Source organism: Pyxicephalus adspersus, chromosome 5 (assembly GCF_032062135.1).
Source record: "Pyxicephalus adspersus chromosome 5, UCB_Pads_2.0, whole genome shotgun sequence".
NCBI lineage: Eukaryota > Metazoa > Chordata > Amphibia > Anura > Pyxicephalidae > Pyxicephalus > Pyxicephalus adspersus.
Genome location: NC_092862.1, coordinates 36,821,979 through 36,966,157, shown reverse-complemented (window position 1 = coordinate 36,966,157; position 144,179 = coordinate 36,821,979). Strand labels below are relative to the sequence as shown.

The window sequence follows — 144,179 nt, the reverse complement described above, 5'->3', positions numbered from 1 at the left end:
GGATGTATCGCTCGAGAGGTTGATCTGGAAAAAGCCACATAAAAGGTTTTCTATTTCCCCTCTTACCAATGTATCTGAAACCAAACTTTCATTAAGTCTCCATCGCAACCCGGCTCAGGGCCGGCTAAAACCCGTGCTAAGGGATCATGGTCGGACCAAGGGGTTGACAAATTTCGGGCCCCAAGTATGTTTGGGAGCATGTGGGACTGGACAAACCCATGATCAATACGGGAGTACTGGTTATGGGCCGCCGAAAAGTAGGTATAGTCCCTGACTGATGGATTCATTTCCCGCCAAGTATCTATGAGGTCATATTTTCTCAGTAAAAGAGAGAGGCCATGACTTTTTTTGAGAGGGTCTCTATATCTGCTTAACTTGGATTTATCCAAAATGTGATTGGATTAAATCCAAATTCTTGAGGAGTTGTTCACCCTCATCAAAAGAGGAGACGGAAAAACTTTTCAGATGGAAAGTCAATTGCAGATGGAAAATCTTCATTTCAAAGGAAATGCCCATCTATATTTAATCTTGTGATCAATAAGAACTTGTAATAGGGGCTTAAGCTCCCTCCTTCGTTGAATAGTAAATGGCGTTATGTCGGAGAAAATTTGTATCGGTTGGCCTTCCATCTCAATATGATCCAGGCCCCTTGTCACCTTCAGAAGAGCTTCTTTAGAAGTAAAGTAGTGAGGCTTGACTATCACATCCCTAGGTGGACCGTCCTGCCTGGGCGCCACAAGAGCCCTGTGTGCCCTATCAATTGTAAAGTGGGACTCTGGTAAATCTGGTAAGAGATCGTTTAGGAATTGCCTCACAGCCGCTGTAATATCTTTCACTGATTCAGGGAGGCCTCTGATCCTAAAATTATTTCTACGGGTCATCAAGTTTAAGTTGCAGGTCCTCAATCTGGTTGTGCAAAACCGAGATTTCTTTGGAATTCTGGGTAACTCGTGACACCGTCTCATCCTTTTTTTTCTCAAAAACATCAATTCTGGTGCCCAAGTTCTGTAAATCTTGTCGCAGCTCAGAGGTCATAGTCTCTGTAACCTTAGCCAACTCTGTTTGTAAAAGTTCAGCCAGATTGAAATACAGCCTATTCTCCGCCAATTATTAAAATAGATTTATTATTAAAAGTTTTTAAAGATAACAGAGACTGTTGATCCAGGGATCTTCCGATTGTCATATGGAATCAGGAAGAATTTTTTTCCCTGTTGGAGCAAATTGTACCAGGGGTTTTTGTTTTGTCTTTCTCTGGATCAACTATGTTCATAGGGTTTTAAGTCTTTGATATGTTTATTTCCCTTGTGGTTGAACTTGATGTCTTTTTTCAACCTGACGTACTATGTAACTATGTAGAAAAAAGCTAAAAACATCAAGTCTATTTCTTGCTCTTTTAGGGAGGCCCAACCTCAAAGGCTATCCCTCTCTTTATCTAGAAAGCAGCACCTTCAGTGATTTGATGAGGCAGACAAACATCCCTAACTAGGGATTGGCTCCCTCTAATCCCTATTTGCCTGGGAACGTTTCAGAGGAAAGAAAAGGCTTGAAGGAGAGGCTTGAGGAAAGAAGAAAAAATAATTACAACTATGGCAAACTAAGGTTTTGGGTCATTTTTGCCTAAAATGGTAATTTCATAAGGAGAATACTTTACAGCAACACATGGCAATACCAATATCCTTATAAAAAATGTACATATTTGTCTCTGCTTGACAGTCTCCTTGACAGTCGAACATATCTTCTACCTGTTTGTTCCATTGACAAGATGTCACTGATTTTCTCAGCACCATATGGAAAGTTCTTATCAAATACTATTTCCCATGACTGATTATCTTCTACCAGTGGCTGACATTTTATTAGATGGGCACCTGTGCAACAACATTTTGTTAACCATGTATTAGGGGCAATGCATTGGGAATCATTATAAATGCCTACTGGTTCTTGCCAGCTGAGAAATCAAACAGTGTCCAGGTCTATGAAAGGGGATCCAAGCACTGTACTAGACAACATTTTATATAATTGGGCTCCTAAATAGCAAAGAGCCCTTGTTTAGTTTCTACCACCAGTAATATGATTATTCTAATAAACCTCGCTACCACTGCAGCCACTTAATTATATTTGACAGTAAATTAGTAGAAATAAAAGAATCATTGTGTTTGTAATACAGTGATTTATGTTCCTAATGACAGTTCTCCTGCTTTTCACATTTATTTACATAGACAAACCAAGTCTGTCTACTGTGGTGAGGCTGATGCCATTTAGAAAGCACGCTGAGTGCATTCAGCAAACTGGGGCCATAATGGGATTTTCTAGATGACAACATTCCCATATTACCATGCAAGGACCCATGGGGCACAGCAATAAATTGTCATTCTCATTAGTACTGTTCATTACTAGCCGATCTTGCCTCTACAACATACTTCATTGGTTTATTTGTGAAATATGTTCCGCAGAAGCTAATGTGAAGGAAAATAATGTTATTACTATGCTTGCCTGTAAAAAAATAAATTATTCACCTCTGTTTACTCATAGAGAAGAGTGCAGAGAACAGATGTAACATGGAACATCAAGCTCTGTAATTCTTTCCTGGGGCAATTGTTTTCCCATTATTGGAATTAGTCTGTTTTCCCAGTCTGTTCAGAAATAATACTAACCATAAATATAAAATGTCGCTTTCAAGAAACTAATAGAATGCCAGCTGTTGAATGCTATGTTTCTATGTAAATCACAAATGATAGCATACTGAAAAATTAAAGTCTTTTAGGTAGTAATTTATTAATTTATCATGTCTAAGCAAATGTTTCAGGCAAAAAAAGGTGAAGAGCACTTGTAAAGAATTTAAGTAGTGCAGTATTTTTAATAAATAATTACTTAATAGCCACAACCTACTATGTTTTACATTCATCAACATAGCAACAAAAACATTTAAAATAATAGAAAAGGATATTACATAAGTGTTGAAGTTCAAAAAAGTACAAAATGAAAGTAAATTCTTTTTTTTTTACTACAAACTTTATCTTCTAAACTGTGAAAAAAGAAAAAAACATCCAGTCTTAGGCTACGTACAAACATCAGATGATTCTCATCCAATAATCGCCTCAGGGACTAAATCGGACGAAATCGGACGAGAATCTGGCATGACTATAACGCTCGTTGTTCATGGCGGATCCACAAACTACGAACGTCAAATGATCATATTGGAAGTGAAGGGCAGAGAGCGCAGGGGGTGCCGCTCCATGGTTCTCCCCTCTCCATAGAGCAGAACAGCTCTGTATGTACAGCACTCGTTCATGCATCATTCAATCTTTTGACGTTGGAAAGGATCATGAGAGATCCTTGCCAATGACAATTATTGAACGTGTGTACGGAGCCTTAAGCTACGTACACAGGCCAGTTAATGGTTGCCTGAGACAAATAGTTAGGCTTGTCAACGTGTGCACAGCAGTCCCTCCTCCCTCCATTATACGGAACGGTGATGTGCTTGTTCATCTGTCACTGAAAATGCTCATGAAAGATCATTTCCAGCAACAATCAAGTGATGTCTATCTGACATCTGTACAAGTATTAATCCCACAATATATCTTTACAGTAACACATATTAAATTACCCAATCCATGTGTTAAAGCTTTAATATTCACTCCCACATAAGAAGGAACTTTCTTATGGTATATGATTTTCAAATGTACTTATGATGTGTAGTATCCTGTCAATTACAACACTTCCAAACCAATGCACATGTTAGCAAAGTGTGGTTGATCAGTAAAATCTGCAAATTCTGCAGTCTGCCCTTTATGTGTTATATCTTAGTCAGGAGATCCCCTGTTGACAAACACAACTGGTCCATTTTTTGGTCCACTTTTGACTTTTTGTACATGACACACAGCAGGTTAATTAATGTAATGCACATGAACAACAAAGTGTTCGATGGCCCATAAGGTATTGCATTTTGTGTGTTAGATATTTATTCAGTGCTTATTATTAAGTCATATTTTAAGTGTTGGAGTAAGTTTGGACCAAGATCATATCTAATTGGGTGGATTTATTATCATCAGGCTTTAAGACTTTATAGAAGGGGATATCAAGAATAACCAATATGTAACCTATTATATTGCTATTACCGGTACAGTGCTCAACCCAGGAATTTTTTTGAGCCGGGTGGGAAGAAATTGTAGGCGGGTGGCATCCCCTGTATTATGACCCAACTCAGTAGCCACATAAAAACAACGGGGTGGTTACTAAAAAGTGCCGGGTGGTGCGCCCGGCTAAAAGGGGCTGGGGAGAACATTGTATTACTCTATTTTTATATTAAACACCATTAACAATTATGGAAATAGTGGCAATAGAATAACAATATGGTAACATACTCAAAATAAAACTGGCTCAAATGCTGTCCTTAGAAATGAAGAAAGATTGGGGTGCAGACACATCAGAGAAAATTTTGAGAACTTGATGAATTGTACCAAGAAGGCTGCACAGCTTAGATTTGCATCAGCCAGAATCAAGTGAGTATGGAAGACTTGTAAAGGTAAACAGGTGTGGATTGAACACATTTTAATTAGTGTACTTCACAAAAAAAGTGCAATAGCACTTAAAAACAAAACCTCACCATTTCTTCCAAAGACCACGGTGGAAGCGATGGGCGCCACCATCTTCTTTCTTGTCTTCTAGCTTCTGCCTACATCACCTGATTTTATATTGCGCAGGCTCAAGATTGGGTGACGTAGCCAACTGTATATGGGGGAAAAAAAATTTGATGCGCATGTGCGAGATTGGCATATTTTGCAATTGAAGAAAACACAGAAGGTTGTCTACCCTTTTACATTAAGTAAAAATCCTGGTGATAGGTCGCTTTAAAATATATAGTAATCATGTGATATAGAATTCTAAGCTTTCACAACAGTTTTATGTTTCAGTGATATGCATACAGTCAAGCAGTCAAGAGTCTCTAGATCACAAGATTGATTAAATAGAATTTCAAACCTCTTTGTATGTAAAATAGGTTACATACTCGCATTTCCACTTCAATTTATCACAATGTGATTCCACCATTTACTTAACTTCTGGAGAAAAAGGTGTTATTTGAAAAATGTTAGTCTAAGCCATCTGTTGCCAATATACCTGCTAACAATGTCTATTGGACTCTATTCAGCTCTCTTTTTACATAGCATCACCCAGTGGGAACGGCCCAAAGTGAGCCACAAAAGCCTAAATTTTTATATTGGCTTTTACATCCAGTGTAAGATTTCTGGCTGCCGCTCGTAGTATTTTATCTGGCCACATGAATACGCTCAATGATTTCCTACAACACCTCAGCTGGAAATGTAGAACAATTCACAATGTACGTTCCCCCATATGACAAGTTTCCAATAAACTTACAAATAGTGACGTCCATGGTTGCAGTAGATAATGGCTTTTAGTGTAAAATATTTAAACTGGGCTTTTATTGTGTCTTTTGCTGTCTTAAAATATTCAAAATTGTGTCAGTTTTTCATGCACAAGAAAAATCTGTTGTGTTCCATTTCCAGTTCAGAGACAGTCTTAGAGTATGAATTAATTCTTGCCGTTATCATCACCATCAGTCAATGTGACAAGAGCAAAGATGAAAAGTTCTGCTTAGAGTCCTCTTATCAATCTTGGCCACAAGGAGAAACTAGGAAATGTAGTGAGCTTTGCCTCAGTGGAAGATGACATCTGCAGAGTATAAATCACAACAGCAAATCCACTATGGAGATAGAATATCACTCATGTCTTTAGTTCACAGAAAGCTACAAAGATTTGCTTGTTTGATATCACCCTAAGCTACAAAACAAAAAACACACAACAAAAGAAATACTTTACACAGTAAAACATAAAGCAATAGATCATTTTAACGGAAGAATTAGTGTGCTTGTAGATATTAGAGCTATGTGCAACCACAATCTTAGCACTTGCAGAAATTCCCCCCAGCACCTCATAAACTGGCCTGCTTTGTCAGCCTGGCAAGTAATATAGAATGAAGGAGGAGAACCTTGTGGTCAAACATTGCAAAGACCACCTACCTCAGGGGAGAGCAATAGGGATTAAGGCAGAATTTTAGGCTGCTGTTTCTCTGCTCTGTCTGCCACGATAGACATGAGATCATCATTTAGTTTAGTAAAAAAAAATGGAATAGGGACTAAGGTACATTTATTAGTCTCCACCAAGGATACCTACCTACCACATACTCATGCGAGAAAGATTGTAAGTAGTATTATCAAACTGGATATGCTGCAAGTAGGAGCTTCATCTCAGCATCAAACTGTGACTGGACAAGTGATGTCCCTTCTGCAATAAAATTATCTTACCTGCCTGATCCTAGATTTTATATGCACTCACCTGTCCCCGTTCCATTGTAGACACCATCCCCTTTCTTTTCCTCTTCCTAGCCTGATCCCAAATTAATCTTAATTTGGCTTTAGAATACTAAACCTTTCAACTGAATTACCAAAATATTCAAGTTTACCTCTCCCATTTATTAAAAATCAGGCTTAAAAAAACAAAAAACAAAGCAGGTTGTGTTAACTAGTTCCCAGTGACACACTTATGTTAGCAAATGAAGGTAGTAAAGGAAGACCTGACATGCAGCAGAAGACATTGTGGGATTTACTTGAGGTGTAAGTCAATCCCTTTGAAGACATGACAACAAAAGAGGTACATGTATATTAAAACTAAATACACCACAAAAAGGTTCAAGGTCTGCCTTAGGCCTGTTTTAGCCCACACACAACACATGTACATATCAGTTACGGGTTTCTTTAGGGTCCAAAAGATTTACAGAATTTCCCAAACTCCAAAAATTTGTCCACTTTCTAGGTATTAAAAGTATTCATGCCAGTGACAACAAATCACCACAGTTGCAACACAATGTTCATATTTTCCAAGGTATTTATATCAGACCTTGACATCATAAAGTCAGGCAATGGCACTGCTAAGGATAGAAAAGACAGCGACACTGGAAACATTGATGTTATGAGAGACCTATAATTGTGCCAATTATATTTTGCCACTTCTTTGTTAAATGTATCCAGTTTAAATATACCGTCTCCACACTATAATTATGCAACTATGAATATATTTACCTTCTTTGTTTATATCATAAATAGGAAAACAAGGTGTTCCTGTGCACAAAAAAGCAATAATGTGAAAGCCAAGGCCATTAAGTTCAGGTGACCTGGCTGTTGTATTGTACATGAGCTAAAGTCAGAAGGAACATTTAGTATGCTTAGTCTGAGTTTTGGCTAATCTGATGCAGGAAGCTCACAATATGTTATTCAGTTGGATCTGTCCATTGATTCAATCTTTGATAGACGGATTCTAGTGGTATTAGTCATATAGTAAAAAATGACCAGCCCACTAATTATTTAGCAGTGCATGTCCTTCAAAGGATAATCCCATACCCCTTTGGACACTCAAGTGACATCTCTTCCCTGATATAAAAAGTAATATACTTTCTTCATAGCATAGTTCCTAAAATAGCAGTACAGTACTTTCCTAAAAGGCCCCTTTCCTTACTAGATACTGCCAGGTGACCACTGGTTAAGAAAAGGGCAGCAATCTAGAGATTTGCTTATTTATTTCCAGATTAAAATTTTACAATTCTTAAAAAATGCTTTCTTACCACCATTAAAAAAAATGTGTGACCCCTCTCCTTTCTTCCTAGTGCAAATAACACAGAGATAGCCCAGTATACAATGGTATACAGTCCAAAGCACCACCCTTCTATAGTCCTGGACTTGCATTACCTACATATTATTATGTGGAACCCAGGAGTTGCTGGGACAGATATGAGGGTGTGCGGTGGTTACCCTAGTAGCAAGCATGCCAATATAAGGACTCATGCCCAGCTCCATCAATACTATGGCAACATATTAGCAATAGTAGACATTACCTCCATGCTTGCACAAGATTTTCTAATTGCCAGAAAGTAAGGGTGGCAGTAAAGCACCCCTTTCTTCATTCTAGGCTACCTGCTAGAATCCTTGTTGGCACCAGAACGAAAGCAAAAGAACAAGACTACCATATTATTTCTATAAAGTTGGCACAGATACCTTGTTTAAGCATCTTAATGTGATCAGGAAGCTGAATAGACATGGTGAGTACTTTTATTTTATGTTCTATAGACCAAGCTAGTTCCTCTTTAATTAAATGTAGTTTGCTAGTAAAGCAAATCACCACTTCCTTGCAAATTATTCGTCCCTTTGTTAAAAAAAGAAATAGCTGGTAGAGAAACCAGAGCCTAATCCAGGGGCCCAGCTACAACTTTTTTATCGGGGGGATATAACAATTGGTCAAAGCAGTGTACCTGTCTATCACTTTACATGGGAGTATGAACTTGCACGCAGGTTGTGTTTGATGGGGCCATACCAGTACAGACAATGCAAATGGGGCATCTTCTCTCTTCTCATTAATGTCACTTGAATAGATGGGCGGTAAATCCGCTACCTTGCCTGGGGCTACGTTCTGCCTTAATCTGTCTGTGAAGAAAAAAGAGAGCAAAATAGGATTACTATTAAATTCAATTGATTTTCAATAAAGTCCTTTATTCAATTTTACACACAAAACCTGTATGCTTTGCTCCTACCCAATATTTTTCACATGTTCTTTGCAAGTAAAGAAACTATTTACAGTAATTGCTTAGTAAGAGTTAATCTTAGTATCCATTTATATTAATATATAATTTTATATTAATATTAATATTCTATTAACAGAGCTCACATAAATTGTATTTTAATAATAGGAATGACTACAGAATCAAAATCGAAGATTTTAGTTACATTACCCCTAATGGCCACATTAACACTGTGCTAAAACATATACCTATCTGACCATATGATGCACTATAATAGGGTTTTTTCTAAACCACCTCCCCCCATAATAATATTTAGAACATATGTATTTTGAGCTTGAAAGTTTTTTAAAGCTTGGAACAAAAATGGGCCTGGGCAAATGTAGTTTATATGCCAGAACTGCTGTTAGTTCCTGTCTGGCACTAACATTGTACATGGGATGGAATTTTTATGTACATTTTCTGTTTTATCCTTGTAGGTTACCATAACAAATGAATGTGTTAAGGTCATGAAAAAGAAAGTTACTACTGTAATTCTGGCTCTGTGTCACTTTTCTACTAATCAAAACTTTTATAAAGAGAGAGGTGTATGGTACAATGAATAAATAGGAAAATCAAGTTTATTTAATTGTACATATTGTGATTTACATATTAAGATTTGTCTGATGTTTTTACCATTTCACATTGTTAGGTACTTCTTTGTGTTTGGAGAGTTTCCTACAAAGAGACAAAATACAGAGATGGAGCAAAAAAAGCATAAAAACGTAAAAGAACAAGCTGCAATTTCCTTTCAATTGCTATATGAATGTGGATACAAGGGTGTGCCAATTAGAACTTTGCGCTTAAAAGGACACAATGCCCATTGGAGCACCAAAGAGACCAATCACAGCCTGAACAGAAGGTGCAAACAGAAATATAAACTGTCCAGATCAGGATAACATATTTGTATCCTGCAAGGAAGTTTATGTGTACAGAAAACCACACATTTGTCTTCCAACTGTTTTACATGATAGTTGACCTTCAACAGTTGTGGTAGGTATTATGTAACAGTGGTTAGATATGAGTTACTAGAAGTTACTTTGTCATTTTTTGCCCTTTTTTCTTTTTGCATACTGGCACAAAATTGTAAACTTTTGAACCTGGTAGTAAGAACTGAATTTGACTAGAAAATAAAGGGTGGCCCTATCCCATGTTAATAATATATCTTTAATATATGCACTATAAATATGCTTTTTAATATTATATGTTTTATTATATTTATATAATGTAAATATTCCTATTATTATTATTATATTATTATATATTTAGTTTCAATTAGTTATTACTTTTATATATTACTTCTGTCATGGGTATTATTTGTCTACCATTTCTCCACCAGTTCTGCAAGTAGAAACACAACAAATATGTTTAGCAACAAGGGCAAAACCTTGAAGCTTAACCACCTGGGCATTTCACTGATGTCTGGATTTCTGTACCAAAAGCAGTACACTGTTTTTCATGAATTTTTTTTTTTTTAATTGTAGACCTGTAACTTACAGAAATATGTCCGAACAAGGGTCTAGTAGATATCCTGAATATACCAAATTTTGAAACAAACAATCATGTAAAAAAAAAATTAACTTTAATAATACAATTAAATAAAAAGAACACAAAAATCAGCTTAAACAAGAATGCATAAATAAATAAAAAATACTGAAAATGCAATTGACAGGCGTATGCACTGACATCATCAGGAATCGCCGAGGGACGTGTACGTGAACACCGGGAGTTCTAATTCTTTCCTTACTTCCATGCAAAAAGCATTACATTTTTTGCATGGAAATTTATTTTAGATTGTAGCCTATAATTCTTAGGCATAACTCATCGAAATATGTCCAAAATTTAATAAATTTAATAATAAACTTTAAAAAAAAAACTTTATAAAACATAAAAAAAAATATCTTAAAAAAAACAAAACAAAAATAGTGTATAATGTAATGTAACTGTACATTAGCTTAAATAATGCTTTTATATATATTTTTTATAAAGATTTCTTTGTATTGGAATCAATACAGCTCTTTGTATTGAGTTCAATACAAGGTTATTTGAATTTCCCGCCCCACCTCCCGCCCGCACTGACACATGCACCGACGTCACCAGGAAACGCCGGAGATCTTCACTGCACAGTGAAGAGGACAACGTGTGCAGTGACAATCTCCACACGCTGGGAGAAGAGGACGGACGTCTCCGGAGGAGCTGCGGGGACAGGGTAAGTGTTATTTTTCAGTTGTAATCCGGGGTAAACGATTGTAGCAAGTTTTCTCATCCCGAACCAGGCTCGGGGTAAATGCCCAGGAGGTTAAAGTGGACCTTCCACTAAAATCATGTAGGTATAAAAAGAACCTGAAGAATAAAGTCATTATACCTATCTTACCCCAATCTTCTGCAGGGCTGGACATGATGTCACTGGCTTACTGGTGACATCACACATACTGTAAAATGCAGAGCAGGCAAAATCGAGTGGGGAGACGCTACAGTCTATGGCAAGGGCATCTTCCCATGAGATTTTACCTGCTCTGCATTCTACAGGGCTGTAGTGGTGATGCCATCCTCCCCTAGGTGCAGTGGATGGAAGATAGGTATAGTATAGGTATATATTATATTAAAAAAAACTGGACTGGGCCCCGTGGAAGTGAACATTTGTTTACCTAAACTATATTTAACATGTGTAGATTGTCCATCCTTTCCAATTTTTCTATGTTCCAGGATACCTCCAGTTTGTTGTGTACCAAAATTAAGATTCCTAACTGGTCACATCTGTTCCCTATTAAACTATTTAACTGTCTAGTTTGTGTTTGCCTCCCACAAAGATTAAACATATATAAACTGCTCATATGTGGACGATGGTCCTGCTATCTGTTGTTCTGATTTTTGTATGTTTTCATTAACTGGCACCAAAGATTAAAGAATAATCTGACAAAATGCCTTTGTAATTAAATACAGTTGTGGATTCTCCTGCAAAGAAGAGGTTTTCCTAAACAGCGAATTTTAATCAGAACAGTTCCATGGGAAAATATAGAAGTCAATATCCAAAGAGATTAATTTCAGATTTCAATGATTTTTTTTACTAGCTTTTTAAATAAAAATGTGTGCTTAGTAAACATTTATTCTATAAATATGTGTCTTGCTGTGAAAGTATGGGTTGTATTTATGTAATACTAATTACAGGGCTTATAGGAGTCTTACTTTGATTTAATTTGATAGTAATTTTAATATACTTTTAGAGATATTTATAATTATGGTTGAGGTAACTGTTTTAGTTTTAAAGCCCATCTCCAGGCAAATATTTACGTCCTTCGCCATCTAAGCCATCCTTAATGTTTTTTCCCATTTACTTGCAAAACGCAAGATATCCTCCCCCAAGGCTTAGACTGGCCATGAGGTTGCTGTGCAGTTACTGCTTCCTCATGCCAGTGAACAAGTAACTTCTCCCCGTGACCTCAATACCATATGAATGGATATGGCAGTAAACAGAATCTGGTTCCTTAAGAACCAGCGCTATGGTCCAAGTAACCAGTGTCCGGCAAGGTGCCAGCTGTAGGGAGCCATGCAGGATCGCTTAATCCAGGGGCAGATCTAAACCTGCCCCAAATCAGCTGTCCTGGTCCTTTTCCAGCACCATTTATGAGTAAAGGTACGTCCAATACAGAAATTCAAAAATGCCCATGCCATCCTATCCTTTAAAGTCCTTTTGAACTGACATCATTGCTGATGCATTCTCTTTTGTATACTGAGAGGACATCACTGCTTGAAAACCAATATGCATCATTAAGGTGGTGATGTGGACATCCAAAAAATGACCTGTGCATCTGTTAACAAAGAAAGATGAACAATCGAAGCATCATATAAGTGCAGCTTTAGGTGAGTAAAATGGACATTTAAAGTACCAGGACATTTTTTCATGACAGTGATCTGTTAAAAAAAAAATGGGAGGTAGGGTAATATGTGCTCTGGGATCAGCTTCAAATTTAATTTAAATTATACAATGTTGATTTCAAACTTTGTACATAAAACGCAAATATAAAATATGTGGTAATAGTTTATTAAGGGCATTAGGACAGTGGGGGTCAACTTACAAGATATAATGGGCCATTGTGGTCCCTAACTTCCCAAGGGGTCACAGACAAAATTAATTAAATGTAGATTTAAATTTCTTTAAAGACTGTTGGCACACTGCTTGGGATGATCGGAGACTAGTGACATGTTACAGCTGTAAATGAAGGTTGAAGATATGCTGCAGGCTACTGTTAGAGGCTGGGGATATTCTACCTTAGACTTCTAGTGATCACTGACATTACAGCTTCTCTACTAATCTATGCTCCTACTACTGGCTGTTGGAACTGAAAGTTGCTCAGGTGAAGGTTGGGCACCACAAACATTTGATATATGATGAATTACACATCAGCATGTAGTTATCTGCAGCTTTCATACTTTTTTTGATTGAGCATCCTGCCGCATGTGACCCTCCTTATCATGTTCTAATGCAACACATGTAACACACATGCCCTTATAATTACCATATGCAACTTTCAAGTTATTTAAAACATTTCCAACCACAAAATGAACTGAAGTAATGGCAGTATGTTTCCTTGATCAATTTAATTGTTTTAAGATTAAACACAGGTTGAAATTACCTGAGGTTTGCTGTGCGTGTGGCCACCATTACAGTTCCCAGAACATTCATTACAAGAGGTTGTAGAATAATATTAGAAACAGCAAGCCATATGAATGCCCATGGCCATATTTACGTGTTAGTGATTTTGTAGCAATAAAATCAGGAAAATAAATGAATTCAACTACAAGGTTAGTTTTGTTTTTTTTTGTTTTTTTAATTCTTCAATCTTCCTTTAAATATTAACCTTTATTTAAATGCAGTGTATTCAGTTTTGGGTTGCCTATCATTGAAGAGTCACAACCTTCCTCTGACTTCAAGACTTAATTTCACTTACTACCTTCTTCTTGTCAAAATTACACAAACTGTTGGTCAATGTTGAGTATATATAGAGGGTGGCTCTCACATACTGTTTCTGGGAAAGTGAAGTATCACCCATCCTACTAGTTGTCAGAGTATAAGACCACATCCCAAAATCAAACAATCAAAACACAATCGATAATGTTGCAAAAAGAAAACATAATTTCAATAAAACTTTAAATTGGCACTACAATAAAGTTTAAAATGTACAAAATATTTGTAAAATTTATAATATATAATAAAGATTGTAAAGTATAATATGAAATTTTAGTTGAAACTTCAATAGGAATAAAATCCATGCCAGCCTTACCAGTTATTCAAAAGTCAAAGGCCCCGGTTGACCTCTAAGGCACTCTAACTGGTTAGTGAAAAGGCAGTTGGCAGGTCATAGCAATGAATTTAGGGAAAATATTAATAAAACTACATATTTTATTTGGATACATTTATTGCAAATGATGGCAGCCTGGCGCCTGTAGTTTTTGGCACAAGGCTTCTGGCACAGAGAAACAGTGTGCACAGTGTAGCTAGCTTCACTTTAGAAAGTAACAATATACACACTACGCTAAAACACTCCTAACACCGAACTCTGCCCTACCAAGACATTTACAACTTTTCCTTAGAAGCAGCTCTGAACAAACCCCAACACCTCATCCGTATAGCAATGAACCATTAAAAAAGCATAAATCATGTGAAAGAAAATGAAGTATACTGTACCCTGGATTAGGCGTGTATACCAATAACAGAACAAAGTGTGCAAGAATAATAACAAAAATATATTTTTAGTGTAATAAATATTAAAGTTTCATACCTCCAAAAAGTGCAAAGTAACCTTAGCATGAGCGGATCTGTTGACAATTTCATGTTTGATATACTCATAAAAAAAGTAACAGGAATCACAATTAGATTCAATAACTAGGAGTGGGCTACTAGTCTATCAGTACAACAAAATCAATAAAGAACCATCAGGCAAGTGTATAAAATTTATATATAATAAAGAAGAAGCTCTATGGATTCAAAAGATGCTTCTTCGAGTGAGTTTAAAACAGAAACAAAATATAAAACATTGCAGCTTTTAAATATGGTATTTGTAAATTAACTTTTTTCATATGTTTTTTCTTTTATTACCTTTTGATCCTGAGCGTAACACATTTCTTGTTCTAACGTGACAATGTTTACTTAGTGTTGTCAGTGTAGTCTACTGCCTTGATTTGGATGACACATACCTCTTTCTCTTCACCTTCATTACATGGAGAGAAGTTGTTAGAAGTTCACAAAAGTTATTTGATACAGCTATTACCACTGTTTAAGATATCAGTTTATTTAGTCAGTAGGTATTTTTCAGTACTTGGTAATATAATTAGTGTGGCAAAAAGAAAACTAATGCAGCTACTACATCTAACAGTTAGTTAGCTACAGTATGTTACGTGTTTGTACTTGTGTTTCAATATCCTTTCATTTAAAATTAAATTCTGATGGCAGTTGTGGCTGTGTATTTCCTAGTTTATATTATATAGATAATTATGTTTTTTATTGGCTGAGTTGGTTTTACAGTTGTAATCTTGTCCGCTTGTTTTAGCCCAGAAAAACATTTCCCACTTGTTATCCTCCTCTGGCACAGGCATGAAAATTATGTTTGATATATTTAGAATCATTGGGTTTGTGAGACTAAATGTAGTGAGCTTTTGGCAGCATATTCTGTTATTTTACCCGGGGAATAGGTAAATGGCCTGGTTGAGGCTGTGGGTAATTGTGGTACTGCAGATATGTGGTTCTTTCCAGGCCCGGAATTCTGTGAAAGGAAAAGGTGGACCAAAGACTTCATCCCTTCCGCAGGCCAGAATTTGGAGATGGCTAGGAAACACCTGGTTCATAGTATTAAAAGGAAGGCCAAGGCCAGGTTTGACTAGGGGAGTTTAGGCCTGAGGGTAGGCCTGATTCAATGTGAGGGATTAGATGTGATGACCAGCCAGCAGAGTTTGGAGCACAGACACCGGGGCCACAATGGATTACATCCCTATAGAGGGGGCTACCAACCCTGCGTTTGGGACTAAATATTGTGAGTGACTTTTTCCAGTTAGGATTTTGTTTTGCTGCCTATGTTTTGGTATTATTACTGCTGAAGAAATGCAAAGTTCCTTTTCTGTACATTGGAGGAAGCTGTGTCCTATGTGATGCACTGAATGTGTTCCATGTGTTTATATGTTCCCCTAAACATCACAATATTTTATATATATATATATATATATTTATATATATATATATATATATATATATATATATATATATATATATATATATAAATATGGTGATGTTCTCTTTCACACAGCAGAAAATTCTCTACACACTGCATTTATATACACACACACAACACATCATGGTTAGCAATGAAAAAAGAGAATTTTCTGGTGTGTGAAAGAGAACATATGATCTATTTCTAGGTGGCGAGTGAGATTTAACCACACTCTACTTTTGGACGGACCATGCAATTAGGATAATATGACTCATTTAATAAGCTTGTTTCTGAAAGTACTACCCATAATTTACAGTCCGGTATGAGGCAGATGGCTGCGTAGGTATAATCAGCAGTCTCTCTAAATATGGAATACTGGAACTCATGCCAAAACTTGTGCTTGCCAATCTTACCTGCCAAAGAGGCTCTGTATGTACTGTTACCAGCAGGCATAAATACTAGTGTGTGGAAAGATAATAATCCAAGATGGATACAATTCTTCTGCTGCATTTTTATTACAGGAATATTTACTGTTTTATATTTGGTGATTTTTTTCGTCTTGATTCCAAGTTTCACAGCCAAGATAGAAAAAGGAAAACAGAACAGCTTACCAAGAACATTTCTTCTGAATTTCATGGTCCAAAATGGAATATTCCAATTTGTGTGGCATGAGATTTTGATCTTCTCCTACGCCATCTGGGGATCTATTAATAAAGCAGTCCATATGACATTCTATGGTAGAAAACCAATAACTGCCATTAGAAGCACATGGACCTGGAAGATTCCCCATCAGAGAAGTTTTGGTGAATGTCAGATTCAATATTTTATAGATTAAATCTATAAAGTATCTAGATTAGTCATAAAGGCCCATTTTTTATTAAAACGCTTTTTTAACATAATATCTTTGAACATATAAAAACCTTTAATACAAGGTACTTTCATTGTACAATCTTTGCAGGGTAAACAGGGATTTCTAGTAGAAAGTATGAGCTACTCACTTTTCACTTACATAAAGTACATAAACAACTTTTCACTTACATAAAGCACACAAATCAGTATACTACATTGCTTACTGAAAATGGTAAAAATGATGCATTCTTATACAAAAAAATATATTTACATGGCTAACTCCATGGCATACAGCCTCAGAAGGTCTCCCAAGTCAGATGGCCCAGAGCTAAAAAAAAAAAAAAAAAAAATAGGCGGAGGGCCTCATGACAGTGAGAGGGGGGGAAAAAGATGTCAGGAGGGAATGGGTTAAGGATGGGGATTGGTTAAGAGATATGGTGTGATGGGTGGAGTGAAGGAGAGGTGGGGTCAAAGGACAGTGGTATATATAGAGTGGAGGGGGGAGGGCATAGGTCAGAAATTTGAAATAGCAGAGGGGAAAATTGCCCACCCACCCTCCCTATAGTAGGCTTTGGGTAGGGGATTTTTTTTTTTTTTTGTCATGGCAGCGAGGTGGTTTTTTGGTGGTCCATGATAGTGGGGTTGTTTGGAACACTGGGTGGTAATGAGGCCCGGTGGGTTCGGAGGGATACCTGCGGGTTGTCCCTGAGCCGGTGTGTTAACGGCGGGGGGCCTATTTTTTGTGTGCAGGAATATCCAGGTGACATTTAGGAATGTAGTGGTACTGTCATGGACCGTCAAGAAAAACATGTTTAAAACAGGAATGTATTTGTTATATGGTGTTCTTTGCTGTTGTGCATTTTTATAAAAAATAAAGCTATTAATGTTTTTATATTTTGTTAATAAAAGGCTGCTATGGCCAGTTATATCCAAGAAACAGGTCTATGTGCATTTCTTGAAGGGGAATGGTTAACGGGATGTTCGGGTTGGCTGGCCGGCAGAGGTAAGACAACTTTGCTATCCCCCTTTGCACCTGTCATGACTCTTAGCTTCAAAAATCTTCTAGCTTCAAAAACACCACTACATGAGAATGATGTGTTTGGTTTTCTATAAAGGTGGTACTTCAGCCTCCCCTAGCTTCTAATTAAAGGACTTTAGGCCTTGAGGCTTTACATTTATTTTAGGATTACTATATATTGCATTACTTTAAGAGTAAAAAGGTTGGAAAAGGCTGATATACTATAGTATATAGGCTTTAGATATATACAGACTTTATTTAGGAGTTAACAAAGAACTACTTTATTACTTTAATGTGCTCTGAATTGTGCATGATTATTTTAATATGGATCCTTAACATATATGTATTTTTCTTTCACCTGTTAGAACATACCATAGACATTTGCCAAATTTGGATTCTGCACTGAAAAGCCAACACACAGTTATACTTAGAACTACAGATTATGGTGTAAACAACAGAAAACCTGGTATTATTACTCCAACCTGATATTTTATAGAAAACAATTTTCTTTTGGCCTATTTGATATAAATACAAAAACAGAATTAGAATAAAGAAATATAAAAATGTTTATAATAAAGTCTTACATTTTGTGATTATATACATGAACATTATACAGTTTTGTTGAGCTGTTTAGAAATCAGTTATATGAATTACCACATACAATAAAATAATCAAAATGTTAAGATAAAAAGGTTGCCATTGGAAGGAAGTGCAAATTCCTTTTTTCAGTTCCTAATGCTGCTTGGTTTCCAATGACAACATATACTAGGAAGATTATTACATTGATATACAAGAGTTTATTAAGAATAGTAAACTCACAATGGCCAAAATGCTTTATTGTATTAAAAGGTGCAATTGCTGACTAGGGTGAGTATACAGACCTAATATACCACACTTAAAACCAAGCTTTCATCTGCTTTGAAAAGGCTGTCAAAAGTCTAAATCTATAGTTAAATAGATCCTAATATACTTTACTGAACAGAAATGTCAATGAATCAATAGTTTCAAGTATTTGGAGTCTGTTGTAAGAATGGAAACTGTAGAATCATAGAACCAAATGCTGGCTTTGGCAAAAAGTAGCTATCCTATTCTTGTGAACTATATGAAGTCTGGCCTTTAAAAATGTCCAAGGCTCTTTTCTGTAGGATTTTGATTAGATGATAACTAATATATGTTGTTAAGACATGAGCACTTTTAAAACAAGATGAATTAGCTTAGATAACTCACAGACAGTCCTCCAAAATGATGATAGAGCATTTACAGGAGATCCAACTATGATTTATAACAATTGTTTGGTGACAAATCATTCTGTCTACTAACTAAGCTCTGGGAGTGGAAGACCTAAATTTCGATAGGAATAAAGAATTCAAGAGGGTGCAGCACAGCTGAGAGGAATGATAAACCTTTTCTTGATTTGGAGGTCATCCTCAAAGCAATAGGAAGTCAAGCCTATGAATCACATAGTGGGGTGGTTGGATATAGTTTTTGTGGAGGTGTATTGAGAAAAAAACATGTTGGCTATTGTAGCAGAGTCACCCAAAGAAGAATAGCTTGAAAAAGCAGTGGTCTCTTTATGATCAAAAATAATACAGATCTCCTTACCAACACTAATAATCCCCTCCCCCCCATAATCCACCACAGAGATGTTGTAGGGCAGATAAAATTCAGAGTAAAATTTCAAAGAATCTGATATTTTTCTTTTAAACCCTCAATTCTTTTTGGATATGTTTTTTTAACCATGTACCTATGATTTCCTTGTTAACCATGTTGTATGCTGGGCATCTTTACCAGCTTTAAACTGGTTTTGTACCTCCATAGACTTGAAAAGACCATCTCCCCCTTTGCCACACCTCTGCAAAGTAGTAATACACATTTGAGACCCAAGATTTTCTATATTCCCGAACATTGTAGCCTGCCATGACTGAGAAAAGCTTCTGTATACCAAGTATTGGTATTCATATGTTCATACAGGTTTATCTGGAAACATGCTGTATACTTATATACTACTGATAAGGATCATATTATTATAGTACAGTTCATTACAGCTATGTTTAAAAACGAATATATGTTGACACTACAGGAGAGGACCAGTCTGGTTTGTAGGGCAAAGAACAATTGTCCTTTGTGGATTTGTGAGGTGTTAGGTGTGGTCAAAAGTGGACAGGACTAAATGTGCTAAATATGGTGTGCCAAAACTCCAGTACCCCCAGTAGTGTTGCAGCATTCCAGATATTTGCCAACAGCATGCCAATAATAATGACAGACAGGCAGATATTACCAATACACGCTTAATATTAGCAAGCAATACAAAAATGGAAAACATGCTAAGCAATTTATAACATTTTTTTTAAACAAGTTGCGTATGTAATGTCTCTTTTGTAAAAAAAAAAATCCTGGCTTCTGGTGGCTGTTTGTTTACATTGAACTGCACATGCACCATGTAATGTAGAGCTGGGCTTTGTGTGTGGTGGTGCCATACACAGAGCCAGCCATCCAGGACAATATAATTCCCATGTGTGCTACACCATCAGTGGCCATCCAATGGTTAAAGAGTAAATCCACCGTGGAGCAGGTGGTGGAGATGGTGCTTTCCAAAAATCCTGGACCTGTCATCACTGCAGGGAAGCTACACACAAGTAATTGTGCCATAACTGGAGCATACAAGCCTAATTCCATTTAAATTTGCCTGTCATTGGGATTCCTGCCTGTCATTGAGATTCCTGGCTGTCACTTGATTATCTGTCATTTTTTGAATTTTTCTCTTCTTGATGTCTTAGTGTCATTGATATTTGCCTGTCTTAGTAATATCTGCCTGTCACTCTATTATTTGTATAACATTAATATTTAGCTGTCATTGGTATTATTTGCTGATAATTGGTATTATCCTAATAATATTAGGGGACCAGCCAGGATGAAGAAGTGGGTCCGTCAGGGCAGAGGTTCCAATCAAATCAGAGTGGTGGAGGGTAGTAGTCAGGAGAGAGGGTAACAACTAGGATTGAAAGGGGTCAGCCAGGTCAGAGGCAAACAGTCATGATGGAGAGGTTAGAGGGGGAAGTTGGTTAAAATAAAGCTAAAACAGCGGGTGGAGGGTATTCAGCTAGGATGGAATGAGGGTCAGCCAGTATGCAGTGGAAGGGGGTGGAAACCCCTTACGATGTGCAGAGCATGTATTAGAAGGCAGGAATCCTTGCAGCCATGCCATCTTTCCTTCCTGCTAACCTTAAATGCTTTAAATTGTAATGGCCAGAAATGTCCAAGATCATTAAATTAAAGGATATTTATAAGCTGTACTTTGTCATGTTAAATTATGGCTGCAGGTTCATTAATTGAGTGCAGGGGTTTGTACTACATTCAGTATAATAGACCTGGTCCTGTTCTGGACGTCCCACGAATGAGCATAATGACCATTGATAAAAGTGTATGAAAAGCTGCCAGTTAAACCCACAAAAAATGAATACATATATTATTTTAAAATTATTAATGGACAGGCCCCCAAACTAGTAGTAACTGGATTTGGGTTTGGTGGGGCGTTACTGGTTGCCCCACATTGATTTCTGCCCTATGGCCCTTACTGCCAGAGTACAGAACAGCCAACAGAACAAATCCCTTCATATTATTGGGCTCGCTCATCCCCACAAACACTAAAATTTCAATATCATTACATACACATGTCTAAGGCTCCAAAATAAAATATATTTGATTTGATTAATGGAATGTGTGTCCTGTGGAGCTTTTAGTAAAAGGTAAGTAATAAAAATATCAGATGTCAACAAATACGCAATCTATGATTTGTACAACCACACCACCCTATTATTTTTAGCTGAATGACATCAGGCTTCTGAGCGATCCATAATTTAATTTCCAGCATCAATTTCAGCTTTCCCTGTAAAGGTTGCACTTACAAAAGCTTTGCAAAATAAGCAAAGACACAGACAGTATACAGCTGGTACAGACACTACAGCAAAATAATACATTACACTTCATTTGCTTCCTAGGCAAACGACATATTAATGCATTTAATGCTTTTGCTCTTTTTAGGCCAAACGGTTTTTGGCACTCTGCCTTCTGTAATGTGTTGATTTGACATGATTTGAGCTGCAGCTTATGTATGCTTGCTCTATTGTTCCCAGTGTCAAGACATACCGTAGGCTTATGTTGCTGCAGGAAAACAGATTTTTATTTTTTTAGCTCTGCACAAAGTATTTAGGAATCCATTGCATCTGTTATGTCTGTTTTTTTTGAGATGTGTGTTTTTTTAATTTTTTTTTTTCTTTGTAGTTGTACTACAGCTGGATTCCTGACATTTATACAGAAGAATATTCAGTATATGTTATTTATTGTAAATATGTAACATACCCTACTTTGTCTTGTTATTAATCTTATGTATTCCCTACCTATCAGAACTCAACCTAGGAGTAAGATTGGCCCTGCAGCAGTGACCTCATGTTCATATTCCACAGGTTAACAGGAACAGAAAACAAGCAAATAATGCCTTCATCAGTGTCCTTCTGTACCTGCATTGTCCAATCAGTAGTCAGGGATACTCATGAATTAATACTGCTAGAAATATGATCATATTAGATTTTTTTCTACTTAAGACATGGAATTTAATTGTTTTATTAGTGGTAAATGTAACCGCTTCTTAGTTCCTGTATCTTTATGAACAAGCCATATGCTTGGAGTAAAATGGGTAGGATCAAAACTATGTAGCTGGATTCATTCTGATCATTTTATTTGTTAAATAGAGTGTGGTGACTCCTTTTATTTGAACCCTAGCCAAACAATAGTTTGCCTCCCTTTCTACCTCTTTTACCTATTTAAAAGGAGCAAGAAGCCAACAGCTGCTGTTGTATGCTAAGTACTACAAGAATCATTTAAGCAAATTCGTTTACAGATGAGAGAGAATGAAAATTGATTGCTGTGAAAATATAAAATAAATAAATGTATAAATATATAAAGAACTGTGTTGGCAATGCACATAAAGTCTTCATTATGTAAGTATCAGTACATTTAACGTACACCAAAATCCTAACATAAATATATTCTTTATATAATTCACCAAAGGTGCACCTACACAACTATTGTAAGCTTGTTCAAAAAGCTACTAGAGCCCCCGAATATCCTTTGAAAATGCTAACTTTAATGAAGTTGGTATTTGGTTTAAGTTTGGTATAAGTTTGGTATAAGGTTTAAATCTACATTGTAGCACAATAGTACTACATTGTGGAATAGGTAATGAGGGTAAGTCCATAAAATATATAAAGTTAATATAGTTAGTATATAAGATATTCCAAAGGTTCCAGCAGCTTTTTTTAGGAGGTTTACACAGTAAGGATGCAAGCATGTACTTGCACCTTATGAAGAACAATATACAAAACTATTTTTGGTTTAAATGTACTGCGAAAGACATGGATATGTTTTTTATTGTTTTGTTTTTTAGATTCTGGTAATATATGTAAATGTATAATTTACTATTAAAACACTTGTCAAATATAATACAGGGTGTAAAAAACACCTTAGAAAGAATTGGAATAATGCGTAGTTTTTTGCAGATCTCAGTTTTACAACATAGGGATGCATGGAGGTAGCACAAAGATCAGTAATGAACTATACAATTTAATAAGACATTGCTCTTTTCTCCTTTTCCTGAGACTATTTCTGATTAATTGTCACAGCTTACTGCACTTTACATATCACTACAGAAGTATGCCAAAAGGGCAGCTGGTGACTCAGTGGTTAGCTCTCTGGCCTTTGCAGTGCTAGGTCCCAAGTTCGAATCCCAGCCAGAACACTATCTGCATGGAGTTTGCAGGTTTTTCTAGTGTTATGTGGGTTTCCTCCCACATTCCAAAAACATACAGTTAGGTTAATGGGCTTTCCCCCTAAAATTAATGTTAGATTGTATCAAAGACATTTACCTATGGTAGGGACATTAGATTGTTAGTGACATGACTATGGTCTTTTTAAAGCACTGCGTAATAAGATGGCGCTATATAAATACTGCATAAAAATAACATTTCAAAGTCACTAATGTTGCACTGTTTAAAAAAAAATCAGCCTAAAGTAACAACGCTATTGTTACTACAAAACCCTAACAAAGGTCTGACAGAGATACACACAAAGACAAAAAGAGGAACAACTGACATCTCAGATGTTTACATTATTCTCTCTTTTTTTTTCTTTTCCTTTGATAGTAATTATATCCCCAAGAAGATCTAAATGTTTCTAATCTGCAAATATGGTAAAAAAGAATACAATCATTTTTGCATGTGTTTTTTGTTTTTTTTTAATAAATGAAATCTACACTCTCCACCAGGATAACAACACAAATCATTGCTTAAATGAGCTGTTATTTCCATGGACAAAAGTCCCTAAATTTACAAGTATGATACTATTATGAATGATAACATTCATAATAATAATTTTGCCATTGGAGTGGCCATATCAAATCTAGCGCTGAATTGCTATTATTAAAATAACAAAATAATGTTGTCTCTATACAGAAAACATATTAATCTTTTTTTACTTGTGGCATCTCCAATGCTTTATGTATGAGATTTGTACATGCTTGTGTTAATGCTGTAGCTCTGATATTTATAAATAGCCTTCTTATATGGGCCCACACCCCAGAAGAGAGAGTGCTAACGTCTTCTCTAACACTGGTCCTTTCACTAGACTCTGGGTGTGTTATAGAATTTCCAAATTTCTTTTGCAAAGAAAAGAAAAGTAAATGGACTTCCCCTTGAAGATCTTGTTAGTATTGCGTAAAACTGGTTTGAGTTTTGCTCACAGATTCTGATGTTTTTGTTTTTTTTGTTTTTTTTTAAATCAATATATGTTTTAAAGGTTTATTGCATGGATATTAGTGGTGATGTTTGCTTGCAAATTGCTGTTACGACAGAAGAACTTTTGTTATTGCAGAGATGCAATAATTCTTCGATAGCAGTGTGAGTTGGGGCATGTGCAGGGTGCATGCCCAGACGGGAAAAGACAGACCACAGAGCCAAACTGATTGAAGAGGGTCAGAATTAGTCTGTGTATCTGTTTTAAGCAAAATGCAGACTAAGGCATACACTAAGACTACATGGACGGTTTCCCCAATGTTTAACCTGAGGCTTTAAAAACCCATGTTCGAAATTCCCAAATAGGCTAATCAACACCAAGGCATTTCCTTGAGGCACGTTTTTGAGAGCTTTAGATAATGCTCCTTGCAACGTTTTAAAAATAAACATGCAGGTTAACGTGGGCATTATTAGTAGTAAGTAGTAGTAAGCGTGTCCATTGATTTCAATAGGGGCATTTTCCCACATTTTCCAGTGTGAAAACATAATTGCAGTAAAAACACGGTAAGACGAAGCAAAGCGTGGCAAAGACGTTTTCCAGCATTTAAAAGGCAAGCTTTAAAACGCCTGAAATTTCAAACATAGGCTTTAAAACCTCAGGTTAAACGCTGGGAAACAGCATGTGTAGACTAAGCCTTAAATTCTGGTTATGGAACTAGTTCAGCAGAAAGGCTGAAGGTAAGCTACCTTAAAAGTCAAACTGAAATACAATGTATAACAGGCTTGGGCCTGGGCCACATTTAAAGTGTGGTTTTCCTCTAGCTATGCAATAAGGCTGGTTCCATATGACTTGGTACAGATCCTAAAACAAATTATCCATTAGGCATTGCGGCCACCCACCATCTTGATTTGGCAGCAGCCTAAGGTACGTTCTTTACTCTCCCCTGTATACACCTAGCATGTTGTTTATTACCTATCTCCTAGCCCTAACTATTTATTCATATCAACGCAGGTATCCCCTATATTTGGGGACCCTCTGCATTATCCTTCTCAGGAGGTGTTTATTCACCCTCCAGTGTGGAAGTTACTTACCATCTTACCCATTTGAATCACACCTATGGACAAAGTACGTCCCTTTTATATTTTCTTGATATCCATACCTTTCATGTATTTCACTTGTACTTCCTAAAACATGATCATGCAATAATACTATTACCATTACCTTAATCATGCCTATACATACAATCATGCCTATATAATATCTATTAAACTATTTACTAATCTCATTTATTTTCTCTTTCTCTACTTTATACTAATCAATATTTACTTTATGTACACATTATTCATATCTGCCCAACCCCACATTCCAATACTATAAACACCCTACCCTATGGCTACTTTATGAGTTACAGTAATACCCTACACTGTGATTACTATATGAGCTACTTAACAGCTATCCACATATTGATTACTGTTATAAGTAAACCTATTTTTGTCTCAACTTACCTATACTAATTTTAAAGTATTTAATGTAAACTCAGATACTGCTTGATCTACAAATTTTGATGTATTTAATGTAAACTCAGATACTGCTGATCTACAAATTTTGATGTATTTAATGTATATTCAGTTACTGCTGATCTATCGCTAAAAGGTACGCCACCCCTGAGGAAGCCTAAAACGGGTGAAACGCGTTGGGTTCACAACCAATACGTATGCAACAAATATTTGTACCAATCTGCAGTGTGTTTAATAGATGACGTTTGCCTAGTGCCCTTTTGGCCTAAATACTTGGTTTGTAACCAATGTTCACATGACTGAAAGACAGTCTATGTTGTATACATTATGTATTATGAACAATTATGAATAATACATTGATATTGTTTACCTTCAAAAACCCTTCTTTCTCCTTGTGATAATTCTTTGTACCTAGCATTAAGGGTTGGCAAACCACAGCCTTGAAAGGATAAACCTATTTTTCCACTGGCCCCCACTTGTTTGTATGATTGTTACTAATTGCATGTTATTGCTTATATAAGTCCTTGATTATTAGGTTTATAGATATAACTGGGAGTTGGTGGTGTTTATTCAGTGTTCACTGCTGTCTGAATTAAATAATAAACATAAAGGACCCATAATTCTTAAGAAAAAAGGACACAAGTGCCACTAAGCTTTATTCAGCAGTTTTCTCAAATTTTCCTTTTAATACACATTGATAATATAGCTGGCATAACTCTGCATTTAGTAATGACAATTCTGTGTGGGTTTAGTCACCAAGGAATGTCCTTTTACTGTTCCTTTTGCATCCATCTGTCTTTCCCTTTGCTGGAGCCTGGCATTCCACCTGCTAAGCTATCATCCCTATAAGAGCACAAGGTTGCATTCTCAGGAAATGTCTGTGTCTTGGAATGTGCCTGTATCTGTACAGGATAGCCAGTCTTTAGCTGGAGGCTTTTGTACATAAACAGCTGCTGTTGCCTCAGCTTTGCCAGGCCATACTCTGAAGCTTTCCGGAGTGACTGGCATTGTATTGGTTTCACAGTTGATAAAAGACCTGATGTCAGGGCAAGGAATGCCACTTTAGCCTCCCGCTTTGCATTCTGTAAATCACCTCTCAAAATAACCTTAATTCTTTTCTTACTTGTACAGGCTTGTGCATGAACACAACTGACTCACTCGTATTAAAGAACAGGTGCGCTCTCAGTGGGGTAATGAAAATTTTCATTAATGTCCATTTTATGCAATAGTGTCTATCAGGAACCCTTTCTGATAATTCTCAGCTTCAACAAAGACCATCTAATCTAATATGTGCAAGCCAGCAGATTATATGTATGTATCAAGCAAGGATTTTCAATTCATCTTACACTTGTGTCTGTGAAGGAATTTTGCTTACTTTACCATTTATTGAATGGATCTGTGTATGTTACTTTGTACATTGCCTGTTTTGACTATTTTTATGTGGAAGAGGTTGGCTAAAAAAACATGTAAAATGCCCCATAAGTTAAAATAACTCCGAGGTTAATATTAACCAGTACTTATTTTACAAAGAGCTTTACAAAGTCCATAGTCATGTCACTAACTGACCCTACCATAGTCATATGTCATTACAACAGTCTAAGGACAATTTTTGAGGCTGCCTGTTTTTGGGATGTGGGCTGAAATTCCAACCTGGGACCATGTTTCAGTTTTTTTTTTAGCTTGACTTTGAAAAGATTAAAGTACATCTCAAGCCATTTTTATATGTTAAGTAAAGTATTAGAGGGTTAAAACTGTCTTCTGCTGTCAACTATTTTTCCATCTCATTGGGGAGATTGCCTTCACTTTCTGTCCTGTAGACCAGCAGTCCCCGACCTGTGGTCCACGGCTCTGGGCAGTGCCAGACCCCATTTGGAGGGCGGGGGGTGCATCGGCCAGAGCTGCGGACCATGTCCCCCGTATGGACTGCAGACTCAGGGTGGTGGGTGGGTTGTGCCTCTGAACACAACCTACCCAATCTCCCAATACAGGCTTAGACCCGTGATGGGAGAGTGGGCCAGTTCTGGCCTCATGACGTCACTATAGGGGAAGTTTATTCTCCTTTGAGTGACACACAGCTCCCCGCACATGCTCGGTCCGGACTCCATAGATTTAGTGGTCCATGGTGTCCAAAAGGTTGGGGACCACTGCTGTAGACTCAACAGAAAATAAGGAAATAAACTTCCAATGGGAACAAGACCCACATCTTTTTTTATATTTTTGTCACAATTCCCCTCTCCCTTCTCCTATTCCTATTCTGGTAGCAATTTTGTAACTTTAGTAACTTACATCCTAATGGTGATAATTCAGACCGTTTTACTCCCAGGGGATCTTTAAGAACCATTTTGTACTTTTACAGGCAGATTCTTATCTAGAGATGAAAATCTGGCACACATCTGCCACAATATTCAATAAAATCCATCCTGATACTATATGCAGGAGGAAACAGCTGTGGTCGAGAGCAAATAAAGTTTTATAGTAACTGATGAATTTTTTGTAGATTATCTTACATAAACTACACAAATTTTTATTTTTTATATATATACATATGTGTGGTAAATAGCTGATGGTAAAGCTTGGTGTACAGCAATACAAAAAAAACAGTAGGCTGCTATATACCAAAAAACATATTCCATATTGTCAGAAATAACCTTCCTTTTCCAATATAATAACAATACAACAAATACTACACACACATTCACTGTAACCGTTCCAAATAGTGCTAGTGAATGACTATAATCAAGAGGAAATAGGGATAGACAGCATTTGTAGTTTAACCCTCACTTTCATTCCCAGTGACATTGATGATCAGGACAGATACAGAGAGACAATCTTCCAAATGGGAATGCAGAGACTGAAAAAAAAATCTGACAGTGGTTCTAACTCCTCACCATTTAAAATAAATGCCTTTAGTTATACTTTAATGATCAAATGCATGGAAGCAGTTTTGATCTAATAGTAAAGAATTTGACAAGAGACAACACAGAGATTTCCCACTCTGCCTTGATCAGAATCCTAGTCTAGTATTAGCCACAAAGGATTAGCGTGCAATGAACAAATTGATCGCTAGGTGGCGCTGAGAGCTATGCTGTGCTAGGTTAAAATCCCAATAAAACACAAAAAGAAGAAGCAGCATTTGTGCTCCCTCCCCCTCCCCAGGAAGTGGAAAGGGCTGAGCTGTTCCTGCGGGTTGGAGAAGCTTTAATTCACAGGAGCTGTGTGTGCTGCACCGTTCACTTAGCCGGGGCTCAGCTCTCCCAGGTGAGATCACTTTTCCTTCCATTGCAGTGAATGGGAAGGTGTAGATGGTGGCCAGTCCTGGGAGCTGCACATGTGAATGGCTGCACAGGGGACAGGCAGGGAAAGTGATCACTGTACAGCAGGCTTGTTCATTGATTGCTCATTGTTTTCTCTGTTTCCTTTTGTCAGTTCTCTGGAGTAGATCCTTAGCTGTGCATTGCTGATTATTGTACAGGGGGTCATCTCTTGCATTTACCTCCCATCTCTTTGTTGTCATAATAGAGAATGTTTTGTAATAAAAAGAAATAATGAATATGATATTGTATTGGGTGCACAGGTACAGGCTGCTGTCACTGCTTCTGCATGCCTTTGTTCTCTTAAAGGGGGCAGGGAGAAGGAAAAAGGCTGATTCTGGTTTATTTATTGAAGGTGCATTCAAGTGAGCCATAGTTTGGAATTGGAGGGTTGCCAGGGATTTTTGTTGTGCAGTAATATCTTTTTCTTCAATGCCAAATAGATAGACCTCTTTATCCATTGTCTTTTTATTATATCTATCAAGTTAAAGATACCCCTTTTTTAGTCTGACCACCAGCAGCCAATCAGATTATAACTCGCAGCAAGTTACAGCTAAAAACTATTTTGATTGATTCCCTTTGTTTATGATAAGTGAATAAAAAGCTTTACAATAATCAAAGTGATATACAAAAAGTGATACCTTGTGATAAAAAATGTAACTTTGTATAAAGTATGGAGATGGTTAAAACTAAGAAGAATCAGATTTAAAGGTAGAAAAAAAACTCCTCTGTAACTCGGTACCATAATGTTTCCATTAACTGCCTATAACTAGATTATTCTAGCACTAAATTGGACTGGAGACATGTTATTGGTTGGATATCTCTATCGTCCATATGTCTTTTATTTACTTTAATTTTATATAACTCTGATAAGTTCTGCCACGCTTGCTACATGGGGCATTTGTGCATAGTTAGCCATCTGCCTGCCTTTAATCTCAAGGGTGAATTTTATTACATGATCTCCTGTACAAAGTATTCATATCTGTATTTGTCTTCTGAATTGGGTCAATTTCTAGCCGTTATTAAGACTTGTGATTTAAGAATTTTAGAATCTGCCATAAATCACCTTTTATATTCAGATGACCTTTGCCACATGGCACTCTTATCACAAGGGCAAGTTTTGCATTGACGTATAAAAGTAGCAACAGGTTTTATTAGGTATAACCTTGACAAAGTTTAATCTAGTTCTGTATATCTGTGAATGTGTATGGATAATTTTATTATAAGCTTGCTGACCGCTTTTGAATATTGTTGTTCATGAGTACTTGTCGTAATAAGGAACTCTGAGCAGGAATCGTTACTTTCTGCACTTCTCTTTGATTGGCCAATATGAAGATTTTATCAATGATTGTGTTGCCAAAGTTATCTTACTTTATACTTCTGTCTTCTGAACACAGTGCGGCTCATCACTACATAGGCAACACCACTGTTTTTGCTTTAACTATTTCAAGCAGCCATTCCGTCATTCACACATTGGATTCCTTTGGTCAGCAAGGCATCTTTTAGTATGCACATGAGCTTTGTTACAGTTTCCATAGCAATCATTCAGAAATAATCTGTGATTAGGCCGACCGTCGTAAAATGCTGAAGGTCGATGTATGACGACTGCTTCTTCTTGTCCAGCCAAGGAAAAAAGGTAAATGGAATAATTCTGTTTGAGCAGTAACTATAATAATCTGCAAGAATCTGGAGATAGAGAGCAATAACTATATTGGGAGATTTTTGTTGATCATCTGAGAGATGAATATCCCATGGTATATTGAAATGTCAATGTGCAGAAAGTTGATGTACTTTGAATTCTAGTTAGATTTAAGCAAGAGCCATTTAATAAATATTCATTACAAATATGTATGTCCATTTTTTTTTAGTTTTGTAAAGAGCAGGGAAGAAAGATTTCCCTGTACTAAAAACACAACTGGAAATGAAAAGGAATCTGTAAGGAAGTGATCATACTTTTCTCCCCAGACAGTTACCTTTGGAACAGATCTTCCAACACTGAAGGATGTTTTCCATTACCTATTGCTCTGATGGTCAACATTTGGGGTTCCCTTCGCTTTCTGTTCTTTTAACAGTGATTCACCAGGGGTGTAAAAAAGGAGCAATAAAATTAGGGGAAATTGACATTTCCCTACTTTATCCAAAATTAAAAAAACGTGGATGCCTTTACATACACATGAATTCAGCTTTTAAGTACATCTAGTATAAGTACATTATTTAGAGCAGGGACACAGCAGGGGGGGAGTGGAAACCTTGGACAGTTGTCACCGGAACAGGTTTGACCATTGAAACTCCATCAACTCCTGTGACAACTTGAAGTTCCTATTTCTTTTCTGTGCCAGGACTTTACCAATTCTCTTTCTGTAGCAGGTACACTGATGGCACTACAAATCCTGCCACCACTCTATCGTTTTTAGTCGTTGCAGACCTAAAGCCTTTTTTCTATCGTTGCAGACCTAAAGCCTTGTAGTATGTGGAAATGTATCACAGGTGGGCCTACATCCCCCAGGCCTTGGGGAGAAATCCAATCAAGGAATTGGGGACATATGCAAAACCAAAAAATCTTTTAAAAAGGAGGAAATAGGAAACAAAATTATATACCTAATAAAAGGTTGTCTTTAAATTGCAAAGGTTGCCACTCCATTGCATCCAATGTTAAGTTATATTAACATGGTAATTTTTAAGGCTCATTATAATTGGAATGTGGGTTTGTGACAAATTTGTATTTCCCTTTTCACATTGAATTATTTGATGTCTTCCATAATTTGTACCTTAAAATTAAAAGAATAAAATGAAATATGGACATAAAAAATATATTTGAAAATGGAAGCTATTAAAGAACAGCGGTTTGTTTGAATTCTCCCAAATGTTTTTTTTTTTTTTTTTTTTCTTGGGTGGAGTAAGCATTAAAATCACATAAGGTGTGTTTTGTTGCCCATCACTTCCCCCACCTGATTTGTAGAGAGTAACCCTTCAGCTCCATGAAAGAGAAGCCCTCTTGAACATTGTTTTGGTCTGGACAAGTTGGGTAATTATTCAGTTGGAACATGTATGTGGAATCTGACCTTGGTCAAGCCAGTTCACATTTCATGAAGTGTTGATGGTCAGGTACTTTGTGACTTGCGGATCGCAGGTGTTTTATCTGTCTTTCAAAACTGATTTCCCATATTTAGGTTCAATGTCCTTTCTTTGTATTTACATATGTTTATTATTTTGCTTAGTTTGGGTGTGCATGTTTTGTGGAGGTAAGATTTAAAAGCATTTATAGTAAGGCAAAGGGCAGTGATTCATAACAAAAATATTAGAATTAATCTTTTAGTCATTTGAGTTTAGTAAACTGAAGTCTGGTTGCTATAGGTTTACTTTCTGCACTTCCTTATTTAGTAAGCCTAACAGTTGTGCAATAGTTTAGTAACTTACATCCTAATGGTGATAATTCCAGACAGTTTTACTCCCAGGTGATCTTTAAGAACCATTTTGTACTTTTACAGGCAGATTCTTATCTAGAGATGAAAATCTGGCACACATCTGCCACAATATTCAATAAAATCCATCCTTGTACTATATGCAGGAGGAAGCTGTGGTGGAGAGCAAATAAAGTTTTATAGTAACTGATGAATTTATTGTAGTTTATCTTACATAAACTACACAGATGTTTATTTTTTATTTATATACATATGTGTGTGTGTTATATAGTTGATGGTCTATATAGTTGATGAGCTTGGTGTACAGCAATACAAAAAAACAGAAGACTGCTATATACCATAAAACTCCACTCTGGGTTAAGATCTGTTCACATATTCCATTTTTTTAAGAAACAACCCTCCTATTCCAATATAATAACATTACAACAAATACTACACACAGATTCCATGTAACCCTTCCAAAATAGTGGTAGTGAATGACTATAATCAAGAGGAAATAGGGATAGACGGGCTTTTATAGGCAAATGTATTGTTTTTGTTTATTTAGTGAACAAGTACGTATGGCCCTGATTCCAACAGAGACCAACTAATTTAATCAAATAATACAATCTATGTGAATACAAAGTGAGAATAAAATATCTATTTGCGTAGATATGTTTTATACATTATTTTCTTGTTTCTGATTTAGTCAAAAATATCTCACAGCGCTTGACGCGTTTCACCTTTTGGCTTCTTCGGGGGACCATTAAGATTGGAACTATATATTTAAGATAATATTGTACAGGTTTAATAGGCGAGAGCTGAGTCAGTGCATCCCTAAAAGGTTCAGATAAGGTATTCTCATGAGTACTGGCTGCAATGTATAAAGGAAGGGGTGCTGGGAAGGATCGTTTGAAACGGCTACAAGGATTATTAGTTAGGGTGTTGGGGGGTTTTAATATATTCATATACTGTCATAATGTCATTGGTAAATAGATCTTATAGTATAATACCCATTAGTTTAATTTGTTTTCGCACAGAAGTCGATTGAAACCTTGAAGATTTTTGCTCATCTATATATAATGTTCACTAGGGTCCAATAAAATACCGATGGTACCGAGGGATGAATCAACAGGTAGTGAACTAATAACCCAGTGTTGAACCGAATATATACTTCTGATTTTAATGGTCCCCTGAAGAAGCCAAAGGGTAAAACCTGTTGGGCACTGGGATTTTTTACTTTAAATCAGAAACTGGAAAATATTGCACAAAACACATTTTTGCAAATAGATATTTTATTGTCACTTTGTCTTTACATAGTTTGTATTATTTTATTAAATTAGTTGGAATCAGGGCCATATGTACTTGTTCACTAAATAACCACAAACAATACATTTGCCTTAAATAGCCTGTCTATCCCTATTTCCTCTTGATTTTAGTCTTTAACTATCAGGCTAGGCACATTTAAGTTTTAGGTATACCTATTAGAAACCCCTCCTATATATCTATATTTGGAGTCAATAGTGCTAGTGAATAATATACATTTAAGAAACAATATTTTATTTACTTTATATATACCTAAATTGTACATCTGAATCCCAATATATCTAAAAAATTACATCCCATACTTTTTTAACTGTGTTAATAGATGATAATGGTAACAGCACATGCAGGCATGATATGTTGTTGCATATGTGTTTTTAGTTTTTTAATGATTGGCTTAAGTAGATTGGCGTAAGTAGAAATCTGCAGCAGGCAACTATATAGATGTGGACTCCACGTTTTTATAGCCTAGTTTTTGCAAATACACACATGGAGGATGCTGCAAGAAAAGTATGTATGTGTTCTTCCATTCTTGGGAAGGTTTGTAGGCTTTGGCTTGCTCATATAGGTATCTCTTTAGAAAGTGCAGGTTTTGTAGTGTTTTTTTTCCTTGTGATTGGATTTGATGGACTTGTCTTTTTTTGTATGTAAGTATACACATACTGAAGTTCCCTGTTATCCACAGCAAAGTGAGCAACTGTTTAGACATAACATTGTGGTCAGATTTAGAGGCATAACCTGGTCTGTTTTATGCTAAGTTCTTTTATGATCAAAAATGTTTGCATCAGCTTTTTGTGCTTGTTTATAGCTATAGAGGACATATTGAGAGCTCTTCCACTTGCTTATTCTATAAAACAGTAGTGAGCCTCCAGGTCCATGGTTTTGTCCACTTCTAAATGGTCAAGTACTTAGAGCCAAAAAGTACAGCTGTGCCTACAGTATTGACACTTGGAGGTCTTAAAAAATGCATTCTGTTCCCTTTTTTCAGTTATTAAAACCCAACTAAACCCAAATTTGAGAAAGGCAAATTATCATAGCAAATGGCTGCAAATATTATAATATCTGTTTCATCGACAAAATGTACTTATACACTGCATTACAACAACTTCTTTCTATCTCCAAATTCAGGCAGTGGAGTGGTCAGTCTTTTGGTACACTCAAAGTTGAAAGAACAATAGATTAGAATACATTTTCCAGCATCCCTGCATTAAAGTGGAAACCATGTGTCTATATGAGGTTGCAAGGCTTGTAGTCACAGGAAATGGATGGAGAGCCATTATAGAACCTCTGTGAACAGGAAACTGAAGGCTGGAGGGGTCAGGGCTGCGTTTATAGGTAAAACTACAGCCAGTAGGAAATCCCAAAGACCATACTTACTTTATACATACTGGCTTACATGATTGCTTGAAGAATTTTATAAATGTTTAACCATGCTTTCCATTGTTTTGTCACCAAATGTTTTGTAGACCAGTAGGAAAGTAGAATGTTATGTGAAAATAAGTAATGTATAACTTTAGATTGTGTCAGATGTTTTAGTAAGGACACCCGGGTTCCAGTAAAAAAAGACCATATTACGAATAGTCACAACAGATTATTCTGGGGACTTGATGGCCCCCATCCAATAACATATGATCGCTTATCCGTGACAGGGAGGGTGGATTTGGTGTCCCTGAAAAATAATTATTTTTTGTGTGAATGCTGAGTTATTGCTTTTTGGTTGTGCACGATGTCACCGTTATTGGGCACCTTAAGACATTTAGTGTTGGTGAGTGATGGTATTGTATACTTAGTAGGTTTTTATTTGTGTGCCTTCCTGCCAGGAAATCTTTCTAGCCACACCAGCAAAAACACATTTTAAGTAGAGTGGCAGAGGCTTGGGACCTCTGACAATGTTGTTGCCACTTTTGTTTTCCTGTCCTACGGACAGCCACTACCCATACTTCTTGTTGTATTGCTGACTCAGGAACTGGAAGTATGAAAAACTATTCCAAATGATGTAACACAAAAAAAAACAGAAGCTTTAACATAACTATCCTCCCCACTCAGTCCACAAAAACAGTGACTGGTGTACAGTACAAATTACTTTTAAATTATTGTCCTTGCAGTGACAGTGGAGTTTTAGGTTTGTGTTCAATAATTTTAATTGGTTCTTTGAAAAAACTTTTGAAAGTTAGGCAGCACATTGAACTCTTGTTTTAGTCTGGCCCATGCCAGTCATAGTACTACGTTTATACTGGCAATCCCAATGGAGTGATGTAAGATTTTGTTCCTCGTGTCAGGAGTGAAGCCGTGAATTAATTTCAGTTTCCGTGTGTGTGTTTATTGAAAACTTGACACTTGGCTCTGTGTTTTGCGGGTTGTATCCGTCACGTGGCATGCTCCTTAAGCCAAATAAAATTCTGCAATTAGTAGTATGCTTTGCCAAGTCTTGATAAAGCAAGTTGAGAATTTTTATGTTCGCAGTATGATGCCAAAGCATATAATTAGAGTAGAATAATTGTAGGGCTCCATGGTGTTGTCTTTCAGTGTATGAGAGCAGAGCACGATTTCTGCTCTATAATTTATCATCCCGGGAGTAAGATGTTTGTGTATAATCTCTTTCATGTAGGCCTGGAAAACTGATGAACACTTTGTTGGAAGAGAAACAAATGAGGTAACTGGGAAAGTAGCTATTATGTCAATTATATTTTATAGGAGGGAACATCTACTTTTTATCCCTTTTAAAAAGCCCAATAAAGCTGTACTATATTCTTATGCTTCAGACAGCTGCAGTTATTGGATGTTAAATAATAAGCTATACTTGAAAATCTTGCAATCACACCATTACTTTTAAAGAACAAATCTAGTAGTATTTTTAAAATAAAAAATCACTCGTCTGCTCTCGGACTCCTTTCTCTGCTACAAGCTGTTTTTGGTCTATCAGATTCCATGTGTATATTGTGAGTGCAGAATAGTGCACCCTTCCACCCGCTTGGGAGGCATCACCATGGGGTTTAGTGAGTTGATGTAGTATCATTAAAAACTTCCAACCACTGATAGCAAATCCAAAGGGAAAGAATGTTATGTGAATCCAAATTTCACGCAAGTTTGAGGGGGAATCCTGAAGAGTTGGACTCAGGGCTAGAGGTAAACGTTAGTTAAATTGGACAGAATAAGGGAAGATTGGCTTTCCTATTGTTTATTTGGGTGACTCTCATTTCTTGTCTAGTTCCTGGGATAAGGGGGTATCACTTCAAATTTATCTAATGCCCACTGAAGTAATGGTTTAAAATGGCAGACAAATGATGAGACTAAGCTCTGGGGATCAATTGATGGAGCAGTTTAGAAAGATTCCTATTTTCCCCAAGATAATCTGGTTCTAAAAGTTGTCTACGTGCTACTCACCCCTGCCGTCTTCCTTGCCTAAAAAGAAGATCATGTGCAACCAGAGCTTTTTCGGAGAAAAAACTGAGCCAAAACAAGGATATGAGACAATCAGATCAAACTATTGGATTAGTTTTTCTTGACTGTGTTGCAGATGACTAAGAGTAACTGTAAGCTTAGTTTCTCAGTGTAACTGTAATGGCAATATTTTTAGATTACCCCTTGGAGTTCCTCTCTTTAGCCCTGGTATCTCTTGAAATTGTAAAGTTGTTTATAACTGATATCTTCAAATTGTTTATTGTTTCAAATATTTTTTTCTGGACTAAAAAAAAATGTGGATTAATAATTGTGACAAGTACAAAATTACAATTTTAGAAATTAACTGTATGTAATGAGTTTTACATTTTCTATACATGAATTTTACAAGAAACATCTATTAGTGTAAATCTTGGTAATTTGTTTGTTACCTATAAGATTACCACATTAATCTTTTATTTCAGTGGTTATTTTGTGTTTCCATGTATCATTGCAAATGCAGCATAGGCAGACTTTAGAACCGCAGTGGGCAAACGTTTTGGCCTGGGGCCATAATGAGTTTTAAAGTTTGATGGACCGGCTAAAAGTAAACTTACATTCAGTTTTAGTGGGAACAGTGGTCATCCTTTTTTGCCAGTGGACGATTTTGTACTAATAATTGACTGCCCGGATTTAAAAGCCTAACAGGCTGTAGTTTGTCCATGCCTGCTTTATAAACTTAAGTGCTGTGATGGCGTGATGTTGATTTTATTCTATTGTCTCCATGTGTCAGCAGGAATACGGCTCACCACTGGACCTCTTCAGGAATTGTCAAACCTGTTTTAAGACAAGACATTCATAAGGTAAGATGCACTGATGATCTTTAACAGAACAAACATTTGTCTGCTTTATAAAATCTGTTGAGAAGAATTATCATTAAAATACAGCAGGTGCTTGTAGTAAATATATTGCCACGTAAGGTGAAGCGTTTGGCTCAGTTAGAATAATAGACAGAATAAAGTTACAATTTTTTTTTTTTTTTTTTATTTTTTTTTACAAATGCTTTATCAGGCAGGACATTATTGCAGAAGGGGACAGGTGAGGAAAAATTTCTGATCCCCAGATAAAACTGCAGTTCTCCTGGGTTATCAGATCGACCTGGTAAGCCAAAAGATTTTTCTTACATGGCAGAAAGTATAGAAAATGATTACTTTGGCCGGTCAAGCAGAATGGCCTCAAGCATAACTCGCAGGGAAGACTTAAAGGTCCTGGGCATTATTACACCATGCATCCTAGCCATGAACTTGACCAAATTGGATTCTACAAAGATTTCCTGTCTCCTCCTGGGATTACATGTAGTTGGTGATCCAGTTACCCTTCGAGATGATGTAGAAAACCAGCCAGCCTTTGCAAGGAAATGGGTACAAGGTCTCCCCAAAAAGATCAGATACACATGTCAGCTTATAAGGATAGATACCCATGTGGAGGATCTTCATGCACAGGGAAGCTGGTCCTGGGAACTAAATCTGACTTCCTCCAACATGAGAGAATTATCAGCAGTCAGGGAAGTGTTACATGCATTCCACACAATCATAAAGAACAAGGATATTAGGATAATCTCAGACCACACCATCACAGTAGTTTATTTAAATCACCAGGGTGGAACATGTTCACCCAGACTAATAGCAATAGCATTCAACATTCTTCTCTGAGCAGGCAAGAACATCAGCTCCATATTCATCAGTACATAATAAAAGATGTTTTCTTTGTTGAGAGCCAATTCAACACAATGAATGGGACTTACACCAACAGATTTTCACCCTAATTGTGGAAAAATTGGGTATGCTGCAAGTGGAGCTTTTGTGAGTGGAAAGAACAAGAAGGTGGAAACCCCTTACCTGAGAAAACAGTTTATACCATACTGTTGTTCTCCCCAGCCCCTTCTAGCTGGGCACAACACTTGGCACTTTTCGATACCCATCTAGCTGTTTTTGGGTGGTTACTGAAATGTTAGGTTACAATATAAGGACTTCCACCTGCCTACAGCTTTTTCCCATCCAGCTCTAAAATAAATTTTGGGGGAAATTCTGAATACCATGTTATCCTTCAAGACAGGGTCATTCTGAAGCCAGAAGTGTTATAGTTGCCTAAAATTGCCAGGGAATTTTGGTGGTGCTTGTCAGTGGCCCCCCAAAAAAGAATCACATGCCTTAATAAAGTGGAAAAGTATGGATTAGATAGTGTATTTCAGTGATCTACAAAGGGGAAGAAGTTCTTTCTCAAACAAAGCAGATGGGTAGGTACAGTTTATCTGTAGAGGCCCTAAAGCTGATCATCACTTGTTCCTTATAAGCATTTTCAAGACTTTCTGCATTGGTATGCACAAACTGGTGTGGACCAGGTCATCTATCTATTTATTGATTTTCCCTGCTGAAAAACCATGTGAGGTGCCATCGCTGAACTTCCTCTGCTCTACCCATTATATTAACTCTGATTTTTATACTGTGAGTCATTGACCCAGAACTAGAATGGAGATTAGCAATGTCAGAGAAAAGTCAAAAGTCCTTATCTGCAGATTTATTCTGGCTTAGTGACGCAAAGTATGAAAGCCTGAGGGGCCAACTGACATCCAGGTAACTAGAATTAGAAAAGTCAGACATGGCCAGCCTCCATATGTCAGTGTATGAAAGAAAGGTGGGAAGCTGGTATGTAATGGTTAAATATGGGTGCTTCTTATGTACATTTATACCTAATAACTATAGATAAAGTAAGGGTTTTTTTATATTAAGAATCACATCCGTGAGAATAATATTTACACCAGATAACACACATCTAAATTCCATATAAAGACTAAAAATTTCCCTGAGTTAGAAGAAAAAAATACTCCAGCGCAATGTGCTTTACTAACCTTGATGGTAACCTCGTGGCTTTGTTTTGTAAACAGTCAAAATGCTTTCCTTAAAAATGCATTAAAATATGGTTTATTTTATAAATTTACCTTTAATGAGGAAAAAAAAAACAGTCCGCTTATCCCACTATGACAAGAAAACAGCTTATTTTCTAGAACAAACAAAAGCTTTTATATATCCTTAAAACAATGTAAACTTTTAGGTAGGCATAATGGACTTGGGGCTCTGTTTATCAAGTGGTAAATTTGACATTTACTGAAACATTCCCTGGTGGAGATTCAATTCCTGCTATTGAAACACATGGACCGTGAAGTTTCTCCAACAGGGAATGTTTCGGTGAATGTCAGATTCACTGCTTTATAACTAGTCATTGTGAATTTAACTGACAGATACTTAAAAATGAAAAATAAAGTTAAAGCAGGCATCTGAAAATGTAAACAAGTTTCCAACAGTTTAGCATACAGGTTGATCCCAAATTTGTAGGGTTAAGAAGTGAAATGAAATCTCCACCAGAACACTATCTGGAACAAAACCTTTTTTTCTGATTAGGGTTAGATTAGAATTATTTATTACCTATTCTGATTAATATTACTGCCACATTGACAAGAATGTGGAATTTCCACAACATGCATTGGGATAGCAATTAAAACCAGACGGAAGTAAAAGCGGTTCCAAAATTAAAACTAAAAACACTTTGACTGGGCATGGAGTTTATCCCCTACCAGGATAATTTAATAAAGACATCTCTGGTTCCAGACTGGTTCTGGATGTGGGGTTGATACACATCCACTTTTTCTAGATTCCTTCTGGAGTGTAAAGAACAAACTGATGTTAAACAAAAGGAAAATAAATCCTTTTGGGTTCTTTAGATCTTGTCACCTGGGTGCACATTGTAATTACTTTTTCAGTAGCTAAATCCACCAGGATTCATTTGGGTATGTTTTATTATGTAGTTTGTAAAAGACATTCAGTGGAAAATCTTATTCTGGACTTTTTCCAATTCCACTATGAGTGTTTTCAAACCACCTACTTTCTTGTGATTTAACACTTGGCATAATCTTAATAGAAACATGCCAAGCTTGCATTTTCATGCTGTGCCACATAGTCCATTGGCAGCCTGTGCATCTCTTGGCTAATTTGTCATGCCCCTTGGGTCCCTCTACATGATCACGTTTACCCATTATTAGGAATGTCAGATATATGACATGGGAAAATAGTACAGTGCTTTTTATACAGACGTTCAGTGGTTGTCTTGTGTTGCAATTAGCTAATTTTTGTTTAAACATGGATGCATAATAAAGTTGTAATCCTTTTGAATGGACATTCCAATTTAAAGATTCATACCCCTTTTTTGCACCCAGTATTTGGTTTCTTCTAACACCATTGCTTGCATTGTCATCCTGGACCTGACCATTTTAAACCCAACCCCAGATCATAACGCTGCTCCCACAGGCTTTGTGTATGAAAGATTTTCTTTTTGAAGAATGTTGACACACAGTTCATGTTTTTTTTAACTTTTAATATGTTAACTATTTGGTAATTCTTAACTTCTAAAGCTGCCTCCTGATACAAATGTGAGTTATTGCTAACTTTCTAATGTGCATATTGAGTACATTACTAGGCACAAGTTTTTGGAACTGAATAGTATCAGATTGACCAACTGCTAAAAGAACTGTCAGTATGTGTCCATCACCCATGCTCTTTTCCTTCTTTTCCATTTTGAAAGCATGAAATCCCACTGTTGGTCTGATCAAACTCCAGCTGTTGTGCAGAGAATCTATGCAATTATATTTTCTTGCTTCCCACAGCACCGTGGTAATATTGAATAGTCTGATAGCTACCATCTGTGTTTTGTTACTGTGGAAGTGTTCCTACCACTGTTACCCATGCATTGTTGCACCATCTGAGGTTACATCCTTCCTCTTTAATGTTCAAATGGACATTTATGTCCTACACCTCAATATCCAGCTGTGTAAAAGTCCGAATTTCCGCCTATCAAAGTTCAGGCCAGTTTATTCCCAGGTCAATAGCACTATCTTTTTGTTTTTTTGTTTTTTCTCAGAGGAGCTGCTTTCATTTTGGAGTCATGGAACAAGAAGCTTCAGTTCAGCATTTACACTGAAGTCAGCTAAGCTGACATACTGCCTTCAGTAGTTACAGCACTCATGGATAGTATTAGGAATTATCTGATTTACTTTATTGGCACCTTCTGCTTCCAAGGTTTCTAGAAATGTTCTTTGGAGGCTTTGATGAGTTAATTTAATTTTCTTGATTATTATTTTTATTATTGTTAAACAGTATTTATATAGTGCCAACATATTACCTGGCGCTGTACATTAAGTAGGGGTTGCAAATGACAGACTGATATAGACAGTGACACAGGAGGAGGGGAGGACCCTGCCCCGAAGAGCTTACAATCTAGCAGGTGGGGTAAGTAACACCCAATAGGAGGTGGGTATGGAATGGTGAGAAGAAGTGAGGGTTTGAAAGACAGAGGAAGATGAGTAGGCAATTTATAGTTTATTTTAGAATAGTTATTTTAGGTCATTATAAAAAAACTTCTATAGTAGTGACTAAAAGATAATGTATGAAGGTTTCTTTCTTTTTTTTTTTTTTTTTGGCAGCGTCTGGATTTACATGCCGTTTAGACTAGATGTTTTTTTCAGTTTGTGATTCTAGCTGAAAATAAGGTGTTATGAGTAAAGCTGCGTACACACGGCAAATTTTTCTCGCCCGATAATCGGTATCGGCCAATTATCGGGCGAAAATCTGCCGTGTGTACAGTCGGTCGTCGTCCATCGTCCGACGACCGTCCTGGCGGATCCACGGACGATGGACGACGACCGATCCTAATGAAAGGGAAGGGGAGAGCGCGCAGCAGGGTGCCGCTCCGTCGCTCTCCCCCTCCCCTCTCCATAGAGCATGAACGGTGCTGTATGTACAGCATCGTTCATGCATCGTGCAGTCTTTTCTCGTTGGAAAGGATTGTGAAAGATCCTTTCCAACGAGAAAAATTGCAGGTGTGTACGCAGCTTTAGATGGATGACAAATCCAAATGAATAGCAATTTATAACATATGTTAGGTAGAAAGGCACTTAAAGTGCTTTGCACTCACAAATTACATTTACTAATGATTTGAACAACATCTCCAGACATATAACGGTGACAAGCTGATATTGTGAAAAGGTATGTGTGATTTACATGCTTTTAGACACTCTGTTAATACTGGACACTGGGAGGACAGGATAAAGAATATCCTGTATACTTTAAATTTGGAATTGTGGTTAGGGGAATTACATTTGTGGGGTGTCATGGTATCAATTACTGGTTGTGCAAGTAGGCTTTTCTTTGTTTATTACCCTATTTTTAATAGATTAGTGTGTAATGTTTTATTAGTAAAGTATTCACGTGTTCATAATAGCATATGTGTTGAGTTTGACTTATTGCTGTTGTGGTCAATCAATAAATTCCTAATGCTGCTCAAAAGCAGTGTAGGAAATCAGTTTACTTGATTTGAGAGAAAATATGTATTCAAACAGAGATAGTTAGTTATATGTTATAATTTTAACATGCTTTTCACATTTTGGTCAGTATAGCTCATTGTGATGATTGCAACTTGAAATCAATATTCCCAATAGGGATAATACACATAAAAATATTTTTTTGAGCAGGAAATCCAACTTTAAAATAAAAGCTAAGTTGGGTCCCCCAAGTTAGTTAAATACAACGTTTTAATTTTACTGAGCTATAGGTTTTTATATAGCAGGTCCATAATTGATGGATGTAGACCCTTCCTTATTGATGTGATAAGTGTGTTGGAGCCATACTGGCCCATGTCTTTTCCTATGTTCAGTTTATGATGACCTGTGCTCCTTCCATTTAAAAATAACCAGACAGCTAAAAATTATTCTGCCACTGACAGGTCAAATACATGGGAGGGGGGGTGAGGGAAAGAAGTATTTGATCCCCTGCTGGTTTTGTACGTTTGCCCTCTGACAAAGAAATGACCAGTCTATAACTGTAATGGAAGCTTTACATTGTAATGAGTGAAATAAGTATTTGATCCACTATCAACCAGTAAGATTTCAGGCTCCCTGGTGTCTTCCCTGTATGCAGGTAACAAGCTAAGATTGGGAGCACCGTCTGTAAGGGAGTGCCCCTAATCCAAGCTTGTTACAGTACCTGTATAAAAGACACCTGTCCACAGAAGCAATCAATCAGATTCCAAACTAGGCACCATGGCCAAGACCAAAGAGCTGTCTAAGGATGTCAGGGACAAGATTGTAGACCTACACAAGGCTGGACTGGGCTACAAGACTATCGGCAAGCAGCTTGGTGAGAAGGTGACAACAGTTGTCGCGATAATTTGCAAATGGAAAAAACACAAAATAACTGTCAATCTCCCTCAGTCTGGGACTCCATGCAAGATCCCCCCTTGTGGAATGGCAATGATCATGAGAACAGTGACTAAGTAGTCCAGAACTACATGGGGGGAACTTGTCATGGGTCTCAGGGCAACTGGGACCATAGTCGCCAAGAAAACAGTTGGTAACCCATTATGCTGTGAAGGCCTGAAATCTTGCAGAGCCCACAGGGTCCCCCGCTCAAGACAGCACATGTACAGGCCCATCTGCGGTTTGCCAATGAACATCTGAATGTTCCAGAGGAGAACTGGGTGAAAGTGTTGTGGTCAGATGAGACCAAAATTGAGCTCTTTGGCCAAGTTTGGAGGAGGAGGAGGAATGCTGCCTAGGACCCCAAGAATACCATCCCCAATATCAAATATAGAGGTGGACACATTGTGCTTTGGGGGTGTTTTTCTGCTAAGGGTAAAATACACCATCACTGCATCCAAGGGACAATGGACGGGGCCATGTACTGTCAAATCTTGGTTGAGCACCTCCTTCTCTTAGCCGGGGCATTGAAAATGGGTCGTGGATGGGTATTCCAGCATGACAATGACCCAATATACACGGCCAAGGCAACAAATGAGTTGCTCAAGAAGGACCACATGAAGGCTTAGCCAGTCTCTGGACTGGTTGATAGGGGATCAAATACTTATTTCACTCATTACAATGCACATCAAGCTCTTAATTTTGAGCACTGGTTTTTTGAGGGTTCTTTTCATTCTGTCTCTCACAGCTACAATAAACCTACCATTACCAATTATAAAGTGGTCATTTCTTTGTCAGAGGGCAAATGTACAAAATCAGCAGGGGATCAAATACTTCTTTACCTCACTGTATGGATTTCTTTGCGGTCAAGACATATATATGTATGTCACAGCTTGTGTGTAAAACGTCATGAGAAAAAGAATTCTAGGGTTTTGCATATCAAGACATTAGCAATGATCTTAGAGATGCAATTGTTACTGCCATCGATCTGGGAAGAATTATACATCAATTTCCAAACAAATTTAGATCCATCATTCTGCAGTGAGAAAGATTATAATATATTTTATATCAGTGTAAAACATTCATGAACGTTCTTCCCAGGAATGGACATCCCAGCAAGTTCACCACAAGACCGTCAGACCAAACAATGCTCGGAGAAATTGCAAAAAAAAGTATTCTACAGTACTCGTCAGTATGTTAAAGTTTGACAGTCCAATTAGAAAAAGACTGAACAAGTATGGGTTGCCATGTTTGAATGGCCAGCCAAAGTCCAGACCTAAATCTGATCAAAATGCTGTGGCAAGACCTTAAAGGAGCTGTGCATTAACACATACCCACTAACCTTGTTGCAGTAAGGAATAAGGAAGAGTGGGCCAAATGTCACAATGGTGAGAAAGACTTTTAAAGTCTTACAATAACAAAGTTACTGCTGCTAAAAGTGGTTTCTACAAGCTATTGATTCATGGGGCGTACATATTATTATTATTATTATTAATAATAATAATTTTTTTATTTTAACACATGGCCTAATGGGAAAAGCATGTAAATTTATTTTATATAATATACAAATAAACTGTATGAGAATGGTGTTGTGTTTGTGAATGGTGTTATTATAACGTGTGTTTTAGATTAGATACAGATATTTGATTAAATTGCTGGAACATATGGACTTCCCTTGTACTGTCCAGCTTTTACCCTCTGACTGCATAACATTCAGTCCAGTTGTGTTTTTTGAAGACACCATCAATTGTCCAATGCATGCAAATAAGCTGCATGCAGATATGTGTGCGTGTGTTTCCTTAGAGATATGTTTTGAATTTATGACAGCATTATTGAGGTGCAGAAACTGGGTTAAATTTCATATTTCTTTTTTCCTCCTCAGTAAGAATCGTTTGCCGTTTTCCTCAAGTTTACTGTTCCTCTCTTTTGCACAGGAGGAATGTTCAGTTGTCATAATGACTCCAGTATGTGATTTGGTTTTTTCTGGCTCTTAGTCCGTCACTAACTAGGCATGTGTGACGTGGCTCGGAGAATTGGCTGGACGTTTAAAATTTTTAAGAATATTTTCACATTAGTATGCTGTGTCATATTTTTGGTAAGTAACTCATTAAAGTAAATATGTAACTGTTTGGGATCTTAGTAGTTTCTTATAGTAGCTGTAAATGCCAAATCTTCTCATCTCCGTTTCTAGTAATTATTCCTTTTTCTAATTTGTGATTTTTCAAAAACAGTTGAAATTTAAAAGTATTCTTATAAAAAATGTGTATCTTTTGAACAGTCTGCAACTTGTATGAATAATACTGTGAAAATAAATGGTTCACAAAAATCCCTAAGATCCAATCAAATTTCAGCTTTCTGTTCAATAAGTTAACAAAAAAATATTACTTTTGGTTGGCTGCTTTTGGGATAATGTGTTTTGCTCTGTATCCCTTTCATATGTAATGTTCAGTGAGTACAGATTTTGACATGTCAATGCAGGATACTTTTTTGAATGATTAGCTTCACTTTCACTAATGTAGAAATTGCAGTTTCTTTTTTAAGTTGATTGTCTATATACAATATGAATGGTGAATGCTATTGCGCTTCTTCTCCCATATAGTAAAGAAGCGTTAAAAAACTTTTATTATTTTTAGTTTCATGTGCAGTACTTTATTTTCTTTTGCAAAATGTTTTGTATATTTGTTTTGTTTTAAGCTGTTTTGCTGGAGTTTCTATTTTCTTATTTTCTGATGTTACAAACTATTGCCCTTCATTTTTGCTTTCTGTTCTAGAACTTTTCATGAGAAAAAATTGTCATGACCATTATAAAATTGTCAGAGTGCATTACAGTATTATGGGAAAAAAATGTCCATGTATGCCCATAATTAGAGATGTGTTGAACACAAAATGGAGATTTTCCCATCCCTGGTCCTCTGTTTGTAGATTGTGTGGTTTCCATCAGGATTTTTCCAGCAGGACTAAATATATCTGTAAGAAGCTAGCATGAATTGCTGACCTATAGCTCTTCTTTTAGAAGGCGGTAAAAGTAAATAATAAAAGATGACTGTTTGGGTCTTTGGTGTATCAGACCACACAACATTTAGAGGACTTGGCATCCAATATATTTTATGCATGCTAAGTATCCCTACACCCATTGATCTAAACCTTAAAACCACTAACCAGTGGAGTAAATACCGCTGATAATCTTCATACAATGGCACCTATCAAGGGGTGGGATATAAAAAAAGCACCAAGTCAACAATCTGTTAAGTTTTAGGAGTTGTGTTGGAGGTGGTCAAAGTGGGTAAGTGTAAAATCTGTTTGTCCAGGCGATGTCCCTTCTGCAATAAAAAAAAAAAAAAAAAACCGCATCTGCCTCCTCGCAGTTCTTTAATTGCACTTACCTGTCCCTGCTCTGGTGCTGCTTTCTTCATCTGGTCCCCTACTGGGTGTCGGATCTTCAGCTATCATGATTGGCCTGGTTGGACTTAATGTGGGATTCAGGAGTTCATTTGGTCCCGGCAGCCCTAGTAATAGCAAAATCTAGCATATTACATTATTCTTTACCAAGCTACACAGCTTAGTGTTCTGGGGGGGGGGGGGGGGAACGATTGCAACAGGCAAGTAAGCATGTTCATTGCAGAAGGGACATTCCTGCCGCCTTGCAGTTTTTCAGTGTGGAAGTATAGTTCTGCTTTTATACACTTGGCACATGTATGAAATGCCTTCTTACCTTTTGTAATATGCCAAAGAGAGCTGCTCAAATTTGTCCGCCAATAGCTATAACTGTGCTGCAGTACAGGAGAGCTACAACGGTTCAGGTGTCGTACCACATTTTCTGCCTTCTATTTTGCATGTTCCATGTGCAGTACGTTGAAAGTGTTTTGCATGAGACCTAACACTTCATATTTGTGCCCCTGGGAATTTGGAATCCTCTGCTGACATCTTTGTATAATGGTTGATCTTTGAAGCGTGTTGGATTTCTGCGGGTTTGTAAGACAGGTGGCAGGTGAAAGGCTGTTTGTACTGAGCAGAGGCGGATGGCACAATGCTGTTACAAGGAATTTCACTTTTTAAACAATGGCATGCTTAATCCAAGTTGTCATTCATGACTGGTACAGGACGCCTACACTATTACTCATTGGTGCAGTGTATCTTCTGCAAAATCCATATTTGTGTTTAGGTAACAATCTTGAAGATATTACTTTTTCTAAAGTGTATGTAAAGGCAAATTTTTTTTTTTGTAGTCTTTGTTCCTGTTGGGGGATCCCCCCTCTCTTAACTGGTAAACATATCACTGTGGCAGAATGTAAGGTTAAATCCTATATTATAAAGTCATGAAAGCAAGAAGTGGTAAGAAACTTTCCAGTAGACACAGACTGCCTAAGATGAGGAATTTCTCCCAGAACAGACTAAGAAACTAAGAAAAATATTCTCCTATGACTTGGATTACAAAAAAACAAAAACAAAAGAAACGTATTTATACCTTTTATTAAAGAAAACAAAATCAATGTTGTCTGTGCAATTAAAACCACTGACACAAATACAGGACCTTCTTTTACATGACATATACAGATATTCAAAAGTACAGTATTCTGTACTAGAGTTGATGCAAAATATAACTATAGCCTCCGCTCAACCAATTGCTGATGATGTGACATCCATTTTTATAGTATTATAAAAAAAAAAGTGGGAAATTGATGTTAAAGGTATCACCTATCATTTGTATCCTAAAGTATGTTTTTACTGCAGAGTATTTTAAAAGATTACTTGCAAAAATTTTCTTTTCCAAAAGCATTTTTTATTCATTTTTAATGTTCTTTAAAACTTGTAAAAAATGTAACTAGAACAGCTCCCTCCCTTTTTGTACATAAAACCCTCTTCTTTTATAGGAGTATCCAAATACTCTCTGTGCTGGCCCAGCCACTCCACCCCTCCCTGTTACTCTGCTACATAACTTTTAATGTAGCTGCCCAGGAGGAATGAATGGAAATACTTGGGGTTCTCTTTATAAAACAGTAGATCTAACATTACCTGGAACATTCCCTGATGGAGGATCAGTTAATGCCATTGAAACACAAGGACCTGGAAGATTTTCCACAAAGTAATATTTCAGTGAATGTGAGTTTCACTGCTTTATAAATAGATCTCTTTCAAGTGACTTCTATGATCCTACTGAGACTGTTTATTCATATTTAGAATGGTGGCAGAAGCAGTCTCTGGGATTACAGATGTCTACACAAGGGAAAGTTTTTAAATGTTGAACGCTAAAAGGGTAATTGCACATATATTAATATTTTATTTTTATTACGATTTTTTTTTTTACTTGGATGCTTTCCTCTCATTCATATTAGTGCTTGAATTGCTGACAGGTACTTCACTATAGGATGAGGCAGCACAGATCTTGCTTTTTCTCTGTTATCAAGAAATTGCACCAAAATACATATATCTACACACTGGGATAGGTTTGGGTTTTGCTAAGGTATTTACTGCAAATTTTAATTTACCTACTGTATTTTTTATCATATGTTACCTTAAAAGAGTTTCAGTGTTTAACGGAACTTTAATGTGGATTTTTATTGAGGTGATGAACAAAATTTTGTGTTGGTAAAGGGCCGTAATTGATTGAGTTGTTTTAAAAATATATCTTATTTATATTGGGCCAATGCTAAAGCTGCGATTAGACAAACACAGATTTCTCCTTTCCTACAGATGTAAAACAAATGATAGGAATGCATCACATAGCTAGCATGCTGTGCCATGGGATGATGGATCAGTGCCAGAGCAGATGAGCGCCTGTTATTTTTTCATAGCAAAAACAAATCCCAAAACATAATTTCTTAAAAATGTTGTTATAAAACAAAGAGAAATCTTGCCTATTTTAAAGCCTGTCACTGGGCAAAACTTTATTTTTACCCACAATTACTCATAGAGGTATGGGCATCCTGAAATTTTAGCTTCAATCAACATTTGATTTTAATGGTATTTTACACCTGTATTATGCTAGAAATGTATTGTTTAGTGCTCAAGCAGAGCTAACCCATGGATTACTCCCCTATCGCATTCTGTGAGCCACTGCCGCCACTGCTGGGACTACTTAACATCTACAATGTAAGTCTACCTATGGGATTTACTCTTTCTGAAAAAGGGACTCCAGAAAGTATGCCACCCATAAAAACTCTTTAAGAGATCCCCACCTTATAAAGTCAGCAATAGCTAATTGGACCTAACCTTTTATACTTGCAAACTTAGAATTGCCTTTCAGTAATGGGCTGCTAAAGCCACTGCCACCTTTGCTGTGTCCTGGTGATTGTTTCCACCCTCCACCAATGTCTAATCCTCACTGCAGAAGAATGGCAGATTTTAGTATTGCTCAAAAATGTAATCTTGTCAGAATAGGAGGTGTGGAGTGAGATTCTCTTTATTTTCTTTGCAATTACATAATTAAAAATTAAAAAGAAACCATGTTGGCATCTAATAGTAACGCAGAGTCAGCCTTTAAATAATCCATGTCAGCAAAATAGACACAGTGGGTAATTCTTCATCATTAACAGTTGTATTTTCCTATACAACACCCAGGAAACTTAATGTCTTTTGTAGTTATATTCACAAAACAGATACCACTTCATCAGGTGTATAGGAGATGCAACATGAGGACATATTGTGAAATTCTTCCTGACCGTTTCAGTTGGTGCACACTGACAACACACCTCTCATGCAAGACACACAGACACTGGTACCAGCTGTACAACTTTTCTTTCTCGCTTTACATGTGTAGCACAGCTTTTAGTTGCTTATTAACTCCCGTGCAGGGACAGTAATCGGTATAACATTGCATATATCAGCCTGCTGGAAGCTGTAAAGTTATTCATTGATGGATACCTAACTGACTGATGTGGCATTCTACAATTTGTTTTGTGTAATGGTAATAAAGTCTGTACATATTTTACACTTCAAATAAGATTGCACTAGCAGTATATGTTCAGCAAGATCTATCCATCCCTGTTGTTATTTTGATCTATAATTGAGAGGTGGTGCATGCTTAACTACAAAATGATTTATTGATCATAAACATAGTAAAAATATTCCCCAACATTTCCAATGGTTCCCATCATCGCTGAGGATAAAGGTTGGGATCTGTTTCGATTGTATTGAAAACATCTGAGGTTACATATGATGGTAATTAGCACACCATGGCCTATCTATAGGAGATCATCAGTGTAACTTACCAGACAAGCTGAGCGTGGAACCTCTACTGCAGTATTCCCTTTCGCCAGAAGCTGTAATTATAGCTTTTAAGGTAACATTTGACATGTGGAGCTTCATTACATTATGCACTTTGATCTCAAGGAAGTAAATTGCAGGCACTTCTGCAAGTTTTCCTTCAGTATTTAATTACAAGTAAATTCTATTAGTGTTGTGAGTGGCAGTGTGCTGGTGAACTAAAGGATCTTACAGATTGTGGGGTGCTGCTATTTTGCTTTTATATTGTCTGTATGTAAGTGTACAGATTAAAAATTAATGCTCGAGAACAAAAATGCTTATTTTAGCTTAGAGTTTGTTATCAGTGTTACAATATTCCTTGGTCCTACAGGCTTCCTCTGTGCAACTGGCTCTCCAGGGCCACTTTATTTGTTGGTTGCAGGCTCTGACATCCTCGTGTACAGTTCAGAACCAGCAGTACTGCACTGTAAGGATGCCAAGGCCATACCCAAAAGCATAGAAGGGAAGAGCAAACGCGCTGAAATAGACTTATCTGACTAGAACCATGAAAGATTACATCAGTCAGGTTAAGCTGCTATGTAAGAATTCTCCCTTCCTGCTTTGGGCACCGCAATTTACCAGACAGGAGATGGGGGGGAAATCTGCAAAGAGAAAACTAAACAAAAAGAAAAAAAACAAAACTCCCCTACATCATTGACAATAATAAAATAAAAAGCAACACATTTCTTATAGCAAATCAGTTTTACCCATTTTCTGCTTTTCTAGTCAGTTACTCAAGCTCCTTTTTTTGGTGCTTAATCAAAACATAAATATGACATGGTCACCCCTCTAGGGACTACATGCTCCTATAATTCAAAGTGCCATCCATAGAGAGAAGTGGCAGAAGGTTATAGCACTCTGCGCTGCCTGTGTATATAGATTCAGACGTAGTCCCCACATCAGGCTGTAGTTCTGTGCCATGAGCATTCACAAGTAGGTGGCTACAGCAGGGCTCCTTTGGACCCAGCAAGGCAATGTTGCCACCCCTAATAAAGCAGAAGCTTAGGCTAGAACTACATGCAAAAGTTTCAAATCGAATAAATGTTCACTTCTGTCTATTTTGCTGAATTGAGGACAATACTTATCCTAGACATATGTAGATTTGTATATTTCAACCTTTGTTTTTAACTTATTTTTGTTTTTTATGGCTTCATTAAAAGTGTGTTGGTGACTCATTATGTAAAGTTTTGCTCATGTGCACCTTTTCCCTTTTTTCTGTTTTTAGAGTGGCTTCTATATTTTTTTTTTTTTGGAATACAAAACTGACTATACAGAATTACGATATGTTTTGGTTGGTAAAATAGATCCATAAATAGGAACTATGTATACTGTAGTGTAGTTTTTAATAAAACAGGGTGTTGTGGCAGTATTTATTGGAACACATGAGCACAACTGGCATCTTTAATAAAAACATATGTGTGTTTTGAGAGTTATAGGATGTACTGAAGTCACCAATTATTCCATAACAAATCTCTTCCAGGAGACTGTAATAAAATTATTCTAGGATGTGTAACTTTGAAGTTATAAGTCAGAAGAACTGGCAGATTTCCAGGATTTAAGTGGTTTTAAGTATAAAAATACATGGAGACCTGAAGAAACTAGTCCCTTTTATTTTGTATTAAAAACCGTTCAAGACATGGAATATTAAATGTGTTTTGGGTCACAGTGAATGCTTGTTTTTTGATACCCTTGAGTGGCAACACATTTCCTCCAGCTTTGCAGCTGTTACCTTTTCCCTGTATTTTATTTAAAGGAAGGATAAAGTGGTTGTACACATAGGGCTTTATTTGTAAAGCAGGGAATCTGACATTCTCCCAAACCATCCCATGTGGGAATCCATTACTGTCATTGAAACACATGAACCAGGAAGATTCCCAAGGGGGAATGTTTTTAGGGAATGTCTGATTCCCTTTTTGAAAAATAGAGCCTATAGACTTTTGATATTAGATTGAGACTAATCTGGGGTCCTCCTGGAACCACGTTTTCATTGACAATAGTTTTGCCAAGAACCAAAACAAAAAAGGCTGGGAGAGGGGGCAGAACATTTTGGGTTACTGCATATAGACTGCCCATAGTTTCACTTTTTGGTTAAAATTGAACACCTTATAAAATGTAAGGTATTGTTGTAAGCATTAGTGCACACCACTAGCTTTGGTAACTTAGCATAAAGTGAGAGGGAAGGGTGGTGGACAAGTGAGCAAACGTCCCTCCCTTTTATTGTAATAGTCGTCCCTGGTCATCGTTCATATATCTGCTGTAAGGTTTCCATGAACGGCGTCAGGTGACTGCTGTATATTCTCTGATGATTTATTATCTATCGTGTACATAGCCTTTTCCTTCCCTTCTAGATGTTTCTGGAGCTTTGGCTGATGGTGTCTGATCATTCTGGGATCAAGGCCAATTGGTAGAGGCAGCAGGATGACACCAGTGATCATTTTAGCTGCCTAGAAAGATTGCTTTGTGACTAACAACGAAAAGGGCATTCTTTTCTGATCACCGTAATGAGGGCAATTATCCTTTGACCCTAAATGAATATTTATTTAAAGTGTTCCCCTGGATTACAGTTGAAAAAAGGCTGGGAAAGCCAGCTAGAGGTATATGCAACATTTTCATTTTAGCTTCTAGTCTCCTTGTTGGTGCTTTTCGAGGCCCTGCTGACCAATCAGTATCTCGGGAGGTGAGGGGACTTTGGAATAGGTTTATTAGAGGAGAAATATATATTGCCCCTATATCCATATAGCTACTGACCATTGCATCCAGTTTTATTATGCAAAAGGCCATAAAGGCAACTGCAGCTATGAACCATTCAAATATCTAAAGCTATAAAATTTTTAGCAATATTTTCGAGATTTTGTCTTATTATGCAAATTAGAAATATTGGCAAATGTCCAACTGCTATCTTCAATAATTTTCTATTATAGGCTTAGTTTGTCACACAGTTCACAATTGTTGATAATCTAGAACAGTGAATCTTTGTTCCCTGAACTTTTTGCCACTGTTTTTTTTTTTTTTTTACATCCCTGGCTTACAAAAAAAAAACATCCTTGTGATGCTTGCTCATTCAGACATGTGAGTAAGCCGATGTCACTGATGTAAACCCGTTTGTAGATTTCTCCTATTAAGTTGAGCTAAGGGTGGCAGAGAATTTTTTTTCCTTTCTAAATACCTGGGATCAACTACAAATTCAAAGTGGTAGTTTTACTACCCCATTACATTTTTATTATTAATTCTGTACAGTGACATGCCTCATTAGTTGTACTACCCCATTACATTTTTATTATTCTGTACAGTGACATTTTTTTAGTTTTGGATATAAAGTAAGGAAGATTTATAAACTGTAGCAAGTTTTTATTGCTGCCTTTATGACAGATTCTCCTCGACTTCCTTTTCTACAGGAAGTTAGTAGAAATATCTCCAAAGTAGATGAAAATCCTATATTTGACAGTTGTCACTATTAACAAGTGTCCGCATTGAATATTTACCCTCATCTGCTGTTCTGGTGAGAAAGGGGAGAATGCCTCAAAGGGTGGAAATACAAGACTAAAGAGTTTTTCACTGAGGTCCAAAAGAAAATAATAAAAAAAAGAATTGGGATGATTCCAATAGCTGTAAGACAGGCAGGCAGTGTGCACTTTGTTTTGACTGGGTAAATTTTTTGTAATCTAAGATTAAGTCTAACTCACGTGGGTATCTGTTCAGCTAATAATGTGTTGGCAAAGATGTACCAATAATGTTCTGTATTTAATTAACACAAATTTACTGCAAACAAGCATTATGGATTTATTGCCTTGAGGAGAGGGGAGAAAATAAGTTGATTGACAGTGAAAAAAATGATATTTTTATATCTTATATATCTTATATATCTTATTTTATATAATGCTGTCACCTACCACCTGTAATTTTCTTTAAGTAGACCTTTATCACACTTGGACATTTTAGACTGACCTTGTAATGAGGAATGATGTGTCAACTTGATCAGTAGATTTAAAAATGTAATCTCCACTGGGATTATTTTATATAAAAATTAAAGTCAGATTTGGTTGTGCTGTACTTTCTTTTCTTTACACTTCTGCATGCTGTAGGTCACTCACTTTGCACCATTTAACTCTGTGCATTGTGCTGTACAATATGTACTGTGCACACTGGTATTGTTGCTTGGAATATGTTACAATACAACTCTATTGTATGAACTGTTCAGTACATTTTATACTGAGCACTGTGTGTTCATTACTGCCATCATACTCTAAGCACTGTGCTGTAGGTTCTATATTCCACACCATTCTAAACTACATGTTGTGCTGTACATTATATACTCTGCACAATGATCTCTTCCCATAGGTTACTCTGCTAATATACCGTGCAAATATAATAACTTTAAGGTTTTCAGGGAACCCACCTATAATTATTTTAAGGTTTTTTTGATTTTACCGTACATTGTGTACAGCCGTTATCCTGGCCTTTACAAGGCCACAAGCATCTGTTGGTGGTCATCAGTAGAGAAGTCAGTCTGCTTGGTGAAGTTTTTGGTCTAAGTGGCTACAAAAGTACTGTGTTATAAAAAGAAAGAAAATGTAATATAATCACTATGTGAAAGTGCCAATTAGTACAGCTACATGGAAGGAGTCCATATTGTCACAGTCTGGCTGGTATAGAGGACACTTACGTACTATGTGGCTGTAATTGGTTCTCTACTATCTCACTGTTGTGCATCTTCTTCAATCCATAAGCTGCTTAATCAGCTGAAATGCCCAGAAGATTTCATTGACTTACTCTGTGTAATTAGTGGTGGTTGAGCTATATTCCATACAGATCTTCATATTATGTAAGATTATTATAACTGAGGTTATCCTAGGTTATAAGCCGACCCGTGGCATATCAGAATTGTCTGGTATCCCTTATCATGTGCACACATTTAATGAAGTCTGAAGTGGATTTCCCTATTGGCAAAAGTCTATGTACAGTGAGTGTTTGGCACACCTGGCTACCAGCTGCAGTGGCTGAAATTCTGGCCTTGAAATATAATGGGAAATGTGTGTGTAAAGTACTGTAAAATAGGGAATCTGTAATTCGACACATATGTGGCAATGACTATGTACAAGATTGAGTAGCTTTCAGTTTCTTGTAAAGGTTTCTATATCACTTCAAGAAAATTGGTGCTTTTTAGGCTATATAATAATGCTGCCTTCCGTTTCATAGAACTTCTAGGGGCATTTTGTATGGTTTTATTGGTGATTGTAAAAACCCATTTCTCATGTATTACGTCTGCAACAATATAAAAAAAAAAATCATTTACAGACCATATTTGTCTAGAAGAGAGTAAAGTACCTCCTTCGGTTTAGTTTGTGAACAGTGCTGCAGTTTGGTATTTTTTCCCACAGCAAAGCCTTCTACTTTCTTGCTTTATACAAATTCATTATAAACACATTAAAACATTGCTGTTTCTTTAAATATATCTATCTGATGCGATTTTATTTTAATTGTTTGATCTATTTATTTGTTTTCCTGCTGACCATAACATTGCATTTATTGACGAAGCTTAGGTTTCCAGAAAGTTTACATAATGGATTAAATTAAAGCCAGATGTCCAAGTCACAGGAAAGTAACTTAAAACCGTGTTAGCAGTTTTCCAAATGAGTCTACATGAGACTTTCAGTGTTTATAATAATGGATAGGCCAGTTGCAATTCATGTCCTTCATTTCGTTCCAAGACCTAACTTAGAGCTTACTATGTGTTAACTGGTGGCCCATTGACCTGTAGGTTAGTGCGTGTCCTTAGTTTCCTCTATTAAACTTCCTGTTCAGCATTCTAAGGTTTTACTGCAGTTGTAAACTAAGTATGTCAATCTGTTTCAGCTATTTATTGTTAAATTAGTTTCAGAAGCTTCAGTTGTTCTGTGAATTTTCTATCTGTAAAGCTGAACTAAATCCTAACATAATAAAAAAAAAAAAATTGCGACCAGGCAAGTCCTTTATTGCACAAGGGACAGGTGATATCCATTTTGCAATAGAATAACCTTGCCTGCCTGGTCAAAATTTTTATAAATACACTCGCCTGTCTTGCTACCGTCATGGGTGCCGCCATGTTCTTCTGTTCCTCTTCGAGACTATCTTTATTGGCTGAACTGGGTTCTTTGCATTCATCCAAGTAAGTTTAGAAACATCCAAGTAAGGATGTTTTCCTAATTGCAAAAGGGACATTGCCTCTCCCTGCTATAATAAAGTTCCTGTCTGATCACAAATTTTCAAAGAGGAACTATAGTTCCGCATTTAAGGAAACTTGCTTAAATGATTGCCTTTTCTTCTTTTGGCCATTATTGGTTACATATAAAGAATGATTTTGAGACTTTTTTTCAAATCTAATGCAGACCATTTTCAGTTGCTCACATCACTCAAGATAACATACCTAGCAAAAACAGCCTTCCTAGTTCCAGCAGCACCAATAGGCTGACCTATAGTAACATTAATCAGTCACTCAGGTTACAGCTTGCGGCAGTTGATGACTGACTCCTCGCCTTAAAATGGTGCATTACAAACTGCAGGAACGGATGAAAGCAAATGGAAGAAATTCTGCAGAGACAAGACAATAAATAGCCAAAATAGGAAAGTAACCTTTATTTCAAAAGAGCACAAAAGTTATATAGTAAAAGCTCAGACTTGTATAGTAAATCTGATTTTTCTCACTGATGCTGTAAAACTAAAATACCATTGCTTCTGCTAAATCATGGTCTGAATGAGGGTTACCAATAAATGGATATGTTGGTTTCTTCAGAACAGTTGGAATGTAACTATTTCCCAACTTGATGACCTCATTGTCTTGTAAATGACAGTTTCCCATGATGCGTTCTTTTAAAGGTTATAATTTGGAACTGTAGAATTCTCCAGACTTTGGATTCTTTCGGAAAGCTAAGAGTAGGAGTGTAATTTAAGCTCACCTTACATTGGCATACATTTTATGAATTTTGATGAATGGTTCACAAACTGCCGTACTATGGGCAGCTGTCATGTACCCTAGTAACTTGCAATCTTTGCTATAAAAAACAGTCAGTGCTGAAACTGCTTTTAGACTTAGAGGAACTAAACTCAAAAGTGCCTAAAACAAAAAAAAAAAAATTTTTAAGAGGGTGTTGCACTTAAAAAAAACCTAAATAAACAGAATTTTTATCTTACATAAAAGGGTTGCCTACCCTTTTAGGTAAAGTGAAATTTCTGAGTTTAGGTACGCTTTAAGTGGGTGGTTTCTTGTTGTCCTGAAGCCAAACTCAGCACTCCATAACTTTTTAGGTTTGTTGCCTACTTTATAGGTTTAGGTGAATGGACTGCAACAGATTTCTATTATGTAGGTGCTCCGGGTTTAGGGAGTGTTGATTAAGTGCTGATATGACATGACTGTGCCTTGATCAAGCTTTGGGTTTGCCAAATACATCCATTTAAGAATCTTCTGAGACCATTCAGAATTTGTTGACAAGTGCAGTTGTCAGAAAGTGTTAGGACCACAATTGCGGTGTCTGGTATAAATACTGAAATCACGAACCCGTGCATACATGTTATAAATGAAAGTCATTAATCTTTATCTCTGTATTATTCCTTGTTGGCGACTGAAACCAATCAAGCCAATGCATTATTAGGACAAATCATGTAGCTAGCATTTTCAGAAAAAATGCCCATCAATGGCAGCCTTTGTGATTCCCCTTTGACAAACTACATATAAGACTAATGTGCCCTTTTATCTTTTGACCTGTTTTGTCCTAAACTGTCCACCCCAGTCATATCCAGGGTGGATCATGCTGCATTACAGTTTTTTTTACAGCCTATAAAGACTAAAGCTGCGTACACACTTCCAATTTTTATCGTTGGAAATGAACGACGAACGATCGATTGGTCAAAAATCATTCGTAAAAAAAGTAACCAACGACGCCGACGAACGAGAATAGTCGCTGGAAATGAACGACCGGACTGGCGGATCGGATTGGACGACGATCGTTTACCATCTATCGTGTGTACGGTCGTTCATTGATCGTCCATGGTCTGAGCATGCGTGATGAACGAACGTTCGTTCACTTCCTGTCGTGCACGTCACTTCCTGTATCGCTCAAACGATCGCATCTATTGTGTGTACAATATCTGCGAACAATCGTGTCGTTATCTGCATGTACAGGATCGGTGCTATACGATCGTTCGCCGATATCGTGCAGGATCGTTCGTTTACCAACGATAATTATTGGAAGTGTGTACGTAGCTTTATGAAAGTTGTCTTTTGGAAAAACAGGTGCATTTGTGGTGTCAGCAGGATATTTAGGCAGGTTTGTTCAGCAAGGAAAAGTTAAGTATTACCAGTTCTTTTTCGTTTAGCTGTCTGTAACCTTTTTCTTTAGTGACAATTCCCAACTACTAGCCTTACTTTCAGTATACCTTTCCAGTGTCCCATTACACTTCCCAGTTATCAATGCAGTACTAACACCGGCTAAATAGCCTAATAAAATCCTATATTGAGTGCATTGCCCGCTGGGAAGGAAAAGACGTTTGCTTGTATTCCAAAATCATTTTTAGAACAGGAATATATCAGGGCTGCAAAGGACTCATGAGTGATAAAGTGCATCAGACTGATGCAGCCCACCTTCCAGTTCTTTCATGCACAACTCTTAGGGGCTGATAAGCCAAATCATCCTTTACTTTCATTTTTCTCCAGCAACAAGGTGATCCCAACAGAATTTCCACATTTACCTTACTCAGCAATTATCAGCAAGTCTTGTTTAGCGGGGATAGGAACTTTAGTGCTATATTGCACAAGCAGATCCGTCTGATCCTATAGATATACATGTAATTATTTTGATCAGCCCTGGTGGACTGATGAACGGCCAAGTGGGCAAACTGCTGTACTCTTTCTATAAGGGAGAGCACTGCCGGGTGTTGCATGCTTGTTCTCCTCCCTCCCCTCTCTATAGAACAGAACTGCACTGTGTGTATGGCACTCATTTATTCTTTTGTCACTGTTCTCAGTCACAAGACTGTTTTCAGCATCAGAAATCTGACCAGTACAGGGTGACTCGTGTGAGCACTCACTTGGTGCTAGACTCTCTGGACCATCAGCCAATTTCACCACTTACACAATTTTATGGGATTTCGAATTTCTACATTTTGTCATTTTGAAACATTTGTTTTCACTTGCTTTGGTTAACAATCAGATTATATACAGATTGTCTAGAAACTGATTTTTGTCGCTGTGGGGTTATATTGGAGCAGTTTCAATGTTTGGCACTGACTGCTCTTGTGGCTTAAAAAGAAGAGCATTTTCCCACTGGGGATATTGAATTTTAGTCTTTACCCTAAGTGTTGCCTGTGAAACACAGGGGGAATAAGCTGTGACCATGGGAAACACAATGTATGTGCACATCTGTTTTTATGTAAGGGAAGCTGGGATTGCTGATGTTTCTCAGACTTAAACATGTGGTTTGTAGAATTTACTTGTTTAAACGCCCCATTATGCCCTATATGTTTCTGCACATTTGGTGCACAATGTCTTCTAATTTGATTTATTTGGGTAGGAGGAGTGATGATGTAATAATTGGTTACAAGTATTTGCAGTGCTCTCTTTCATATTGTGTAGCTAGAAAGATAGGAAGGCTAGTTTACTAAAGGATTTGAGAATGTTCACAACAAATTGTGTTGATACACTTGAATTATCCAGTCACGGGTTTAAGTGAACAGGGATTTTCTTTTGTCACGGTTTGATAATTGAAGTGAATCGTCACACATTTTGTGGTGTAAACATTCCTAAATCTTTTTGTAAATCGGCCTTATTTCCTCTTTCTTCTCTGCAAAGCCTAGTTTCTTTTGACCATTCGAGATCTTTTTCTGGTTTAATGATCACTGCCAACCTTTCTTCAGTGTGAACATAAATGGGAAAAGTGGAGTTGCCTATATTAGGTGATCAATGATCTGACTACAATGAACTGAAATATGATGGTCCAAACCTTAAAGAATAGTCACTCAATCACTTTTACGCATAGACTCCTAAATGATGTTGGTGGGAAATTTTTATAGATGTCGGTACTGTTTCCCAGAAATAAGGCTTCCACTTGGGTTCTAAGTATCTAAAGCTTTGAATCCACCAGAACCAGTATGCCTTTTTCTGAAAAGATCATTGGCATATGGATAGTCTTAGGTTATCCATGTTCTTAACTCAGGGCATCAGAATGCCGCCGCACATTAGTAGTTGTGGCCAATTATTTTGTTTATGGAAAGGGGAATGTTGGTATTTGTTTGCCATGCATTTGAACAATTTATTTCATTACTTCCCTACATCAGAAGTTTAATTAATGATCTGTTTTTTTTTTTTTTGTTTTTTTTTAAATCAGTAGCCTTCGCCATACATTTTCCTGTTTGAATGACAAAAGTTGAACAGAATAATTATCCTGGTATGTGGTTGTTAATTAACAAAGACCTTTTTCTTTTTTTGTCACAACATGGTTTAGTCATCAACAAGTCTAGGCAATCACCAGGAAAGTGTAGCGAAAACCATTGATCACAATCTGGTAATAAATGGATTGCATGCTAAAGCCATATGATCACCATTTCATCAGTGTAGTCTTATATGGCTTCTTCATTTCTGATCCTTCCCAAATTGGCAGCATCAAAAGCAGCCTTCTGAAGCCTTTAGGCACTTTGCATCCCGATTCTAAATTTATTTTGTATGAAGCTGAATGAAAATAAGGACAATGCATTTAATTTCCTTCTGTGAACTGTGTCATAGCAGATCAGAATAAAATTGGAATTGTCACTTCACTAAGTGAAGTTCAGCTTCCACAGTGGCTGATATCTCGATTTGGTTAGCCCTGCTGTTTTATTTCTTCTTTATGTGAGATCGAGTAATTTAGCAGCTGTAATGTATTCAGGAAGTGTTGAATATTTCCTAATCCCACAACATAAGATGATCATACTGCGCTACATTTTGTGGGATTAGTTAACTATTTTGATACAATTTTTGTAAGCGTAGGTATTTGTGTGTTTTATTTACTTGGTGTTCACAGGTTTTCTAAAGTGAGGGAATTTAGCAAGGACCTTAATCAAATATATTTTTATGGCGAGTGACCCCGCTGTGATAGCAGTGGCATGGTGAGGCTGTTATAGATTCAGAGAGGGTGAACACAGCCACTTTCACAGCCAAGATGAAATGAACAAAATTAATGGCGCATGAACAACAGAAAATACAACCCTAGTAAAGGGGATGTGATTACCAGCCCTGCACATTTTAGGGCAATTGCTTCTTTTGATAATTTGAGGTTATTTGGGCATCTAACAAAGTATATGTAAACTTAAAAGTTTGAAACACTTGTTCCATTAAAAATGGATTGCAGTTTCTGTACTGGTGGAAACATATTGTATTCTACTCATGTGATGTAAATATTATGTAAAATATACTCAGTACATACACATGTAGGAATTGCATTAACAACGATACATTTCGTTGAACAGCAGTTACAACGGGAGAAAAAGTTATGTGCCACTGAGATTCCCCTCTAAAGGCCAATCTACAGCACCATATAATAACGTTTTTAGGAAATGTGTTGCAGCTTTAAAATTCGTGTGTGGTCAATTAAAAGGATGATAATATTTTCTGCAATATGCCCATGTCTTGTTATTCACAATTAACAGTTTTGTTGACTCGCTCAGAAGTCCCATAGAAAGTGATTTTACGTTTTTAAGGCACATGATCCTTTCTTGATGAAGATGCGGTTCTAAAGCGTGTTTTTATGCTGTAAATCTTTATGATAGGAAAACAAAGATGCTGTATCAACAAATGTGTCTCCACCTCATAATCCATCATGAAGGTAACCAGAGTGACTCATGATATTTTTCGTTTCAATTAGCATAGTGTTTAAGACTGCTGAAGGTCATGGCATGGATTTGCTTAGCATCTGAAATGACTAACCGTATTAAACTGTGAGGATAATGCCATATTCAACTTGTGTCCTGAGCTCTTTTTTTGGCTGTGTGAATTTTCTTCCTAATCGTTTTTTTTTCCTTTCTGCATTTTAATATTAGAATAAATATTTATTTGTATTTTTTTTTTTCAGCTGCCTGAACACTGAAAAAAAGCATAGGAAGAGGCCGTAGTATCTGTAACCATCTGTTGTAAAGTTATGACATACGAGGGCTTATAAGCTATTGCCACACTCCATTGACTGGAACTGTTTATTTTTAGGTAAGCTTGCGCTTCCTTTATCATTTTTTACTTTTAATAATTTGTTTCTGAGTAAGTTGCAAGAGTTGCGTAACTGTCTTTAGCTTGTCTGCTACGCAGCAAGCAGATTTCCCATTCAAACTAGGCTTTTGCAATTTTTGTTTAATTATTTTATAGGTGTACAAATCTTCTAGGTGTAATATAGGTAGCTGACACGTGCACACCTGGGGAGAGCATTCTAATCTTCCTGTACTTTGGCAAGCATGACAGACCCCCAAAAATGTTCTTTGTTGTACCTGCCCAGCGAAAATCACTCACTGTAGTGCTGAAAATATGGTGACTTCCATTTAAAAAAAAATAAAAATAAATATTATGTGATGATGTGAACAGAGTGCAGTACTGCTGTATCTTGTATCCACCAATACAGAGACGAGCAGCAGCTATTCTACACTTTGTAAGTAGAGAGAGGTGGTGACAATGTTGCCATGTGGTCTGTGGCACGGGCAGAAATGGAAGTACAATCCGACTTGCTAAATTATTGAAGTTTCATACCTGCACTACTTGAAGTATGTTTGTTGTCTTACCTCTGCTTCCTCTGAGCCGCCATCTCAACCACCATCATCCCCTTCTAGTTTAGCTTTTAGAACAAAACATGATACTTGTCAGCCTATTTGTTAAGGTACACAGTGGGAACACTATAGGAAAACTATTTGCCAGTGCCACCTCTTAAGCTCTTTGGTGATAAGCTTAGCCCTCTTACACCAAACAATTTGGACACCCACTGTTCTAGAGTCTCCAACTTCTGCAGCCCTGGTTTAAAAGGGAAGGGTGAGGGGCTAAGCCAGATTCTTTAATTCATTAATTCTACTTTTGTTAAGGTAGGGTTACATGTTATTTTGCCTAGATACTTAGTTTCCAAAAATGTAAAGTTAGTAACACCAGAGTTCCTTTTAGTCTTCCAGTGCATAATTATTTTCTGCAATGACAGATTCTTTCTGGATAAGCAAGTTGAAACACTCATAAGATGAGCATCACAAGGATACTAGTGAGCCACTAGCTAGATATCTGTGTTCTAGGGTCACATACCACAGGCTTAATAACTGCTCTAGCCCTTTTACCTTTTGGCAAGATTTTCTATTTCTAGAACATACACTGTGTATGGATAAAAATATTTGTGCTTTCAATTGGCTTTTAGTTGGAAATAAAGCTGAGCGAAGCAACTCAAAGTTTGTATATTAAAATTGTATATTCTTTGTGTTAGCAAGCATAAACTTTTAAGTAGCATGGACGGTGTTTTATGGGAAAAGATGAGTTTAGTTTACAACACTAAGATATTTCACATTATTTCCCAGATTTTTTGGATAATCTCTTACTCTTCGGTCACAAAAGGCCCATTGTTGAAGTTTAACATTCTTCCAGTTTGTTTAGGCTGAATGATAGGAGATATAAATGCTACAATTATTATACTACCAGATGTTCTCTATGGAGTGGCACAGCTGATAAAATTTGCTATGCTTGGATTACAGATATGTGGAGGCAAAATATATGGCAAATAAAACAAATTTACTTGAGCAATTTGGTTTGGAAATGTTTTATTTTTATGGGAGTTTTCTATTTCCTGAGGAGTCCAAATATGTTTCTATTCTGAATACCTTTACAAGTTAACCGCAGAGAGTTTGTGCCTTCTATACTAACACAAAAACTATTTATCTGCTTTTACTCATCCTCTGTCTGTGGGGGCTCGAACATGGACGTGACGAGATAAGCGTGTCCAATTCCTGCTTAATTGCCTGTTGAGGACTTACAAATGGCAAAGTTCTGAATATGAAGGAGCTCTCACGGAGTTAAAATCCTGTTTTTGGACTCCAGCTGAAAAGTTTTAGCAGCCTGTCGATTCACTCTAAAATCTCTGTGTGACATATGAGACTGTTAATACTAGAAGGGAAGTATTTGGGAGAGGAAAGGGTCCGTTCATTTATCTGGTGATGACAGTGAAATGCTGGTGTTTCACTCCGTTCACATGAGCTCATGTTTTAGTATTTGAGGGTGATAAGGAGGATGAAGGTCTTATTACAAAAGAATCTCCCCCTAAAGCTACAAATTACCCTTCACATTCCTATGGGAATCCTTCATACCTGCCTGAAGACAAGCAAATTTCTAAATGTGCTCTCCCCAAGGTAAGCAATAGTTATTGGACACCACAAAGGAGCATTATAAAATATTGTATCTTATTATATTTGCTGTATGTGGTTATATCTGCAATGGCGGGATTCAGTATAAATTCCTTTAAGTTTTACAGGCCATAATAATAATTTTTCTTCAATTATGGGCAAGCCAAAATTTCAAAAATTAGAAGGGTTTGAGACAAATCATAAAGCACATATTCATTGCAGCTCAGCAAAATTTGACAGCTGGTGATCAGGCAGGTAGGAAAAGTTATTGCAATAGGGAGATCACCTGTCCTTATCTGCAATAAACAGCTGTCCTATTGCCAATTTTAGCTTTAAAAAAAGTTTACTTTAAAATTGCCACTTTGGTAATGTCTGTTTAAATCTACATGTCTATACTTTGCCTATACTTCCCCCCTAAATATTGAAGATCTGTAGCCTGGAGGGTGATTTGTTAATGTCTGTCTTTGTCTAGGTTTGTGGTTGTGTCACACAGACTGCTTTTCAGCCATTGCTTTTGTTTTTCAGGATTATTCGTCAAGCTGATTATCTGCTTATATAGTAAACAGCTTTTAAAAATCATGTCTTAACGCTGTGACAAGACAGAGAAAAATATTTTATTTTTAGTTTAGTAGCTGTTCAGTATCAGATTTTTCTTGCTGATTCAGGCTGGTGTTGTAGGCAGGGACGTCATCCCTTACAATGCAAGGATACAGAGGGCCCACCCAAAACCTGGATCGTGGAGAGGGCAGACGAATATGCTGAGCACAAGGGACGAAGGGGTTAGGCACGTGAAAGTACTATTTGCATCCCTCTAGATATAAACAAGCTTTTATCTTTGCAGTGTGGGGTAGCCCTGGTACAAGGGAACCTGGAGTTCAGATTTAATGTCTGCTTTCTTCTAAACTACAAGCTCCATTTGTTACAGAACAGTCAATGGATTTACTGAACACGTAGCTGATATTTTTTTCTTTTGTTTCTCCACAATGCATTATCAGTGCCAAACATAATAATCGGATACTATTCTAAGTTGGCACTGCAAAGTTAAAGCACCAGCAGTTCTATTCTTAATACATAACCAGATTATTGGATAAGAGCATACATTGGCACAGGGAGTATGATTGTATTTACTTCTGTTTGGCATCAGATTCCATGCATTAACTGCATCAGATTCCATGCATTAACTGCATCAGATTCCATGCATTAACTGCATTACCACTTTGTCCATGGTCACTTGTATTATCTTATTTTAGTTTGCTGTATCACAGTGTGATTTATGTAAAGTATTTTCAAATCCACATAAGACATCTGGTAGTTTTTTGAGAAAAAAATGTTCTGCTTTTATCTTCATTTTACTACACCAGTTGTGCGTGCGGAAAGTAATCTTTACCCCTGTTCTCAAAATTCCTAATAGAAATCACCTGTTTTTCTAATGTTGTACTTTTCTCCTGTGGTGGCCATTTGTGGCCCCATTATAAACATTGCCTGTGTCAGTTGAAGAGTGAATAGTTTTCCAAAAGATTGAGAACTTCTTTTTAGTATTGTGAGCATGGATTTTCTACCATGTTGACAAATGTAATGCGGAACAAGGAATGGAGACTGGAACAAAGTGTGTCGTGCATTGCTTTGTCTTCTGATGCGGATTATATCTATACCTACTTCAAAGACTCATTCAACATGCACTAAACCGTTGTATGGGTGTGAGACGAAGCTAGGATTGTGTAAGTATAGTCAAAACACTGCTTACAGAAGGGGAAAAACAGAAAAATGGTCAGTGCAGGACTGGGAAAAAATGCAAAAAACAACCAAAGTTTACTGCTTAATAGCCCTGGAACAAACTACTACTACTGTAAATCAGGCATGTCCATATCACAATAAACAGTATACAGTGGAACCTCGGTTAACCGGCACCCACCCAAGTGTAGTTTCCCAAGTTGAGCACTAGACCTGAATGGGGAGACTTGTCCCCTTTCACCTGTAGTGCTGAATGGCTCAGAGAAGGGAAACTCTAATGACACTTAAACCGTCATCAGGGTTTCCCTTTCCTCAGCCAATCATGGAGAAGAGCAATCGGTGGAGCTCTGCTCTTCTCTCCTGACAGCTCTGCTCCCCTGATTGCTCCTGCAGCCCTAGTGGAGCTCAGGTAAGTGTTCTTGGATGCAGAACACATGTCACAGCTCTGCTAGAGCTGCAGGAGCAATCAAAAAAGCGGAGCTGTCGGGTGTCAGTTTTCTGAGTTCCGTATAACCGGGGTTCTACTGTACACATTTGTTTAAAAATTTGCATTTTGCTGTTTTAGCTCCATAAAGGCAATCTCGTTGTTTCCAAAACCTGGCAGATAACTTATATCTTGGACAGTCAAAGCCATTGCATGGAGTGATTTACTAAATGAGAAAATGAGCCAATCCTTTTGTTATCTGTGAAGTATCAGAAGTCACTGGTCACTGGTGGTTTTCGGTGCTTACTCATCTTGTGTAAAGATGGACATATATGTCTACCCTCTGTCATTCTCAGGAAGATATCCTTCCCCTTTTGGAGGATCAAATCCTTTTATGTAGTGCCAGCATGTCTTCCAAGTTCTTTATGTAATTTAATGAAAAATATATGTATAAATTTACTGAATCTGGAATATTTCCTACTTCAAGCTAAAACTTTTTAACCAATAATCTTAGATTTTGGTTTTGTAAACTGCATTGTTAAGATAAGGGATTCTTTTTTTCTAAATGTTAATGTTGTATTTTTTTCATCACTTTGGTTTCATAAAGTTTGCATTCCGTGTAGAAAAATGTAAATGTAAATTGTCCTACAGCTCCATATGAAGACGCTTCCAGTCTGTATAATAGTTAACCTCCTGAAAAACACACAGCGCTCCTTATACTCCATGAACATCTATTCATATGTAAAATGCCATTGCCTGGAATAAATACAAAGACATGATTGAGGCAGTAATCAGGAACAAAGAATTTGTCATGAAAGCTAAACTAGGATAAAAAAATTTGTTTAATTTTGCTTTTACTTGGAACCAGCATAGGTACCTAACTCTGTCTTCACAGCACCCATCCTTGATTTAGGCATGTACACACTTAAGACTTGTCGTTGGAAATGATCATTCACGCTCCTTTCCAACGGCAAGACTGAAAGATGCATGAATGAGCACTGTACATACAGCACCATTCTGCTCTATGGGGAGGGGAGGGGGTAGAATGAGTGAGCAGCACCCCACTACGCTCTCATAGATTTGCCAGGACAAATCCGTAAATGACATTGGACGGCCACGGTACACATGCCAGATTCTCGTCCAATGCCAAGCCTGAAGTGATAATCAGATGAGAATCATCTGCCTTAGGTTCTGTTCACAATAACATGTTATTATGCGCTAGTATGTGATGCAGTGCTATTTTTTCTGAATTGTACCTTACACCTTGTTGACAGGTGTACGTAATAAATAGTACACAGTGTTAGAAATAAGTAATGCCTTCACCTCTTTTGGTGTGCTACAAATGAACAGGCTGCCTTAATGCAACATAAGGCGTAGAGAAATCCACACGCTGCAGTGGCCCCATCAATGAACCTGTTTTTTGGATTTCTTACCCACCCTTACTGATCTGTTCCACAACAGAAATCTTTTTATTCATAAAAACAAAAGCAGTATATTTTTGCAATGCATGCTTATTTTCCAATGTTTAAGCCCTAAACCCCACAAGTAGAAAAGAATACCTGTTGATTCTGGCAGAAATGTACTTGGCTACTAATTTCCAGACAACGCAATTCCTTTACTAACTGAATTTGTGAGTAATGATGTCAGCCATGCCATCATGAATGCAAAATACCTACCTTTGCTCATCTGCACAACGTAGACTGGTGGTGGTGGAGTGTAATAAAGGAAGAACTGGGAATGGCGGATGACACTACTCTGAACTTCATTACAGCAGGGGCATTGCGTTGTTGGCTTAAATGAAAAGTTACGAACACACTAGATGTGTGGATCAAAAGATAATTTTTTTGCACTTGCAGCATTATTAAAGTTCCAAAATCTGTTGAAATGTGTTTGTGTGTTTGAAATGTCTTATGCAATAACCTCCAGTGAAGACCCAAGCTCTGACTGAGAGCATCTTTCTGTGAGAATGATATCCTCCAGATCTGCTGCTGGAGGCTGATGGGGGAAACTTCCTCAGTCTGCCCTACCCCATTGATCACATGTAGAATTTTGGCAAGACACAAGGTAAAGTTAATCGTGGAGGTGAATTATGTGAGACTACAATAGCGGGTGTGACTCTGAGAGATCTGTCTGTGCTGTCAGCCCAGAAAAGTTTGGCAACAATAAAAGGTTTTTTGGGCACCTATGGAACAGGTATACCATAGTATGTCTGTCTGTATGTATTGGACCAAAAGTTCATGTTTAGGGTTTATGTACACTTTAACCTTCATTACTCTTGGGCTGCAGATTCTTAAAATTCCTAAAGTTTTGCTTGTGCCGCAGAAACAAATGATGGCAAGTTTCTGTTGACTGCAGCTACCCAAGCTCTTTCTACCAATGAACTTTGCACTTCGCAGATACACATCACCACTATTTAAATTTGAAGCCTTGACTGTGTGTGCTCATGCAAGAGTGTTTAGCAAACTATTCAGGGCAAGGTAACAGGTTTGCACCTCCCCAGCCTTCACTTACCTTTCCTTAACTTCTCCTTGTACTCCTAGGTGTGGAGGAGTAGGTAACGGTGTGATGGTGGTGGACCATTCAGGTAACTGAATGAAGTGGAAATATTTATGATAAGGAAGAGTATTTTGCTGGGGAGAAGATAAAGTAATTGATCCATTTATTACAGAGCTTCCTACCCCTGAATAAACAATAGTCGAAAGCTAAAAACAAACTAATGAACATAAAAATAAAGGTAGAAGAAATACCAGGTCCCTGGCATCTACTGGTGTCAATGACGTCATTAAGGCTCTGAGCTGGCTCCTGGGAAAGCTGAGTGCGTAAACCCATGAAAATGTGGTCCTGCAAAGTGCAACAATGTTGTTTTTTTTTTTTTTTTTTTTTTTTTTTTTTTTTACATGAGCAGAAATAGTTACAACCAATATATAAAAATAGAAGTACTTAGCTCATTGGAGACTCATGTACAGTTTATCATTTACATACCTTATGCAATACCACACTTTCTTAAACAGTAATTTTCATTGTGAGGCTTCTTAAAAGAAGCATTTGCAGACATCCATATATCACTTGGCTTTGTATCTTGCTGCTAACCTAAATGAATTAATAATGAATTATCGTCTATTTATGCATGTGGTATTGCCATTCAGACTCCTCTAGAAGAAGTGTCTATATTATGATCAATTATCTTCCCTATACCAGTAAGAGTTGGATGTCTAATGTTTGCTAATGATCTTTCCTAGAAGAGGCTGGCAGTGACATGACTCCCCGCCAGAGTCTGGGGAAACCGCTAATAACAGCCATTTGGACAGCCAACTTTCACCAAGTCTATGGAAACCCTACCAGTGAACTTGTCTTATTTGCTGTGTTACTCATGACATTGAAAATAGTTTTGTTCTGCTTGTTAGATGAATGCAAAAAAGAAGAACCTGTTGAGAATTTTGGAAATGTTCTGGGTTTATAGAAGAAGTAATCTAGGTCTCCGAAGTCTGTAGGTGACAATTGTTTATAGCCCTATTGCAGCCTGTTCTCACCTGTGTTTTACAACATCAAGCTCATAAATGGATTAAAGTGGAGCTTTTTACAGGTGTACTTTACAATTTATTATTTAAAGTCATAGAAGTTGTTGCTGTAATATAAAATGTTTATAGGACTCCTATTGAAGTTTTGTCAATGGTATTACTGTTTTTTTGTCTGACCCTTATGAAGGTATATCTAATTTCATGTTACACTTTAAGCAATACACGGGCCTTGGGGTTTATTAGTTAGCTATAGTCAGAAAAAAAATATATGCATTTATCAAAATTATGGCTGTTCACAATTTCAAAACTTACCTTATCAGCCAAGGTGATAATTACGTAGCGAGTCGTACTGTAAAAAGCGATTGAGGTCGGAATATGACCATGATGTCAAAAATGTTAAATGCTGTTAAATTAAGTGGAAGGAAGCATTTATTGGAAGAAAAATCATTTTATAGGAGTATATCAAGCTGATGGTGGCAGCAGCAAAAAAAAAAAAAAAACTTTTGTGAAGTGTGCAGAAGAAAGGTGTCCACTATATAGAAAGTCGGTGTTGTACTAAAAGCAACATCCTTTAAAATGTGTTCACAGGGATCATGCTCATATAACACTTGCATATTTCATTTCCTTATGAATTTTGTATCATTGTTGTTGGAGATCCCAGTACTGCTCTCAAGGGGCAACATGAGTAGAAAAAAAAAAAAAAGATTCTGAGTATTCGTATACTATGTGTGGATATATGAGGAGCGACAGTGTTGTAAAATGACCTTATTGTTTTTTTCAGTTCAATCCATATCTTAAATAAAATGCACATAAATCTTATCTGGATAACATATAATTTGCTATATCACTCTGTATTTTAACACTCCAAATATATATTTTTTCATTAAATACTTCTAACTATATGTATATATCTTTAGTGCTGTTTATCCACTCTGCCCTTTTTTTAGTAATTTCTTGTCTCCATTTCCGTCATCGGCTCCACATCATTCTTTAGCCAGGCTTCCTGATTGTGACAACAGTGAACTGTGCAATGTATGTGACAGGGTGACAACACAGGAGTCCAGTTGGAAGACAGTTTTCAGATAACAAAAGGTGCTGAACCGTAGAAGATAAAGACTTTAAAAGGGCATCTGCCTGGAATTAATTACAGCTAGACTAGACCAGAGTCCATGCAACAATGCTCCTCTTAAAGAATTGCAGTTTTGTCGTATGCATGAATATGTTATGTACACTTATCACACACATCTGTTGTTATTATATGCGCTTGTTGGGCATCCCATTCCAAAACGATGGATGTTAATATGCCCCTCTTTGCAGCTGTTATGCCCTTTACCTATGTTGGAAGGGTGAGAAGACCTGGCAGCTGTCATATCAGTTAATCCCAATGGTTTTCTGGGCTGGGTTAGGTACTGGGCTCTGTGCTAACTATTTCTGTTTATACCAACCTTCTGAAATCATGTCTTTATAGAGCTTTTGTTGTTCAGTGGGTCAAAGTCATGCTAGAACAGAAAAAGGCCCTACCTAAATTGTAACCCCAAAGTTTAGAAGCTCTCAGTTTTCTGAGATGTCTTTGTATGTACACTATGCCTTATGCAAAATATAACAATTCAATAAATAGTAGGGATGTCCACTGCTTTTGGTCCAATAGATGTGATGGTTAGGTGTTCAACAAACTTTTGGCCATTTGGGCATATCGCTACAAATCTTGCAGTAGGGTTATATGACAAATGTGTAATGTTTTTTGGCCTGGTATACTTTGATGTGGTCACAGGTTTGCCTTATCAGTAAAAAAGCTGGAACAAATTTCTTCCGTTAATGCTATTGTTAAGTTAAACTAGAACATAGTTCTCCCCAGAAGGTTTTGTCTGGTTGCTCCCCCCGGCTGCCATGCCTCCCCCGCCCACCATCCGCAGCACTAATGCTCTGCATGGGTCTCAGTGAGGCTGCTCTGTGCTAAGCTGTCATCCAGAGGATTGCTGGTGAGAGGTGGGTGGGAGCTCAGCTCTAAATGTATACCTACCTGTCACAAATCTATTACTGTCAAAAAACGTTACCCTGTCTGCTTCTCTATTTGAACCCCAATTTCTCTAGAGCGGCAGGGTGTATGAAACCGGAATATAGGTGTAAATGGGGGACACCTTTGGCTAACTCCCCTTATAATTTCAATACTATAGCATCATTTGAATATAAAAAAAAAACTCTGCCCATTAAAATGTGCTACCCTGTTAGACATTACTGCCTACTTCTAACACTTGAACTCCAATTTCTCTGAAATGGGGGGTGTAAGAAAACAAAAACGTGTTGGGAACATCTGTGTCTACCGTCCCCTCAATTTCATCACTATGGCATCATTAGAACATAAACTCTGCCCACTAAAACAAAATAGGGTTCAGGTACTGGAAGGGTACAGTCATGTGTAACAGGGAGGTGTGTTTTGATGGACAACATTTTTTTTATGTTGTAATGCTGTCATGGTGATGGGGTAGGGGTGTTAGCCACAAGTGTCCCCCACTTGCACCTTTAGTTTTGTTTCCCTGCACCTCTTTGTTCCTAGAGAAATTGGGATTCAAGGTAGAGAAGCAGACAGGGCAGCATAGTATGACAGTTATAATTTTGTGAAAGGTAGGTAAAAATTTAGGTGCCCTACCCTAATGCTTCTTACTATGTAAGTGGTCCTGGGGGTCCATCATTTGCATTTTCAATCTTGGACTCTTAAACAAATACTGTTTTGAAACAGCAACCCCAATGTTCAAGTGTCACAAGTTTTAAACTTGTGACCCCTATTTCTTAAAATTCTTACTAGTAGCTATGAGGGTACCGTGTACCCTAAAACTTTTCACATTATTACGACCAACGATTTGGTTTTTGGATTTTAGGAGATCTGAAGGTTTGAACACGAGTTGTTAGGCTGCAGAATATGACCAGAAGGTTTGTCTTCTGCTGAAGACATCATTACACACTGGATGTTCATGGATGACTTTTTTGGTTTTCATGGGCAGTGATGAGAGGGGGACACTGGCTGTCCTGCCCTCATCTGCTATCACATGCATGATGCTAATAAAGTATCACCATACTTTTAACATTATATAAAAGAGTGACTTTCCCTTTTATATAATGAAAAAATGTGTTTTTTGTTTTTCCAAACACTCTCTCCCCTTCCGTCTTTACTGCCATTGTAGAGGGGGAAATCTGCAGCCTCCTGGGATAATTGTGTTGCATATAACAAGAGGCCGTGGGCTGCTCCTTCTGCACATGCATCATCAGAGGCTTTCTCATAATGCAAAAAAAAAAAAAGTGCTCAATCTCATGCATGTGCAGTGTAAGGCAGCGCTGGACGTGACAGCTGGCATCAGAAAAAAGAGGGAAGCTACGCCAGCGTGGGACATCTGAAGTTAGGGTGAATTCACACTGGTAGTAAGGTGGCATTTGCTGGATTTCCCCTTCCTCACGCCAGGAACCACTGCAGCTTAAAATAATGCTAGCTCTGAAAGCCGAGCACTTACCGCCTGTTACCAATCCCAGGTGCCTAGCAGTTACCAGTAGTCACTCGGGAACAGTAAATGGCCCAGTTTTTTTGCTGCTAATGTAAAACTAAGCCTCACTTGTTACGCCACATTGATCACACTATTACCCTGCTTCAAGGCATTACACACTTAAAAATTAGAACACTAGGAAGTTGGATGAAAATACACACCACTGGACAGTTGGGGCATAATACATAGAATGGAAAAATTGCACATACTAACAGGGCAGGCACTAGAAAGTTGGAACAAAGTATAGGGGGTAGGTAGAAAACTGACCCTAATAGAGGTTACTGGATACTTGTGGCATCCCTATTTAATGTACAGCGCTGCGTAATATGTTGGCGCTATATAAATCCTGTTTAATAATAATTTAATAATAATAAACTACTGGGAACAATAAATTTGCCGTGTCTTTTCCTTTTTTTTACCACCCGGCTACAGCTTCCCCCCACCTGGCTGAAAAAAATGTCTGGGTAGAACACTGTAGAAGTTATATTGTGTGACTCTTCTGAGATATTTGAGGCCCCTCCGTGAATAATTCAGTGTTCTGTGTAAAGTACTGTATAAATAATGGATATTAATACCATCTGGCTGCAGTTCCTGGTGAGGATTTATTTTGGCATGTATTTGTGTTAGGGTTTGGGTGATTATATAATATGCTGTAATGGTAACTTTCTGATTCTGTGTCTTGTAAGATGCTTTTCTCCAATGGGTGTCAGGTCTCTTTATAGGTTTCCTGGCTCTATGGCCTACTTACATACTGTTGGCATCTGTCCAGTTGAAGCTGGTAGGAGTCCACTCACATTACATCTTGCAGATACACATTCATGGCTATGAGGCAGTAATCTCCAACAGATTCCTATACCAAGTGAAACAAAACATTTTCTGTATCCCGGCACCCCTCCTTCTAGCTAGATGCGTCCACCATGCCGCTGTCATCACTGAATAACCTTTGACACGTTATAAATATGCTTCATGGTGAAAGGGGCAAACATGAAGGTTTGGAGATAACGGACATGGATGATGGTCCTGTTTATTCAGTTTATTAGGAGATTGTTAAATTTTGCTTTCTTTGGTTGGTTCAGGAAAGCATTGCATACAGCAGAGGTGCAGCAACCATCTATTGAATTTGTTAGGCTTGGAACAGGCACTAGATTTATGTTGCTGGAAGCAATCTTTCTTGATTGTTTCCAGTGACAGTTAAATGACCAAGTGCTGTACACCTAATTCTGCCCAGTTCAATAGGAAAGGGGGAAAGGGGGAGGGGGGGGGCACGATGCACCTTGCTGTGACTTCCCCATAGAAAATCACAGCAGTTGTCCCCACTCGGTGGCCAGGACAGATTAATAAAGGACATTTGGGGACCACTGCACACATGCTACATTTTTACCCAGGACAATAATCCATCTCAGGTGACTGTTATTGAGCATTTTTATGTAGCCTTACTCAGATACATGAGAGATGAGTCTTTGCTGGCTGTTATGTCATTATGATATTTGCATTTTGCTATACTGAATAAGCTTCTTTATGCATTACAATTATGTGAGTTAGTCATAAAGTATGCATTGTTGTGTAGAGGACTATGGGCTTTTTTTTAACCAGAATCAGCCATTTGCCAAAAAATCTGCAGATTGTTCATTTTTTTTGGTTGATCATGTGGGTAAATTTTGGATATCAAAAGTATATAAGTGGATAAAGTTTAAGTGGAAAGAAAGACTAGAGATCCCTCTAGTCTTTCTTTGTTCTATTTATACTTATATTTTGAATATACCTATAACCACATGATCAACCAAAAAGATGGGAAGAGTCTACAGGGAGCCATGCAAGCTATAATTCATTATGGTGTAGAATCCTAAATTTACAGATTCAATGCATGCATATCTGAGATATCTGCATGCAACTATTCAGGGAAATCTAAAGTTGTCTAGCTGTTTATAGTCAAATGAGAAGCATTTAGGACTTAGAATAATTGGATCATTTGAAATCATGAAAAGGTCTTCTCCAGCCACAACTTATTTTGTTTTGGATTTAGTGTGAGAAGGTAAAACGTTTTTCATCTCCTTGTTTATTGTATAGCAGTGGTCGAGTGACAAACCGCTGTGCTCCTCTCTATAGGAAAGCACATGGGCTGTTCCTTTTATTCATTCATCAACCCACAAGGCCAAGTTGATGAACTGATGACTGCTGTAAAAACACAAGAGTTTTGCATGTTACATGCCCAAGCAGTTGTCTTGGACAATAATAAAACATGTGTACAAAGCTTTAGGAAGATTTAGATCCCTGTCAAACTTTTATTGCTGTCTGACTCGTGATTATGTCAGCTGGATCACTGATGAAACTTATCAAGGACCAACCACTCTGCTGCACATAAAGCAAGTTTGTGTCCTGTTACTTGGAAAAGGAGACAAATTTAAAAGGTAAAAATGTACCTTCAAGAATGTTGAATACAAATTTTGCCCTGAAACTAGATTTTTTTTTTTATAAGCACCCAAAATAAGATGAAAACAGAAGATGGATACTAACCTATGACACTAAACCAGTATGAGACATAGTACAGAGCATAATAGAAATGAACAGACTCGTTAAGTATAAACCGACACAATGTATCATAAGACAGTAAAAAATAAACAGTGCAAAACACCATCATTCAGTGTCACAGTTACATGACCACGTCAACCAGATACGTGCATAAGTCTCAATTAATAACTTCATCGGTTCCTGTTTTTTTTCAAAAAAAGAAAGAGATTAAGACTGGGAAGAAAAGGAGCATGATAGAAAAAGAGAGGAAAGAAGGAGGAGGGAACAAGGGGGTAGATAAGGAGGGCTGGGGTTATGGGCAGGCAGTGACCCAACAGCGTTGTGACATTAGTCAGGTGAGCTAAGCGACTGTCTGTATTCAGCAGAACTCTTAACATCATCCCAGTAAAACCAGGTGCGTACCGTTTCTGTGATGACTGCTCCCGTGGTTTACTTAGTTCTTCCATGTATTGTATGTCATTCACTCTGGTAGTCTATTGTTTAAGTGTGGACGGGGCAGTATGTTTCCATAGCGTAGGAATACATACCTTTGCGGCATTCAGTAAATGGCGCAGGAGGGAGCGCTTGTATCGCTTCTTTAAAACGGCAGACACATGCAGCAGTGCCAGCTCGGACCGGTCCACAATAGATATCCCTGTCAACTTGTTAATAATCCCAGCAACCCCCGCCCAGAAAGATGCCAGTATAGGGCAGGTCCAGAAGATATGTTGTAATGTGCCCATATGTTTACCACATCTCCAACATACAGGGCTTACATGTGGGTACATTCTAGCCTATAAATCTCGTGTCCTATACCATCTGGTAAGTAGCTTATATTTCATCTCTTGATAGCGGTTACTAATAGAAGCCTTGTTTCCATAGTAAAGAATACGCTGTACCTGTTCGCCAGTAAACTTGACATTAAGATCCCTGTCCCACCTGGAGAGAAACAAGGGCGTTGGGTAATCACCGGCCATCAGAAGCATTTTATATGCATAGCTCTCTGATACCTCTAGAGCTGCGTACACACCTGCAATTTTTCTCGTTGGAAAGGATCTTTCACGATCCTTTCCAACGAGAAAAGACTGCACGATGCATGAACGATGCTGTACATACAGCACCGTTCATGCTCTATGGAGAGGGGAGGGGGAGAGCGACGGAGCGGCACCCTGCTGCGCGCTCTCCCCTTCCCTTTCATTAGGATCGGTCGTCGTCCATCGACCATGGATCCGCCAGGACGGTCGTCGGACGATGGACGACGACCGACCGTACACACGGCAGATTTTCGCCCGATAATTGGCCGATACCGAGGGTTTACAGGCTTTAGAGGGTTCCCAGGTTTACACAAATTCTCCAGGGGGTTGAGGTTTCTGTGGAAAGTCTGGGCAGAAGGCATTGAGGAAATAAAATGCTGAAACTGTATTCTATTCCAGTTATCTTGGGGAGGAAGGGAATGGTCCAGTTGAATCTGTTTTACCGCAGTGCACTCAGTGGGCTGCATAAAATGTATAGCTCTGAAAATACCTTGTTCAATCCACTGCTTAAAGACCACATTTTTTTTACTAGTAGGGAACTCAGGGTGGCCAAGTATAGGGGACATCAGAGAAGGGAATGACTCGACGCCTTCCCTATGGAATTGTTAGCCACTACTTTCAGCATTTCGCCTATTAAAGGATGGCGACGAAGAGAGCTGCAAGCCTCCGACAGGGACCACGCAGCAGTACTCGGCAGTATGGGAGACAATGAATCTTCTAATCTCACCCAGCCCTTAAAACTTGCGTGTCTGCACCAATTCACCAGATGGGTCAGGTGCCCTGTGGTATAAAATCAGGTCAGGGAAAGCCATCCCACCCTTGTCTTTCGGGAGTCGCAAGAGAAATTTGGTAATCCTAGGAGTTTTGGTAGACTAAACAAATTTAAGGTATTCAGACCTGAATTTCTGTCGTACATGTGGAGGGATATGCACCGGCAAAGTCTGCAATAGATAGAGAAGACGAGGCATAATAAAAATATTGCAGCGCCCAAACCATGAGAAGGCCTGTTGCCGCCAGCGTTGGAGATCGCTTACGAATAGTGTTTAAAAGTGGCCGAAAATTAGGTTCTACCACCCTAGTAATGTCTGCCGGGATATTAGTTCCTAAATATCAAATTTAGCCTCTAGACCACTTAAATGGAAACGACAGAGATAGATCTACTTCCAGCGTTTAGAAAGACTAACACCTCCGATTTTTGAAGATTGACTTTATAATCTGAAAGTTGGGCATATCTGTTCAATTCTCTAGGAATATTCGGAATAGTAATGCAAGGCGAGGTTATATTGAAATTAGTTTTTAAATCGCACTAGGAAGACGTACATCTGTTACTGTTTGTCCATCAATACATGGTACTGCTGAATTAAAGGAATAAAATCTTTCTTGGTTTTCAATAGGCTAATTAGGTTTCCAAATAACCATCTCAAAGATCAAAATGCTAACAACATACTCATAATATGCAAAAGTAATTATTGCGGGGATTGAAAAGAAATCACTGGAGCCTTGTAAAAATAAAAAACAAGCATTACATATATCGCTGCTCTTAAAATCATCAAGCAATAGTGCTCTGAGAGAAATGTGAAATTGTTGTCAATGGCATACAGCCAACTTGCCGAGATGTTGATGATGTTGCTGTGCAGGTGTTTGACAGTGAAAAAAGAGATCTGATCTTTAAATTCTGCTTCGAGTGTGCTATGAGAAATCATTTGTGTTGCCAAGAACAGACCGCAGAGTCTATACGATATTCTTAAGACTATTGTGGGACTAGGAGAAAGATTTGACCATTTCTGTCTGTCAGCTAAATGTGTATTTTAAAAGAGATCAAGTAAAAAGTTTACACTCCCTTGTCTATCAATCCAAATTACATGCTGCAATTTCATCAGATCAGAATTTTTTTTTTCATTGTGTTTTTGTCTTACTGTACTTTGTTTTGACCTTACATGTGTTTTATGACATCAGTTCTATGTGCACAGAATAAAATGACAAAAACTAGACACAAAAGCTATGTGGCATTCCAGTATATAGGAAACAATAAAAAATTGTAACTTTAATAAAGCCTGATATTAGGCAGAAATCGTTATATTATCTAAAAAGGTTTTTTGCTTATTAAAATTTAATTTTGCTCTCAGGCTCTGCTTCAGTAGTACCGTTCTAGCAAATGGCTATAATTAGATTAGAAGCCTTCTAAGCGCTGGTGACAATAACAGACTCTCATTGAGCATGTGCTGAATTCTACATGCATCTGGTTCCTATTGGCTGCTCATGTTGCTGCTTGCCTCCTTCCATAGCTTTTTACTGTAATCCTTTTATGCTGCATTAGAGACAGACAGAGGTATTGTCCTCTCGCAGTTAGTGCTAAAGGTGCTCGGAGTAGAGGATAAAAGGGACCAACCAGCCAGCGACATCACTCTCTCCCCAGAATCTAAAGCCTCTTTTGGGTGCTTGATTGCAAACAGAGGTCAAATGAAGAGGGTATATCCATTCTTTTCTATCTACTCTATAAAATACGCTCATGCATGAAATTAATGCTCTTGATCATGCAATCTGTTTTATGAGCTGTGGTGTTTTAATATTTGATTTATGTTGTTTTTCGGAGAATAGCACATTAGTTATAGGGGAGAGGGAGGCTGCTTGCAATTTCTTTGTGTTTAGTCTGCATGCAAGATGTCTTTTTACTGTATGTGCATCCTGTCTTTTAATGACACATATGTTACGGTTCATCGCTGTTAGTTGGACTGTGAACAGAACAACTGATTAACGCTGCTTTTCCTTTGGGAGGACAGGTTTTACAGTATATGGATGGTGTGCACCTATAACTTTATATGCTGTGGATATAAAGCTTATCTGGTCTTTAATAACTTGTTTAATGTGTTGTGTTTAGTTTTTTTTTAATCACCCTTATCCCTTTACTTTTAACTGTTCTGGACCACAGGTGTGCAACCTGTGTGGCTTTATATCTAGGTCCACAGGTTGTTCTATTATTATACATTTATCCTGCGCGTGTTACAGTGAAAACGTGTGCAGCTTCTCTTTTGCAGCCAATCGCTTTGGAGCTGTCAAAAGAGTGAAAGATAATTGGTTAATGTTGGCTTCTCTGGCTTGCACATTGCTGTTTTGAAATAAAGACTTCTGTGTTGGTGGCTTTATATGTCTCAGAACATCACAAATTAAACATACATACCAAGATCAGTGGCACATGAGCAGCCAATAGGAATCATTTCTGATATGATCCTTAGCAAATGTGTTTTTGTTACTATCCTTGTGCTTCTATTGATAATAATCAGAAAGTTGGGCAACATTCATTGAGCTCATTACAAAAGTCTGCATGACTCCAATCATGAAGGGTCACAATACAACAATGCAGAAACCACATCCCAAATGTTCCCGATTTGGAGGGACTGCCCCTCTTTTAGAACAGGGTCCCTCTGTTGTTCCTTAGTTTGGGTGAATTTTATTAAAAAAATATTTAATTAGTTAACTACCAAAAAGTGTTCTCGCACAAAAATGTTTATTTAGCTAATACATTTTTTCATTTGTTGTTTTGTAAAGTTAATATGAAGAGAAAGTAAAAGGTCATTTGCCTACTTTCTTTAAACTAAAACATGTCCCTTTTCCCTATCACCAAAAGTTGGGAGGTATAAATATGCATATACATTTAATTAAAATGGATATAGAGCCTTTAAAATGCAACCAAAGCCTGCTATTCTCAACTGTCCCCATGCAGGGTGCTGCCATCTTCATTTCCTTCTCACCATCATCTTGATTGGTCAGATCAGAATTACATAATTTCCATGCAGGGACACCGAAGTTCATAAAGTCCCAGCAAGTGCAGGGGAAGCCAGGATTGTCAAGTATCCTGACATCAAAAGCTGCACTACACATGTGCAGTTCTATTTACAGTTCCATGGTGCTATCAGACTAGTAAGAAGGATTTTTGCAGAAGGGACATCACCTGCCCCCTGCCTAATTGAGGGGATAAAAGGAAAACTTTAATTCCACTTAAAGCCCCAGTTAGGTGACTTGGACTAGGTTGAGATATTGCTACCAGTCTGCTGCGGACAGGAGCTAGCATTTATGTAGTCTGTCCCCCCACTCCTTTAGTAAATGTAAATACTTTCATATTACTAGCATAAACTGTATGTACTCGGCATAAAACATATCTGATGCTAGGTTCGCTTTAAGTGTGCTAATTAATGTTTGTGAAATGATTCCATTAGAGAGAATTTAAAGGTCTAATAAACTGTGTGACGAAGACTGAAGCATTTACATGTGGACAGCAGGCACAATCATCCAGGAGACGGAAGTCATCTCACAAATGCTTGCTATTAACTTAGCTACTCACGTTTAAGCTTTTCCGTAATGCCTTTATCTACGTCAGTGGGTAAAGGAAGATCATATAAATATATTTGTATTTGGTCCCTTGGTCGTACTGTCTATGAAGTTGCTGCATGTCTGGATTATTGTATACATGTTGGTAATTTGAGTATATACTGTATGTTAGGTTACAAATGCCAAGCTGTGATAATATATCATACTTTATGCCTAAACGGTCATTTTCAGATACTTGTCTTTTAGTATGCATGAAAATCAGATAAAATAAGTTTTAGGAAAAACTTTGTTTATTGCTGGACTGTAATAGTGCTTCAAGTTTCCTCTCACATGTGATTATTGAAAACTAGTAACTTACTGAGTAATTTTGTTTTATCTCAGCAGTTATTCAGCAAGGGTGCTTTATCTGATGTACAATTAGAGGGAGAATGATCAATTCATTGTATGAAACTATGTAATTGAAATTTAAAAAAGTATTCAATTACCAGTGTAGGTGAGATAAGAACATATCTCAAAATGGGTCATATCCAGTACAGTGCTTAACCCCAAAATTTTTTTTATGCTAGGTGGGAAGAACTTTAAGGCTGGTGAAAGCCCTCGAATTGTGACCCAACTCATCAGTAACCATCCAAAAACTGTTGGGTGGTTGTTGAAAAGTTCCAGGTGGTGCACCTGGCTAAAGGGGGATGGGAAGAAAACACTATAGTAAGTGGAACTAGATAGAATAATCTGTATGTTTTTGAAATATTTTAATGATGATCTGTTCTTTATTTTGGCTGGACAAACAGGAACGCCACTGACTAAAACTTGTGTTTGTGTGTGTGTGGAAGTATTTACATACACAGCATATATGTGTTAAAAGATCCTCCATAGGAAATGTTTTCTTTTACTCACAACATGCATGTATGTACAAAGTTTTGTATAGACAATGTGCTGTCCAAGGCATGCCTGAGTGGCTTTACTATGCACATGTGTTTATTTTAATAAAGTGATTCCTAGAATGTCTTGGCTATATAGGCAAAGAAACAGAAAAAAAGTTTTTATCACTGCTTGAAACAGAATTAAACCCGCGATGCTTATCTGTTCCCGTTTCCTCTCAGAACGCCACCATCTTCCTGTAAATGATATTCGGCCATCTTGATTGGCCAGGTCGATAAAACTCCCACGCAGGCCCAATAGGAGTTAATTAATTTCCAGCATGGGCAAGAGAAGCTGGGATTGCCAGGTATACTAGGACCCAAAGCTGATGCTGTGCAATATGCTTGTTCTTGAACCTGATGGACACTTCAATGTCATCATGGAATATGCTCATACCATCAGGGAGGGGGTGGAAAATCAGTTGATAAAAGAAACTCTGATCATTCAGTATAATTAGGTAGTCAGCTGACTTCAATTTTTAGAAACATAATATTGCTGAACCTAGAGCTAAGCCTCTGAGCAACCCCAGATCATAACACTGCCCCCCTAAGGCTTGGGGCCTTTTTTTTTTTTTTTGGACAAGCAGTGTAGGTTAATTAAGAGGAGTGTGGTGGACCCACAAAGAAGTCACCTGGAAATATTGGCAGTTATTGTTAAACAAAAAAATTTCTTGAATGGAGTTACAGTGTCAATAGAAATATATGGTGCCACCATCTGCAGGGGATAATTCTGTTATATAACCAGATATAGGGAGTTCAGGCTGGAAGTATTGAGCGAACAGTAAGAAGAGCTGTGTCCTGGTAAGGACAGCATGGAGACAAGTGTAATTAACACATTACATGTCTCCTGCTGTCCTTTGCAAGGAAATATTACGTAACTGTCTTTTAGATTTGTTCAGCAATGTATGTAGGGTGACCTGTAACAATTGATCACTTATTCTTTTACTGATTGAGCTATGCTAAACCAAAATCTGATGGCTAAGAATTATTGCCAATGACCATTGCACTAACTCACTGAATGAGCCCATTATTCTAAATGAAAAGCTTGAACCTTATGAGATTGTAGTGGCTGGATTGATCCAGAGCATGCCCTTTGACATTGCTGTAATTCTTCTATGTAACCTGAAATCTGATTGTTTTGTCCTTTTATTGACAACCATTTTAGCCAAGTCCAACAAAGTTAGGAATAATATTAAAGAGTTAAACCCCAGTAATGTATTAAATTTTGTCTTCTACATTAATACTGCAGTGCTGGACAGCAAATTATGCTGATGGTTTAATGTGAAAGAGTTGAACAACCAACAGAGCCTACAACAAGAGGGGTCTTTTTAGTGCTAGCGCCGACATTCCTTATCCTTTTTCTTTTTTTATATTGGATGCTTGGATATTGGATCTACAGTTATCTCCCATTTAGGCCCTTAAACCACCTTCTGTTTAGGAGAAACCCCCTAGATAACCCTCTGTTTTATACCAGGGCCACCAAATGGTTTTCCAGCTAACTTATACTGTTCAGACACTGCTCTGACTTTAGGACCTGTCTAAGTAGCAAGGTTATATGCAAATCATAGCGGTCTGTGTAAAAGTCAAGTCTCCATCCTTTTCTCCATCATCCCTGTTGGTTAGTGAGGACACATTTTATTGAGCGAGTGATGGGGAGGCTGCAAAGTGAGTTGGATCTGGGCCAAGGTTAAGCAAATTTTTCCTAAGGTGTAGACAATGTGTAGGAAATCTGCAAACATGCTTTATATGTAAAATGTTTCATTTTAAAATTATAAATTAGCAAAGCATATCTGTAAAACTAGAAAGTTAAAGAGAAAATAGGAAAGAATCAGTGTAGACCATCTCATCTAAAAGAGCTGAAGGTGAGACACTTTCAATTGGCCATTTAGTCATGGTTCATTGACTTCTACTTGTATGATGTGTATTAACATAATTCCTTTCCATTTTCTAGCAGGCCCCATCATAAATAATGTTATCAGCTCAACTTGTACAATGAAGAATGAGGGGGAGAGATGTGACTCTGTATGAGTCATTGAGCTGTCACTGGCTCACCTTTTTATTGTAGCAAATTAAACATCTGCAGATTTTAATAACATACTGGGGTGCACAACTCCTAATCTTACTGCCAACTAAACACTGTAACAGATTTAAAATGTTGCCTAAATATCCTTTATTTCAGCTACAATTACTATTCTGTTTTTTGTCTTTAGAATTTTGGTTTCAGACCATGCATAAGAGACACTATATGAATAACAGATGGGCACCCTTATTATGGCTTGGCTTTTGTTATGTATACAAGACTATAGATGAAAGCATATATCTCTCTAGTGGGAGGTAGATGGGAAAACAAAAATCAGACCGTGGTTGTAACCCCTATGTATGTTATGTAAAAAAAAATTTTTTTTAGTAATTCTTCAAGTGCTTTAAGATCTGTAGGCAAGACCGTCCATAAGAGAAAGAGAATGGCCAACACATCTCTGTCTAAGGAGGAGGCAAATGGGACTATAATAAATACAAATAATTGCCCAATAACACTGTTGAAAGTGTCCTCAATGACAAGTTTTCTTATGCTTCTTTCTCGGAAATGGGGTGTTATATAATAGAGGTTCCGAAATTAGGAACACTGGAAAAAGTCTATGCTGCGTTTTCCTGTGTTTTTCTCTTGTTTTTACCGCAATTATGTTTCAAGTGCTTCCAAACACTTAAAAAACACAGGAAAACTCCCCTATTGAAATTAATGGAAGCATTTACCCACTTTTTTTGGCGTTTTCCAGTGTTCACCCTGCAATTTAATTTTTTAAATGTTGCAATTAGCGTTGGATAACGTTCATAAACCTGGCTCAAGGAAACGTCCTGGTGTAGATTAACCCATTGGAATGCATGGGAATTTCAAACATGGGCTTTTAAAGCTTGAGGTTTAACGCTGGGGAGAACGTCCATGTAGACTAAGCCTAAAATCATGTTATAGGGTAAAACGTTGAAACAAGGCCAGCATTATGATGATGCAGACAAGGTAAACTACATGGGAATGCTGAAGAAACCAGCCACTAGTGTGTATTTACCCATTAGGTACAGCTGTCTGTTCCTCAGATAAGGATATGATGTTGTTTTTTGTTTTTTTTGCCAATGTGCAAGCAATTTTTGATTTTTGTCTCAAGAGGAGCTTTAACATATGTTTGATTTTGGAAATGAATGGGGGTGACTAATACAAGCTGGGTAACCGTTGGAGCTGCTGCCTATAGCATCTGGTTATTTGAAATTGTATCTTGTTTCTAAAGGATCTATACTTTTCTAAGCACTTCTTTTGCTCCAGGCATTGTAAATCGCTCCCATTGTGTGGTAATATGATATAAACAATCCTGATGTGTTCATCCAGCAGTTAGACTTTTTGAAAGGCGTTTGGACTATTTCAGAAACAAATTCTCAGGCTTGCAAAGTTGAAAGTTGGATAAGCTCAGACCATAATTTATTATATGTATTTTATATATTAAGATTATTTGACAATCAGTTGATTCTGAGCAATTTGAATACTGTTTTTTTTTAGTCATTTACATGTTTTTGTCTGCCTTTTAATTTTTTTTTTTTTTATTGGTAACTTTGGACACTTTAATACTTTCTGCACTTCAATGTGGCTGCCATAAGCAACTACTAATAAGGTATAGATGTGGCAATTGCATTTCACCAGCTGACATCACTGAAGACTAAGCTTGGCCTATGTGTTGACCTAGGTTTGGTCTGGTTGAGCCATTACCCTGCTCGGTGTTCTAGAAGCACTGTGTAAGATCTCCCCTCCTAATATGTGTTACTTCCCCTACTTCCTAGAATGTAAGCTCTTTGGAGCAGGGTCCTCTTCTCCTGTCTCACTGTTTGTATTGGTCTGTCATTTGCAACCCCTATTTAATGTACAGCGCTGCATAATATTTTGGTGTTATATAAATCCTGTTTAATAATGTGGGACAGATATATGAATTCTATTGTGCACCTTACTAGAGCGTGCCAAGTATGGTGTTTGACCAAACCATGATTGACTCCCAGACCATAAATGTGACAGTAGCTGCAAGGGATTCCCCAGTTACATCATATATTTTTTTTAAATTTAAGTTAAATTTTTAAGTTTATTTTTTGTTCGAATATGTTAGCCCTCGTGTTTTTACATTTTGTCATTCCTTCCCTGTCATATAGTAACTTAAAAGTACTGCAAGAAATATGGCGACTGCCATTGATGACCTTGTGAAATTGCCTAATTTCCTGGCTATATTAGGCTTCAATCCTTGCCAAGACTGAGCAGGCATAAGCTTTTCTGTAATACATAGTTAGCACTTTGACCTTTGCAGCGCTAGGTCCCAGGTTTGAATCTCAGCTGAATTTATTCCTACATTCCAAAAACATGCAGTTAGGCTATTTGCCTTCCACCTAAAATTGACCTTATGATCAATGACTTATGACTATAGTAGGGACATTAGATTTTGAGCCCCTTTGAGGGACAGCTAGTGACATGACTATGGACTTTGTAAAGCGCTGTAAAATATGTTAGCACTATATAAATACTGGATAATAATTACACCTTACGCTCACATTACCAAAAGTCCAGATAATGTAATACTGCATGTGCAGATTAAGGTCCTAATACCACTTCCAAAGTTTAGTTTGCCATCGGAACAGGAGGCGCCCTACATTACGGCAACTGTGTATTAGCAAGCACCCCAACCCCCAAAAAAACAAACAAATGGATCACAGAGGAGGACAGTGAATGGTGCATTTGCCTATCCCAGCATGCCGCAGTCTTTAATATAATAACTCCTGAGATAAGGGAGGGGACAAATGAAATAGGATTAGTCAGGTAAAAAATCTCTTTAAAGTTACAATTGCAAGAAATTTAGCTTAAAGCAGGATGTTAACATACCAGAAAAACAAGTAAGCAGAGAGAGTATAAGTTTAAAATGCAGCTCATTTTAAATATATGTTCACATATCTCTTTACTGCAATTGGGTAAGGTCAGGATAACTTTTTGATTGGTTGCTAAAATCATCTCAAGTTGGCTTATGACCTGTCTTGTACTGCATAAGGGTAATCATCCAACCTCCCACTTTAAAGTGCAGTTACTGTCTAATTTTGCATTTCCCACACCAGAACGGTCTAAGAATCTGTGTGTCACTGAACCGTGGGAATAGATCACCTCTGAAACACGAGTTAATCATTTTGAAGTAAGTAATGATATAGTACAATGGTATTCCCTGCCACAAATTACTGGTTAAGTCAGTGACTAACAAGATTTTAACAGCAGTAATAAAAAGTAAATACGGACACAGCCTTATATATTCTCAACATAATCATTTCCTAGAAAAAACAAAAATAAACTAGCAAAGCATAGTGTTAGACTGACTTTGTGACCTCAGAAAATGAACACGTGGACTTTGACTGGATGGCATGGGAAAGAAATCCAGTGGTCTTGTAAGTTGTGTCTAAAAGGAAAAAACAAATATTCTGCTTGGAGCAATCAACTTTGTTCTTTACTGGGTGGAAAAAAACAGGATTTAGCTAATATAGGGACCATATAATGTTCATGTATAAGTTTGATGCCACCGTAATAGTGAGCTATTGTTCGATGTGTTACCTGCACACTCTCTGCACCCCTTCTTCTGTCGTAATTGCCAACACCACCTGGAGCTTCTGGGTATAGGGGGTTTTCGGAGGGGCACATGTTACCTGCTTCCCTGTAACATATGCAGGACAAGTAGCCAGTCATTAGTCTGTCATTAGAAAACTTTCTCATGACCATGGAAGTGAAGGTTACTGCTTTACCAGGTCACCAAGAAAACTGACTCCAATGAATGAAGGAGCGGCAGGGGGAGACTATAAGGTGGGAAAAAGGGCATTTGCAGAGAAACTTACCCTTGCATAAGTAGAATGACAGTGTTGCTTTAGAGAAGTGTTTCTCAAAGTTTACAACACGAGGAACCCTTGAAATAACTTTCAGGTCTTCAGAGAACCCCTACTATATCTACAGCTCACCGGTGGTCAAATCTAAAGAATTCCTCTTACATTGCTGGCCATTGGGAAAAATGTCACTCTTACAGATATCCCTAAAGAGCATTGGTGTCACTTTAACTGACTTTTTTTTTTTTTTTAGAGGAATGCATTTGGTCATTCCTCCGGAACCTCTAAAGGAACCCTGGTTAAGAAACACTGCTTTAGAGTGTATGACCACTTTTGTTTTAGTTTTGGATAGAATAGGGAAGAATTACAACCCCAGTCTGATTTGCACTGCTATTTAGGGCTGCATAGTAGAGCTCCTTGCTTTACTGTCTTGGTGACAACGGTTTTATCGGACAGAAAGGAAGGGCAAATCTTCCAAACATGGACTGATATAATCTGATGAGGGTTCTCTATTGCCCTTTCTCTAAAGTGTTTTATTTCTTTCAGTCTTGCTGTTAATGTTTATTGTTTTTTTTTTTCTTTTTTTTTTTTTTACATAGGAGTGTATGTATTCCTTAAAAAATTAATGGTGTTTGGTAAACAGTGAGAAGTTTGTGCACTGCTAAAAGATAAATGTGCATATGCAAAAGATCATTTTGATACATAAAAAATTTACCAAGCTAAGGAATGACAGGTGAAGTGCTTTCATTTTCTGCGTGCCTGCTCTGCACATATTTTATATGTGAGTGACCTGGAAGAATATGTCAGCTTTGACAAATGGTGTGCTGACCAGGCATGCCGACAGTCAATATCTGCAGATGAATAGCTGTGGATGCAATGTCATGGCTGGAAATGGAAGTGGTAGCACAGCTTTTCTAAAGAAACCTCCATGAGTCGGATTAGCAGAATTCAATTAATAACTACATAGTGTATACTTTAAATTGGCTATCCTTGCTTAAAAAAAAAAAACAAAGAAATAAAAGTGTCCTTCATGTAGAAATGTACCTTTCTTTTCTGCTGCGAGCAAATACCAAACTCTTATTTAATACTGTTAAATGTGTATTAAAAAAAAATGTAATGTATTTTACATGCAGTAATCTTGTATAAGTATTATCATCTAGTAAGGCCCTGCTAGGCAGACCTCAAGGATGATCAGTACTTCAAGCCAGACTTTCTCTGCTATATTTGCATATGTTGCCACAGAACACGCAATGGAAGGAAAGAATAGACTGCTTACCTTATCAGTCTGCTGCTTCTCCCTCACTGTATTATCAGACGGGATAGGAAGGTGTCCAATGTGTACTGGTTAATGTCAACAGTAAAAAAGCAGTGGTTGCCTGTCTGGCTTTGTGTTCTGTCGGGACTGTAGAAATCAGACCAAAAGAAGGAGTAATCTTTTAGAAATGTAAGGTTCATTCATTTGAATGACAAATTTGAAAGCTGTGCACCAAGCAGATGTGTAGCATTTGTCCTATATTCTACCTGTTTTAACAAGCACTGTTCTAACTTCCAGGTTCCAAAATGTGCCAGTTCCTAGTTATGCATTGACTTGTGAATGCTGTCCGTTCACACAGGGATGTTGATACACCAATTGCAGATGCTGCTGGACAGAGGAGTCTAAGGGCCACATCCCCACACTTTTACTGCTTAGTGTTTCTAGTGCTTTACTCTAACAGTATGATTTTGCGAAATTGCTCAGAGATTTTGAATTATAATCTCTGCAACCTATAAAAAAGACAACAATTGTTATGAAGGATACTCTGTTAAATTACATATACGATGTACTACTCTGTACAGCTGGCTTACAAGAATAGGTTTTGATTCTCTGGAATTTAACTTGCATTGCTATTCTGTTAACTTGCAGCATGAAAACATTCTACAACTTACTGTATAAACATTTCCTGGAGCAGAAAAATAATGTACGGGAATCTGTATTTGCCTTAGATGGCAATAAGATCCTTCTTTCTTCTATGGAAATAGATGGAATTTAGGCATGTGACAAATGATCCAGCACAGTGTCACACATCACGCCTTAACCTGTCCCCCCTCTCTGCCTTGTACATACTTCACATGCCAAGAACGTGATACCTGTCACACAGTAACATTAGACTTCCACACCAAATCTTGCACTTTCCATTAAACAGTAATCCGCATGTATGTTTCCTAGTACATATCACTAGATGAAAACCATAAATCCATAACTGACACAATGAAGTGTTCTTTCACTAACAAAAGTTTTGTTTTGACACAATATTAAATTGTCATTTTTGCCCGGAGTTTAGCCCTAAGTCATTGAGTTGTTACATAAGGATTTAGCAAATATGTACTAGATATACTGTAGTTAGACTGATATAGGACAAGTTCTAAACCGTTATTTTAAGTTCACTTATGAATAGAATTTTTGTTCTTGAAGTTATTTTCAGTCAGAATTTTATAGATGTAATAAAACAACTACTTGTGGCAGTTAAAAGCAACATGTTAAATGAAGAAACCTCAAAAAAAAAATTATATACATACATGTAGTCCCCAGGTTAAGAACATTCGACACACAAACGCGTCCTATATACGACCGGGGCTTCCCTCCTTGCTCGTGTGCAGGACGGAGGCTTGACCGGGTGGTTTGCATGACTTGCAGATGAAATCTTTTGCTAAACATGGCTGAGCCTGACCTTTTCTGCAGAGCTCTTGTAACTCTTTAATGACCAAGACAAACTCTGCAATTGTTTCTTTTTGCATATCAAAGTGCAGCTTGCTCCAGAAGTTAATGAGTGTCTAGGCTATATGAAGATTTTTTTTTTTTGCTTTGTTTGTGATTAACTTACAGTGTCAATTTTATACGGTAACTGACACCACCCTGCCTAATATGTTGAGACAAACATCTGTCCTAATTGCCTTTATTAAAACAATGTACCTGTTCTGACTTACATACAAATTCAACCTAAGAACAAACCTACAGTCCCTATACCTCTCATGTAACCCGGGGACTACCTGTGTGTGTATATGTACAGTTATAAATTTATATTTGGACAGAGACAACTTTTTTCTAATTTTGGTTCTGTACATTACCATAATTAATTTTAAATGAAACAACTCAGATGCAGTTGAACTGCAGACTTTCAGCTTTTATTCAGTGGATTGAACAAAAAGATTGCATAAAAATGTGAGGAACTAAAGCCTTTTTTTAAACAATCACTTCATTTCAGGGGCTCAAAATTAATTGGACAAATTAAAAAGCTGAAAATAAAATGTTCACTTGTAATATTTGGTTGAAAACCCTTTGCTGGCAATGACAGCCTGTAGTGTTGAACTCATGGACATCACCAGGTGCTGGGTTTCCTCCTTTTTAATGCTCTGCCAGGCCTTTACTGCAGCGGCTTTCATTTGCTGATGTTTGTGGGCCTTTCTGTCCGAAGTTTAGTCTTCAACAAGTGAAATGCATGCTCAATTGGGTTCAGATCAGGTGACGGACTTGGCCATTCAAGAATATTCCACTTCTTTGCTTTAATAAACTCCTGGTTGCTTTGGCTGTATGTTTTGGGTCATTGTCCATCTGTATTATGAAACGCCTCCCAATCAATGTGACTGCATTTAGCTGGATTTGAGCAGACAGAATGTCTCTGAACACCTCAGAATTCATTCGGCTGCTTCTGTCCTGTGTCACATTATCATGGATAAACACTAGTGTCCCAGTGCCATGGCAGCCATGCACGCCCAAGCCATCACACTGCTTCCGCCATGTTTTACAGATGATGAGGTATGCTTTGGATCATGAGCTGTTCCACACCTTTACTATACTTTTTTCTTGCCATCATTCTGGTAAAGGTTGATCTTGGTTTCATCTGTCCATAGAATGTTTTTCCAGAACTGTGCTGGCTTTTTTAGATGTTTTTGTGCAAAATCTAATCTAGCCTTTCTATTCTTGAGGCTTATGAGTGGCTTGCACCTTGCAGTGCACCCTCTGTATTACTTTCATGCAGTCTTCTCTTTATGGTAGACTTGGATATCGATACGCCTACTTCCTGGAGAGTGTTGTTCACTTGGTTGGCTGTTGTGAAGGGGTTTCTCTTCACCATGGAAATGACTCTGCGATCATCCACCACTGTTGTCTTCCGTGGACTTCCAGGTCTTTTGACGTTGCTGAAGTTCACCAGTGCTTTGTTTCTTTCTCATGATGTACTAAACTGTAGATGTTCCCACATTTCAAGTTTGTTTAGCTGATGATACTTTTATTATTTACAAAGATGTGATTATATACTAGATTGTAAGCTCTTCGGGGCAGGGTCCTCTCCTCCTGTATCACTGTCTGTATTAGTTTGTCATTTGCAATCCCTATTTAATGTGCAGCGCTGCGTAATATGTTGGCGCTATATAAATCCTGTTTATTATTCATAATATTTATGTAATCCTAGTGCCAATCGCCTTATTTATAGGATAACAATCTGTTTTATCACCATTATTGCTGTACATCACTTTCAAAGAGTTGAATGGTATAGGGAGCAATGGAGAACAGTAGTGTTTTTCTTTGCAACTTTCAATGCAAATGTGAAGGGTATTAGGATACTTTTATTCCCCACTTTCAGAGACCCAATCTCTAGGAAACAAAATTTAGCCCCCCTTTTATAAATCTAGTGTTATATTATAGGCAATCAAGTTTTTTAAAGTGAAGAACATTCTGTTCTCCATTTTTTAAGAAACTAGCTCCCTTTAATGGGACCTTTCTCTCTCTGTAATGAAAGAGACGGATTAGGATAAATTAAAAGGACATTTTCCATGGAGTATTTTCTGTGATTCAGCACCTGACGCAGCAGTACATAATGCTGACAATGAGCCCTGTACTAAGGGGTTAGAACCTTTAGAAATTCATCTGGAAATAGAAAAATTTCATGGACACTGACTCAAATGCAAGTACCTATTTTAGCTTCTGTTTTGGTTTGAGAGGCAGGTCTTGCTAACCCTGGAAGAGATATATGCTGGAGTATCCAGTTACTTTGTACAGATATAGTCAGGGTCAGCACAAAAAAATTCTTTATTGGTATTTTTTTAATTCAAGGACTCTGCAAATGACACCAGAAACTCCCTCAAGACTAAAGCAAATAAGATTTCACCTTCAGCTCAGGAAATTGTACTTTACAGTAATAGAAGCAATCATATAAGGGAACAGAGGGGTCTTGTCCTGAAAGACTAAATACAAAAAATTTCCGTCCAAAGGCGCCTTGTGATGTAATAAAATAGAATTTATGGCATGGTGTTTATTTTTATAAACTTAGGATGACATGGAGATCTCCAGTAATCATCACCAAGAAAATTGGTGATGTCAATCATGTAACCCAATAAAAAAACTTTCTATGAACCTCACCAAACAAATTTAATACCTGAATGCATTTTTTTCCCCTCTCGCTCACAAGGCTGGCATTTTTGTTAATGCACACCTTTTGGAAAAGTATATGTAGTGCGAATGAAATTTGGATCACTTTATTAAATAAAAAAAGTAAAGTAAACCCTAAACCTAAAGCAGTAAGTTAAATGTGTTCATATATTGGTGTCTGTGGGTACCTTTTTATCCGGAGTTCCATCTTCCTCAATGCCTCCAGGGCAGTAGGGAAACCCTACTCTGAGGTCTGATATGTTTCTTCCACTATTGAAGCCAGGCTTGGTCTGAAGGAACTATGGAATCGATTAGCTAAGATTTGAGTCTGTCAGCTGGCTTTTTTGTGTTAAAAAGATTGCCCGTTCTTGTATATATATTTATGGGAAATACAAATCCTCTTGAAACATGTGAAAGGCATGTCAGAGGAAGTTCAACTATAGGTCATATGTCAAATTTTGTGGGGGACTGAACTTTAAAATGCTTATCTGTGGGAATACTACTCCTTGTTGTCATGTTGCTGCTGGAGCCGCAATAGGAGAAGCCTGCTTAAAGGGCACCTGGCACACAGATGGCAAATTTTTTCTAGTTTTAAATATGATTTTATTGTTCCATAGAAATCACAAAGGCAGATGGTACCCTAAAGTCTCTAGATATTTTTTCAACAAATTCAAAATCTAAAAATCAAAATATTTTTTTTTTTGCCGCATTTTAAGTATACCTGTATTATACAGAAACAGGTCCTAGCATTCACGATCTGTTTATACCAAAATTGTTATAATTCCAATCATATCTAGGCATCTCCCACCTCTTAAATGTGGCCTCAGTAGCCAATAGATAAGTTCTGGTGGGGAATTGGAACGAAGTGGCCCAGGTATTGGGGTGGATATAGTGCTTTGAAAATAAACTTATGCAGAAAAAGATAAAAAAAAGTTTAAGATGTTTCTTTTGTTATGTTAAAAGAAAGAGGTTTGGGTTATCTTTTAACTGATTGTACTGTCATTTCATGAAAACCTGGCACCTTTTTACATTTTCATTCCCATTTCCATTTTTCTAGTCGATTGTTATACATGATTTAGGATGTTTCTGCTTGTCATAGCTTTGCTGTAAAATCGAAATCCAGCAACCGTTTTATGTTCTAGTTTTGAATAGAGTTAGCTTTTATAGCTCTCTGTTGCTGTCAATGATTTTTCCTCCATTGCCTGAATTAAATATACAAAAGCAAGTTAAAAGAACTCTCACTTTTGACAGCTACCAACAGAAGTGTCCTTGGTAGATTCCCCCTTTTTATGTTTTGGGGAAACTGTAAAGTTTAGATTTCTTTTTACTTTCTAACACTTGAACAGAAAGTAAGAACAAATCTTTTTGATAGGAACAGAAACAACTATAATTGCTCCCAACTAACCCAAAATGAGAAAAGTTTTAGAAGTAGTTACAGTTGTAGGCTGTTGGGCTAGTTACAAGCTCATATTCATACGGAACATCACTTATAATGATTTAGATGGGCTTAAGGCCTACATTTATTTGTTTTGTAGCCAGGAGGTGACAATAAAATTAAACACTGACCATATTGTCATATTACCTATTACTATTTTTTCAAGATTTTGTCTGTAGAGGTTCTCCTTTATCTAGGTTTTGGTATAGCTAGAAATTGGAGTCCAGCACTGTTGAGAAGATGACTGTCACATTCTGGTTTTCCCAAATGGCTGTCTGCTGTTGCACATGCGTGACACCTGAAGACTGCTTTAAGCCTTCTGGCATATGTAACATGAATATCCCAAGTGCTTACAGGGTGGCCAAAGGCTGTGTCTTCTTTGCTTAGGCAAAGAATGAGAAGCTGTGAAAGAAGAAGCTGTGCCAGTGTATAGGCTGCTACAGCTAATCAAACAGCATGGTGGGAGTTGTCATCACTAGTAAAAATTACAATGTGGACCTCTTTTATGATTACTCCCATTGTCCCCTGCCCTGTCTTCATGTAACAGATTTAGCCATCATTTTGGAATGCTAAAGTTTTACATACTAGGCACTTTGCCGCCAAGAAGAACTTTGGTTTCTTAGTCTGCATGTGCAAATTTAAAATAGAAGGCGATGCTATCTGTTTGAACAGTTATTGACCCAATATATATAATGTAAAGACCCTGCTTAGCAATGATCAAAATTTTTCTCTGTGCACAATTCTTTCAAGTAGTATGGTGAAGAGTTAAAAGTAAAAGTTGGTGTGTCTTACGGTTTTGATGATGCCCTTTCTTCTTATTTCTTGTCCTAATGGCACTAGTTCTCCTTGGTTGTCCTGGTGTCATGGAACCAAAAAAAATTACATCTCCCTATATAAATCATAGATCCTAAAAAGATTTAAAACTATCCAAAAATGGTGAAACTGAAATCACCCTTTAAGTTTCTCATCTGTTGTAGTTGTTTAATTCAAAATGTATATAAATAGGATGCATAAAAAGTATACAGCCAAAAGCACTTAAGACTAGTGCCTGTCTTCAAATTTCAGTCTCAAGATATAATCGGATTGAGTATTCCCTTGATGGTTTTAATCTGTGCTTTAAGATCTGAGTATAGAATGGAAATCCAGATTTTAAACTGATCTCTAAAGGCTCTTTTGCATCCAAAAATAGCCCATAATAGTGAATAACTTCAGCTAATTGCTTGCATAATCATGTGGCGGCCAGTTCGTTTAACATCTTCGCTCATAAAGGCAATGTTTGCTCCATGAGTAGAGCTGACTGTCATTCTACAGTGAAGGGTGAACATAGATGGCCAAATCTCTTGAAAAATGACAGGTAGTGAAAGTATTGTCCACTCCCAATAGAACTACTTGCTATCTTGTTCACCTTTATATTGTTCCTGGGCTCACACTATTGATAAGGTGGCACATCGTCAGTGATAGGTAAGCTCTTTCTTCCTCTGTGAAATTCAGCATTAGATTATACTAACCAATCAAATCAGAAGTCTTCATGGCAAAAAAGTGCATGTGACTCTTGAGCCCTTATATTTTAATCCATATTTAATCTGGCCATCGCAACCAGTGTTAGATCTATCCCATCAAACTGCTTGGCATTATCTGAAGTTGCATAGTTACGTAGGAGGCCATATTATGTCTGTGGTTTGTCTAAATTAGGGAAATAGACTATTAGTTCACCCAAAGATTAGTAATAACATTTTAAACTGCTGATCTGTGTAAAATTCTTCTATTAACAGATTAGAACATCAAAGAGTTTTCTGTACAAGAAGTTTGAGTCATGATTAATATAGTTGGAAAGCCATCGTCTTTAAGTATCATTATATGAGTGTGTGCCGGTTAGGTGCTAGTTGAGGATGACTTTTAAAGTAAATATTTAAGGAAACTCTGATGTATTTTTAGTAGCTGTTACGTGTCTTTTTAATGTAAAAATTTAGAATAATGTATGTATTCATACATACGTAATATTTCCTTGTTTATATTTCACATACAGATTTCTGACCTTTTTTACTAGCCATACACAATTTGATATTTTTTTATTTACGTTGATATGGATTTTACAAATACTACAAATCGATTACCTAATTGGGCAATCCTGGACTGTATATCAAATAAGCCCCATTCAGGGCAGATTCCTACCAGCTGGCCATTTGGGTCAGATTCCTACGGGCTGGCCATGCAGAGCATTGTCATTTATGTGGTTGTGCACCTTTCAACCAGTGTATGTCCATCATTTGACATCAGCTTTTATGCAAAAATTGCCTGAAACAAAACTTGAAAGACAGTCATAAGAAAATGTTTGTTATTCTATGCAATGTGTATCCTAGGCTATATAGACTTTGATTTGTGACACTAATGCAGCCTTCTGTTAACCTACAGTGTAAATAATCTACAGATTTAATAAAGGTAATCTATTATTCACAAAGAATGTGATATGTGCACAAACTTGGGAGCTCAGTTAACAAATGCATATATGAAGACTGTACTGTTCACCCAAAGCTGATTACAGAAAGCAGAATGGTTGTAATCTGCTACCTTAGATACATTCATGACATTGATTTGGATAGCAAGTGTTGCCCTTCTGTTTTGCTTTGTTACAATATACAGAAGAAAAATATACCACTGTAGCCCTTGGCAGTAAATGCACAAGAACAGTGATATTTGAGATGTAACATCTATTTTTATGTGGTTTTAGAATGATATATATTCTGCTAGGTTGGCCTTATAAGAAGATTGCACAGCACTTTTTTTCCTGTTATGACCTCAGAGGTATGGGTGGGGGGAGGCGACTGGACAGAGGGGGATTGAATTACTTTATGCAGCAAAACTTTACTTTTTTGTAACATTTGCTAAAAATGTGTTGTCCGCCGAATAGTTGACATTTGAATGCCGTGATGGCCCACTAATGGATTTATACTTTGTAGGATTTAATTTTTTTTTTTTGTGAAAATACCTCAAACTTTTACTGTTATCTGATACATACTGCATTAAAATGGATACCTGCTCTAATTAAATTATTGTGCACTGTCAGGGGTATAATTAGCTGTCTCTTAGCTACCATTTTTTTGTGAAAGTCTCTTATGGATGTTATGTAATTTAGTGTACCAGAAGTTGTTTTTTGGAAGAATATTTAAATTATGCAAACTATTATCTTGTACTTTGCAGATTTGTGATGCCTTGAACATCAGAAGGAAATACTAGAGCAAGCTGCCTAACTTCAGAAGGAAAGGCCATTTAATTTCACCCTTGGCTGGTGAGTAATAAACTGTTTTCCTGAACTTGTCTGTAGTTTTATCCTCTGCTGAAAATATTAAACTAGCATTGTCAGCTACCCAGACCAAACCTGAGGACAGGAGGTAAAATACCTAAAAGAATTCTGTTATGGGAAAACACAAGAACGACCATTGCAGGCTACTTCTGAATGCCATCCTTTGACTAGAGGTATATTAAGGAATGCCTGCATGCAGGAGGTTAACAAACTAATCTGATTTAAAAAGTTAGGTTTTAATTAACAAGCTAATGAAAGCCAACTGGCTATAAAAAGTAATTGTAGGAAATAACATCGGAGATAAGTGAATTGAGCGTGTGTTTTGTTGTTTTGTTTTTTAGAGGGTTTATATAAAAGTGGACTGCCTAGGAAAGTACAACTGTGCAGTTCTTTTTCAAAGCAACTGTAGGGAATTTCAAAAAGTCAACATTTGTAATAGCCAATGTTAAATCTACACAGCAGTAAAGGGATGGTGACAGCGGTTTGCGGCTTCTGGGATTCTGATGTAGGAAGCAAGTGACACTTCATAGGGGTTTTACGCTTTGGCGGCAATGTTTTCTCCCTCATTTTGGAGTCTGCAGTGACAACTGCATTTAGAAAAGCCTCCGCTGTCTCTTAACAATCACTTCATCTGTCCTCGCTGAAACCTGAGAGACACTACTGCGTTGTAACTGTGAAATCTGGTAAACAGGATAATCCCAAAATACAGTTCCTGTGACTCACAGAGAGAACATAATAGACATAATTGTACATTACTGTTTGGAAAGCCGAGGTTATGTAAACTTCTACATCTTCATAGAATTGAAAGTATTGAAATAATGGGAAGAAAGGAACACACGCAGATTGGTGATTTGATTCGGAGATGTTCCAGTTACAGCCGTGATAGGCTCTGTGCTGCTCCCTTGGAGCTGTTACAGATTCCAGCAATCCTGTACATCATATCCAGCATTTTCCAGCTTACACTCACTTGCCCATTTTCATTTTTCATATCTCAATCTGTTTATAATTGCTTTTTTAATATACTGTCTATTTTTACTTTTGTTATTACCTAATCACTCCCAATAGATTCTGCATGGGTGCTCTTCTTGTACAGGGATTGGCCTCTCCCTGTTGTCTGCTCAGACACAACCTAGCTACATGGGGTAATTTGCAAAGTGCCGAACATTATTTCATCTTTGGTTTCCACATTGTCATGATTTTCTGTGGGAACAAAATAATGCATTTTTTATGCATTAACATACATGATTGGAGCCTGCTGGGTATTTCTTTTTTCTCTTTATAGTCCTAGTGTTGCATAGCTTTGTTTTTTTTTTGTGCTAACTTGGCAAACTCTCATCTCCTGTTGCTATAGGAATCTGCCTATTTATACCTATTGCTATGTAATTATCAACTATAATTGGTTTTTGGTTTAATTTATTTTTTCAAATAATGTTAAAAGCTTACAAACATTAAATGGTTATATCATTTATTATTTGTATAAAAAATGTAAAACCTACAAGTAAACATTTACCATACAGGGGACTTGCTACAGTGCTAGAATAAGAAAGCCCAGCACGAACTGTTGTGTGAGACCACACAGACCAAACAAATAAGCAATGTTTTCTCCGTATGTTCCTTCTCATACTTCAGTTACCTTATTCAGCCAAATGCTGTTAACCTGCTGTTCATGTTTCTAGTCACAGCATAGTAGTACACAAGCTATCTAAAGCCCTGGAGTACGAAACTCACGCTTACTTTCTGCTGGCTGTAAATGTAAACCTCCAAAACTATTTTATATATTTCTGAAATAGTATGATAATTTCAGTTATACAGTGTATCTCAGTGGTTTACCTTACAGCTGTAGCACCCCAACTATGCTCCCATATACTCGTTTTCAACCATATGGGAGAAGATGGGAAACATTTTGTGCATATAGATATGTTTGTTATATAGGGGTTGCAGCTTCCTGGAAGCGATGTGTTGCTTTCCCCCTCTACCAGAAGAACCACACCACTATCACAAGTGCAAGGGTGATATGTGCAAAAACATTGACCTGCTATGTGGTTTGCCATTACTAGGCACATAATTGCAGTTTTCTGTGTACCTGGGGGAGGCTAACCAGTTTTTACACTGCATATCTGAAAGAGGCCTAATGGGGTGTAATGGGCTTGAAACATAACTTTTTTAAAAGTATTTTGAGACCTCAAATCAAAAATGTAATATATTGTAGCTTACTAGACTAGGTGGATGCATTATTATTATTTTTATTTTTGTTTGTTCTTCCGCTTTTTTCCCTTTTACTTGGTGTTTCATCATTTTGGTGGGAATTTTTCCCTACACTCACTCTACTGCATCTATGTGGGAGTAATGGTCATCACCCCAGCAGGACTAGAAGTTGTCTAGCTTGTCTTGTCATTTGTGGTGTCCTCTTTATGATCTACTGTTCTGAGTGTTTTTGCATATGGCTATGTGCTCATGGGCATGAGCATGTGCATAAAGTCTTTGCATCATATGCACTGTCAGACCATACATATATATGTGTATGTGTGCGTTTCCGCATTTTGTAACTCTATTTAGCATTTCGAAAACAAATTTGTTTTACTTTTCTTCATAGTCGCCTTTGTAATGATTTTTTTCCCCAGTGTCGTACCAACTTTTTCTTATACTAAACTGTAAGGTCAGTTGGCTTGCCAGATAGTCACATAACATTCTCACCAGACCAATCAGTATTCCTCCTGCCCTTACCGTTTCCAATAAATATATGTGTGTGTGTGTGTGTGTGTGTGTGTGTATATATATATATATATATGTATATATATATATATATATATGTATATATATGTATATATATATATAAAATTGGCAGACTTTACCAGTGCATCCCTGTGTTAATCATTAGTACAAATACATTCATGTGTATATATATATATATATATATATATATATATATAAAATTGGCAGACTTTACCAGTGCATCCCTGTGTTAATCATTAGTACAAATACATTCATGTAGACTGCTGTGAAGAGTTCCAGGCAGACTCGGTATAATACATTTCATAATATACAGTAAATTTTCTGAACTTGTGTTACGCCAATTTGGTTCTGGTAAACTGCAATGTAGAAGTTCTGCTCCAGACTCCAAATTTTTGTCAACGTCAATTGAAAAACTTGGTGTTTATTTCAACAGTTTAAGCAACATATTCCCCTCTTGTCCTCTTTCTTCTTCCATTCCTTCCCCCCAGCATGTCAGGTTTAAGAAAAAAAAAAGTCTGTTGTCTGGATGCCAAGTATGTGAAATGAGTTCAGTTGGTTAATGCAGCCGGTTTCTATAGAAACGTGAGCTTGGATATCCCTCCAGGCTTCTTTCAAAGAAATTAACTCTAGTGTAGAAAATACCATTAAAGCCCAATTGTACACGTTCCTTTCCCTTGAACATTCAGACTGACAGATTATTGTGTTTTAATTCAGTCTTTTAATTATCAACTAATAGGTGTGTGTGTGTGAATGTTTAGGAGTGCAGATTGGTAGGGTCTCTGCCATGTATTTGTATCACTCAGTATAACTAAATAACAGTCAGTCTAGAACAGTGCTTCTCTACCAGGGTTCTGTGAAAGCTTCAGGTCCATCCAGAGCTTGCTAGGGGTTCTGTTTAACTGACACCATTGATATTTTTGGCCTCTGTAAGGGTGGTAGCCTTCCCACTGACCAGCAATGTAATAGACATTGAAGAACTGAAAGTTATTTTAAGGGGTTCCCCATGTTAAAAAGGTCAAGAAACACAGGTCTAGAAAATCTCAATCAGAACAACGGATCAATACCTGCAATATATTTAAGGCCATTTACATTTACTTCATCCAAAAGTAAAACTTGTTAACTAAATTCCCATTTTAAAGATACAGTAACAAAGCAAGCATTTACTGCATTATTCAGCTTGAAAGCTGGACTTTTCCTAGTGGAATTTTGTCTTCTGCCACTAGTGTCCTACATTTATTGCCAAGCATACTTTAACCCATTACCTTTGAGTCCATGTTTTCCTTGAACTGCCTCCCTTTACTCTCCATATTAGCATGGTATTATTACACAGTGTTTATATAGCGCCATCATATTACACAGCTGTCCCTCAATGGGAATCTAATTCTAATGTCCCTACCTCTGTCACATATCATTATTACAGTCTACAGTAATTTTTGGGGGGTAACCAATGAACCTAACTACATGTTTTTGGAATGTGGGAGGAAACTGGTGTACCTGGAGGAAACCCACCCAAACAGGTAGAACCTGCAAACTCCATGCAGATAGTGTCCTGGCCGAGATTCGAACCTGGGTCCTAGTGCTGCAAATGCTAAAGCATATGCCTCTAAGCCACATGTCCGACATCTTCTTGCCAGCATGTGAACAGTTTGGCTACTTGTACTGCTGCTTCCATTCATGCTACGGGTCTGCTGTACAGGGACTGCAATAAGGCTGATATCAGGTCAAATGTAGGCGCTTAAATTTCTTGCATTCAATAAATGTAATGGAGATCATAGTGCTGCCTTAATGTTTTGTCTAGCAAAAACTTTTTTTTTAGGGTCTCTGAGCCTGAGGCAGTTAGATCTTCATCCAGAAATGGATGAATCCCCGAAAGGTAAAAGGCTGCAAAGAAAAAAAAAAAAGAAATTTAACCATCCCTTACTCTATTCAAAAAGTATTGGCATTGATAGCCAATACACTTTGGATCGAGAAAAAAAAATCTATACTTGAGTTTTAATTTTTAACTCCTGATTTCAAGTTCTTTTGGTTTCTGTGGGCCATCTGTTTACACATAACTTATCTGCATGCTATTCAGCTTCCTTTATGGGAACTACAAGTCGAGCCCAGTGCTATTCTTAGCCAAGATCTTGTACCCCAGATCATAACAATGCCCCTATGGGCTTCAAGACTTCTTTCCTATTTGCCAAGCAGCAAATATTATACATCATGAAATGTATTATTCACATTCACTTTTTTTTTTTTTTTTTTTTTGTTAGCTGTGAAAAAAATACATCCCTCTGGCTACTATAAATCATTTTTTGTTTTAAACAGTTGTGTCACTGCCTTGGGCCAAATGTGTGGTTTGTTTCCTTCAGTAATTCATGTAAATCGTAAATTGTCTTTTGACGCTCTGTCACCAATTATATCGTCTGACAAGTGTTTGCTTTTAATTTCAAGCAATACCCATTCATGAAAGTCAATTAAGTTGAGTTTGTCTTTCCATATTTTTACTGCTGAGTGTCTGTTTTTGTGTAATAAAATGTGTGCTGGTGTAAAAACATTTTAAGCCAAGTCAGCTGATAAGTTGCTTAGTGTTACATTACTAAAGAACTACATGTGAGAGGCATTTAAAAAACCAAAACCCCACAGCAGCTGTTTAAATGGATGGTAAATGTTCATCATCCTTGTGGGTCATCCACTGAAAAAAATTCTGGACTTTGCAGCTAGTTAGGTATGGAATATTTTAGCTATTGTGGAACATATATTGTGTAAAATATTCCATTTAAGAGAGTGAATATTAATGTTGTTTTTTTTTTTTTTTTTGTATTTTTGTAATTTATTTCATGATACATTATCTATAAATTTGTTTTGTGTCTTTTGGCGTATACAACAAAATAACCAATTGTAAATATATCATGCCATGTCCTAGGGTGACATTTTAAATGAGAACAAATCTTAGGTTACATATTGTAGATTGAAATTCCAGGTATATAAGTGTTGGTCAACCTAGGTGGCATCACCAAGTATGGAGAGTGACTTCTGTAAAGGTGCTCACCTATATGCATTGCAGAGATTTTTAACAAATCTTTGCAGATTCTTATTTATCCTATTTACTTCTGTTCTGTGGATACTGGTCATGGTGGTATACTTCTCAAATATAACAGGCAGATTTCCTTCTATAATCCCATAAACAGCCTAGCTGAGTAAAAAGTAGGACTGGAGTCTATCAAATATCCCTACCCTTGGATGTTTTCTGGGGTTCATTGACATTTCCTCAGACTAATAGGAAAATACATTGAGCTCAGATATAGTGTGTGTATGGGGGGGGGGGGGGGATTACTACCTTGGTAGTGAATTTTAATGTATTTGCTAGTTTTTGGAAATTGAAATCTGCTATAGATAGATATACAACTAAGTTACAAAATGTTTTGTGTAACTGGTATATAAAGTATATGTATGGGATAGAGTAGGGAGGTAGGTAAATTTTTTTGTGCCATTTAGGAAATTTACCTTCACTTGAAGTCCCAATGATCTGGCAGAAAGTTCGAGAAAATCTGCAAAAGTTTCCTAGAAGATTTTTCCTTTTTGTTCTGGGGTAAACACCCTTCTCTTTCCTTCATTTTCCTTCTAAGGGACCGTAGTCATCAGGACAAACTGAGATGTTCATATCCTGATTAAGCACTAAACCCAGATAAGGACTTCCTGAAGTCATTCAAAACTAAACCACAAAAAATAAATTTTAATTTCACACTAGTTGGTTGCAGTAAGGCCATGTAAACCTATCATGCTATATTCTACTATATACCCTGTAGATACCTTTTTGTTCTGTGAAAGCGAAATTCCCATTCTCCAAGTACCCTAAAGCCCAGGTGTGTGCATTATGGAAACATCTAGGGGTCCAACATGTCTCCAGAATCCCACAATGCAAAGAATGTGTACCACTCCCAATGCATTGCATGTGCCCTGATTGAGGGACCCGGGGGAAAACATGACATAAAAGGTATGGAAGACACTTTTGTTTTGGCTGCTATTATGAAAATACACCACTATGGTTAGATTATCATAACTGCAGGTTGGATTCTGTTTCATATCTTATCTGAAACATCTTAAACTACTTGGTGTAATACCACTCTGAGTGCTATTATATGTAAATGGCCAGACTTTGTTCTTGTATGAATTTTAGGATTATCCAATATCCCATTTAGTCTCCTATGTACCAGAATAGTTTACAGGTTTCATTTTCAAAGCCCAGAATAAGGACCTTTATTTTTGTATTATTTTATATTTTAAACCGTTATGTTCAGTCAAATTAAAAAAAAAAAATTGAAAAGTCATATGGCTGAAAATCCATTACTGTTTTTCTGTGAAGTTTTATGAATTGAGCCTTTATATGTTTGTAGTACAATCTGAATTCCCCTTCATTTATTCTTTGGAACTAAGTGCGTTAACATTTTCATGAACTATGAATCTGTAATGATTCCTAATCACATGGTAACTAAAGTACAATAGGAGGCTCTGTTTGTAACAAACCCATAGAAAGAGAATTTGAAAGTTGAAAAAAGTTACAAGTACGTTCATCACTCTGTATAAGAGAATACATTCTTTATTTTCCAAAATGATTAAAAACCAAATAAAATGCCTGACATCATTGAGACAAAGACAGTTCATATTTATGTTTATTATGTGGAATGCTAAAGGTTTCCACTATTTATTGCTTTTCTTCTTTCTTTTCTCTTATCATTTTGCTTTTAATTTTTCTGTCTCTAAACTTATAGCTGATCTCCAGGCATGTAGTCCCCACCACTTCTCAATTATCCCCGGGTTAAGAATTAAAAATGCCTAAAACCCATTTTTACTTGCCATAATCTAAAATCACATGGCAAATTTCCTTTTGGAATGCAGAGTAGAAGGCTGTGTTTTTGGAAGCCCACATCACTGACTGGCTGATGGTGACACTTCCCATTGGCTGTCCACCAGTGGTAGGATGCCATGATCATGAAGGGATTAGTTGGTTTAGGCACAGACTGCACTGTTGGATCAACGGTCTCCACTTCTAGAAGAGCTGCAGACAAACATCACATAACGACAAATTTCGGTAAGAAAAAAAAAAGGTGGGTTTTAACGTGAATGAGTTGGGAGGGATGGTATGGGTATGAAAGGGTCAAAATCAAGTTTTTGTATTTGTTTCGCATAAGGGAGATTTTACCCAACTTCCTTAGACACTGGAAGGGAGGTTCTTTCCTTTTCAGGGACATGGTCAGCAAAGGTTCTAACCTTTCCCCAATCGATCCAATTTATTTCTAGGGTTTCACTTTGGTAGTGTTCAAATGCCATATAAACATATGTTGCTGAAATGAGATCATATGGCTTTTTCTAGACAGATTTCACATCCGATCATTGATGGCACTATACACTAAAAATCATGTTGACATTAAAAGTTTAGACTTAAAAGGTTATAAATGTAGAGTTTATTAGTCTGGGAAAGTAACATAGCATCTTGTCAACCTCTATTTATAAGTCCAGCCAGTGCTTTGAACTTACTTGAAATAAGAGATATTGTCTTGGTAACGCAGAAAAGCACTTGGCTATTTTTCAGTCTGCTGTATAAGTTATTGTACAGTCTTGGAGCATGTTACACTATAATAACATTTCTATTTTTTACAAAATTTGTTTTTAAAGTGCTTATGGGAAAATCTTCCTCTATACCATGAGGACATTTTTCTTTAGAGTTGTTTCATTTCCCTGTCTGCTTCAAAATCAAGCATCGCTTCATCAATCCCATAGATAATAAGTGCTATGGAAAGTATGTAAGGACTGCAAATATAATAACCTAGCAAGGGAAACTGCCATCCTATAATAAACACACTGACTAGCATGGAAGTCACTCCTTGTATGTACAGTGAAGGAAAGAGAAATCCCATAAAACTTTTCTCTTCTATATATTTATAATATTGCACCAATTACCATAGATTTATTTGTAATCCAATTTTATAATTATTACATAAAAATATCTAAAGGTCAATATATTATGGAGACAGGTACTTAAAAATTCTGTATTAGAAAATCCAAAAGGTGTTTTTGCATAGATTTACCCAAATCTTAAAAACTATCTTCCTGAATTATCCTGAGGCAAAACTCGATTAAGGCCAGATAGGGCCCTACTGCATTGGACAGCCTTGTAATTTCAACATATGAACATACAAGTTGAGAGATTAGGCTGAAAATCCTATTACTGTTCTGCTGTTCCATCATCCAATCCCAGACTGGAGGACAGTCTAAGGTCAGGGTATATTGCTTAAAGGAGAATTGTGGCAAGGCTATGGACATTTGACATATGTATATATTCTTAACTAGCAGTAAACAAGCCCACATTGACCTCTGCAGCTGCAGGCACTGTGGAGCAAGTAATACTTCATAAAAAGTAAAGTGTAGTGGTTGAGGATTAAGTCTTAGGCTGTACATAGACTTAAAAGATTCATTCTGTGTACCCTAAAAAGTTTTTGTTATTGCTATTGCTTTATATTACCTGTTACATAATGATTAGTCTACAGGTCTTTTCCTCAAAGTCATTAAGTATTCAGCTGTACCTTTTTTGCTTGTTGTCATCGTATTATTATCTCATATGCCACATATTGTATATACTGATGGCACAGGGCTCAATTAGCATGGTAGAATAAACAAACGCTTGTCATGCTACCCACTTCTTCCCACAGTTTTTTATCCTAGAAGATTGTGGAGTGGGTGAGCTTGCTGTATGTTCCAGCACATCCTACACTCTGCAGAAATTGCTCATTGTGTCATTAGTCATATTGCGTGAATGGCTATGGAGGTGTATCTCTCTGTACTACTAATATTGAAAGAATGACTCCACACTGAGTTTATGCGTTTTACTGTTCTTGTTGTATTCAGCCCACTGCAGTGTGACAAGACATTTGATGGCTTACTAAGCATATAAATGTCCTTTTTAATAATATGGGTGCCTTCATATATTGATTGGGGTACATTCAGCTAATATTCTCTTCTCCAGCACTGAACACAAAGAAAGAAGTTTCTTTAAACAAAAGCAACTAATTACCTTTAAATATTTCTCTAGCTAAATGGTAGCTGACTGACACTATGTTATTATTCAACTCTATGGCTCCCAAACAAGTAATAGCTGCAATTAAGAGAATGGAGAAGAGAGGGGAAAGGTGGAAGAGTTTATGGCTTTGTTTTGTGGTTTGAAAATGCTATTACATTTGTACATTGCATCAAGAGTACATGTAATACATCTGTTAGAATGTTTTTATTTTTCCCTTTGTTTGTGTTTGGGTAACAGGGATTTTTTTTTATCCAATATCCGAGTTGCAATAGTTAATATATACCAAGGTTAATATATACCAAGTATCAATGATTTTTTAACCCGTCCTCTCAATGTTTGCTCTAAAAACTTTTTACAGGTAAAGTAAAGCTAAAGAAGACAATCCATTCCTAAAACCCAACTCAAAAGCCTTGCTTTACACTTGACCCTGTAACAGGTAACCCTATCCTTAGAGTGTGTCTTTGCATAGTTAAAAAATGCAAAGCATTCAGTACATCTCTGCATTAAAAAAAACTTATGTCTTATGTACAAAAGTCCGTAAACTCTTGACTTCCTGTCTGAGCTGACAACGGACTGTACTGAAATCCTATGCTGGACTATAGAACACCCTCTTCTACTCATTTCTTTACCCTATTTAGATAGTAGACTTTAATATATTCCGACTCCGACTGGAATGATTACTACACTGTTTATGATTTTAATGCTGCAATAGAAGTGTTGTCAACTCAAACTATAAGCTTAGTGGATTGCTGGCAAAATCAACATTAATCTGTCCTTTTTTATTAATAAACAGGATTTATATAGCGCCAACATATTACGCAGCGCTGTACATTAAATAGGGGTTGTAAATGACAGACGAATACATACAGTAACAGAGGAGGAGAGGACCCTGTCCAGAGGAGCTTACAATCTAAGAGGAGGGGGAAGCAGCACACAATAGGAGAGGAGATGGAATAGTTGAGTAAGTAGTGAGGGTTTTAAGAAAGGGAAGAAGATGGGACAGATAGATTTGAGTGTCAGCAGCATTAGTATCCATGTCATTAGTATATTAGAAAAGATAAAACATGAGGAAATATGCATATTTTGCAGAGATGTACTGTATGTTTTTTATCCCAATAAATGCCAGTGATTGCTCATCGGTACCTCGCCCTCCTGCTTGATAGAAAAGTTGTCTGCCAGTTTTTGTATATGACATGAAATCATTTTTGCATCTGAAAAGCTCCATGATGAATGTAATTCTTGTTCCAGAGTCTTAAAGACGTAGAGTAGTAAAGCGAAGGAGTTATGGGTGCCCCAGAGTGTGCATTCTAAAAAACAGGTTAACCATGCTGGCTCCTAAAATTTTATTCTGATTTTTTTTTTAATGTCATTGAAATTATATTCTAAAAAGAATGCACTACTTTGTCAAGAAGAACCACAGCTATTCTTTGTAGCTATATGCATTTTTTGTAACTTTCAACTGCAAATGACTCACCGCTTTACATTGAAGAAAAAAAAAATTTAAGAATCATTATCTATGATGTGGTTTAAACTTGAGGCATTCGCACTGCAAACGCCCAATCCTCCTACGCTACAGAAAAATAAATATATGTAGACATATATGGTGAAAGAGTTCACTATGTGAAATGACTAGGTCTTTATCCACCAAATTGCATAGTTTGGAATTTCTGCTAAAAATGGAGTTCTGTATGTTGGCTGCTGCCACACCTTTGTTAACCCTTCTTGAAAACTTAGGTTAACACAGATCAGAAGATTAGAGTCTAGCAAGGAGAATATATAGGAGGTTGTATGGTGGACCCTTTTGAAATATTTCTGAAGAGCACTCATTGATTCCGTACCTAGACACATTCTCTACCGAACAATTTAGCTGTTGTCACATGCCTACATTCTTAATCTCTGTGGAGTATACTGGTACACATCCAACAATTCAGACACTAAAGTGGAGGCAAATGTCTTCAAACTTAGAAAACCATTTAATAATTCAAGGTGTATTTTCTGTGGATCATTTTCAGTGCCATTTGTTGCTCTTGTGTATATATACACTGATCATCCCAGAACCTGCCTAATACTGTGTTAGGTCCCTCTTGTGCCACCAAAAAGCTATGATCCATCAAGGCATGTACTGCACAAGACCTCTTAGGGGTGGCATGTGGTATCTGGCACCAAGAACTTTGTAGCAGATTCTTTAAGTTACCCTGCCTCTGCCAGCTTTCCTATAGTGCATCTTGTTCCCATCTCCTCCCCAGGTAAATGAAGCACACGCACCTGGCTATCCACAGCAACCAAAAAAATGTGATTTATTAGACCAAGCTCACCTTCTTGCATTGCTTCATTATCCCGTAGCTTTGTAACACCTTCACATGCAGCACATTGACATCTTTCTCATAGCCAGCATTGGGATTTTTTCTCTTTTTTGAGCTCTTTTGTTGGATTCAGACATACATGCATGCACTAGTAAGTCTTGGATACCCATGACCCTGTCCCTAGTTGTCTTTCCGTGAAAAATTTTAGGAGGCACTAAGAAATGAGTATTGAGAACATGCTGCAAGACCTGCCATTTTTCTTGATGCTCCTCAGCTTAAGTTGTCTAACCATTCAAAAGTCATCCAGTTCTTTGTGTCTGTCAAATTTTCCCTTCTTCCAACACATATGACTGTTCTCTTGCTGCCTAATATATTAAGAAGACCCATTGCCTGGTGTTATTGTAAGGAGAATATCTGTGTTGTTTACTTTATCAGTCAGTGAATGTAATATTTTTTTTAGATCAATGTATGAGATAAGCTATAGTATTTAAAAGGGGTGCTTTTCGACTGCAATATATTGCCCTACCTATGACAATAGTATACTACTCACGTTTCTGACATGTCAATAAGGACATAACCCTACAAAACTCCTAGATACACTGATCATGGAAAAAAACACATTTGCAAAACTGTTCTTTTGTATCAGCAATATAATAAATATGGTAGTTTAGAATTTATATGAAAAGTTTGATTGACAACTGGGATCTCTTCAGTAGTTAGTGCATTCTGATCCCTGTTATCATATAAACTCCTATTGTGTATGGGGCAATAAGGTCAAAGTACACTTGTGATCCTGCTGCTGGTAACAACTCTTGTTGGCTAAACAAGCAAGGCATCTCTCCATCGGTGTTGGAAATGGTTCAGAATTCCCACACCAGCGAGCGAGTGACGCGGAGAAGGCGCTGTATTATGATCCTATCACTGGTATGCTGTTACTAGCAACATACTCGCAAGTTTCAATGACCCTTACTCCACAAAAATGCTGTGCATGAAACACTGGATTGATAAATATGGGTAGGGTAGAATGTCATCGAGCTGAATTGTGCATAGTCTCAACATTTTGGCTTTATTTTGCCCATTTAGTACACTATTTTCAAAATGGTTAGGGTTAATCTGTGATCATTTCTGATCTACGTAAGAAGCTAAAGTAGGTTTTGGAGCCGTCTGCCTTGTCTTTCACTGCTGTGTTTAGGTCCGGTTTTATCTTGGCAAGGCTGATGGCAGCAGCAGGCCTTCACCATAATGTGGTGGGTGAGTTGATCAGTTTGTTCAAATAATGTTATATAAGTACATTCTTGGAAAAGAACTGCTGATGTTTCAGTCATTAATTTATAACCTGTAAGAATATTGTAAAGACATAGGACAATATTTAAAGTGCATTTAATTATTACTAAACAGCATAGACTGGCTGTGATAGTATACAGATTCTTTGTCAAAGCCTTCATTATACTAAAAAAAATAAGATATTGGCAAGACTTGACATCTTCTCATCTAATCTCGTTATGGTAAATTGGTATGTATGGATATTTTCCTGCTGTGTTTTGTTCTTTAGTACGAAGTACAAGCAACTAGCGTTCTATTATAGAGAAAAACAGGTGACACTGATCATGTCTAAAGTGCAGTAGTCAATCAGATTTTACATTAATATGAATATGTAATGGCTATCTAAGGCCCCTTTTAGACTTAAATGTGAAAACCACAGCTGTTAGCCACTCCCAGCCACCCTTCTTCAGTATTGTGCGGTTTAACCCTGCAGTTAACCACACTAAACCTCCGTGTCGTGGTTGAGTGCAGTTGAGGTTTTCCGTGGTTCAGTGTTTTTGGGAAGTTGAACAGAAGCAGTTGGGAGAGCGGTTAAGTCTGCGGCAGAATGTTGTGGTCATCCACAAGTCTGAAATTAGTCTTAGTGGCTCCCAGACGCCCCTCTTCAATTACTATGCTGACAATCTCTTTGTCATTCGATTGAGTGCAATAAAATGTGGTTCTTCCTCCAGAAGGGGAAAATGCAACCATGCAGCTAGAAGCAATTAGTCTCTTTTAGCAATGGTTGAGCCTGTGGTGGAACACTGTGGTCAGTTGCAAGTAGGAAATAGCCCTAATGGTGCCTGAGTATGTTTTATAAAAAAAATTTTTAGTAGGTTATTTTTTACAAATTACTTGTTTTTTTTCCAATCCAGGGGTGTGTGTTATCTTTGTAAACTTTTTTTCCCCCCTATGTTTTTACCACCAGAATATTTTCACATTGGCATAAGGCTTACATTCACATGTCCGATGATTCTCCTCCCATAATTTCCTCAGGGCTGATATCGGACCTGAATCTGGCGTGTGTACAGCACTTGTTGTCCACCATTCCCTTTTATTTCCTAGAGGATCCACAGACGACAAATGTGCAGTCTTTTGTTGTTTGAAAGGATCTTTCACGATTATTGCACGTGTGTACTCTGCCCTAGTTTAGGAAGGTGAAGAATCTTGTATAATGTTTATCCAGTGTTTGTATATGTGTTTTTATCGCATTTGCTTGGCATCCTTTGTGTGTTCAACTATATACAGGTCGAGTAATTGGTGTATGTAAGCTGTAGGGATGCGGGATTGATGTGATATAATTTACTTTATTCTACAGTGTTTAACCAGTTACAGTAATATAAACAAACTCCTAAAATATAGAAAACTTACCTTACCCCCGCAAAAAGCTCCCAGGGCAATATAGAATATTTGAACAGACTGTATTATAGAAAAATGTTGCACATGAGTATTTGTGTATGGAAGTACAAATATAGCTTTTGTTTAAAATATTTAGGTCATTTTTCCACTCAAAATGAAAATCTTAAATAATTTGCACCATCTTTGGAAATTGTGTTGCTCTTCTCCCTAGCTGTTCCTTTACAGTTTGTATGGGTTATTATGACTAAATGGAATACATTTGTAACAGAACCCAGCTTTAATTTTCTAACATATTTTTAGCACAGCATGCAAAAGGCGCCATATGTCAGTGAATGCAGGAAGATACTTGGCAGAAGGTTTTAAATATTGGATTATTACATGCTATTCTGTGCACAGATCTTAAAGAGAAATTGCAGAGCTGCATCTGTTGAAAAGCTACAGGTTATGCTGGTTGTGTTAAAGTGACCCACAAGGCAAATCTTCTGGATCCAGCAGACATAAAATTGAGAGTTTAATCTATATGTGTTTTTTGTTTTTTTTAATTCTGCTTCTTTAAAAAAAAGTTCTATCTTTTTGTACCATTTTTAAGTTTTTAGCTGGCACCTTCCCTTGCTATTTACCATGATTAAGTCACTGTCTTTCAATGGAGTTTACAATCCAATATCTCTACCATATTTGTATGTCATTTTCATGGTCGGAATCCAATATGGGGTAAAACTAATTAACCTACTAGTATGTTTTTGTGCTAGGAAATTACTACTGTGCCACCCATAACAATCCTTTTGCAGAGGTCATATTTCCTTTCACAATTTTGTAGTGGAATATATATATTTTTTTATATGGTTCGAATATGCAACTGTTAAGTTTCAGCAAATTAATGCTTTGGATTTGTAGTCTTTGAACATACATACAAAATAGGCCATAAACATTGTGTTATTGCATTTTTTTCCAAATGGAGCTTCTATAACTATAACTCTGTGGTGACAAATGTCCTAATCACCCCCTCATAATAATGATGCTTCTAATGTCCATGGGTTTATGCAGGCAATTTTAGTCCTATTTTATTACCAGCTTTCAGGCTTGAGTAAGTAATATGTTCTGCTCCACTGGGCAGACCTTTCACTTGCCTGTTGTGTCTCATAGTTGTATGAGTATTCCTCTGCATAGAGAGTGTAGTAAGGGATGCTTGTTCACTCTGACAACATAAGTCACACTCTGTGGGATGAAATCATTCCCTACGAAGTACAAGACGGGAGAACAAAGACAAACATTTAAGAAAGTACTAAAGAAGCATCTTTCATTTGGAAAGGGACTGTCATTGAAACATCTAAACTCCTTTATGTTGATGCAATGTATTTCAGGGATTCATAAGGTGTTGAAAACTGTTTTTTATATGGAACATCTTGGCAGTAAGTTGGTAAACACTGTTTATATCAATGTTTATAATGTGGAATGATTTGTCATTAGAAAGTTACAGGTCTTGTCTCTCGCCCAACTTGTGGTTGTATAGTCTCTGTTCTCACCTTTCTGCATGTTCCTTGTTGGCAAATGAGCACTGCAAGACAATTGTCTGCCTTATTATACTGCTGGTAGAGCTGGTACCAAATCACATCCAGAAACTTACAAAAAGCATTAATCAATGTCTCCTAAATCTGCCTGTTCAGCATTAAAAGCTGGATAGATGTGATTATCCTATGGTAATCAGTATGCAAAGGATGGTTGCTTTACTGGTTGACTGGAACAGACTCAAGTGAGACATACAACTATGGAATAATTAAATATTAAAGAAAATACTATACAGAATTTTTATAAAAACTATGTTCTGGACACAGCATATAAAGTAAACTGCTTTTAGTCCAGCCAGAAATACCTACCCTGCATCTGCTCCCAGGATTAAGTTTGCTTATTTATCCAAGGTGCAGAGCAGCATCTCTAAATTTCCGCACTTTTCAGTGGTGGCTTGGAACAAGTTTACAATAGACACGTGCAAACACAGGGACAGAGCTATTGTGCTGAAAATTGAATTTATCCTTAAATATAATCTATGAGAATTTTCATATCCAGGAAAGACTAATGCATGGAGTTATACTTTAAGCTGTCATAGGTTGTTTGGGACTTCTGCTTTTATAGATATGAAAAACTTTTGCTTCCACGCTTTGTGGTCCTAGCCAAATGTACAGCTCCAAGAAAAAAACTTGGAGCAGTTTTGATACAGTTTAGCTATTTCGCACCACATTCAACATTAAAGGTCTGCTGTGCTGTTAAATAAGCTTACATTTCAGATGCTGGTGAGCCTTGAAATGATATTGAAAAGCCCTTGAGCTGTGAACATGAATAGCAGCGTGTTGTCAAAGCCTTTTATAGTTCTTTCTTCTTAGTTTTACCAAAAGAAAAATATTTTTTACTACTTGGCATTTGTTTAATGTACAGTTATATTTCCAAGAAATGTCTTCTGAAATGAACCATTACTTCTAATATAAGTCACTACACTGCTTCACCTTTAAAAATTAGACACACAACTTGCTGAGAAAAACAGAATGAGAATTTTAGCCTCTGTTATGGCTCAAAGATCTTCCCCCAGGAAACTATATTCCGCCAGAACAGTAACATTAACTTCAGTCTTCCAACTTGAAATGTTTGCTATACTTTAGATTAATTTTTTGTTTTAACTGATAATTTCTGTATGGTGAAAGATGTATATTTGATCATTTCCCTTTGAATAAATGTCTTGGAAAATCGTTTGTAGGAAAGACCAACAAGCATTATTTATCCCCTTCTGCTTATCCTAGCTTCTGACCATTGACCTCTCTGCTATACTGTGTATTGGGTCTCTGTATTCCTGTGTTTCTAGTTTTTTTTGTTTTGTTTTTTTGAAGTTAGTCTCCAATAACAATTTCAGATCTTCAACTTCTTGATTCATGGCAATCAGTTGAAGTTTTTTTTTTTAATATGACCAGGGCTGTTTTGTTCTTTCTTTGAACGTTTAGTAGAAAAATACTTTAGTAGGAAAATTGTTGCTAAACTTAGGAGCATCTTGTGTTCAACAAATTCCTCTTCCAATCATGGGTCTCACCCATATGCTAAGGTTAGCTTTTTAGTGTTCTACAAAACCTAACATGTCACCAACAAATTTAATGTAACTGCTAATGTATATATTAGAATCTTTTATAAATAAAATCTTGCAAAATTGTAGTCAAGAAAAAGTTGCCCAAAAAGAATAGGTTAACTTTCCAACAGCAAAATCAAAGAAACCAGCTTTAAAACACATAAGTGATTGGGTGAGTAATAAAGAGATGGCAGGTTTAGTGTGTGTGTGTGTGTGTGTGTGTAAGATGCAGAAATGCAGCAAAAATTCCCACTTGTATATTCCCCCCCAAAAAAATTGCTGCCTTAATGTATGCATGTCATCTATTAACACTGTTTTATGAGCCTGAAGTGCATATAGGGAACAATAGCACGGTCCTATTTGATTTTAATACCTACTTACCTATAATTTCTAATAATTGCGGAGGCAAAGAAATGAGAGAAGTAATGATCATGTATAATAAATACCTAGGAGAATGTCCTTTAGAGGAATACATTTTGTAAGTGTGGCATTTGCTAGCAAATAGGCAATTTAGATAATCCTGCATGTCCAATGTAGTATTTTAGATTTTGTTAATGCATAGGTAAATTTATGTTCAGACTAATGGTGTCTGCTGGGAGCAATAAAAACTGCTTTTGTTGCAACCTATGCAATAGTTCTTCTGAATGTCTTTATTGTTTTTCTTTTAATAGGTGTTTTGTAATATGTCAAACATGCATGCTTTTTTTTGTGTTAGGTAATTTTTAGATGTCTCAAACATTTGCAGTCTGAGGAGCTGGGGCTGGTGAGATTTGCAATCTTCATAGCAGTGAGATGGTTAAAGGCTACCTAATGTTTTTTCACTACCAGCTGAAATACTACAACATTTTTTTCTGTTGCTATAACTGTGATGTCATATGCCGATTCTGACACATGATTGGTTGTTTTGTGTTTCAGATCCCTGCTGTAGTTGAACACAAAGAAAAGGCGAGACACCCACATCTCTCTGATTAATACAGACCTTGTCTGGTGGATTTTGTTTTGGTTTTTTGTAAAAGGCCTGCATCCTAACAGAGAAATAAAAAAAAAATATGTTACTCAATTTGCTGTGAGATGAAGAGCTGCTGCTAACACTCAGATTTCAAGATTCAGCTGTTACCCATTGTGCTTGATGCACATGTTTCTGCACATTGCATTTAGGAAACACAAGAAGAGGATCCAAAACGGCTGCGGGGGAACAATCACCAAACATGCCTACAGAAACACTACAGACAGGTAGCATGGGCAAACCTGTGAGCCCAGCAGTGGCTTTTACATCTGCTGTCCCACTCCGAATATTGAACAAAGGACCCGATTATTTCCGCAGGCAGTCAGAGCCTAATCCTAAGAGACTCAGTGCTGTGGAAAGACTAGAAGCTGATAAAGCAAAGTATGTCAAAAGCCAAGAGGTTATCAATGCCAAACAAGAACCTGTGAAGCCAGCTGTACTTTCAAAACCTCCTGTATGTCCTGGAGCTAAAAGAGCTTTGGCCAGCCCAACTCTGAAGATGTTTAACAACAATGCAAAAACTGAAAGCTGTGTGCAAAGGGAGAATTTAAAACTTGAGATTCTTAAAAACATTATCAACAGCTCTGAAGGCTCCAGTACAGGTTCTGTGCACAAGCAAACACGAAACTGGCCTCCAAATCGTTCAGACTCGGCTGACCAAAATCGACATTCATTTGCTGAGTCTTTAAAGGTCTACCCCACACAGAGTCATGGGAGCCCTCAGGAGACCAACTCCAACATCAGCAGAAGGCTTCTTGATAAATCAGGTGATAATTTTTTACACGTTTCTCATAGTTCTTCAGACATTAGGAAAGTTACGAATGTGAAACAAATTAAAGCAATGCCATGCAGCAGTTCAGCACCACCATTGCCCCCCAAACCCAAACTTGCAACTCTTACCACCCTCAAGTCACCAGACAACGACACAATGGAACCCAGTTGTGGCGTCACACGAAGGCCTTCGCTTCAGCGATCAAAATCTGACTTGAGCGACCGATATTTTCGTGTTGATGCAGATGTAGAGAGGTTCTTTAATTACTGTGGACTTGATCCTGAAGAGCTTGAAAACCTCGGGATGGGAAATTTTGCAAGGGCTAATTCTGATATAATTTCTCTAAACTTTCGCAGTGCAAGCATGATCAGCTCAGACTGTGAACAGTCTCAGGACAGCAACAGTGACCTTAGAGATGACAGTGCCAATGATCGTGTGCCGTATGGTATTTCTGCCATAGAGAGAAATGCCAGAATAATTAAATGGTTATATAGCATTAAGCAAGCTAGGGAGTCACAGAAGGTATCCCATGTGTGAGAAAGAGCAGTGGCTAACCCACAAGACTCCATCATGTATGTGAATATTCAGTCATGAAGGGTGGTCGAGTCTACTTGAAGTCTTGTTAACTTTTCAATCTGCTCTGTGTTGCTTGTTGTGCAATGTTTTCAAGTTGCATGCATGTCAACATGTGAAATGACCTGGCTTTCACTTGAACAAATCCTACAAAGCCTAGCAGAATCTACTAACTGCCAAAAGTTTAAGACCACATTAGAATTGAATGGCTTTGTTTTAACGTGTGCCTGTCCTGTATACATGCATAGATTGCAGCCACGTTGTGGGTTACTTGTTTTTCCCTGTGTGAAATGGAAAGACAAAAAAGTTTTGGCATAACTAAAAGATTAGGCATTTGGTGCTTTGTGTTTTGGAAATGTCAATTTTTTTTTGTGAATGGACTGTCTGCATTCTCCTGAATGACTGGCCCACCTACAAAGTGGCTTCTTTCTCTGTGTATAAGAGATAGGATCACTTCAGTGTTACTGTGCACTGTTTACATGATTATGAAGGGTAGAAAAAGTAATTAACATGCAAATGTCTTATAGTGTTTTTGTATACATATATATTCTGTTATATGTTTCAGTTTAAGGTTTGCAGGGCACAGATGCCTTCTGTTGCTCACTTTCACCTATTTTTCCCAGAAGGGAAAAGATCAAGCATTAGACTTTGCAACATTGTTTTTTTTTTTTTTATTGTTCCAAATAATTATGATTTTATGTGCCCATCCATTTCAGTATACTGTACCAAAGCAGTTTGAGTTGTATGTCCCACTATGCAGGCCTGTTTCCTATGTATTAAAGCATCATAGGAGTTGGGAAACGGCTATAGAGAAGGTGCCTATAAGCACCATCTGATACCTGCCTTCCAAGCAGGCATGGGCATCGGTTGTTTGTGCAACCACAGATTTATGGTATTGCATTCTGTTAAAATTAGATTGGCTGATCCTCTTCTGTTTATTCTTGCCAGGGCAGAGAACGTAACTTTTATGGGTCACCTGATCATGCCAATCAAATTTTAAAAAGAAAATTGACTGGTGGTCAAATTGCAAAAAAAAAAAAATCTGACCGCCATACTTTTTCTTTTGGTACTATGGCAAACTGTATTCATTTCTGATTTCTGCAGAGTTCTGAGAAAATTAATAACATATGACCAAGAAATGTGTGCACTTGTTTCCATTCTTTTTGCAGTCTTAAACTTTTGACAAGAACAATGAGAGCAAACTACAGCTAATAAACGTTGCCTTTTAAAAGAACAAATCTTTGCAAATCCATACTATCATCCTGTCCGAACATCATAAGCAGCCTGTTAACAAAAACTAAATGGAAATGCACAGCCATATTGGTATACAATGGAATTGAAACCCCGGAATAGCCTCACTAGCTGGAATCTAGCTGAATGATTTGTAATTGTTGTCTTGCATATGTTACATCTCAGTCTATGAATGTTTGTCTCACTTGAAAGTATTGTAGTTTAACAACTAAAAACTGCTTTGATTTCCCATGGCAGTTTTTTCTGCACGTTGGCCTTCTTAAGGAATTCTTTTTATTTTGTCTGAGTTTTCTTTTGATTATGTGTCTTCCCAGTGGGTGATCAGCTGATGTTCTCCTGAGCAGTTTTGTAAATGCTCCTTGCCTGTGACAGTGGTGGTGGCCATTTTGTCAGCTGAACCTGCTCACAGCCTTTTATTTATCATCATATACCAGTATCATGCAGGCACAACATGGCTGCCATTACAGTAATGAATTTATTTAATAATGGTGTAAAGAGCAAAAAAGTGCAGTAACACCTATTAACCAGTTAAAATCTCATTTTCTGCTCTTAGTGTCCATAAAGGGGACTTATTATGTGACAGGTAAGTGCATTGTATTTCATACTTGTTCCTCATTACTGTACTTAAAAAGTCACCATTTATTACTGGAATCTGTTCCAAGATATGCAAGATGTGAAAGACCCCTTAGAGACAAGAGATCCCATACAAACAAGAATTTCAAGGTTTTCCTTTAAAAGCTGTAAGCCCCTTTTTACCACTTTTGGTATTATCCATCCTGTACTAAAGTCTTCTCCAAGCACTCAAATGTTTATGATGATTGCTGCATTTGTGGTCATTGTACAACTATTTTTCTTAAGCCTTTCCAACAAAAAGTTTGCACAGGTGGCAAAATCTGGAACGCTCATACATACCATGCTTACACGTATAGTAAAATCATTTGGGCTCCCTTCACATCTGTGTGTTTTGAAAATGTCCCCCAACACACCTTTCAAGTAGGCTGTGATTTAAAATGCACATGCATGGTGTGTTGGAAAGTAGGTCATGATAGACTTTCTAGCCATTGCTATGCATTGACAGCGCATTCATAACTTATGGGCTGTGTAACGCCACGCATGTAACGTGCATGTTGTACTGCAACATGTCGGCCCAAAAAAATGTAAAGGCGGGCTTTAAAGATTGCATGCATGTTTAAGATGCTTATACACAGGCACCAGTTAGTGTTATAATAAGGTGGGTTTGGAAGATGATTAGGCAGTCATTATCGTGTTTTGTTTTTTTTATAGGACTAATATAGTATGCACTGATTTACAGAGCTCAAATAACTCTTTACAGTCTTTCAAATAACTATACAATTAGAAAACCAACAACTATTATAGGTTGGAGAAATACTTGTACCTGTATTGTAAAAAAAAAAAAAAAAAAAAAAAAAAAAAGTAAACCTGTCATAAGAGAAAAGGTTTCTTTAAACCCATCAACCCATGCTTTGTTTCTTCCAAACACTGGCCAATCTGCAAAACAATATATGGAATGTACCGTACAATTGACCCTGTGATCACTGTAAACTTCCTAATATCCTTCAGTGATAAATGTAAAACATCCTTATATTACAGGTGTGTACATGGATCACTAGTTATAGTGTGTTTGGCCATCTTACCATGTAAAGGGTAAAACACAGGGCTTCCAGGCACTTTTGTTGGCCATCCATTGCAACAGCCAAATGTGGCAAAAGTTCTAGCTTATGTAGCAAACATCTTAGGCAATCAAGCACTAAATTGACCCAGGTACGACCACCTCTTCCAATATTGGCTTTCGAATAACCAAGATGTTGCTTGTCCATAGGCTGGCAGATGCACATTCTCAAGAAAAGGAGATTGGACGTTACCTTTCTTTTCTTACAGGGTATAGGAACTTTTTCAAATGAGCACAGTAAAACACATGAAATGATGAATCATAACTGGTTTCTTTGAGTTACTGCTCACCACTGCTCTTTGCAGAATCTTGTTAAATAAACGCATGTATAAGTGACAAGTGTATTTGACTAGGAATGATGAGTAAATGTAGTGTCTGCTTCATTGTTGTTACAGTATCACTGCTTAGGTCCCCACTTTGTAAACTTCCGAAGGCTGAAAAACAAACCTTTTTTATGGTGTAAATGCTGTAAGGATTTGTACATACTTCATTTGCTATTGATACTTTGGAAAAAAAAAGTGTTATACTAATAAATAGCTCTTTGTTCAGCAGCACATGGTCTGATGGCTTGCATTATGCCAGAATGAATAATGGCACTATGTATTGAAATATATTGCAATCATTATTGGGGTAAATCATCCGCTCATTGTGCAGAGTTGCTGGCATTTATAAATTATACAAGGAAATTTGATGTTCTCTATGGCACAACCTGTGTATAACCTGCAAGATTCACAGAAAGAACCAGGTCTTGGCACTCTCCGGACCATCTATATACAACAGTGCGCGTTCCTGAATGGCCAAATACGAATCACCAACATTGTCACATGGAAATAAAGTGTCACACGATTCTTTTTTCCTGAAAATATTGGGTATATCTCATTCTACCACTTGAAGGGGATGGCTTTAAAGTAAACCTTACTTTCCCTGCTTGTGCAAGAAATGCACATTCAAGACAGACGTAGACAGCCAGAGTTCGTCTTTTGAAAAAAAATGAAAGGCAGATCCAAGTAGGGGCGATTCGGGTAGGGTAGGGAAGAGGTAAAACCCATCAGTTTGCTTATTTCTTTTGTGGCCTATGTCCTGTTGGAGATATTTACTTTTGTTCCTGTTCTACTGATGTGAGGAAACCTCTACAGAACAAGTAGTCCCAAGATTTACAGATATCAAATCAATGTGTAAAACTTGTAATTTCCCGTCATTTTGTCTAACAGTGGACAACAGGACAAATGAAAAAGGATAACTCAACCTAGTAGAGAGACAAATGGAGATATAGATAAAAAAAATACAGGATTCAAAAACACACATAAGTTTGTTTATGGATACCTTTACCAAAAGAATGAAATTCTTAATATAATATGAGAGCATCTGCTTCAAAATCCCATTGCATGCCTGTCATGTGACTTAAGCCTTGCACAGAGATTTATTATGTGTCCCAAAACAATTGTAAGTAATTGTTACAGGTGACAGTGGAAACAAACAAGCTTTGTATACACTATTGATAAGCAAGTGCTATACTATGAAAAAGGGGAGGGAAAAGAACAAGCAGAAAAGGCTCTATTTTTCCCTCTCTACCACTTAAACAATAGATGTTGCTTGTACTCATTAAGTGATCTGGCATGGCAGATTACTAATCGGCATTGTGGAACCAGCGTTCTATTGATAGATTTTCACCGTAGATGATCAGAATCTTTGGCAACTAAAAATCTTGAGTCCATTACGTAGTACCTATTACAGGTAGTCCTTGGGTTACATACGAGACAGGGACTGTAGGTTTGTTCTTAAGTTGAATTTGTAAGTTGGAACATCTACATTATTTCGATAAAAACAGATGTTTGTCTCTACATTATTAGGCAGTGTGATGTCAGTTTCTGTATAAAATCCCCACTGTGAGCTAATCACAAAGCACAAAAAAAAAAACATTCATTAAGTTCTGGAGCAAGCTGTGCTTTGATATGCAAAAAGAAACAACTGCAGAGTTTGTCTTGGTCATTAAAGAGTTACAAAAGGTTGCAGAATAGTTCAGCGAACCGCCTCCATCTTTCACACAAGTGAGCAGGGAAGCCCGGTTCGTTCGTAGAGTTGTCCATATGTTGTATGTTCTTAACTCGGGGACTACCTCTACAGCTAAAAATCTTGAGTCTGTACCGAACCTTAAAGCCTTTGTCAGTCAGGGTGTGAGGAGTCACCCATTGAAAATCATTTGTCCTGTGGACCACTGTCAGACAAAATGATGGGAAATTTTTACACTTTGATTTGATAACTGCAAATCTTTGACTACTTGTTCTGTAGAGGTTTCCTCACTCTTCTACTCACACAAATGTATCTCCTATTCAAGGGAACCAATGTAAGGAGGATTTTTTTTTAATGACCACCAAAGTAAGGGAATCTGTCTGCATTCCTTTTCGGATCATTACTAATTATCTTTTTAGGACTATTGTAGTAACACATTTTACCGTATAGAGTTTAATGGATTTTAAATATGTGCAGTAATGCAGTGCATCAGACCAGTCCAACTGGAGCCTATAAATACCTGGATTCCTAACCACCACATTTATTATGAGCAAATATGCCACAAACAAAGGGGGACAAGGCGATGCTAAACAGGAGTAGCAGGCTCAAATGAGACAAATTTACTATCTACCTAATTCATAAATTCCAACTGTTTTAGGTTTTCCACAGCCAGTCCTGTGAAGTTAATGACTTATTTTTTAGAAGCTGCCTCATATTATACCACTTGAATTACAGCAAATAAACTGGGCAAAACTATAAAATATAACCAGACCTCACATTTTGGGAGAACCCCACTGCATTGGAATAGAAGGTTTGAAAAGTGACAGGAGCACCACATAAACATATGCCAAAACCAACATTTTTTGTGAGACTTACTAGAAAATGACTCTGCAAAGAATGCAGCATATTTGTATCTAGAATAGCTTGGCTTATAAAGGAAGGCATTGCTTATGAATCAATTCACTGCTTTCTGCTTTAGGCAAAGGCATTTTATAAGGTTTATGCTTATGCAAACATGAGAAAAAATTGAAATGGTAGAATGCAGTACAGCCTGTTTTGGCATGAAGAAATTAATATAAGCAGTTACTGTAGGACTGTGCCAGAGGTTTTAGAACAGGCACTGCTAATCCCCCTGTATATGCCTATGGGAGCCAATGTGTTGTACTGTTCTGACACGGTCACTTTCCATTTTACACTTCAAGTACTTCAGTTTTTTACCCCAACACTGAACATCCTGAGGCCTAACATCAGCAATGCTACCTCTGAAACATGCCCTGCAAAGTAACCTAACAGCCATTACCTGAAGAAGATTTGCAGAAGGTCAGTTTGCAAAACATTGGAACAGGTTTGGATAGCGGAGGCATCCAGGGAGAAAAGGAGACGGCCCAGGTTTGTAACTTTTTATAATAATAATTGGTCAAAGTACAATTAAGGTTGGTGACATCCCTAAACCCTCCTATTTTCCAATAAGTCAAGCCCTGCACAAATCTTGAAGTTTTTTTTGACAGGATGGGTGAAATAGGTAACAAATGTAAAAACGTATGGAGAGAGTACCTAAGTAAAACGTTAAAAAATGTCCTTAGATTGCTGCAATATGTGGTAGATTCTGGGTAAATTAGATTCTATGTGTGCATCAGCAATACTGCAGAATAGGAATTTTACTTCCAAGCTAAACATGTGGTCATGATGGTGCCTGACTAAAGGCTTCTACTTGTGGGGGAGGAATCCAAGTCAGGACAAACTCTGCTAAAACAGATTTATGCGGGAATTTAAAATGGATTTACCACTGGGCGATGATGAAAGCTGCCATTGCGGACCTCATTGCAAAGAGTGTTCATTGCCAGAATGTAAAGCTGATCTTTTTCTGTCAGTAGTTAGTCACACCTGAAACAAGCATGCAGATAACTGTGTGACAGCTGAACAATTGAGCTGTAAACTCATCCTGGATCAGGTATTCCAAAGGTAACAAAGGCAGAATATCAGAACACCAACCAGGTAAGCTGAATTTTTTTAGGACCAAGTTAGTACATCGCAAATGACATAACCTGTCAATGAGAGGTCCAGTTTAAATTTAGTGCGCTTTGGTTATTATAGGAGCCCAAGACAAGTCCATAGGAATGAATATAGAATATAAAAAGCTTTCTTTAAAAAAAAAAAAAAGCACCTACCACAAGTGCATGGTACAGACAACATTGTTGACTGAGAGGGTCTCACTGGTATTTTCAGGTGGTGAAGAGACTGAAAAGTTTGGTGAAAGCCTTATCACCTCACATTAGGTTTTCTTTTTTTTTATACCTTCATCTATACACCTCACTTCTGTTCTTTAGACTCCGTCTGTCTTATGAAATGGGTACTAAAAGGAATTACAAAAGGAAAGTTAGCAACTTAGCATTTGTCTGCCCCCATCTACTCATATAAGTAAACTCTATGTTAATTTTCCATGATCAGGCCAGTCATTATGGAATAAAAGGGACAGGTGGTGTCCCTTCTGTAATAATGTGTCTTATCTGTCTGATATCCCCGGGTTTCTGGTGTCAAAATTAGGCTGCATAGCGTCAGCTTTGGTACCCAGGGAAACCCCGCCATCCCGCGTTTACTTGCATGTGCCATAAATGAAAGAATATATCATCCTGACATGTCCAAAAATTATCTATAAAAAGAAGATGGTAGCACCATGTGATGGATGGGCAGGTAGGTGTCATGTGGGTTTAGCTCTTCTTTAATGGTAGAAAGGTAAAAGAAAAAAAGATGGGTCAACTCTCCGACCTTTGTAATAAGTGCCAAACCCTAAATGTTTAACAACTGAAAAAATGATAGAGAAGACAGCAGTGGGTTGCATTGGTAAGTAATGTATTAGACATTTATTAAACACAAAAGTACATCCCTTGTAAATAAATAGACTTTATACTATACAAAGACATACCTCAAAGATCTAGTCCCTGGAAGTCCCACCTTCATCCAAAGGCTAGAATTTAGGACTTCTTTGCTAGATCTAATAATCCTAAAGTTTCATGTCACATCATTTCAATACATTGGGGAATATAGTTTAACACATGGTGCAGAAGTTTGGTCTCCTGTCTTGACGTGTTTCGTCTACACAGTTTCCTCAGGGGAAAGTGAGACTGATAATAGAGATGCACCGCTTTAGCTGGATGGATTCAAAGTAACATAAATAAAAAGGGCATAGTCTTGATGTAGTAATTTAGGCCTTTGAGATCTAATAAGGACAAATACTGATGATAATCTGATCAGATTTACATTAATACCTGCCAAGATATGCTTGTCAATCAAATGGTTACAACTAAGGGGAGGATCAAAGTTATTTTTACCTTTAACAAGCTTGTCAGTTATTTAAAGTCCTCGTAAAACTTCATCTCCATTGCATCCTACCTATTCAAAGGGTGACAATCCTGCCGTCACTCTATTCCAAGAAGTAGAAAATTGAGGATCTACTTGCATGATCAACTGGTTATAAAACTTTTTTTCCAGGGAGCTAATCAGAAAAAAAAAAATTGTATTAATCCTGATAAACTGCACCATATATAACATTTTGTCCATAGTTTTACTGCAACTGGCTTTGTTTGCAGTTTAGGCAGGCAGGATTGTGTGTGAGGTTCCTATGGCAGACTCGAGTAGTGTTTTCTCATAGTACACTACAAACATATTGTATTTGTAAAGTTTTTAAATAAATCTTATTTTCCTGTCAACAAACCTGTAAATCCTTTATTTAGTAAATCTGCTCCTTGGTAATTATTCTGAATGAGATTGTTTACGATTGTATTACTTGCCGAGAGTAAATTGCACACATCATAACAAATAAAACACATGAAACATTCATTGCAGAGAGTTGAGTGGGAATTGTTCTTTGAAATGGTGATTTCAGCGTTCCACACATTCAAACAGCTGCTTTTAATTCTTATCTGAGACACGAGAACAAAAATTTGTTCAAAACAATTGCAACTCATTCCAACTATTGACTGCTTCTGATCTGTGCAAGGTTGTATTGTGCGTTTTTTTAGGTTAGTATTAATTTTACAGGAATGACACTTTATTTTTCCTTGAATATTAAAGAAATGTTGTTTATCACAGTGACATCTGTGTGTTTAACAGCCTTATGTGGTTCCATGATTTGTTTGTTTTTCAAAAGTATTATTATCTGTAAGTGGATGAGCGGAAATTGCATGAAAATGATAGTTTATTTTTACCGTGAGGAATATATGTAAGTGGATCAATTTATCAGGCTAACAATCGGCGGAAAGCTCCTGTGTGATGCTCTTCTGCATTCAGTATTTATTGGCATAATAACAGCCAACTCTACAATGTTCATCACAAAATTGTCTTTCATGTTTCCAAAACAAGAAAATACCAATGATGGACAATATCATTACTTCTATTACTTTGTTTAAATATATATGTACATGGTAAATTATTCAGGATAAAGTAACAGGTAGCCAACATCAGGTCTTGTAACTGACTACCTAAACTATAAAAGGGTCCTGTGTTTTATCCATTAAAGAACTGCAAATGTTTGCAACCATTGCAAGTCTTTTCATAAATTGGATTAAATATTAGGTAATCTAACTACACAGGACACAAATCACTCATTGGAGAAGGGATAAATAATGGTACAGCTATTGGGCTCTGCACTTACATCACAGGTGGGTTCTTCTCTCCAATTTATAAAGTGTGTTAACTCAAGGTTGTGCCTACATGCAAAAAAAATTACTTAAATATTGCACAGGTTTCTTTTAATGACTGGGAATTATTATGATACCAGGTTGGGCCCAATTGTATTATTTTTCATCTCTAATTGCTCCTCCTAACCTAGAAGTTCTCTACATAGGCCCAATTTTGTTATAAATTAGGGTGGCATGCTCAAAAACTTTTGTAGCACAAACGTAAAAAGTTTTATTGGTTACACATTCTTCTATGCTCAATGTTGTTAAAAATGACCCAATGTCATGTAAAAGCAACAGGCTCACATTAAAGCCAGTGCCTACACAACCTTACATAGTTTTCTATAGTCTCCTGGTTTGTTCTTCAACAGCAGCCAAAAGAAGGTGCTCGGCGAGTTGTACCTAGGTAAAGTTTACACAGAACTAAGGAGTCCCTCCATGCTCCATCAATGACAGTCCTTGTGTCCGAGCTGCCAATTACGGAGTGGCAGTGCTGTCGTGTAGAAGGAGGGTGAAAATTATGATCCACTACACCCAGATGTACCAGTTCTCATCTGTCATGGCATTAAACAAAATAGCGATGTATCAAACAGAAGTGACTATGTATAGGAGACGGGGCATTCAATATTGCATTTTGCTTTGAGCTGCATTAGTAAGGAACACGTTCACTTTAAAATCCCTGGCTACCTAATAATTTCGGTTTACCCCCTTTACCATTGCTGTTACCTGTACCATGTTTTTTCCTTTTGTTTGTCTAATGTAAAGATATGCAAATGTAACTACCAAAACTGTTCTATGGCACCAACTTTTTCCCTTAGCCTCCTATTGCATTTGTTGCATTTCAACCCAACACTTAAAAGTATAAAAAAGTAATGTGATCATGACTCAACTACTTGGGGGGTACAATAGAACTGTGGGTTTACCTACAAACTTTATGCAGGAAATCGTGCCTTCTCCCAAACTTTGCTTAAGAGACGTTACTGGATACAACTATGGTGTTAGAATATCATTTTATTTTTGAATAGTTCCTTCTGAGCAGGATTTGGCATAGTTTACCATGTCCATAGCAAAAAATGTTGTCTTGTGACTGAAATATAACACAAACACTTGAATTCATAATGTTTTATTTAAAGACTGCTGGGTTGTGTGGTCCCCTCAGGCACATTTTGGTAGAAACTGTTTTGTAATGCAAGTTAATAACATTATATATTATTAAAAAAAAATCAGCATCATGAGTTCAGTTTCCTACGGATTGATCAATTTTCAGTGCTTTTGTGCTAAATTAATTTTTTGTGGACTTAAAAGACTTTAATAGAATAAAACTATATTGTTTAATCCAAAACTTCCAAGCTGTGTGTGTATACTATTTTGTGGGCAACTCACAATCAGAATTGCATATTTGTAGGACAAGAGCAGAAATGACTGCTTTCAAATAGCGGTTGAGCAAATAAAGACGTGGATCAGACATGGAAATCAGAACCCCTCAGTAATTAATGTTTCAACTTAGCCTATAGGTCTGGTAAGGTCATAGTTATGACATAAGAAGGAAGTGCAGTTAAAATTTGATTTATGTAATTTTTGGTGGTCATATATGTAACCAAAGAATAACATCCCCCAGTGTGGAGATTTAGTTTCTTGTTGAGATTTAAAGGCAACCATGCGACCGCAAGATCAGTAGACTACCTATCCCCTTTATGATTAGTTAACTGTAGTTTTGGCACACACTTTTTTTTGTTCTATAGTTGTTTTTTTCTTTATTGTTAACTGCCTGGTTGTCTGCCAATATCTGAATAAGTTTGTGACCTATATCATGCATGCCGCATGTCACGTCAAAACCCCTGGTTTCTGTACATGTTGTGGGTCTGTGACTTACTGTAGATAATGCTTGTTGTTTTCAGCAACATGACAACTAAGCCCTAACCACTGTCTTTTCTGATGGAAGTTTGGCATTTTTTTTTTGTTTAGCTTATAGCCTGAATACTTACATTAGTTAAAGGATTGTACATAGCAGCGTATCTGATGCCATACCAACTCTCTCAATGCAGCCCTGCCATGGCTCAGAATTCTTTTCCTTTACAGTACACCGCACCGGAAAGACAAGGAGGATTTCGAGAATGGCATTACTGGAAGATGGGTTTTTCACCACGCAGAGGAGAAAACTGGCACCTAATTTCCTAGGCTGCGGGGAATGCTTTAGGTCAGGGTGAACAACTGTGGGCAAAAATTCATCTGGGACAGGAGATGAGGGGGGTAGTGTCCAGTTTAAATCCAAGGTTTGAAAAATTGTGCAGCTCCATACATCATTTCAAGTAGCATTTGTTTTTTAAATTATCTTTTAATTAATATGCAGCATTTATGTATATAATTTTCCGTTCTAATCACCTTAGCATAGGCCTGGACAAATACCTACAGTCATGAGTTAAAAAAGTACACAGTTTTTTAATTCTAAGGTTTTGTGTATGAGGACAAAGCCAAAATGCAGAATTTTGTGTGTTAATCTGAGAAGGCCATTCTCAGTTTGAAGTTCACCATTCTACTGTGAGAAATATTTTTCACCCCTGAAGTCTGTTTTCTTAGAAGACCACGTCCCACCATACTTGCCCAAAGATCAGACTCTGAGAAAACCCAAATAACCAACGACATGACCGTACTATTAGAAAGACTGAACAAGTGTGGCTCGTGTACAATGGTTGCCACCATGGTGGATCTAAATAAAGCACAAGACTTCTGGGTCTGTCCTCTGGACAGACAAAACCTAAATGGACATGTTTGGTGGAAACTAAACACCGCAAAAAAGCAAAAGCATGTCAACTGTCAAGAATGGTGGTGGAGGGGTAATGATTCAGCTTTGCTTTGCAGCCACATGACCTGGCCATCAATGGGTCAATGTACAACTGTACATTTGTAAATGTTACTGCTATTACTGTAGGTTCTAATATTTGTTCTTGTTTTTTTGCTTTCCTATTATTATTACACAGTATTTATATAGCGACAACATATTATGCAGCACTGTACAAAGTCCATAGTCATGTCACTAACTGTCCCTCAAATGGGCTCACAATCTAATGTTTTGCTTTCCTAAACTTCGAAAACAATAATAGTATCATGAATGGGTAACATTTAGGAACTAATGGTATAGACTCTGGAAGTCGCACAGAAATTAGTGCGGTTGTAGAATGCACAAAATGCATGAAATCTATTCGTTCGTAAGTGGGCTCAAAATATTTTTGTCATCAATGCCTTGTTTGTTCTGGGTGTATTAAAGCTTCCAGTATGATTACTGTCGTAGCTCCTGTCTGGTCACATTGTGCGGCTTGATGCCCTCAGTTTGTGGGATGAATAAATCATTTTTCATATTTATGGTAGGACACATGACTCTGTGAGATAATACCGGTATTCTAAGTGTAGCTGTACATATGATAAAATGCAGCGACACATGACTGCCTCTGCACATTCAGCGTGCCAAGTATAAGTAAGTCACTGAACAATGTGTGGCTTCAGATTACTCTGCTGATTCAACTTCTTTAATGTACAACATATGATGTTAATTTACTACCACTGCATGTCTCTGTACATTCATATTCATATGGAAGAAGTGCAGATTTCTGATGTTTCTGCATTGTTAAAAACTTATACTACATTTATAAAGTGAAGGCATTGCCAGAATACTCTTTGAAAAGTAATAGTTACCTGTTAGTGTTACATTTATTCATTACATGCTACCTAATGCTAGCTATATTTTTAAAATGGAGCCTTTTTAGACATGTTAATTGTAGAGAGTGTTACTCTCCACAATTAGTATTGTGACAGAATAATAAAATAAACCACATAAATCAAAGAGCATTACTGATAACCGCAGTGTGAACAGCCTACCAGATAAATTGTAATGGTTCACTTAGACTCTCAGGTCTCTGAATCTAGGTGAACATTGTTCTAGGTGAATATAGGTCTCTGTATTGGTCGTTTTACGTGCAAAGCTTTGGTACACAGTTTCATGCTCTAACCCTTTTCTTATCTATGCCTAAACCCCCAACCAATGACACCAAACCTATTTAATTAACACTTTGTTTAAATGGGCTAGTTTGCACAAAAGACGAAGCCCCTGTATAAAAATCTACTGTTCTTTGGTTTCCCATACAATTTGATGAATTTGTTTAATGCAAGCAGTGTAGCAGGAGGTATATCTAGAATTATGTTTGCCATAAAAAAAATGTCTACTTGAATTTGGGTCATATGAGTGCAGAATGTACAGAGTACATGGGGCACAAGTATGTATTGTACATAGTACAGGAGCAGGGTGTTTAACAAACTGAGAGCAAGGATCATATGTGTGCAATGTACATAGTGTAAGAGTCAGGAGTATATAATGTATTGTGTGCAGGGGTTAGGTATATAGCATATACTAGTACAGGGGTTGAGTGTATGCACCTTACATATACACTTTGTTTCTACATACCCCTGCATACACATCAATTACCCCTCAGTGGCATGGCATGTTGTCCCTCCATCTTCCCTGCTCTAGTCCTGGACTTTTGTTCCTGACTTCTTGTTACAGCACGACTGTTCTGGTGCTGCCAAAGTGTTGGGTGTGAGCGATGTCAACGGCAGTCACGTGAAATGCTGCCAGAGCCATCCTATTGTTTGGCAAATAACTATTATATGGCATATGACAACAATACTTGACCTGGGAGGAAAAGCAGCAAAGTTTTGCCACTGTGAAAGATTGTAGATGAGGGTCCTTATTTATGCCTGCTATCCCTAGCTCCTTTCCCTATAATTTATTGGGTTATATTTATGAAAGACCAAACTCAGATTCAATATGGAATAGAACAGGGGTGCACAAAACGATCTACTGGTCGATCGCAAAGTGAACGCGAGTCGATCACGGAGCCCTGCTCTACTCCTCCCTGCTGTTTACCAGTAGCTTTGCTGTACGTCTACAAGGCTGTGTAACAGTGGGGAGTGGGAGCAGGGAGGGCGGGAGGGCAGTTTGAGGTGAGCAGTGCTGGGCGGCTAAGTCATTTCCAACTTGGGGTCAGGGTTCAATTACCGAGATATCTTTGTACAGATTAGCAGTTCTTTTTCTTGTGCAGCAGGTCATTCCCCTATAACAGGTGAGCTGTAGCTTATCTGTCAGTATAGTCTTGTAGTGCAATGTCTGTGCAATGTTCTGCCATTCAATGTCCCATTAGCCCCAGTCACTTCTGTGTCATACTCTGTGTGTGTGTATATAAATATATATATGTGTGTGTGTGTGTGTGTGTGTGTATATATGTATATATATATATATGTATATATATATATATATGTATATATATATATGTTTAGCATTTTTATTGTTGGTAGATCATATATGTATATATATATATATGTATATATATATATATATGTATATATATATATGTTTAGCATTTTTATTGTTGGTAGATCATTTTGACTTGGTCATTTAGCTCGCAGGCCAAAAAAGTGTGGGCACCCCTGAAAAAGAACCTAGTGAAAATATAGTGAAAACCCTGTGAAAATATAAAGTCCTTCTGAGCACTTGATATATATTTCTTTTGCGTAGTTAGTTTTTTGCCTGAAGCTTAGTTTAAGGCTTTAAAAATAGTTGTAGTAACTGTAACTGCCAGTCTTAAACAGTGCAAGTGACAGCAGTCTTAATTCAGAACAAGGGTATGGGCCAACAGGTACTGGGCATGTGTTATTAGCATGTTGGAGAGGCTTCTGACCTATAGTTGATCTCCCTCTGACCTGCATATGACCTTGAGTGTGTCAAACCTACAGTTGACTTCCCTCTGACCTGCTTCCAGTGGATTTTGCACTTCCATTGACTTGTATGAAAATGCAAAACTCGTCTAAAGCAAACAAAATGTATTCAGAAAACATAAATCGCTTCTCTGGTAGAATTCTTCACAAATAAGGGCATAAGCAAAAGATGTTTAAATATTAAGAAAGGGTTTAAAATTAAAATATTTCCCCCAGTTAAACAAATTACCTAATCTGCCGCATCCCAGAAAGGTAATCCTGGAGGCAATGATAGCATGTTGTGTTTGCCTTGAAAAAAAGTTTAGATTATGATATTTAAAAAATAAAAAATCATTTGACAAATAATAATCTCTTCCCCGTAGATGTTGTAGAATTATACTGGCACTAAATGGTACAGAGATATTTTCAGGATAATAGCCTAGGAACGTATAAGAATGGGGTTCCTGATGATTTAGTTTGGCACATTGCATGTTAAATCATTCCTTCCACCATCCTTCACTTGACAAATGGCATTAGTTGAGTCGTTTTAGAGAACATCCAGGTTGAGTCAGAATTCTGTTTTTTCTCCCCATAATACTTCATTCACTTTGTTCTTGTGTGTGAGGATCAGCTCAGACAGCTTTATCCCCTCTGGTAAAAGCTACAAGCTCCAGATTTATTTACTGTAGGCTGTATTTCCCTGGAAATGAGACACTGCACAGGCCGCTTCATGGACTTGTGTTTAGGTGATTACTATATATGTCCTGTGGAATCAGTCCTCATGACGGAGAATACCAATCATAACCAAAATGTATCCTATACATGTATTAAATCATCCTTGCCATCCCTGTCTTTATTCATTGATAATATATAGTTCTTCATTCCCAGATCTGTTGTATTGCTTGCTCATATTCTATACATATAATGTACATTTTCCATGTTCCTTTTAATGTTCCTTTCCAAATAATGTACATAAAATACAACCACTCAGATTTTTTTTGCTGCAGAAAGATCTGGAAAAGACTACAATGTTTCCAATGAGTCCAGCTACAAACCTTTAATATGCTGCCCAGTATATACTACATACATATGTGATGGCTGCATTCATTTTTTCTGGCTTTTCATTAACTTCAGCTGTTAATGATGCCAGTATCGCACATCCTGATCTAGGGCGGCAATGCTTACAAAGTGTGCTGTATGAAGCAGAAGCATTGTCACCTCAGGACCACAAAATACTTCTCCTCCAATACCATGGGAAAGCTGTTCTTTAGTTCCCAAAATAAAATAATAGTACTAATTTTTAATAGTCAGCGCTGGTAGGATCTATGGGTAATATTACACAGTATTTATATAGCGCTGACATATTACGTAGCGCTTTACCAAGTCCATAGTCACTAGCTGTCCTTTGGAGGGGCTCACAAATTAATGTCCCTACCATAGTCGTATGTCTTTAATACAGTCCAAGATTAATTTTGGGGGGAAAGCCTATTAACCCAAGTGCATGGTTTTTGAAGGATGTGGGAGGAAACCAGAGTACCTGGAGGAAACCTACGCAAACGCGGGGGGAACCTGCAAACTCATTGCACACAGTGTCCTGGCCGCAATTCGAACCTGTGACCCAGCGCTGCAAAGGCAAAAGTGCAAACCTCTGAGCCACGCTTTTTGTATATTTTTTAAGCCAAATTGGAGTGAAATTCATTATTACACCTACATATTCAATATATAATTCTCATGCCATACTTTGCAGTTGTAAATTTAGTCATCAATTATACCTAAGCAACACTATGTGTAGCATTGGTTTATGTATATTTGTTGCAGCTTTTCTGTTGTCAGTAGATTCCTTGAATAAATGCCACAGGGCTGAAATGAGTAAATTCATCTAAACTTTAAATATAGATGGGCCAATTAACTTTAATGTACATGAAAGAAATTGGTGAAGATACAGATACATTGGTTTAATAGTGGTTGTCGCTCTCAATTAATCCACTAGGTGGAGCTGTTTTTTTCACAATAAATCCAAATATCCATTCTATTTAAATCAAACACAGCTCCACCTACAGGACAAATTGGGTGTGACACCCACTATTAACCAATAAATCTGTATGTTTGCCCTTGTCTACAGAACAATAAAACAAGCAGTTGAATAAATCATGATACTAATCATTTTTAAATATATTTCACAAATATTGGAAGCTTGCAGCAGCATGAGTAACATGAGGAGGAATCTACAATATAAACTTCATAAAACTGAATTATCATTAGGTTTACAAATGTAAATAAATCTTATTCAAAGACTGAACAACTGATCCTCTATCTACAGCAAAAAATGAGTTCTAAATGAAGATTTTTTTGTAATGCATACAGTTTTGCAGTTATAAATTGGGGGCATTTTAATTAAATCATAAACACTTTCTGTGTTTTTATCTTTCCAAGCTGTTATCAGTGATTTTTCATTATTTTGGCTAGGAAACATTTGGCTAAAGGAGTCTAATCTAATTACAAGTGCAGTTACTTGTTAAGAAGTCCTGGCCAATATCCTTCAAAGTTCCCCAGCTAAATGGCCCTCTCTTTCCCACACAAAAAAATCTTTGTGTGAAGTCTGCACTGTTTATATGAAAGCAGAACACTGCTGGGCCAAATTTTATTACATCTAACTAATAAGATATTAAACCAAGCCACTTCAAATGCTGCTTTTGATAACAAAAAATGTTGCTTTTGATAAAATAGACGCATTCTCTTCTAGTTTACGAGATTTCACAAACGAAGAAAATGGAATTTTAATCAGCCCAAGATATACGTGTATTTATTTAAAAACGGATTGGCAGCTGAATTTAAATGTATCAAACCTTTTTTTTTTTTAGTCACACAGGGAAACAGTTTGCAGATAATAAACCACCCTGGAACTTGTCCTGTTTCATCTCTCCCATGAAGAAACAGAAAAGATTTCTGTCATTATTGCTTTCATTCACATTGACGGTAATTCCGGCTTGCTGCGGAGCTAATTGTGCTGAATACTGTAACCGTCTCAATGTCACTTTATACAGAAATATATAAATGAAATATGTTGGAAAATGTCTAAATGTCAGTAGATGGTGATGTTGGTATGGCATGGCCTCTAGCATGAACTGTCACGGTCGCTCTGTCGGTCTGTGACATACTAGTTTATATTTCTGGGTTTCTTTTCTCTCTGGACATTTACTGTAATCAGTAATTACCGTTGGGGCCTCCTCGGTCCTGTAGTCAGAGAGAGCTGACCCCATATTTGTAACAACTTCATTTAAAGTGTGCTTTAATTTCATCATTTTAATGTTGACACTATGATGTCATGATTTAAAATTGTATTTATAATGACAATAAAAGGATCAGTCAATCTAAAACTGAAGTCAATTGCAAAATTGCCTCAACATTTCAGGATGCACCGAGATCACAGGTTAAAAATGTATTACTCGGCATTATTAAATTGTAAAAAAAGCATGCCTCTAATACAACATATTCTTCACCTCTAACCTGCAACTTTGTAAGTGAGGCGGTCTACCTGCAGAGATCCGATATGCCCTCCGCTGAGTCAGACCAATAGTGCTGCAGTCAGATAAGTTCATGCTCTCTTTGGCCTAAACACCAGTGTCATTGGTGTCAGTGTCAAATGAAAAGGAGGAGAAATCCAAAATGTTGAACTGCCATTACACGAGTACTTTTTTTCAGTAATAATTTTTAAATGGAGCTTTTCCTTATATTGAGAAGTTTTAACTCTCTATTTTCTCTAAATGCATGAAAAGGCTAACACCACCTGAAAATGTAAATCAACATGACCAGATCTCTTAGATACACAACATCGGACACATGATGTATAACCGAATATTGGGACTTTTAGAGCCCCCCCAAAAAACAGTATTTTAAGTGATTTTAAACATGACATAAAAACTTAATTTATTAAATATAATAAAGTGAAATGCTTAAAAATAAAAACATTTGCAAACAATGTACAGTACTTAACTCCTTTATGGATACCCACTACCAGAGTATTTCAAATTTCTACGCGTTTTGTGGAATTTCTTCAGGAAACAGGTGACCTACAATCATAAAAAGTGCATAAATATTTGAAAATAAGTACTAAATTACAAAAATTACTATGTATCACTTAATTAACATATCCATAAAGATTGCAATTTACATATATGTCCTGGATGTAAGCAATGGCATAAGGCCCTTCTCACACAGAATGGTAAAAAGAACATGCAAAGGTCTCATTTTTCTTTATCCACAATTGGTATGCTTGTATGTACAGAAACAGCTTTTTTAGTTTTGTATTTCCTATAATTTATTAATAAGAATTTTCTCTTTGCTTCCTGAAGATGCAACAAGTTAGATAAAACAAGTCATGGGAATTTTCCTCTTGGCCAGCTATCCACCAAACACCTAACTTTGTAAGACATACCCTCACCTCTTGTTCTTTGGACACCACTAAAATTTTGGATTTACTCTCAATTTCTGTCTCAGGGACAATGGTCATATTTATTTAATAACTACATATGTTGTAGTATGTTGTTGCTGTATTTATGTTGCATTTGTGTCATGTTTGCATTCATCTCAATGAATTTGTTTTTTAAACATTGGTAGGTGAAAGTTATCAGATCTGTACTTTTCCTTATATGATGAGATGTATCCACCCTTTCTGATTTTCTAAGCATTCATGGTGGTTGGGGTTGTTGCCAATAATATTGGTGACCCAGTTAAAATTTTATGAAAAGTCTAGATTTGCATATAATTTAGCAATGTATTTTACTGGATTTACTGTCTTCACAGAAAGTATTCTCTGCTTATGCATTTTTACTTTTAAAAAAAAGTAAAACTATTTTTAGACTCCATACATTAGTTGTAACTTGTCCTAGTCCATCCATCTGGATGTTTACTGGCCAAGTACAGTTTTATAGACATTTCATTTCATCTGTGTCCATCTGCTGAACAGAGAATGTCGGGATGTGCTTCAATCTTCTCTATGGACACATATTGTAGTTTCCATGGAAATCAACATTTGGCTTTTTTTTGTATTAGCTGGACTTCAGCATGTTGGCCATTTAGTGGGAATTTATGAAGACCAATTTTCAGGAAAGTACTGCCATTACCCGCGGCAATAGATTTATCCCAGAAGTCATAAAACGTATGAAGCAAAAAGAACAACTGGTTATGGCATTATTATAAAACACTGAAATGAAAAGATGGATAAGAGGAAAAAATAAGTGCCCATTAAAATATTTGTGTTGTGGCAGTGCCCATAACATTTAGTGCATCACCCAAGAGCAGGGGTCTGCAACCTGCGGCTCTTCAACCTCCTTGTTGTGGCTCCCTTCGGCTGCCGCGGGGAGATCTCTGATGGGGGATCCCCTTCCTCCCAAGACACTGCGGAGGAGGGGGATTCCCTATCCGGTGTTCTAATGAAAAAAATCTACCAGTGAAATAAATCTACCACGGGGCGTGTACAAATGGGTGTGTACAATGACATCCCCCTCCTTTGAACCCCAATTCCTCTGGAATGGGGAGATGTACAAAACAAAAAATGTAGGTGCAAGTGGAGGACACCTGTGACTAACACCCCCTAAAATTTAATTGTTAGGCTATCATCAGAACATAAAGAACTCTGCCCATCAAAAAAATCTACCGTTACACATTGCTGGAGGCACCTGAACCCCAATTTCTCTGGAACAGGAAGGGGGTACAGGTGAACAAAATTAGAGGTGCAAGTGGGGGACACCTGTGGCTAACACCTCCTAAAAACTCCACCCATCAAAAAACCCCTACCCTGTTACACATTGTTGGAGGCTTCTAGCACCTAAACCCCAATTTATCTGGAAACGGGGGTACAGGTGAAAAAAATTTGAGGTGCAAGTACAGGACACCTGTGGCTAACACCTCCTAAAAATTCATAAAAACTCTGCCTATCAAAAAAATCTACCCTGTTACACATTGCTGGAAGCATCTAGCATCTGAACCCCAATTTCTCTGGAACGGGGGGGAGGAGGTACAGGTGACCAAAATAGAGGTGCAAGTGGGGGACACTTATGGCTAACACCACCTACAATTGAATCGCTAAGGCATCGTCAGAAAATAAAGAACTCTGCCCATCAAAATAATCTACCCTGTTACACATTGCTGGAGGCTTCTAGCACCTGAACCCCAATTACTCAAGATTGGGGGGTACAGGTGAACAAAATTAAAGCTGCAAATGAGGGACACCTGTGGCTAACACCCCTTAAAATTTCATCGCTAAGGCATCGTCAGAACATACACCTCCATGCATGTGTGTGAATAGATCCTTAAAAAGTGCTGGAATACCTCTTTACCACTCCATGTTCCGCCAATTACAGGTAACTTTGTTATATGAATTTATTAATAAGCTCCCAGGGTGCCCAATACATCCTTCAACAAAAATATCCCAGTCAGATGATTAAAAAATCATTTAACTAGTATTTTAAGAGGAAATTAAAGGTTCCAAAAACCCCCCTCATTTTTTTTTTATTTACACATACTTGTACATGTCAAACACCTAAATATATGAGCTCTATCGCTCAATATACAGTTTACTCAATATACTTAGTTTACCAGCTTCCAGCACTAAAATGCTTCCCCCTATCTTTTCACACAGACATTGCACACAATACAAGAGAGGCAATATACAACACATATTTTTGGGAAGTAGGGGAAGTAATACCTCCGTAGGCCTGATTTTATAAAACTCTCCAAGACTGAAGAAGTATTATGAGAGAAGCTGGGTGATCCAGCAAACCTGGAATTAATCTTAAAATCATTTGCTATTATTTGGAAAATGTTTTTAATCCTGGACCAGATCCATTCCGAGTTTCCTGGATCACCCAGGATCACTCATGAGAGTCTATCTTCTCCAGTCTTGGAGAGCTTTGATAAATCAGGCCCAGTGTAAGATAAATTAGCTTGGCCTGGTTAGACGGGGGAGCAGAGAGGTTCAAGTAGGTAAATGGCACCTGTTGCATTTTTCTACCCGGAGCTGCCATCATTGGCTGGGACAACATTGGACAGGGCTATGAGCTATGGAACTTCAGAGATTGCAGCAGGCTCATAGCAGCACCAATTTGATTACCAACAGAGCTGTACTAGAGGAAGGACATGAAGAGAATCATGCTATTTATGGGGGGGGGGGGGGGCACATGCAGGAACTTAGAGGTGTCAGGACAACTTCAGGCCAAGATTTATACAAAGCCATTAGCTGAGCCAAATATATATCCCCTGCATCTCTAGGCCACTAGCATTACAAGTTTCCTTTTTCAAATGTATAAATTATTTAACATTCACATACTGCACTTGGCCCACACTAACTTAGGCATCCCTACCTAAAATCCTGTGTTTGCCCATGCCTGGGTCAGCAATTTCTCCAGGAAAGTTAAGTATGCAAACCCTTTATTTTTTAAATGTTATTTTAATTTATTTATTCCAAGTGAGACTGAACAAGTAAACTTGCAGCACAGGTTCACTTTACATAAACCGGAAAACTTGGTATTGACCAATAAAGTTGACTAAATAAAATACGTTTTAATGAAGTTGTCATAAATTTTGGTTTGGTGTGCCATGAAATATAAATAAATATTTTCTTTGAAAAGTCAAGTCTAATAATGTCTGTTTAATTAAGAGTGGAATGGTTTACTGCATTCATTAAAATGTTTACAGCTTAATACCTTGTACATAGATCATTGTCAACACACACTTTGAATGAGCAATTTCTTTCTACGAAGCTGTTCTCTTCAGATCAGAGCTAAACACTCGCACACAAATACAAAAGAGGGAAATGCAGACGTTGTGCTGGGCTTATTAAGGATAAATGACTTTAGAATAATAAAGTCATCCAAGGCTCTATGGGCTGCATATGTTTCCTCTGCTTTATTAAAAATTTGTTGTGGTTGTTAAGAATTAAGTGTGATTTTTCCTTTACGTGAAAAAAAACTGTTTCATGACATTTAAAAATTTCAGTTAATTTTAAAGCAAAACTCCCTAAAAATTTTCTACCAGTGTACATCCAACACCCTCAACAATGCTTCTTTTTACTAAATAATAGGCATATATATAGCAATATAGGGGCATATTTATAATAGACTAGTGCTGCTACCTTAGGGTTCCTGCAGAGATTGATAAGGATTCCTTAAGCAATGAACAATTTGTTCGTCTCAGGTTACTTTAAGTGGCACCGATAATCTTTTTGCCTATGTGTAAGGGTGGTATTCTTCACAGTGACCACCACAAACTGATGTTCTGTGAGCT

General features: G+C 37.3%; 1 protein-coding gene across 10 annotated transcripts; it reads left to right on the top strand.

The window, feature by feature from the left end:
- The first annotated feature begins 29,130 nt into the window (after nucleotides 1-29,130).
- On the top strand, nucleotides 29,131-131,759 carry FAM110B (family with sequence similarity 110 member B). 10 transcript variants are annotated; one of them, XM_072411160.1, is made up of 5 exons: nucleotides 29,131-29,250; nucleotides 38,202-38,268; nucleotides 64,025-64,152; nucleotides 100,208-100,295; nucleotides 119,089-131,759. In XM_072411160.1, exon 5 carries the CDS (start codon nucleotides 119,382-119,384, stop codon nucleotides 120,486-120,488), a length of 1,107 nt encoding a protein of 368 aa, XP_072267261.1. In that variant the 5' UTR covers nucleotides 29,131-29,250; nucleotides 38,202-38,268; nucleotides 64,025-64,152; nucleotides 100,208-100,295; nucleotides 119,089-119,381; the 3' UTR covers nucleotides 120,489-131,759. The 10 variants fall into 10 exon arrangements, with proteins under 10 accessions (XP_072267261.1, XP_072267268.1, XP_072267270.1 ...); XM_072411161.1 differs by having other exon boundaries at nucleotides 29,151-29,250; nucleotides 38,199-38,268; XM_072411162.1 differs by lacking the exon at nucleotides 29,131-29,250 and adding an exon at nucleotides 30,783-30,939.
- Nucleotides 131,760-144,179: the final 12,420 nt, after the last annotated feature.

What these genes read in the sequence shown, in the direction of transcription:
- FAM110B (XM_072411167.1), top strand. Translation starts at nt 119,382, where the DNA reads ATGCCTACAGAAACACTACAGACAGGTAGCATGGGCAAACCTGTGAGC.